General features: G+C 39.8%; 1 protein-coding gene across 1 annotated transcript; it reads left to right on the plus strand.

The window, feature by feature from the left end:
* The first annotated feature begins 20,513 nt into the window (after nt 1-20,513).
* On the plus strand, nt 20,514-100,647 carry LOC127639564 (fibrillin-2-like). The gene is made up of 65 exons (XM_052121640.1): nt 20,514-20,596; nt 22,354-22,643; nt 27,625-27,707; nt 28,375-28,473; nt 35,353-35,448; nt 36,103-36,198; nt 43,987-44,184; nt 46,908-47,033; nt 51,463-51,588; nt 55,616-55,768; nt 57,151-57,390; nt 57,474-57,614; nt 57,995-58,114; nt 58,555-58,680; nt 58,769-58,891; nt 60,324-60,599; nt 61,048-61,101; nt 61,198-61,323; nt 61,845-61,970; nt 62,073-62,192; nt 62,656-62,793; nt 64,418-64,468; nt 64,575-64,700; nt 64,882-65,109; nt 66,811-66,936; nt 67,086-67,214; nt 67,335-67,460; nt 68,696-68,821; nt 68,977-69,099; nt 69,172-69,297; nt 69,404-69,529; nt 70,932-71,054; nt 71,132-71,254; nt 71,367-71,492; nt 71,672-71,794; nt 75,467-75,589; nt 77,615-77,776; nt 79,617-79,685; nt 79,772-79,897; nt 80,855-80,980; nt 81,057-81,206; nt 81,308-81,379; nt 81,483-81,608; nt 81,702-81,827; nt 83,425-83,550; nt 83,622-83,738; nt 83,909-84,037; nt 85,972-86,091; nt 86,338-86,463; nt 86,752-86,904; nt 88,867-88,935; nt 89,016-89,141; nt 90,768-90,887; nt 92,135-92,257; nt 92,530-92,661; nt 93,534-93,659; nt 93,810-94,016; nt 94,967-95,092; nt 95,205-95,327; nt 95,482-95,598; nt 95,699-95,827; nt 96,502-96,621; nt 96,902-97,133; nt 97,247-97,406; nt 98,222-100,647. Exons 2-65 carry the CDS (start codon nt 22,483-22,485, stop codon nt 98,594-98,596), a joined length of 8,646 nt encoding a protein of 2,881 aa, XP_051977600.1. The 5' UTR covers nt 20,514-20,596; nt 22,354-22,482; the 3' UTR covers nt 98,597-100,647.
* Nucleotides 100,648-111,632: the final 10,985 nt, after the last annotated feature.

Below are 111,632 nucleotides of genomic sequence, written 5' to 3' on the forward strand. Positions count from 1 at the left end.
TTAGGGGTGGTCTTTAGGGGTAGAGACCAATGAGATTAGGGTTAGGGGTAGAGACCAATGAGATTAGGGTTAGGGGTGGTCTTTAGGGGTAGAGACCAATGAGATTGGGGTTAGTGTTGGACTTTAGGGGTAGAGATCAATGAGATTAGGGTTAGGGGTGGGATTTAGGGGTAGAGATCAATGAGATTAGGGTTAGGGGTGGTCTTTAGGGGTAGAGACCAATGAGATTAGGGATAGGGGTGGGATTTAGGGGTAGAGATCAATGAGATTAGGGTTAGGGGTAGAGATCAATGCGATTAGTGTTAGGGGTGGTCTTTAGGGGTAGAGACCAATGAGATTGGGATTAGGGGTGGGCTTTCGGGATAGAGACCAATGAGATTAGGGATAGATTTGGGCTTTAGGTTTAGAGACCAATGAGATTAGGGATAGGGGTGGGCTTTAAGGATTAGAGACTAATGGCAATAGGGTTAGGGGTGGTCTTTAGGGGTAGAGATCAATGAGATTAGGGTTAGGGGTGGGCTTTAGGGGTAGAGACCAATGAGATTAGGGTTAGGGGTGGTCTTTAGGGGTAGAGACCAATGAGATTAGGGTTAGGGGTGGACTTTAGGGGTAGAGATCAATGAGATTAGGGTAAGGGGTGGTCTTTAGGGGTAGAGACCAATGAGATTAGGGTTAGGGGTGGTCTTTAGGGGTAGAGACCAATGAGATTAGGGTTAGGGGTGGAATTTAGGGGTAGAGACCAATGAAATTATGGTTAGGGGTGGTCTTTAGGGGTAGAGATCAATGAGATTAGGGTTAGGGGTAGAGATCAATGAGATTGGGATTAGGGGTGGGCTTTCGGGGTAGAGACCAATGAGATTAGGGATAGATTTGGGCTTTAGGGGAAGAGACCAATGAGATTAGGGATAGGGGTGGGCTTTAAGGATTAGTTAATGACATTAGGGTTAGGGGTGGTCTTTAGGGGTAGAGATCAATGGGATTAGGGTTAGGGGTGGGCTTTAGGGGTAGAGACCAATGAGATTAGGGTTAGGGGTGGTCTTTAGGGGTAGAGACCAATGAGATTAGGGTTAGGGGTGGACTTTAGGGGTAGAGACCAATGAAATTAGGGTTAGGGGTGGTCTTTAGGGGTAGAGACCAATGAGATTAGGGTTAGGGGTGGTCTTTAGGGGTAGAGACCAATGAGATTAGGGTTAGGGGTGGACTTTAGGGGTAGAGACCAATGAGATTAGGGTTAGGGGTGGACTTTAGGGATTAGGGCAAATCAGGTAGCGGTTAGGGTTAGGGTTAGGATTTCAGAAGATTCTAAAAATGTCTATAATTTTATACAGAATGTAAATAAAAATGCAGAATAACTGTAACGATTTATTTTCTAGATGAGACATCCCAACATCAAGTTCAGGTCTTGTGAGAGCATGCTACTTTTAAAATATGCATCATGAAATAAGGCAACAGTTTTGCTGTAAAGACAATGGTCACTTTACATTAACAAGTGTCTCTCAATGAATTTCCAAGTTATTTTATTGTCTGGCCAAACTGATGTCTTTGATTGTGTGGTTTATTTTGTCGAATTTACATCTGTATAAGATTAATGGCCAAAAAAATAGTAACATGATTAAAAAACATTATATGTTTTGGCCTTTTCTATATCCGCGTTCAATCTTCGAATTGTGAATTTGGACTAAATATTACCTCATTCTCATGGTTTCACCTAGTCTCTTTGGAACTAAGCATATTCTCTTTTCAGACTGATTCAAACTCATGTTTCCAGTATGTTTTCAGGACTTATCCAATTTGCAGAGGCCGACAAATGTCTTCTGGAGGCAATATAAACATGAGGTAAGACTTGCTAGCATAACATCCTTGTTTGATTCCTCACAGTTTGAGGGGTATTTCTCAAATATCCATTTATGGGATTAATTAACTTGCAAACGTTACCTTAAATCACGCTGATGTCATGTAGAAGCATAATAAAAATTCTGGGTTTCAAACATTTGAAAGTGGTTCACACTCTGCTAATGTTTAGCAGAGCCATTGCTTCTAATTACCAGCAACAGTTGTAAATCTATTAAACAACAGTTGCATTTCTCATTCAAATCACTTTTAGATCCTCACAGACAATAGAAAACTATTTACCACACGACAACAGATAGATCAATGAATTGATCAATGATTGTGAGCTTTATTACCCAATATTATGCTCTGTATTTTATAGTTTTTATAAACTAGCAGTTTAAGAGTTGGGGTTAAAGGAATAGTTCACTGAAAAAAGTATGATTCTCAATCTTTATTTACTCATCCTTATGCCGTCTCAAACTCGTATGACTTTCTTTCTTCTGCGGAACTTAAATGAAGATTTACATTTACATTTACATTTATGCATTTGGCAGATGCTTTTATCCAAAGCGACTTACAGTGCACTTATTACAGGGACAATCCCCCCGGATCAACCTGGAGTTAAGTGTCTTGCTCAAGGACACAATGGTGGTGGCTGATCAAACCAGCGACCTTCTGATTACCAGATTACCAGTTATGTGCTTTAGACCACTACACCACCACCACTCCATGATATTTTGGTATGGTTTGTTTATATCCAAGTCAACGTGGTCCAAACCTTTTAAGTGCAAGGAAGTCAAGGTAGTCAAGCTTCAAATCATGATCGTGCCTAAGATAATGCTGGTGCCCAGATATACACTAAAAAAGGAGTTACATTTTGGTCAATTTCTCACCCAAAATGACATTTATATAGCACTTTTCTGACACTACACTCTAAGTGCTTTACACAGTGAACAGGGGACTCTCCTCAGCATCCATCTTTATGATGCGACGGCAGCCATAGTGCACCAGTACACTCACAACACACCAGCTATTGGTGGAGAGGAGAGAGTAGAGTGATGTAGCCAATTAATGGATGGGTATTATTATGAGGCCATGATTGATGAGGGCCAATTTGGCCAGGACACCAGGGTTAAGCCCCTACTTTTTTCCAAGAAGGGTCCTGGTATTTTTAATGACTTCAGCGTCAGGACCTCAGTTTAACGTCTCATCCATAGGATAGTGCCTTTTTGCAGTACAGTGTCACCGTCACTATACTGGGGTGTTAGGACCCACACAGACTACAGGGTGAGCCCCCCCTACTGGCCTCCCTAATACCTCTTCCAGCAGCAACCTTAGTTTCCCCCAGGAGGTCTCCCATTCAGGTACTGACCAGGCTCAACCCTGCTTAACTTCAGCTACAGTGTGATATGGCATGCTGAAAAGATGTATTTGAATATATTTGTCCATTTGAAAAGTGATCTTTTTACATTTTACATTCACTTTACATAGTTTTTAATGATTAAAAATACAACTCCTTCATTTTTAAGTGTCAGCTCCAATAATGTCTCACTTACCAGCCATAAATGTTAATTCGTAAACACTTGCGACATGCTCTTCAGATATAAACAAAATAGTGCAGACATGAGGTGAGGCTTGCTTTGTGTCGTAAACGTTTAACTGGTTTGTTGGCGTTTAACCATCAAAAAGGCCACTGAAGTCATCTTTAGCTCCAAACACATCATCGAGTGACGTTACGAAGTGCGGTTTCCCAAGTCTTTCATCGACATTACATGATCTCAGGGTTTCTCCATGTGAGATCATTGCATGTTCTCATTTCATGAATGATTATCATTATCCAAGACTATTAATTCTGTTCCAACTGCATCATTCACAAGGACGCAATGTGCTCATAAGGCAGATAAGAACCGGACGATAATAGCGACCATATGTGAAAACACATCTGTGTTATAGGATGTTGCTAAGAATCATAACAGACATGCAGTGGTTTTTGGTAGACAGTCTTTTCTGGGTCAGTATTCAGCGCTTAAGTTCATAAATAGTGTTAAAAATGGAAAATTCTTAGAATTTAGCTGGTAAAAGTTGAAATGTGTCATTTGTTCAAAGATTCGATGAACCAATGGTGTGAGTTTAGGGCGGGACTAACTGTTTGTTTGACCAATGACCAAGGAAACCTGTATAAAAACTACTCACTATCATTTGGTGCCACTCATTTCTCAGAAATGTAAGCACTTGCACTGCATTTATTAGGAATTACCAAAAATAAAATGGTTAAACATTCTGATGCTTTACGTTAATGGAAAATAGCAAATGTTCTTAATTGACATGCACAATCGAGAACGAACCACATTATAGCAACCACGAAACCCCATGTGACTCTACCCTCCCTAGCAACCAGGCCAACATGGTTGCTTAGGAGACCTGGCTGGAGTCACTCAGCACACCCTGGATTTGAACTCACGACTCAATACCCGCTGAGCTACCCAGGCCCCTGAATGATGAACCTTAAAATTTCAGTTTGAACTTCAGACATTGAGCCACCAATGCCCCTAGATGTGGTCGCTTGTTTTGTACCTTGTACTCTGGGTTCGGAATCATTGCAGGTTCCCATTCGCCATCCATGTCTTCATCCCAGTCATCTGGTTTCTTAGCATCAGGGTCGGGAATATAGCAACCACGAAACCCCATGTGACTCTACCCTGCCTAGCAACCGGGCCAATATGGTTGCTTAGGAGACCTGGTTGGAATCACTCAGCACACCCTGGGATTTGAACAAGCGAACTCCAAGAGTGGTAGCCAGCATCTTTACCACTGAGCTACCCAGGCCCCCTAGCATTGTTTTTATGATTGCTTTGCACATTTTGCACCTCCAGCTAAATAGCTAAATTAAAGTGTAACAAAAAAGAAGTGTAAAATACCTCACAGTGACTTGTCTGCAGCAACTAAAAATAATGTTGTTTTTTGTTGTTGTTGTTGTTGTTTTGCTTTCTGTTTGAAGGAACCGATTCACTAAAATGATTCTGAATTCCCAATGCCAAAAAGGGATGACATCCAAGGAAAGCACATCTGATCAGTTTGATCAAAGCACAATCGCATCAGTTCGCTCAGATCAGATGTGCAAAACCAACACTTGGTTGCATTGCACCTCTTCTTGGAAAAAGTAGTGGTAAACCGATACTACTGTCACACTACTCAAAAAAGCATTTCTACCTTTGCTTAGTTACTATCACTGCACAGGACATCAAACGAAATGATCAAGAAGGACAATCGCAATATAATACCCCCATATGGTTTAGTCACGTAAGTTTCTCTCAACTCAATACATTTTTCAAACTCATGTAATAGGATTATCCAGTGCTTTGGAATTTGGTCTTTTGAATGCAGGCCACACTTAAATTCAACAGAGTGAGGTCTGCGCGTAGTCTGTTTAGGCATCTGTTTGAAAAATTACCTCTTTGCAGGCCGAGAGTGGATTTCGCTGAGGAAGAGTGCATTCCACTCCCATCTTAAGTGGTCGTGCTCTACTAAATGTATCCCGTGCTGCATTGGGCATACTGTGGCTTCCAGAGCCAGCAGAGAGCAATCAAAAGCCAAACTACAACAACTACCAGATGGCGGAGGACATGTTTGAATGAGGCTCTGTAAAGCACTTCCCCTCCTGAGACCACACACCTTCCAAAACAATGGTGGTTTTACCAACACCGTAGATTCAAGGAGCATGTGATGCTGCAGAAGAAAATGCTTTTGCTCAAATGTTGCTCTTTCAGGGCTCAGGAGATTTACTTATGGTCTCAGTTGTTTCATTGAAGCATAAACTTAAGGAAGGTTCACCAAACCCATGTGGATACCAAGAACAAGCAAGCTTGTGAAGCCTGAGAGAGTGTGTAAATAATAGTTTCTCAGTCATGCTTCTTTGAAATCTCAGATTAAGATAACGTTCATTTGCAGAAATACAAAAAGACATAAATGCAAATAAGATTCCCAGAGGAAAATCTTTTGCCCTTTCGTACTCAGGAATCTTTATGGAGTTCTCAATTAAAATTCCTTTGGATGACCAAATAGACGTCACTGTCTCAAATAATCTCTAGTCATAGACTCAATTAAGACAATTGTTGACATATAGTAAGATTATAGAGCTATAAAATGAATGTGCATGGCAATAGCATAGCTCAGATCGTTTGGTCTTGGGAGAGTTTGATGGGAAATATTAGAGTTCATAATGAGACATTTGAGTGCCAACTTTGGAATCTTGGCAAATCTGAGCACACTTTGAGACATTGTCGAGATCTCTTCTTAAACTCAAAACAAGATGTGAAATTACAGAGTCTTTTTCTCTGGAGAAAACTCTGAGAAGCAGGAGACATCCGCAGAAGTCTCCATTAGTGTGTCATTTAATAGAGGAGATCAATGATGATAATATTACAATGAATGTTTGACATGCAATCAGTGACCCGGCATGCGATGGAAGGTGATGAACTTCTAATTGCCCCCAGCCTGTGTTACCTAACAGCTGGTTGGCTTCACCCAGCAGTTGATGAACACCCCCACTCTCATGGCTGACGCCAAATGTTGACTTCAAAGCAGCTGTCTGGAGTTCCACAGAGGTGCTGCTCCTCCACAACCTTCCCTGACATGATCTCACTTGCTAATGCTTAGCAAACAGATGTTTGGCTCTGTCTATGAATGAGATACCAGACCATATAAGTGAAATGAGATCTCTTAAATATCTTGACTGTTTCTTCTCAACGGCAATGAGATTAAATGGAAATCAAACTGAGAGGAAGTTGAAGTTGATTCGTTCAGCCTGAGCTCATGAATATGATGTGACTGTGCAATAGTTTTGCAAAATATGACGTTGTTCCTTACATGTATTGCATCAGTTTCGAGGTGAAATGTCCTCTGTGTGGCACTAAAAGCAAGTTAAATGTTCTTTTATTGAGTTTTAAATGAACAAAACCTTCTTCCCCTAAACCTTAAACCTAAAATGTGGACTCGGTGCTCTCCGGTCCTTTGCATCGCAAGTATCAGTTGAGCTAGCGTGCAATGAGGCTTAAATAAGTTTGTAAATGTTGTTATGCCATGCAAAAGTTCAAATGTGTTGCGTCATGCACAGAAAGAAAAAATAGCATTGTGTGAGGAACAAGGTGAAAAGTACGTGTTTACAAACCAGCGCTTGTGAGCTGCGAGGAGCGAGTTCACTCAAGTCAATGCTCAAGTTCAAAAGTCAACGATCTGCTCATGGGCGCTAATAATCGAGAGTGATGTTGGAGCAGAGCGGCTGCACGCCTCAATAAGAAGCAAATGCACTCAGACTTCTACCATGTCATATTTTACACAGTAACAAAAAACATCACTCTAAATTCGCTAGAAATTCCAACTTGGATCTTTACGTTATGTTTATCATTTGAATCACTCAATGATAATAAATAGCCTATTTAGGATATGATTCATTGTGCTTGTGCAAATTGAACCAGCGTCAGCCAGTATGTGAGGTGGGCATGGTAACGAGGAGGCTTCATCTTTCTAGCTTAAATGTTGTCTTGTTTTACTAAGAAAATTAGCCTTGTTCTCTTTCCAATGTTTTTGCTTTAACTGCCTCTATGCTCTCACCTCCTGAGACGTCTGTTGTTGGTTTCGACCTCTTTCACCAGCAGCCTGCGAATCTTTCCGAGCTCGTTACGAACTGCCTCATCTCTGACAAGTCTTGGATCGAATACAACCACCAACACCAGATATTTGTCAGTGTAAAAGTGCACACATATTCATGCACCGAGACAAAGTTTAAGTTGAAACTTCAATAGTACATAATTGAGAATTCAGTAAGGTCTCCTACACTTTGAAAGCGCAAATATGTCCTTTTTAAACAAAGAGTGGAAAGGAGCTAAAACAACAACAAAACCTGACATACATTATACCCCAGGCTGTATACACCAGACTATTTCCTTGCTTTCTCAGGGTTGGTGTTTCCCTGTGAACTTGCTTATGTCAAAATGCATGTGTATGCAGAGGGTGTGAAAGGGTTTGATGCACTGGGTTTCCTCTATAGCTGTCAGACAAAGGCAAACACAGCTGGCCACCTGATCCAAACAGCTGACAATATGGCACGGAACGTGACCACACAAGTCCAAAAGGCGTTTGGTGGGAATGACTTCCATCCATCCATCCATCGTCAACCGCTTATCCTGTGTACAGGGTCGCGGGGGGCTGGAGCCTATCCCAGCTAACATTGGGCGAAAGGCGGGGGACACCCTGGACAGGTCGCCAGTCCATCGCAGGTGGGAATGACTTATTTAACCTTATTTTTTAACTTCCTGATCTGCAAAAATGTAACACAAAATATACTTATTAAGGCGCCTTAGCATTAACATGAAATCAAAATTGACCCTATTTATTTTTAATGGACGTTCCTGGTCTTACTTTCATCACAATAAAATCACTTCCGAAATAACTTACCTTTTCAGATGACGTCACAAATTCCTCCCATTTTTTTAGCCACTCCCCTCCTATGACCTGTCATTTTAAGACCACTTTTCACCATTCAAACAGGTCCCGCCCATCATTTTTCCTCATTGCAATATGTCGTCCAGAAGTAGAGTATTGTGAACAGAATTTCACATCGACTTTTAAACAAGTTCTCACTTTTTACCACATTTCTTAAACAAGAAAACCAATACTAATGTGGAACATGACTTTTTGCCATGCACACACTGAATGCTGATCTTCCGTTAACCCTAAGGCAACTGTGTTATATAAAAGCTCACTTCTCCATAGCATGAAAGCACAAACCAGAGAGGACGTAATGCAATAAAATGGGTGATAACTAGCAGATATTTAAAACTAATTGAGAATGGTAGGACCCTATGTCTTTAAATTAACCTCAGTGTATAAATAGCATCAGAATTCCCAAGCACACAAATACTGACCTTCATTCCAGCGCTATTAGGTATTTTGCACTGAAAACAGCTGCAGGAAGCACTGTAGACTCTGGGTACAGGTAGGATGTTCTGGCACTGAGACATCAAGCATCTGTTGTATCCTAATGATATTCCAGCCAGTCTATCCATTTGTCCATGGTACACCTGCTTTACTTCATTTTCACACCCATAAAAAAGGCTGTTTGGTGCTGTTTTCCACAGCACAGCGGTTTGTTAAAGCAACCAAAGGAGACAAATCAGGCTGTTTAGCATTATATATTAAAGCTCTTATTAGAAAAATGCTTCGGTTCCAGATTCATGCCATTGTCCCATAAACATAGGGTTTGCAATTGGGGGTTCACGAATATAATATAGATATAAAATCACTTCAATCGTACATCTTGCATCACTTTCATTATACCTCATACTTAAGGCAGAAACATACTTCACTCAAGTACTCATTCGCAGATGCGAGCGTTTTACCAAAGCATGGCTGACACGCGGACCGGTTTCAATCTTATAATGTGTGTTCTTATTTACTGTGGCGGTAACAAATCTCAGTACTCAAGGGAGAAATTGGAGATACCTTCAAACATCTTTGCCATCGAACTGAATGTGTTAGTATGTGTTGCTATAAATACACTGACTTTATCTTACTTGCTCAGCAATATTCTCTTTAAACCATTGCTCTGACATGACAGTAGAAGTAGTAGACTTGAAGTAGTAGACTTGAAAGTAGAAGTGGACAGTATACACTTATGTCCCCTATAGCACCCTTTGTGGCAATGTTGAGAATGCATCGCGCACATGCGTTGTGTTACCAATAGAATTTGGACACATTACAGAATGCAACGATGCACGAAATTGAGCAGGCTGATTGGGGACTGGGCGCGCGTCGTTCCACCTGGCCCCGCCCTCCTCCGCGCTACAGTTTACTTTCACATGCAAATGAGCAATTACCTCAGCAATTACATAGCATTGCCCTGGCAACCACTGACAACACCCCTAGCATTGTAGCAGCAAGTTTTCCACAGGCAAGCACTCATTTGGTTCATGAAAACATAAACATGTATTAAGGAATAATGTTATTTTTTAATGTAATAATTAAAAGAAAATTTGGCTTTATTAAAACGGGGCGGGGGGGTCCTTGGATCTGTAAAGGGTTGAATGGTCATTCTTCGAGAGCCCTACTGTGCTACACTTACGGCAGAGTTTTATCTAGTGGCATTATATAACCCACTTAGTTTGCAGTATCTCAAAGCTTTAGCTATACTTTAAGTATTGGAGAAGAAATGTCTCTATGTTTGCTTTAAAAAGGATCTTTGCATGAATTGTGACGCCATTTTCAACATAGCCATTAGGTGGGTGGCTGTCTGCTGGCTGAGCCATCTTTTTTAGGTCACATTCAATGTAAATAATCAGCATTGGCGTGAGTGAGATGAAGAACTGCTGTGCAAATAATCGCAGATCTGGACTGAATCTAGGTTTATAATTGTCGTAATGAATGGCTGTCTTCTCTCTTAAAGGAATAGTTCACCCCTAAATGAAATATCTTCTGTGGAATACAAAACACGCTAGCCTCAGTCACCATTGTTTTTAAATGTAGTTTTAAATCTACCTTTAGTTAAAGGTGCTCTATGTAATATTTTTGGCCTATTGCCCACTCACCAATAGTATTTAGACACCACCGGGTTGCCAGATTTGAACAAGTTAGTAGGCAAACAACACTGTGTGCTGCAGCCATGGAAGCCAGCAAACGGACTGGATCAGAGATAACAGATTCCAGCCGACCTAAAAAGCCTCGCCATCCATCTAAAAACCACCATTACCAGAGGCGTAGTAAATGGTCTGCACTTATATAGCACCTTTTTAAGCCTTAACAGTATTCAAAGCGCTTTACACTGTGACTCATTCACCCATTCACACACACATTCATACACCAATGGCGGCAGAGCTGCTTTGCAAGGTGCAACTTGGGGTTCAGTGTCTTGCCCAAGGACACTTCAGCATGTGGAGTCGTGTGGGACTAAACAAGAATAAATATTGGAGATGCCTTTGGAAGATGGCGACAGCTTAAAGCCTAGAAATCCTTTATAACAGATGCTGAGTTGGCTAATTTGCATGGCATTCTGGCAACCCGCATGAGCTTAGAGTCTGGGGCGGGGCAGACAACTCTCCAGTATTTTGAATTTGGACTGCAGTACCCATTTCAAACGCTTGTTGTCAATCTTACATACAGCACCATTAAAGCAATAGAAGATATATCACAAGGAAGTGTGAGGTAGACATCATTGACGGGTAACTTGTTGACACAAATATCATTAAATACAAGGTGCAAACTCGCAATTGTTCTGATTTGAAATGCTGAAACATTTGACCAAAGCTTCACCACAAAGAGTTAACATCTGCATACCTAAGACAGGAAATTGGTGAGGATTAGGTCCACAGCAGGACATACTGCATCGTAAATGTCACTGTCTGCTGTAAACTACAGTCAAAACATGTCTGTTACCCTATGGAAAACCAAAAATGGACCTCCAACTCCTTATCTGAAACCTGATATCTGCTATTGCACACACCCGTAAAGCTTTTTGCCCCAGCTTTGGTGACTGCACAACAAGGGTATGTCTAAAATCCACAGCAGGACACATGCTGACAAAACCGCTTCACAGTTGCTAAGTTTCCAGACAAAAAGTTAATTTCAAAAAATGATCATTGGAACAAACTTGCAAGACAAGTTTACATACGGGTTAAACCAAAAAGATTCAGGCGTATGAAGACAAGTCACTCTTTTGGTTCCCCGAAGAGCAAATAATTTTTCTAGCATGGCCTATGTCTGCTTGCGCTAGTGCAAGAATTTGTATTATCAAGATGTAGCCACCGAGATTAGCTTTCCCCATTCTTCGTTATTAACTGAAATTCAAAACCTGGTAGTCCACATCTTATCTGTAACAGATTAATGACTGAATAAAGCAAAGGAGTCAAAGTCGTTTTTCATTTTCTCAATGATTGGTGCTCATTTTGTCAAGTTGAATGATTCTGTGGTTTATGAACGGTGTGGAGTGAGAATGGATATGTTCTCGTTGGGGTGGAGGTTAGTTTGAAGACGAGATTGTCTGGGCAAAACTGCTCAGGCCATGAATTTCTAATCAGGACCGGATATTCTGTGACCTCATGGCCTGTAGTAAGTGGGCGTATTTAAAAGAGTGAGTCAGTGGTTTGGCAGACAGTGTTTTCGAGGCCATTTCAACTTCAGTCTTCCAAGGTGTGTTACGTCTGATGATCTGGAACAAATTCAAATTAGCTTTATGAATTTTTCATCATTTACTCACCGTTAAGTTTTTTGTACTTTTTTTTTGAGGCTGTCAAGCTGCACAAAACACAAAAAGCACCATAAATGTAATCCATATGTCTCAACGCTATCTTCCAAGTCTTCACAATAGCTTTGTGTGCGAAGCAGACTGAAATTCAAATAGTTATTTGCTTATTTTGTCATGTTGAAGTCAATGACGACTGGTCACAAGACCGGATGAGAACCAATTTATGTCATAATGTTAATCAACAATAACAAAACATTTTTATGCAGATGATTCAAGCTACACAAGATCAGTTCCATGAATCAATGCATTCCAATATGTGTCTAAGTGTAATTCAAAAAGCAAATACATTTAAACTATATCTCCCCCTTGAGTATTGAGGTCTGTTACTGCCACAGTAATGCAGGAACTCATTCTGCATATGCATCTGCATTTGCACATTCGCATTCAATAAGTTTAAATGTACAGAGTGGAAAAGAGCGCATCACTCAAAATGTAGAACAAAGACCTTGCGCGGAAATGCGTTCATGATTTTAAGTGTCTTAAAATAGTTTCAGATTCATCTTAAGGATTTGTTACGACTGCATGCAGTACATTCCTGCCGTTTCTTAGATTCTCATACGGCAGAATGTTTTATGTGCGTTAGAGAGTGAGAGACATGCTACATCTGAAATCCATTACTACAGGGTGCAGTTCACAAGCAGACATTTCTAGCAGCTCTATTGGAATTCCACCTCATTGCCAGTTCTTCCTAAACCTTACATTTCTGTATTTTTGCAGTCAAAAGTGCCTTGGAGTTCATCAAGTTGTCTTCCACGAACTTTCAACTTGTCCGAGTTATTCTGAAACTCTGAAAACCCTGATAAAAAAATCACAAAATAAAAACAGCCTTGTTCTTTTACCTGGTATCTCAGCCTGGTCAGGCTAAAGGTTTGCTGGTTTTAGAGTGGTTTGTGAATATTTCAGCTGTTCAATCTAGGAGACCAGCTAATCAATAGATTGGCCAGAAAGAGAAGCCAGCTACACCATCTAAAGACCAACTTTACCTGCCTAAGAAGGTTTTTCCTGGTCTCCGAGCCTGGCCAGACTAGTCTGTTTGTTGGTTTTAGAGAGGTTTTGGGCACTTGCCAGCTGTTCAGTCTAGGAGGCCAGCTGAGCACCAGCTTAGCCAGACTGGGAGACCAGCTAAACCATGTGAAGACCAATTTGGTCAGCCTAAGATGGTTTTACCTGGTCTCCCAGCCTGGTCAGGCTAGTCAGTTTGATGGTTAAAGAGGGTGTTTGGGCACTTGTCAGCTGTTCAATTTAGGAGGTCAGTTAGCTGACCAGCTAAACCAGCTGAGCACAAGTTTTGCCAGAATGGGAAATAAGGTACACCAGATGAAGACCAACATGGTTTGCCTAAAATGGTTTTACATGGTCCCCCAACCTGACCAGGCTAATCAGTGTTAGAGGGTTTTGAGCACCTGTCTGCTGTTCAGTCTAGAAAACCACCTGGCCAACTATCTAAACCAGATGAGCACCAGTTTGTCCAGGATGGAAGACCAACTTGACCAGCCTAAGCTGGGTTTGAGTGGTCTCTCAGCCTTGCTAGTCTGTTTGCTGGCTTAAGAGGGGTTTTGAGCACTTGTCATCTGTTCAGTTTGGGAGACCAGCAAAACCAGCAGAAGACCAACTTGACCAGCCTAAGATGGTTTTACCTGGTCTCCCAGCCTGACCAGGCAAGTCAGGGTGCTGGTGTTACAGGGTGTTTGAGCTCCCGTTAGCTGTTTAGTCTAAGATTACCTGACCAACCACCTAAACCAGCCTAGCACCAGTTTGGCCAGGAAGGGAGACCAGCTACACCAGCTGAAGACCAACTTGGCCAGCCTAAGCTGGTTTTACCTGGTTTCCCCGGCTGATGTCTCCTTATTTTAAAGCGGCTTTGGGCACTTTTTTAGCAATTAATTCTGGGGGACCACCTTAAGACCACTTTGGCCAAGCCAGAAGACAAACTAGACCGGCTTCAACCAGCTAAGACCAGCAAAACAGCATGGACTAGTTTAAGATTTTTTTTCAGCAGGGAAAGCTTACCCTCAAGCTTTATATCTGTATCTGTCTGTCACTCACCTCTTCTTGGTGTTCTAGGGGGCAATTAAGCAAACCTCACTTCCTGTCAAAGTAAGAGTCAGATCTCACAGGTCATGTTGTAGGCACGTGAGAGTGTTTGACAATGAAAAATAAAAACAACCCAATTTATTGTAGGTTGAAAGCAGCTTGCATTTGCCTCCTTTGAAGTCATACATTCTTCCACAACTACATCACGGGAGGTCTACAGCTGCCTCAGAGGAAGGTGAGGTTAGCATTACAGACTTCGAATTATAAAAAAAGTACAAGGTGTTTCAGTTTTTACTTAAGGGCTCTTGAGATAAAAGTGCCTGAAATAAGAGTGATGTAAGAGCCACTTCCCCAAACAATGTTGAGTGTTCTGCTCCTCTGATGTTTAGGTAAATGAACAAATGAAAATTCAAGAAAATAAAACAGCCCATTAAAGGGTTTTATAGGAGAGTAAATAGTGGACTCTTCCGAATGATGACCACAAAGTTCCTCTTTCATCACCACAAGTGATGTTAAAGGAAGAGTACACTCCAAAATGAAAATGTTGTCATTGTTTACTCACCCTCATTTCATTACAAATCCGAATTACATTCTCTCTTTTGTGGAACAGACAAGGATGTTGACAATGGTCTGTTTCTTGCACATATCTTTCCATGACCATGAAGGATGTCCTCTGAGTATAAGATGTTTTTCGGCTTTCATTTGTTCTAATATATCCTCAAGTTGTTTATTCCTCAATCCTAGAGGAATTGCCAGACCTCAGAGTTGAAAGCTGGGAGTCACGTTCCTATCTGACCCCTGCGGTCACCACCGCAAACCCAGATCTGAAACTAGTCCAGGCCTCAGTGACTCAATGCTTGCTTAACAACATAACCAACTCCCCCAAACAGGAGAGTATATTCATTCACTAGTTTTTCATCGCTATGAAAGTGAAACATGTTTGGAACAACAGGTTATTTTTTAACCCACATATAAGGAACCTCTTGACTACCTTAGTCATGTGAGCCAAATAAAAACTATTTTTAAACACAAGAACCCAAACATATGTGCACGCTTATAGCATCCACCGAACTAATGTACATAACATTCGCCATGTGTCTTCAATCAAATTCCTCTCTAAAATAAATGACTCTCTTACCTTGGCACTCAGTTGCGATGCTCTGAAACACACTGATAACGGATTTCAGATGATATGTCTATACAGGTTCATCAAGACCTATAGAAGTTTGTAGTTTCAAGCAAGTTCACAAAGCTTTTGTCATTCAAGTAGGTTCAAGAAAGCATCTGATATCCTCCATTTATCTCTGTTTGCTCTTATTTAATCTCATTGCTGTCTCGGAGAAACAAATAAAATATAGATCTCATTTGTGGTTTTTCTTTCCTAGTGGTAGTGATTAGTGAAACATCCATTGGTTTGTATTCCTGAAACAGTAGGTGAGAGACAGAGCTCGCATTAGCATCTGTTAATTACTCGACTCCCCTGCTGAGTTTATAGCTTCAAAAACTGAAAAAGCACATCAGGCTTGCTTAAAAAAATCGTTTTGTCGCCGAGGCGGGCTCCGAGTGACAAATTAGCTTCTTTTACTGAAGAACTGACTTATTTTGGCAAGCTCCACATGACGGGGAACCAGAGAGAGATAGTTGCGTTTAGTCTGTAAGGTTGTCACCTCTCCACCATTTTGTATCGTCAAGTGTCTCATACCTCTGACTGAAGGGAGCCAGATCTCAGCAAAACAGTCCACGTGTCTGACACCCTCAGCCAAAATCGAGTTAATTGGAGCTAGTGTGTTACCAGCTTTACTCGTGTAAATCTTGTTGGAAAATTATAGGGTGTTGTGGGTGGTTGTTACACGGTTACTATGATGTTCTGATAATATGTTTTCTTTTTACAAGTTGCTATGTGATTGCTAGGGTATTCTGCATGGTTTCAATGCAGTTGCTATGTGGTGGCAAAAGGCTAGGGTATACCTCGTTTTTCCAGGTGTAGTTAAGTCTCACGAACAGTCGAGCGCTGTTGCTTTTCAAAGTATACTCTTTGACCAAGTCTCCATATGGATGTGTTGGATGCATGCACACTGTGACTAATTTAAGATACTCTTTAGCACAGTCAATGACAGGTGCAGACATTGTGCAAAGGTTTTTCGATTTCATCAACGATAACAATTGGTCATTTTGCTCATTATCGCCAACTAAAACATGTTATTTTTTTTGTCTAAACATCTATGGCATTTTAGTCTGGGTAAAATTAATTACTGGTAAAAAAAAAGGACTGTCCTCAAAATTGAATAAAAAAGATTTCGTTGCACAAGGAAAACCAAAGTATACTTTAGGCATAAGGTGTACTAAGTGGTTGGAGTGCCATGTGGTTTCTATGGTGTTCTGGGATGTTGCTAGGTGGGTTACTTACTAGCTCTAGTCAAACGAGCCCAAATCTCTGATGTTCTGATCTCTAGGCACGGCTCAGTTCCCTTAAAGGGGTCATATAATGCCATTTTGTACAAGTTAATATGAATCTTTAGGGTCTAAATGAAAACTTTGTAATATACTTTTATTAAAAATTCTCATTAGTATTTTAAGAAAACACTAATTTTACCTGCTCAAAAACAGCTCTGTTTTCTGCACGCCATTTCAGAGCATATGACTTTAAATGATAATGAGCTTTGGTCACCCCGCCCCTCCGTTCTGGAGTTATTCTCCGTATAACTGTTTTTTTGACATTACTTCTTAATCAGTAACATACAAGTAAACCAGGTGTAACTTAGTGTTACCATGTTAACTGTAACACCTGCGTACACAGTTTTTAATAACACAATAACCATAACGCGTTGTTCATTATAAACGTGGGATTATGAATTATATTGAGAACGTCGTAACGTTATGGAAAACATGCCGTAATGTACCCTGAGTGTAAACATTAGCCACATTCATTGTGAAGCGTGCAAGCGATTTGCAAAGATTAATATAAAGGTTAATAAAGCGTTACACTTACTTCTTCTGGAGGTGCAGAGGGAATATAAATAGTTGGTACCGAATCTTTTTTCAGCAGCAGCTTCTTAGCAAAACCAGCTTTATACTGACCCTCGTTTATAAAGCAGTCTGGTGAAAAATGATTCGCACAAACATGAACGCATTGACGTTGCTCGTAGGGAATATTCCCATCGTAAACAAAACTCAGCCACTGCGTCTTCAGCGGTTCAGATTTAGCAACATCAAAATGACTGCTGTGTTCGTTATTACACCGAAGAACAGAACACCACAATCGCTTAGGCGCCATTCTGCTCCAGTGTATCAACAATGATGACGGACTATGATTGACAGCTCGCTCACGAGCAAGGGCGGGTCTGTGTTGAAACACTGCTGTCAATCAACAATCCTGGGAGGGGCGTCCGACCGTGTGACGTCACACGGTCGAACGGCTCGATTTGAGGCAGGGGAAAATATATAAGGAGATTAAAACAAAAACACTGGATGGATTTTTATCATAATAGGATGGTTGTGTACAGGCACAGCCAACACACCTTTCAGTACAATCAACTTGAAAAAGTGCATGTACCATTATATGACCCCTTTAATATAAGTCTTGTTTTATCATCCACTAGGCGAAAATCAAGTCTGATTGCATGTAAATCATAAAGAGCTGCATGATTTGAGGAATCATTTACAGTATGTACGGTGTGGAATTAGTTACATGCTAAGGTTATATACTTAATGTTACGAGTTTGTTCAAATCTCACTAAAAGTATTATATTCATTAAATAAAACTGTGTTTTATGATCAGTTATAGTTTATAATACTCAAAGTAAACAAAACCCCTTGTTCTAATCAGATAAGAGGTTTTGTAGAGGTTCTGATTTTGTACCATTTCCTGAAAAGACTGTTTGCCACATGTTGCATCCTCTCTGGTCACAAACATACAGTACTGTTAAACGAAATCTGTCAGATGTTGAGGGGGAGTCAGGCATTTTTTCCTGGGCTCAGCAGACAATGTGGTACTGTTTAGGGTGAGCAGAGTCAGTCTTGGGCGGACACACTGCCAAAAAAAATTGCTCCCATCCCCTTCTGTTGCATACACTCCAAGGACGAAGGGGATTGTAAAACACACAACAAATCATTTCTATGACCCTGCAACACAAAGAGTCTACAGCCAGTTTAAGATTCCACAGCAGTATTTCATATGACGTGGACGATGTACTCACGAGATGTGCTCGAACAGTTATGTGCTGAATTTGTTTTTCCAACATAGGACACTCCCCTGGGAAAGGAAAATCACAAATGAAATGTTGTTAATTTCACAACTGTCTCTTCTACACAGTAATACGTTTAGATGGAGAGCAACTGGGGATTTCTCCTGAATCTCAGATTAAAGAGACTATTGTAATCTCAAATCTGTTTCCTCAGGAGTTTCAGAAGAGATCGCAACAGTGTCTCAAACAACACTTGAATTTGCCAAAGATACCAACATTTCTGATCCAATTCTTTCATGGCCAAATGAACTGAGCAATGCGTACCACATATGTTATATCTACACTTTTAAAGTATTTACTAATTGTCTTAAGGAATATTAGGAGACACATCTGAGACAAAGTCGATACTTAAATGAATGTATCCAACTCCATTAAGTCTCCTGAGCTATGGACAAGCAATCATATTTCCCTCTGGGTCATATTTTAACTGTCGAACTATAACACTAGAGAGCGAAAGTTTGGCAAAACTCACCAAATCTCCAAAGTTTCCAAAGTGTTGTCACCCAAAGTAGGGCTATGCTCAGTTGTTCGGCCACCCAGGTAGACTGTCAATCCAAACAAACAATTACAATAAAGCATTCTGGGGTAAACCATGGGTTAGAAGTGATGCTTGGTAGCAATAAAGACACAGAGTGAAAACAAACACAATTCCGTGTTCTTTCATCTGTGTTTGATTTAACACCATTGAACCTTTCAAAACAACAAAACACAATAAATCACACAAAAATTCTAAATATGCTAAAAAGCATTTTTTTTTTAATGTATCAAAATCACATGTGTGACTCAAAGGAATAGTTACAAAATGAAAAAAAAAATAAAAATCTGTCATTTAAGCCCAAAGTCTACTTAGGCTTTGACGCGAACGCTAAAAATATGCATATAGTCAGACACATATAGTGCATATACTGTACGGGTGGTTGGTGAATGCACACTACAACTGCTATGAGACACTTGAATATTTCTCCCCAGAAGTTTAGACCCATAAAGATGTCTTTATATTCCTTCAATCTCAAGTTAAATGCAGGTATCTTCTGACGTGTTCTTGACGTGCACATTCGCTGTTGTTGTTGTTGTTGTCTCCTGCTTAGCGCCAGTTACACCTTTTTCTAGCGCTACCATGTGGACTTACTATTACTGCAAATATTCAGACGCATACTGCACCTTAACGCAGACGCCTTGCGTTTGCGACTAACCGAAGCATAATTTGGGCTTTACTCACCCATTGGTTGTCATGTCACATGAATGATTATGATGTGGCAGTTTGGATATGCAGGGTTGAGAATGAGATTTAAGAGCTGCTGTGAAAGATTTAAAGTGAACAAGGACTTAAATTTTGTTCTTTTTTTTTATTTTCACCCCTTTTCTCCTCAATTTGTCAAGACCAATTCCCAATGCGCTCTAAGTCCTCGTGGTGGCGTAGTGACTCGCCTCAATCCGGGTGGTGGAGGACGAACCTCAGTTGCCTCCGCGTCTGAGACCGTCAATCCGCGCATCTTATCACGTGGCTTTTTGAGCACGTTACCACAGAGACATAGCGCGCAACTCACCACACGCCCCAACGAGAGCAAGAACCAAATTATAGTGACGACAAAGAGGTTACCCCATGTGACTCTACCCTCCCTAGCAACCGGGCCAATTTGGTTGCTTAGGAGACCTGGCTGGAGTCACTCATGCCCTGGATTCGAACTTACGACTCCAGGGTTGATAATCATCGTCAACACTCGCTGAGCTATATACTCAAAATTATAAAAACCATGCATTTTTATATACATAACATTATAATTGATTTTAATATTCATTATTATTTCTGTAAAATAAATGCCGGCACATGGTTGTATTGCCTTCTCATGGTCATACTACCTTTCTCAACCATGACCAAATCAATTAATCATGAACAATAAAACTGTTTCCACATTTGGAATAAAAAAAAGGGAAAACGTCTCAATTTTCCTTTTCCTTTCAGTGAGTCTTTAAATTCCAGTAAATGATGGCTTATACTTGCAGGGTTTTGGGGGACGGTGAATGGGTTCAAACGCCCTCCTTTCTTCAACAAACGCACCTCCCCTCGACCTATCAGGATATTTAACTTACTTTTCTCTTTTTCTCATAAGGGCTTCAGTGCAGTTTTCCATTCAGGGGAATATATCCCGTGACAATAACGGACTCCTCCAGCAATTCCGACACATCTGAGGTATGTCTGCTCCAATACCCTTATTATTTCGGCATGATTTACTTGCATTCATTTTTAACGCAGCGCTCGCAATTTGCACGGTCGATATATATATATATATATATATATATATATATATATATATATATATATATTTGTTAAAAGATCGAATTTAAGGGCAGTTATAAAATTAGCTACATTGTAACATTTCATTTGAAAGAGAGAAAAAAGTCACTAGCGAAGTCAACCGGTTTACAATCTGTTGACCGGCAAACGCATATAAAACATAAATACAACTATTAGTCTGGTACAATATTAAGTCTGAAAATAATTTTAAGTTTAAAGACATTTATATCATTTAAATTTAACATTTAATATTTAAAAATGTAAAGTTTAAAGACATGAAAAAATTTAGCGTTTAAAGAGATGTGACTTTTACAGTTGTTAAACGCATTTAAGTACTAAAACGCGTAAATTACCCCCGGAATATTTGATTAAGTGAGCGAAATTAATTGTGAAATCTGTCGTGAGGCGAAACCTGTTGGCGTCTGTACGCGTTTACCTCACCAAACCTTTTCTCCTCACCATATTTAATTTCTTCTCCTCACAAAGAAAAGGCTCACATGATTTTTAAAATCACAATTAAAGAATGTCACAATATGCCTGACGTCATAAATAACGGGCGAAGGAATTCGCGGGAATACAATCGAACGATGATTGTTGTTGCTCGTGAATGTATATTTTTCCTTTTGTTCGCGCAGTGGTTAGACCCGCCCCCTTGAAAACTCCTCAAACTGTCCTTCTCTGACTTAACCAGTTCTGTCATCATATATGGTCTGTAATTTAACCAACTCATTTGAACTATATTCTCATTAAACCAACTAGGCAACCCCCTTTTATGTAATACAATAATGTCATTTATTTAAAAAACGTGACTTACTGTGTATTCAAGCCAATGTACTGTAGACTTTTTTTTATGTGTGTAGTCCCCCTTCCATTGAAACTGAAGTAAACAACTAGTTTTAGACATTTTAAACATTTTCATATATTTCCTCATTTTTTACACCTACATCACATATTGTTATTATTAATATCATTATTATTATTATTGGCTGAATTTGCTCATCTGCAACACATCTATAAGACTTTTCCTCTTGGATTCAGCAGATGTCTTTGAGGTGTTTGTAAAGGTGATCAATTTAAGAAGTTTATCAGATGTTAATTAGAATGTGACGATGTCCAGTTGAAACACTCTTAAACAGACATCTCGGAGATGTATGTGTGCTATCTGGGTTGTAAACATTCATTTGTGTACAATGAAGACATATTCAACAAATATAAGGGTTTTCACTAGTGGTCCCAGACTTTTCGACCATACTGTGTATCAAATAGGTTACACGTTACATGTTTTTTAGTTTAAAATCTTATTTTTAATGAGCCAGTTGAGGACAGAACCAGGAGTCCAGTTCTGGCCAAGAGTGAAAGCACACTAATCCAGTCTAAGTGGGCCTGTAAACGGGTGTGGGCTGGCATTTAAAAAGCCAAACGGTTTGCCTGGAATAATACTACAGTTTATAAAGAACTCCATCATTGACTGCAGGCAATATAATGGCAAAATTTATGTGGTAATGCATTTGTTATTACATTAAAGGAATAGTTGAAAATTCCATAGCTTCACAAATAGATTAAGTTGTAAAATTAATGGAAAGAAGTAACCAAAATCGATGAACACAAAAGGCACATAGTAAGCATTTTGTCTTCTGGTAACTCAATTACAGCCTTCAGTCTGGAGTGCTCTTGAATCACTCACTTGAAGATCGCATCTGAAGAGCTCATTGGAAGGGAACAGTTTTATTACGGGTGAGGTACATTTAACTGGGGCTTCAGGAGTCGCACTGCAGGGCCCAATGGGAGCGTGGAAGCTGGCCAAGGTGGTGCTTTGGTGGGCTGCAGTCTACTCGGTGCAGGCACAAGGCTATGGAGACATCCAGGCCAGCCGATTCACTGGAAAACCTGAGGGGGAGGTCCAACCGAGGGTCCGTCGGCGAGGCCAGGAGTCCCTCAGGGGGTAAGATTTTTTTTTATTTTTAGCTGCATCCTGCCCCTGTTTTCTGTCAGTTCCATCCTTGAAGTGAAAATGCTAACGGTTTAACCATAAGAGGCAACAACATGGGTATAACTTAACTTTTATTGCCCGAAGTACAGTATGTTTTATTCTGAGGATTGGGATATTTTGCCTTCAAAGCTTGAACTGGTGTCTAGACGATACAATTCAAATCCAAAATCAGCATACTGAGTGCATCAATTTGCTGATGTAGAAATCTGCGGTTACTACCGCTTGCTCTGTTTGGGTTGAAGCCAAACTGCTGTCCAGGTTGAATGCATGATTGTTCCCTAAAAAAGGAACATATGTGGTGGAGCCAGCTGAGAAAATGTTTATCAAATGTGTGTGAATCGGCTGTGAAGGAATTTTAAGTGCTGAAATGCCTCAGTGTGTTGGTAATGACAACAAGAGTGTTTCAAGAGCTTTGTCATTGTAAATTTTACTTGTGTTTATATCTCAGAAGAATACATGGTGATTTTTGATCCAAAGTTTTTATTTTTTGGCTTAACTATCCTTTGAAATATATTAAAAGAGTACACATAAGGATTGCATGATGGATAGGCTATTTTTCCAAGCCCTCCAGTGCCTTTCAAACTTGGGGTTGGCATTTGTGTTCACAAAGCCAGAGCTTTGTAATTTTCTCATTTTTCAGAAAACAATGGCTGTTTTGTGCTTTGCTGTCCTCATTCGTTTGAATCAGTTATTCTAATCATCCTCTCATCTGTACTTGCTTATAACTACCCCTGCAAAGTGCAACAGGAAATGAGGTATTCTGATTACTGCAACAATGGATGTTTGTTTGCAATCCGCAGGTGAGAAAGAGCATTTCAATACATGGAACCATATTAAATCAAGATTAGATACATCAACGCAAAAAAGGGTTTTTGTTTTTCAATTAAGGTCTGAATCAAATCAAGACAGGTCAAACAAACACTTTAGAGTCAGTTGGATTAGCACTGTCTTTAGTGGTCCAGTTGATAGTGGACTTCAGATACAATAGGGCCTGTCTGTACATGTTCACCAGTGCCAGAAGTGAAACCAATTTGACTTGACCTGAATCCCACACGGAGGCGAGCTAATTGACATTTTGGCCCATTTTCCAGCTAAAGTGAGAGTATGTGACCCACCATGTGGCTTCAAAACTTTTAAGGGTCCATGCAAAACATGGACTGACCCAATGGCATCCAAGACTTTCAATACTTGCACAGTTTCCAGATTATTTCCATCCAACATTTCACTTTTCAAGACAAGATGCTAATCTTAAAGGTGCGCTGTGGAGGATTACTTGTTTGATATTCCATTATAAATACCAAAATACCATTATTGAGCCAGCACATTAAAAATTTGTCTTCAAAACCGTGTTCTTGCTGTACCCCGAGTCACTATGTTAAACCTATAATTATGATTTTACATTTAGAGCAGTTGGATTCAATTTGGCTGGAAATTTCAGGCTTCTGTCATTCAGCTTTGCATGCTTACGTCATCTCAGTAAACAAAGAAAAGAAGGTCTGGCGCAGAAATGCTACTGACTTGCGTAGGCAACATATTTTTCTGTAACATACATCTTTATAGGAATTTCTTCTTACTATACGTATGTTTACATGTGCAGTTATAATCAAACTACAGTGGGTTTTTGCATAGTAAGGCTCCAATCTCAGTATATGAAAACTATGACTTGGCCAGATGTGGTCAGTTTAATGTGTATATATGCTGGAAGAAACTGAGCGACAATCTCATTATCAAATTCATCAAAATCTTGGACATTTGATCTACCGTTGACCAATCAAGCTGCATTATCCTGGGTCAGCTGATTTAAGAGAGCTGCAGTTGGTGATTTGGAGCTTACTGGCTTTCCTCGCTAAGCATAATTTGTCTGTCACGTTGTAGGAGTCTGATGGCTTTGCAGTTGGGGCCCCTTAAATAAAGGTAAAGTCTGGGAGACTGCTGTAAAAGCAGTGGTCTTAGGGTGAGAATATGATTTTGTGGTCCATGTTTATCGATGCCAAGCGGATTCTGACGAGTTCCACAGAGTATAGTGCCAGCTAAATACTCAGGGTAGATGTTTTAATAAGTTTAGCTTGCTGGCTTGGCCAGGGTTCTCAAAGCAGGGAACCGTTTTCATTTGCTCAACATGCCTCCAAGGCAATGTCAGTTCCACTCGACTCCAAAGATGGACTCCAGCTCGTCCAGAACGCTTGATGTTTTTTCCCCAGAGAGAGTGAGCTCTTTGTCTTGGAACTGTATTCCTTGAACAGCTGAAAGCACATGCCAGTCAAAAAGAAAACAATCTTTATTGGATACCAAAGGGCCTGACTCGATGCCTGAACAAGCTTTTGTTGTGGAGTCAGGGATTGTGGAAACACATTTTTAAGTTCAAAACAAGAAAAAAATATTTAGCAAAATGTATGTGGCATCTAGATATGGGGCCAACTTTAATATCTCATGTCAGAGGGACCCCACTAAAAGAGATAAACATACTGCAATGATTCAATCCATAATTGAAAAGGAAGACACAGATCTGATAAGTGTATCCTTATGTGTGCAAAATAGCATGCCCAGAAATTCTTATCAACATATCAAATGGACTCATTGTCATGTTGTTCTGAACAAGAAAAAACACAATTGCTAATTACTTTCTGTCACTCATCGTCATTCCCATTAGTTGCTATAGAACTAGAATTGTCATGTGAAACAATCTTTACGAGAACACAACATTTCCACAAGGACTCATGCAATAGCGTGAAATCATATGGAGGGTCTTTCTTTGTCATTGCATTGAACATTTGTATGGTCTAGACAGCAGTGTGATATGAGTTCATTAGGGTCATCTACTTTAAACAGGCCAAGCTGGACATGGAAATGCCTTCAGACCAAAGTATACTTAATTCCTGTGTTCTGGCAGTTCTTGGGAACAGTCAGGTGCGCCAGCCTTTAAAAGTGTACTATTTTGTTAACCGTAAGCGATTTTTGTGATACCCTTTAGGGCAGTCAATGCCACATACATGTGCAGCCCCCTAAAATCGACTTGCAAGAACATGCAAGAATGATCCCCGTCTCCTCTTTGTCATTGCATTTAAAGTTGGTATTGTCTAGATGGTAATGTGATTTTGGTTCATTAGTATTAGCTGATTGAAACAGGCCAAGTTGGAAATGGAAAAGCCTTTGAGATCTAGAGAAGTACACATAGGATCTTTATAAACTTAATATTAGCGTGCATTGAGCTTACTGGCTCTCAGCAACAGCAATCCTGGGGGCTGCAAACAAATGAATCTGAACTGACCTTTACCCCTCTTTAGGACTGTTAGCCTTGGTCTAGATAGCTCCCAAGCCTTCATGAGAGCTCCTCTTCAGTTTTTATGACCTCACCACAAACTGGCCACAGACCGTCAAAGCACGTCCTAATTTCCTGACCTTTTGCCTTGGACTGGAATTCAATTAGCAAGGGGTCTTTAGTGGACCTCCCCCATTAAATGTAAAGTTGACTTGGTTTATCCTAAGATCTTTGGCAGAGGATGCTGTCCCTTGCCTGAGGCCTGTTCGCTCTTGTAAATGTAAGCAAATTTGACCTAGTATAGTGACGTGAATTAGTCCATCCATTTAGAAGGTGTCACATGGTCTTCCCAGGTATTTGCCTTGTAGCAGATCTCTCTTTTACAATTGAGGTGCTGGTTTGCATTTATGATACTGAGTTCCTATATTTTTATGGAGTAGTAGTAAACTAAACTTCCTGGTAAAACTAAATAGTTCACCCATAATTAAAACATTTTGGGTGAAAAAAGAGATTTGTTTAAAGAAGGGTCCAATAGGATCCATCGTGGCATCTTCAACTCATTCTCTAGGAGTTCAAGATTTTTAAGCTGTTCAGGCTGCTCAAGTCTCTTCTTAAGAAAGAAGACTCTCTCTGGTTCCATGTTACTTATACTATATCATTTTCTGGCCTTATTTTCACTGCTTTAAACGGCCCACTCCCCCAACCTTTTCACTTCCACTTGTTTTCTTTACCTCCCACCGATTCTTGCCCTTTTTCCAGCATTTTCCCTTTCCATTCTCCAACATCTAGCCCTTTATCTGCCTCCACTCTCTCTTGCCTTCCAGTTATCTTTACTCTTAGCAGTTGTGTTGTCTGGTATTACCGTTTTAAATCCATCTAACAATTTAAACTACAGCTGGTTGTCCCCAGGTGACTGACATTCGTAAACGTCTTGACTTGTAGAGGAAAGGAATGTATGCATGTGTGTAGAAAGACAGATGTACCTTGTGTTTTTTTTTTTTTTAAAGCTCCATTTACAGCAAGCTTAACTTGTTGATGATTTAAATAAAAGTGTTTGTGCGGCGAGAGTTCAGGTTTGACAGATACCATCAGGGCTTGTTAGAAAGATGACATTTTGCCTCTTAACTGTCATTGACCAGTGAGAACCAATCACAGTCTGGAAATCCATCATGGACGCTTGTTTGAATGGTTCAACTGTCGTCCTGGATCAAGACATATACACTAAACAGTGGCCCCCAAAACATGCTACAGGGCTTGCTTGTGAGAAACAGTACTCAAGAGGAGAAAGTTAAACATTGTGCTTAGCCGTATAATTAATCTCACAAATATCAAGAATAAGACAACCTCATTCCTCAGGAGTAACTCTCACAGTTGACGAGAAAGTAGAATCGGAGCCAAAAAAACAGCTCATGGATAAGTACGTTTGGGAACGTAAGAGTGGCTATGGTAAATATTTCTGTTTCAGGAAATTTAGTTATAGTCCTTCTCAAAATAAACACACTCTTTTCTCAGTTGTTCCCTGGAGCAATGTATAAAGTACGTTGGGGCCATTGTATGTATTGCACTGTATGTGCAATACATACTTCTTCTTCTCAAAGGTCACAAGGTCTTTGAGACTGTAGAAATGTAATTCTGCTGTATGTGTCTGAGAAAACCTTTTTTTCTCCATTTCAGGCCCAATGTATGTGGCTCACGCTTCCATTCCTATTGTTGTCCAGGATGGAAAACACTCCCTGGAGGAAACCAGTGTATAGTTCGTGAGTATCTCCAATATCATGTGACGCAAGCAGCTTTTGTTTTTAAAGTAGGGGGCTGAGGATGTTAATTAGCAAATGCTTACTTATCCAAAGTAACTTACTGTGCACTTAATACAGAGTTAGGGTTTACCCTGTGGTTAAAGGGATAGCTCACAAATTGAAATATGAATGGCCCTTCTGGGGTTTGACCCCTATGATCTTTATGTTACCACCACAAACCATTAACCACAACCCCCTCAAGAGTTGACAGCATAGTACAGGAAGATGGAGGAAATGCCCACCAACAGATTTGAGAAACAGGCTATGTTCAGAATGGAATTGTGTACTGCATTGCATATTATGTACTGCATACTGCACATTTAATAAACGTTATATGAGAAACAGTATGCTCCATGCAACAAAAGTACATTGTTGTCACATGACCTACTACATCACATTGCATTAGCGAATGGCATCCAGTTATAATTCAATTTTGCATGAAAGAACAAAGAAAGTCCAATAGCAATTAAAAATGCAATGTTTGCAAGACTTACGCTGCTAAATTAAGGTGGAATTGCATCTTAACAGTCTATGAAAGGGGTCCAGAAAGGTGTAGATAACTTATTAAAAGTTCTGTTTGTGTAATGTCTTTGTCAAAAACTTCTCATGAACATGTTTCTCGCTCCAGCAATCTGTAGGAACTCGTGTGGAGATGGCTTTTGCTCCAGGCCCAACATGTGTACCTGCTCCAGTGGTCATCTTGCCCCCAGCTGTGGTGCGGCCTCAGGTGAGTTAATTCATTTCAATCTCTTTGCATCCCACAATTATTGCAAACTTTCTGCCAATGTACCAATATAAGCAGGGATCCCTTTGGCCTGACTGACAAGTTGTAACCATTGATATTGGATTGACTTTGATGGGCTTTCTTATAGAGGTAGACCGATATATATCGGTTTTACCGATTAATTGGTGCCGATAGTTGCTTTTTGGAACTATTGATTATCGTCAGAAATCTACGCTGATAGATTTTCTTTAATTAATCATTTCTTAATTTCAAATTAAGAGTCCCACCACCTTCTATATCGGCATCTTTCAACCTCTACTTTCATAGTACATGGTTATCTCATTGCGTAGAGTAGAGATAAGGCTAGAAATGAAGGGGAACAGATGGGGTAAATATGCAAAAAAGGAGCGAGCTACATTGTCTTGTTTACCAAAAAGAATATTTAAACTTCCTTAAAACAAGATATGTTTTTTATTCACTCACAAAATTTTGTTTGAAATACATTTTGAAAAAATAATTAAAAAAATCTATTTAATTAGAGATATATTCCCTTAAAACAAGTCTTAATACAAAATACAGTTACTTGAGAAGCTAAATGTAAAAATGAAAATTATGAAATCAGACTCTGAGAACATTTTGGAGCATGTGTGCCAGCCATTAGGCTACAGATCCAACAGTAAATGTGTTTTTATTTTTACTTTTCTCTACTCTGCCTACATTCAAGGACTTAATCATAGATTTGAACGTTCCTTTGACATGTTCAACGATTTATTAGGTTAAAAGTTCTTTCAGTTGAGAGGTGAAACTGTGCAGATATACTGCCGTGAAATTTCTCCAACAACATATAGTGTTTCGTTCATTGAATCATTAGTTGATGTCAAGGTTTGAGCGTTTTCTGTTGAGATGTGCTAAATTTGAAACCATCTGAAACACTGACGAAACCCAGCAAAGTGTTGTTTTCTATGACAGACTTCGAGAAGGTTTTGATTGATTTTGTTTAGATTGCAGAAGAGTAATGGCTGTAGGTAATTCCTGGATGAGGTTGTTTAACATTAGTGTAAGTTTCTATTACTACATGCGCTCTGTGCCAGCCCCGTCTAGCCGCTTCTCACCGAATTCCCGGAATATGCGGTCATGCACAAATAAAACCAATGATAACTAACCATAGGGTTTGGTCTCGTAAGCTGTAAAACCAGTCAATTTACTCACCAATGAGAAATTGACCATCTAATTCTGCTGCCAGTTTTGAGTGTTTGAAAGTGAACGGCACACATACACTTGTTTTGGCGGCCGCATGGGATTTGGGAGATCTGTAATTCTGTCATTTTGCCCACTTGACCATGTACCGCCTACAGTGGTTGGGAGCAGCCGCTTTTATGAGTCAGCCACGAATCTGCAATTACTCCATAAATAACAAGCAGCCACACAGATTTTAACCATTAGCATCCAACATTTTGTAGCTGCACTAGAGATAACGCTAAGCCCTTGTTCCACCCGCTCAATAGTGTCTAACTATAATACATCTTTATTTATATAAATCGAATCCCTGGATTTATATGAATGGTTGTGAAACAGCTTTTATTTGGGATTTTAGTCTTTTTGCTTTAAAGCCATCACTATGCCATTATTCTTCAAAAGTTGACAAAATTAACTTTTGGCCTATACAATATATAATTATAATTATATAAATGTCCCTCCTGCAACCGACGAGCAAGTAAAAAAGCATTTTCTTATGGAGTATTTTTGTCTTGTTTTCCAGTAAAAATATCGAAACATTTTTAAAATAAGTAAATACAGTAAATTTACTTGAGAAACCAAACATAGCAAAAAGATATTGAGTCTTGTTTTTAGAGAAAGCAAACTAAGTTTACGCGACAACATTTTTAACTAAAAATGGAAAACCTTTGAATGCGTTTTGGCTGTCCGTTTACACGACAATGACGTTTTGGGGCCTTTTGAAAACGGGTTTCAAAGTGCAAGTTTTTGAAAACGATGCTGTTATCATCTCCGTGTAAACATAGTTTTACTCACGCATATTACGTTTTCAGTCTATAGGCGTGAACTTTGAGAACTTCGTCCTTACCTCCAGGGCAAACAGACCAACATGAAACCACCAGTTGGAGTCCTTAAATAGGTGGCGTGCTTTATAGTCCAGGGTCACTTGTAGTAATAAAGTAACCTCATCGTCTGTCCAGACACAATTGCTCGATTCTTTTGCCATCTTCATTGTTTGTATTCACCGCCCTGTGGAAGAATGCTAATGTGCGCAGGCGCGTATCGTTTCTTTACAAAGTGACATCGCCAACTACTGGCCTGGCATGCATAATACATTGCTTTTAGTCGTTTTCGCAGATCTGTGTGAACGGGGATCGTTTTGACAACGTTGTCGTCTGTACGCGAAACTTTTCAAAAACGCGAAGGAAAAACGTTTCCGTTTTTATTACATTGTTGTCGTGTAAACGCACCTTAAATGTAATAATGTTTATGCTTTCTAAAAAAAATAATATTTATTTTAAGTTTTTATTTACAAGTTCATGTTTCTTTCCCCATTGGCAAATACTTTTTTCTTCTATTAAGCATGAACCCCACACATTTTTGATCGATTTCTCTGAAAACAAGACTTGATATAATAATACCATTCTGCTTCGTCATTTATTTATTTTAATTTGAAAATAAGATACAAATAGATATTTTTTCCAGTCCTAGCAAATCATAGCTGTGACGTAACGTTTAAAAAAAAAAAAAAAGGGATTACAAAACTATTGACAAAACTAACGTTTTCTTTTCTTTCTTTTTTTCAAAAAACGAGACGACCCCTTCAATATGTCCCACCCAAACATCCTGTTCCAATAGGAAATACATCAACACAGGAAACAAAACCACACCCGTCAGGCAATCCCTGCTGAAACAACCAGCATAAACCAGCCTAAGGTGGTTTGCTAATCTTAGCAGGTTTAAGATGTACTGTAGATCATCTCCCGGTCTGGCAAAACTGGTGTTTAGCTACCCAAAACCCCTCTAAAATGATCAAAACAGACCAGTTTAACCAACCTGGCCAGGCTTAAGTGCTAACATGATAAACGGCTAAAACATTTTGGTGCTCTGCACAGAACGCCAAAAAAACAATATGTGGCGCAATGGTGAAATACGTTCGTCTAGAGCATGTTTACATGGGGGGGGGGCAGTGCACATAAAAACATGTTCAGTGTGAACGGCTCTATTTAATCCCAAAGTACACTTCAGTTTTGACGCGAATGCTTAAACGCTAACTTTTTTAAGTATTCTTTAAAAATTCTCCTCATCATAAGTTTAGACGCATAAAGATGTCTTTATAGTCTTTCAGACTTGAGTTATTCAAATGCAGGTATCTTCTGATCTCTTCCCACATGTTCTTGACATGCGCATCCACTGTTGTTTCCACCATAATCTCCTGTTGTTTAGCAGCGATTGCATCTAGCTCTTCTTCGTGACAACAACGACTCTATTCTCAATGTCGCCACCTTGTGGTCCCACTTATTAGTGCAAAATATTCCAGGCGCACGTGCATACTGTACTTTCAGAGTACACACAGTTAGAATAATTGGGCCGCACGTCTTTAGTGCTCGTGCTCTCTGCTGAGGCCGGAATTTGCATCACATGTCCTGTACACAGACGCCAAGTGTTCGATTGCGCTTCTTTTCTCCATTGCGATCAGTTTGATTGACGCGGATGCACACACTCGCTTGCTCATTAGAGCTTAACAGAGACTCGCTTCTGGTAAGAACAAACAGTTTTGCAGGGAACATAATGCAAATATGCACTTCTTGCTACATACTTTCTCTTAAACTGCACGACGTCTCTGCAATTAACTAGCCAATGACAGCCAATGATTCCCCATGCTAAGACACTAAAGCGCGACAGCCACAAAGAAGCTCTGTTTCTCGACTTCTCTCATGCTTCCTGCCTTCAGTGTAGCTCGTAAAAAACTGACAGATGTGACTGCTGCACACAGAGGTGCATTGTGGGATGGGAGCCTCTGGGAGCCCTGTTTTGTGTGTGCGTTAGTGTGTGTGTTGCAGCACATGCAGCTCTCTTTGCATGGGTCAGCACGCCAGAGCGCACCCCTCCTCCACCTGTAGGGGGCCATCAGCAGGTCTAGCCAGTGAGGTCATTTCCTGTGCTGTAGGAAAACACGAGCTGTACTTGAACGCTTACAGGTTGCACTGTTGAAAGCATGCCATCACCAAAAACAAAACAAAAAAAGTAGTCACGTTTGATCTCTTGTGTGATGTGAAAACCTGATGAAAATCACAATGTTTTTATTCACAACTTTTATCTATGAACTCTATTCAACCTGTAAGGCAATAAAGGAGGAACTGCTATAAATTCACATTTCTTTGTAATCGAGTAAATGAGTAATCGTATGAATTACGTTTTTGGCTGAAATGATGTGGCGCAACGCCTTTGTTTAGACAGATTCAGTCTGGAATGCTTTAATGTGACAGATGGGGAACATTAATCTTATTTAAAAAAACGTGATGCAAGAGTCCGATCAGAGATGATTGAGGTGCGTGTGTCATCGTAGTCTGTCTGCGCTGTTTTTCCAATTGTTATTGGGTGTAAACATGCACTAGATGGATGTCTTTGACTGCTGCGCCACGTCTCGCTGTTCTTTTAGCGTTGACTTTTAAAAGCGTGTTTCAAGACACCTGCATTTTGTTCTACATTGTTGTGAAAATGTATTTGCCCCCATCCTGATTTCTTCTGTTTTGGTGTATATCTCGTACCAAATTGTTTCAAACGAAATCTAACATAAGACAAAGGCAATCCGAGTAAAAACTAAATACAGTTTTTAAAATATAATGGTATTTATTGAAGCCAAAAAGTTATCCATTATCAATTGGGCCTGTGTGAAAAAGTATTTGCCCCTTTAGTTACTAAATCCCCAAATCTATGAAACTGCATTTATAATGGGGTTCAGCTGGACCCATGCCTGATTACTGCCAGACCTGTTCAATCAAATCAACACATGTGAAGTTGGCTAAAAGGTCTCGTGTAGTAGCACACTATGCCAAGGTCGAAAGAAGTTCCAGAAATGATGAGGAAAATGGTGACTGAAATACATCAGTCTGGGGAGGGTTACAAAGCTATTATTACTGTTGTCCTGGGACTCTAAAGAGAGCCATTATCTCCAAATGGAGAACACTCGACACAGTAGTGAACCATCCCAGAAGTGGCCGAACTTCCAATATTCCTTCAAGAGCACAGTGATGACTCATCCAGGAAGTCATAAAAATGCCAAGGACAACATCCAATGAACTGCTGTCGTCTCTCGCATCAATGAAGGTCACTGTTCATGACCCCACTGTCAGAAACACACTGGGCAAAAATGGCATCCATGGAAGAGTGGCGAGGAGACAACCACTGCTAACCCAGAAGAACATTAATGCTCATCTGAAGTTCGCCAAAACACACCTTGATGATCCTCAAAGCTTTGGGAGAATGTTCTGTGGACTGATGAGTCGAAAGTGGGACTGTTTGGAAGACAGGGGTCCCGTTACATTTGGCGTACATCAAACACAGAATACCACATAAAGAACATCATACCTACGGTCAAGCATGGTGGTGGTCGTGTGATGGTGTCGGGATGCTTTGCTGCTTCAGGGCGACTTGCAATAATTGATGGAAACATGAATTCTGCTCTCTACCAGAAAATCCTAAAGGAGAACGTCCCGTCATCAGTCCGTGAGTTGAAGCTCAAGCGCAACTGGATTATGCAGCAAGACAATGATCCAAAGCATAGGACGTCCACCTCTGAAAGGCTCAAAAGAAGCCAAATGAAAGTTTTGGCGTGACCTAGTCAAAGTCCTGACTTAAACCTGACTGAGATGTTGTGGCAGGACCTTAAATGGGCAGTTCATGTTCGAAAACCTCCAATGTGGCTGAACTAAAGCAGTTCTGCTAAGAAGAGTGGGCCAAAATCCCACCACAGTGTTGTGAAAGTATGACCTCCAGTTATCTGTTGATGCTAAAGGTGCCACAACCAGCTATTAAGTTTAAGGTGCAGTTAGTTTATCACATGGGTGATATAGGTGTTGGATAACTTTTTTACTTCAATAATATATATATATATATATATATATATATATATATATATATATATATATATACACACACAGTTTTAGGAACTGGTTAAAAATGTTGCATAGTGAGAATGTCTTTAAAAATAATAACATAAATAGTTTTCATTTATCACTTAATGTCATGCAAAGTGCAGTAAACGTAAAAAGCTAAATCAATATTCAGTGTGACCACCTTAGAAAAGCCCCAATTCTCCTACTTACACCTGGACATAGTTATTCTTGGTTGTTGGCAGACAGGATGTTTCAAGCTTCTTTGAGAATTCATCACAGATCTTCCATCTATTTAGACTGTCTCAATTGTTTCGGTCTCTTTCTGTAATCCCAGACTGACTCGATGTTCAGTGGGGCGCTCTGTGGGGGCCGTGACATCTGTTGCAGCAGGGCTCCCTGTTCTTCTATTCTAATGTTTCTATTTGCAGAAGGAATGTTTGGGAGTCTAGCATTTATATTTCCTATTGCCACACTAAAGCTGAAGATATAAATAACCATCATAAGACAAATATTGTTGTGAAACATCTTATGTGCCTATGACTATTGCACTAATATATATATATATATGAAAACTGCATTTTTCAGGTTGTCTTTGTTTTATATCTCGTTTGAAGATCTAAATCAATTTAGTATGAGAAATACACAAAAATAGAAGAAATCAGGAAAGGGGCAAATACTTTTCAAAGCACTGCTTTTTGCATAAGAATGCTTTCAGACTGAACGCCCCCTTGTACAGTTTGTAATCACCTGTCTCTTCTTTGTTGTACAGTCCAGTCCTGCAGCGTCAGATGTATGAACGGAGGAGTTTGTAATGAAGACGCCTGCGCGTGTCAAAAGGGCTACACAGGAACTCACTGTGGACAGCGTGAGTATATAATTCATTTTCAGAGCTTTCATTCATACAAACACACACTTACACACAGACCACAATGAGAGCCATTATCTCCAAATGGAGAAAACTCGACACAGTAGTGAACCTTCCCAGAAGTGGCCGACCTTCCAAAATTCCTCCAAGAGCACAACGACGACTCATCCAGGAAGTCACTAAAAAGCCAAGGACAACATCCAATGACCTGCAGGCCTCTCTTGAATCATTAAAGGTCACTGTTCATGACCCCGCTGTCAGACACAACAAAACAAGATCTCAAAAACGTTTGGCTTAAGCGACTTCTTGCTAATTTAACTACAAGCCGTTAGAAAGTTAGAAAAGATACATTTTCTGAAGAAAATTTACTCTTAATATCTTGTGCAATTTGGCTTCTCAGGTAAATTTGTCTTATCTTTACTGGAAAACTTGAAATGAGCGTTATTGAACATAGTATTTTCTTCTTATTTTCTAGTAAATATATAAAGATGCCGCAAAAGAAGCAAATTGCCTAATAAATGCAAAATTTCTTGTTTTAAGGTTGAACATTTTTACTAGAAAATAAGCTAGAAAAACACTCATTAATAATGTAAGATTTTGTTTGCAGTAAAAACATAATAAACTCTTACATTTGACCAATTTCACTTTCCGCAGCTGTGTGTGAGACCGGATGTCAAAATGGTGGTCGTTGTATCGGGCCAAACAGATGCGCCTGCGTCTACGGTTTTACTGGGCCTCAGTGCGAGAGAGGTAAGCTACTGTGATTTCTCCAAATTTCCCCTCATTTATCATAGTGTTGTTGGACTCTTGAAGGAATATAAGGCATGTGAATACATAACTGGCTCTGAGAATTGAATCAATATTATTGCATAGCGTATCAAACGTGCTCTAGTTATTCTGAAGTGCTTTAAAATGATTGGCTACAAATGAACGCTAGCAAACATCAAGTTTCAACTTCCATTTTCATATGTATTTTGTGCCAATTTCAAACACATGGGATGAAAGGGTGTTTCATTCGCAAATTGGTTTTGCAGTATTCCAGATTTGTGCATGAATGAACTTCGTAACTTGGATGGAATCGTGATTATTGATGCCATATTTGAACATAAACAAGCGCAAATGAGATTTGAGAGCTATGGAGAAGATGAAAGTTTTCAGCTTTTTAAATATTTTTGTGAAAGATGTGAGGTTTGTTTACCGTGTTTAATACCACACGTTGGGTTCATGCAATGGCGTGACCCAGATACGCTCCGGGAGAGTAATGTACCTCAGCATTGAGGCATGCTTAAAAATGTGCTTTTCCTAGCTTCAAGTTTGAAATGAATGTTACAGTTAACATTGTGGACACAAGAAAATTTTTTGGATTTAATCTTGGTAAAAAAAATTGAGCAGCCTTCCTTGCTGGTGCCAATACACTCTATCAGAGGTGAAATCCTAACAGACAGACTAAGAGGACTGTGAAGACACCGTTCCCATTAGGCCGTCTGAATTGTGGGAGAAGAGCACACTTAGGTACACTGGGCTGCATACCTGACCAATTTTTTTGTTACCCCTCCCTCATCTGTCTGTTCTACCCTGTAAACCCACCCCGTCATGAAGCCCCCTTGTGCAGTCGTGGGCCAGTTCTCTTTGAAAACACAGTGCATAGTTTTGGAGACATCTTACAGCCAACAAAGTAGGGTGGAAATGACAAGGGAGTGTTTCTGCAGACTTTTCTGAGAAGAACGAGGAGGTGGGGGTGAAGTATGGGTGGTGTTCTTTAAGAAATGGAGACCCCAGCTGTGTATACACAACCAGGCCTGAACTAGCACAAACAATCTTTACACTGAGAGTGTCATCCAAGGGACACCAGATGCCCCCCAGCAGCTACCTCCTGGGCCACCTGACCACATTGTTCACCAAACTCATCCTAAAAGCTCTTGCTTGTCTGGAGAAGGGAGTAAAAATATCACTAAACCATACGCTAAAAATAAATGTGAAGACCTGAGCAGAAAATATCACTTTGGGATAGATGGACAAATACCACTTTATGGATGGATTGAAAAGGCATACAGATGGATGGATGGATAGAAAAGAAAGAGTGATAGACAGACAGATGGATGGATGGATGGATGGATGAATGGAAAAGAAAAGAGTGATAGACAGACAGACGGACGGATACATGGATAGATAAAAAGAGAGAAAGAAAGAATGACAGACAGATGGATGGATGGATGGATAGAAAAGAAAGAGTGATAGACAGACAGATGGTTGGATGGAGAGATGGATAAAAAGAGAAAGAAAGAATGACAGACAAATGGATGGATGGATGGATAGAAAAGAAAGAGTGATAGACAGACAGATGGTTGGATGGAGAGATGGATAAAAAGAGAAAGAATGACAGACAGATGGATGGATGGATAGATAGAAAAGAAAGAGTGATAGACAGACAGATGGATGGATGATTGATAGATAGATAGAAAAGAAAGAGTGATAGACAGACAGATGGATGGAGAGATGAATAAAAAGAGAAAGAAAGAATGACAGATTGACAGAGATGGATGGATGTTGGATGGATGGGTGGATGGTTGGATGGATGGATGGATGGTGGATGGATGGATGGATGGATGTTGGATGGATGGATTAATGTTGGATGGATGGATGGATGGATGGATGGATGGATGGATGTTGGATGGATGGATTGATGTTGGATGGATGGATGTTGGATGGATGGATGGATGGATGGATGGATGTTGGATGGATGGATGTTGGATGGATGGATGGATGTTGGATGGATGGATGTTGGATGGATGGATGACTGGATGGATGGATGGATGGATGGGTGGATGGATGACTGGATGGATGGGTGGATGGATGGATGTTGACTGGATGGATGGATGGATGGATGGATGGATGGATGGGTGGATGGATGACTGGATGGATGGATGGATGTTGGATGGGTGGATGGATGGATGACTGGATGGATGGATGGATGTTGGATGGATGGATGACAGGATGGATGGATGGATGGATGCTGGATGGATGGATGGATGGATGCTGGATGAATGGATGGATGCTGGATGGATGGATGCTGAATGGATGGATGTTGGATGGATGGATGGATGGATGGATGGATGACTGGATGGATGGATATATATTCTGTTCAAGGTGATGATTGTAATTTGTCTCCAAACTTGAATCTCAAATTGTCTTCATGTCCAAAACAGCTCACCACATTTCACTGCAAATAAAAAACAATTCAATTTAGCTTAAGTGTAACTAAAATGTTAACTTTAAAAACTTTTAGATTAGGATTTTAGAGCAAAGTAACCTTGAGAAAAGCTCAGTGATTCTGTGGTCGCGTCCGTTAACTTGACTGAACTTCAACAAGAGTCGGCCAAGCATGCAATTGTTCATGGAAACCATTTTACTTGAGACTGTGGCACACCTGTATGCTTAAGTCAATGAAAGGGGACAAGCGTTCTATTTTAGTCCTTTTTTCTGGAACAGGAACCCTGTGAGAGAAGTGCTTTCCCTTTAGCTTTTGTTCCAACAAGTGTGAATTTTTCTGTGGCCAATTAAAAAACAAGAGTGTTTCCAAAAGTTTATGCATTTTTACAAAATATCCAGCGTCTGCAGTAATCAGTCTGTTTGGTTTTTGCAAACCACCTTCTAAGAAAGAAACACACAAGCAAAGAATTAAGATCCTGACAAAAGAATCAATTGTGCGGCTCAATAGTTGGAAAGTGTTTTTAGAAAGTCAGTCATCTGCAAAATAGATTTACGAACAAAATGCAAGCTCAGCTATGCACTAGGCACGGATTATAGAGGAAGTTTAGGAAGTTAACAGTATGAATGGTGTCAGCCTCATTCATCTAATTCGTTTTACGTGCTGCCATGTGTGTTCTGCGTCAAAACTTATTCTGGTCTCCACCGAAGAAAGCTATGCGGTCTATATATTTTGCAGTCTATTCCGATAAATGTGACCTCACTTCTGAAACTAAAGCCATGGTCATTGGTCTCTTTGAAACTCTTAATATGCATTTCTCTTTTTTTGCCACCGATGCCATCAGTAATTGGCTATGGCAATGGATTCAACAGAAAAATGGTTTTCCGAGCAACAAAGCATTACTAGTTATCCCATAACCACAAGAGTGTGAATGAATCGACTGAGGCCCGTGGATTAAAGAATGACTCAAATTTGAGGCATAAAACCTCTGAATCCTTGGGTTCCTGGTTATTTGTGCAAGAGATCATATAGATTTGAAGACGCTGCCTCCTCTGTTTAGCTGTATTGTAAATCTTTGAGCAGTAAAAGTGTTTGTTGGTCAGTCCATTAAACATCAAAGCTTTTCACAGGAACCCCTTAAACAGCTAATATTTCCTTTCGCCTCCTCTACTCAAGACTTGATGTCTTTCCTTTCCTTTCGTCTCCTCTACTTTATTTCTTCCGACCTATGTAAGCGAACCTCTGCTTTTCCCATAAAGTAAAAACATATTTCTTGGCAGTTTCCTTATCTCAATGTGCACTAGAACCAAAATAGGTCACAACAAAATGGAGTAACTTCTCCCAGTCATTGACCGTAGAGCACATTTTTGGCCGTGTCTTAGGCTTCCACCTGCATTAATTGTGCAGCTGGTCCCCAGAGGCTTGGCGTTCCAGACTAAATTAACTTCCCTTCGGCTCATTTTTCATTTTAAGAAGGTCTTTCATGGCAGGGTATCCCTTTTGGTCCATGTGCATTGGGAGATGATAAAAACAGGCCAAGTCTTTGGACTGTGAAGACAACTGGAGTTCCTTCATCAAATTATGCCACACACAACTTACAGCCTATCCCTGCATAAGTGGGAATGCCATGCATTAGTTACGTTCTGAGGTTTTTCCCCTCCGGAGTCATGATTAATTTTAATTTATGATGTTATGTGAAAGAGGTAATAGTTGGCAGAGATCACTGGCAAGCAAATGTGGTGGTGACTAAACGGAAAGGAGATGTGAATGAACGTTTGGTGGGAAGAGGGTGTTGGTGAATGGTTTTGATTTGACAAGGCACTCAAACTGCAATCAAGACAAAATTACTTCAGAATGTTGTCTACATCTCCAGCACATCCCCCTTCTCAGGTCCTGGGGTATATGAGCATACTTGTTTTAGATCTTTAAGACGAAGGAAGGCTGGTTAACCCCAAAGTCTTGTTGGCAACTAGACCTTATTTCCCAGAAACTTGTTGTTGGAAGATTTCAATCTAGTCTATTATTGAAGTTTTTGAGCACTATGGCATGTCTTGAGGAGCAGCACCTCATTTTGACAGTATTTTTGACTTTTAAAAATATGAGAGACCTGTGCTCTGTTACAATTTTTGCACTTTGTCCAAGTGTTTTTTAGTGTTAGGATGTGTTCGGTCTGAATGGCCCGTTAAGCAAGCTCGAAGGGTTCCTTAAAGGGTTCCTCGAAGGGTTCCAGTCTTTCGTTTTTGCCTTACCATGTTGCGTTGTGTGATTCTTTGGCCATGTGTACGTACAGATGGAGCTTTGCTGTCCTTGGCTAGTTTGAACAGAATAACGTGTTTCGACTGATGTTGGCCTGAGTTTTGCAGATCAAAGAGGTTTCAGACAGACCTGAGAAGCTAATAAGATGTTCTCATGGTAGCCTGTTCTCACCTCAGTTCCTTCGACAATTTAGCAGCTATTGCCAAGCATCTTGTGATCTATTTAAGGCTTCCATGACTAAGCATTTTACCAAGGCCAAACAGGCATTTCTTCCTGTAAATATCAATTACTAATAGTGAAAGTCAAAGGAAGATCTAGAGAGGCTGATGCATTGAGTATTGGATACGCATGAACACATCTGGGCCTTCGCTTGTCCCCCTGTAGTTCGAACTAGTTGCAATTAATCAGTCCCAGATGTGCATAGGATGCTCGCAGTGGGTCGCCTCAACTTGGAGAGGGCTCGCATTCCTGGACTCAAATCGTCTAGGAAGAATGGTCAGGTCAGGGGGGCACAGGAGAGAGGAAGGATGAGGGGATAGCGAAGGGATTTAAAGACACGTGAAGGGGAAATTCTCCCTTTTTTGTCTTCTCCTCATGACCTACTTTCTTAGTGTTATATTTCCGCCTCTCTTGGGTAAGGATATATGATTTATCTTTAGTTTCAAATGCAATAATATGAAGTATACTGAAAGATTTGTCTCTCTCTTTGAGCAATGACTGAGAAAATCACGGGGTCAGGAACCGGTTCATTTCCTGCCCATGAAAACCAACACTTGTGAAATACCCCAAACAAACGCTGGGCCTCATTCTATTACTTTCTCAAAATGTCACTTGCAGAGTCACTGAAGTAGAAATACTGCCTTCAATCCCTGTTGAAACCACCAGCATTAGTGGTCACCAGTATTTGTTGTGTTTTGTATGAAATGCTGGTGTGCTGTTTCTGGCTTTTTAACTTGCTTAACCAGCATGACTTCCCTGTTCAACCAGCTTCATCAGAAAGACCATCAATTTTGGTTGATGGTATTTTTTTTGCAGGTAAATAACATGGCTATGTTGTTCCACCAGCTAGACCAGCACCAGACCAGCGTAAGTCAGCTTGGACCAGCATAGATATTTATGGAGGTCTATGGGTGTCTTTCAGCACATGCTGGAATTAAAAACCAGCATAAATCAGCCTAAACTGGTATGCTGGTCTAAACTGGTTTAAGATGATCTAGCTGGTATTTAAGTCCTGCCAAGATGGTCTTCTTGCTAGTTCAGCTCGTCAGTTAACTGTTCTCCCAGATTTACTAGCTGAAGTGTGCCCAGAACCCCAATAAAACCAGACCAGCTTTACCAGTTTTGGAGGTAGATGACCAAGTAACTGGTTTAAGATGTTCTAGGTGGTTTCCCAACCTGGTCTAGCTGGTATTCAGTTGGTATTCCACCTTTGCAAGCTGAAAAGTACCCCAAACCCCTCTAAAAATCAGACCAGCTAGACCAGGTTTGAAGATTGCTGACCAAGTAGCTGATTTAAGATGGTTTAGCTGGTCTCCCAACCCGGCCAAGCTGGTCCTCAGCTGATCTAGCTGGTCTTCAGTTTGTCTCCCAACTAGACCAACTGAAAAGCACCCTAACCCCTCTAAAACCAGCAAACCAGACCAGCATGATGAGGTTGAGAGACTCATTTAATACCCTCAAACCAGCTTAGGCTTGAATAAGCTGTTTTCATTCAGTAGTATAGCATTTGCTTTAGTGTAAACCTTTGAGTTTTACTAAATTGCCTGATATTCAAATGCTCAGACAGTTTATTTCAGCATCAAGATGGTTTGTTTGATACGCAAAACATTGTTAGCGAGATTAAGTCACGATTGGCAACAAGCACAAAGAAGAAACTCTCAGCCAAACCATCAAAACTGTCCCAGTACCATCTGATCTAGTCCATACCTGATGATTTCAACCTCAGCCAAAAACAAGATGGGTTGTCATGGAGATTGCCATTATAATGAATCCCTGCAATTTCTTACTCATGATCTAGTTATCACATTATGAGCGAGTGAAAGAGCACCACTGTCAGAACATTCCCAGACCAATCTCCAGTTTGGGAATGCTCTAGAAACAGCTGTGTGGTGAAAAAGATTAATTTGCTGAAAATGGAGTAACTGTGGCGTAGTGGGCTAAAGCACAGAACTGGTAAGCAGAAGGTTGCCAATTCGATCCCCACGGCCACCACCATTGTGTCCTCGAGTAAGGCACTTAACTCCAGGTTGCTCCGGGGGGATTGTCCCTGTAATAAGGGCACCGTAAGTCGCTTTGGATAAAAGTGTCTGCCAAATGCATAAATGTAAATGTATTTGCCATCATTCTTGTCTTTCTTTTTCAAGCGCTGATGTGATTTCTTGTGGTCGTACTTTCTCAGTTGCACGTCACAATGTTTATTAGTGCTTGTCTTTTCAAATCATTGAAATGTAAAAAAAAAAAGATCCTATCATGATCCTATCATGGTTTAACTTGGACTTACTGGTACCTAAGCCTAGCCAAGGTGGGTTTTCAGCTGACTTAGCTGGTTGGTCAGCAAACCTCATAGCCTGACAATCTGACAAGTTCCCCAATCCCCTCTAAAACCATCAAACCTGACCATGCAGGATGACCAGTGGTAGACCAGGAAGACCAGCAAACCACCTAGGCTGGTTTAAGGTGTTTTTTTAATGTGTTTTTTTTTTGTGTATTTTCCCTGCTGAATAAAAAACGGATTAAGCTAGTCTAAGCCGTGTCAGGCTGGTCTGCTTTGTTATTTTAAGAGGGCTTTTGGGCAAATGTCAGCTTGTCAGGCTAGATGACTAGTTGGCTGGCCAACTAAACCAGCTGACTACCAGAGTGGCCAGTATGGAAGACCAGCTAGACCAACTCAAACCAGCTAAGGTGAGTCAATAACTGTTGGCTAGTTTTTCCAGCAGAGTAACCCAAGGACAGGTCTTTTCATTGTATGAACAAATTTATGTAGGACATTTCGGTGTTATGTGTTATTAATCGCTTACACAGCTTGCAAAGTTATTGCTGTTTTGCTAAATTCTTCCTCTCTCTTTCCCTTTCAGACTATCGGACTGGGCCTTGCTTCACACAGGTCAACAACCAAATGTGCCAGGGTCAACTGAGCGGCATTGTGTGCACCAAGACGCTTTGCTGTGCAACCATCGGCCGAGCATGGGGTCACCCTTGTGAAATGTGCCCTGCCCAGCCGCATCCTTGCCGAAGGGGCTTCATACCCAACATTCGGACTGGTGCATGCCAAGGTGAGAATGACCAATCGCCCATTGCTGGTGCCAAACAGTAGTAGACAGACAGACAGACAGACAGTTATAGAGAGAGAGAAAAGTTTTACTGCATCAACATTCCATTGAGTGTTTGCCTCTCAGCATCTGGCTCACATGTTTGCAAAATTCTTCCCCTAATAACAAGCCTGATGTGCCAGATGATACTGAGAGAGGTCATGACCCTTGTAAGGTAAACTATACCGATGCTCCAGACCATGTCCAAGTATGAAGACACTTCCCATTGTGTTGGACAGTAGTGACAAATGTTTAGATGACTTCCATTAAGACAATTTTAAATGGGATGGCTTGGTGGCTTGTCACATTTATTACAATTATGGGCTTGATGTTTGGACACATTGTTTAATTTTCAAGCACATAGTTGGACATGGAGTCATTTAATAAGTGAAAATAAAACTCCAGTCTCCAGTTCCTGCCCTACCAGAACATTCTTGTGCCAAAATACCAAAGGCCACCCTGACTTCAAATATCTCAAATACTCCCCAGAATTCCCTCCCAATGATTAGGAATGCCTTTCAAGAAAGAGCCATTAAAGTGGCTTCTCTTTAACTTAAATATTCTTCTCCTCCCTTCAATATCCAACACGAGAGAATGCTCCTATGTCTGGCCTGGATTTACCCAAAGACAGAGAGCTTTTGGAAACGTTGATCTGGCTGAAGTACAAAGCACACACGTGCACTTTTGAGCTGGAGGATTTGTGTGCCATACGTTGAACTTTCCAGAGTCTCTTTGTGTTCAGTGGCGTTTAATAGGTGAGACTGTTTTAGAACTATATTAGAAGACAGGACCAGTGGTTTGGTGCTTATTGGGTGCAAGTTGACTCCCCTTGAAGATTGTTTCAAATAAGGAGGAAAACTTGGATTAGTTGGTGGATTGCCTGAATGACTAGTCATCTAAGCAATCTTATAGAAGGCCTGTATTATTTGGCTGGTTTTGGGTTCATCTCAACCTGATTGGATGAGTTTCTTAGAGGCGTTTACATAAGCCATGCTCTTGAGTTTAAAAAACATCTAGATGACATGCAACAGAATGAAACAATGCAGGGGCTCAAGATTACTTTTAACTTTAAATGCTACCTTGAAACTGCAACGCTCCACTGCAAAAATAAATAAATATATAAATCTTAAAGAATGTTTTGTCTTATATTGTGGTAAAATGATCTAAACACCCTTAAAACAAGATAAAATGTACTAAAAAGAAAGGCATAAGATATTGAGTCTTGTTTTTGGAAAAATGGAACAAAATTTGGTGGGGTTGTTGCTTAAAACAAGAAAAATATATTTGCCAATTTGGTTAGAAAAATACATTTGTTTTGGCTTTGAATCAAGTTTTTATTCATACCCCATTGGCAAACGTTTTTTTTCTTGATGAACACTCACCGAGCACTTTATTAATGGGGTTATACCTGTACACCTTCTTATTTATGTGATTATCTAATCAGCCAATCGTGTGGCAGCAGTGCAATGCATATAATCATGCAGATACGGGTCAGGAGCTTCAGATAATGTTCACATCAACCATCAGAATGGGGAAAAAAAGTTGATCTCAGTGATCTCAGATTTTGACCGAGGCATGATTTTAGGAGCCATTTGGGTTGGTTTGGGTATTTCTGTATCTGCTGATCTCCTGGGATTTCACACAACAGTCTGTAGAGTTTACTCAGAATGGTGACAAAAACAAAACAAAAAGCCCCACTTTTGATCGCCAAGTCCCAAGAGTGCCATTTTTGATTTTCCCGGTCAATGGCTGTACCAACACAGGTTTCCAGGTTTAATATGTATTTTGAAAAGACTTCCGATTTATAAACCTCATGATGTGGGTTTATGTTTTCTTTTTTAATCGTTTAATGTAATTTTGAGTGCGACCATGGTTTAAGGAGGGTGTACCTGTATGCTGGGTTGGAAAGCTCAAGGATTAATAGTGGTGTTTTCCTTTTTACATCACGTGTTGTTCTGAAAGTATATAGAAACAAATGAAATTTCCTCATTAGCACATTTCACAGACCTGCGCACATGTAAATAGCATCTGCACATTTTCATTGAGTTGACTGTACATGCGTGAGACATAACGGTTTGTGGAAAAGAAAAGTATACCCAAGCCTTAACAGCTAAAGAACAGTGAGCTACTAAAAGCTCCACCACGAAAAGTACCAAACGGTTGTTGGACTAGTTGACTCATCGCTCATCGTGACCCATCCCTTGTATCAACAAGTATTAGACAAGACTTAGACATCTAACACAGGCATTGGAGAACAGACTTGGCTTCATGTTAGCAGTGCTAGCCAGACATAACTGCCATTCAAAAGTCCTTCCAGAAATCTGTCCAATTCAGACAGTACCACAGACCTTAAGTTGTGTTATGGAGTCCAAGGGCGATGAGTTTGTGATGACTACATGACCAGATTTTTTGTGAGGGCAAAGTCTGAGGGAATAATAAATGTCTTCAACTCTCTTAAAGAAAACACCTATGAGAAATCCTCACAGAAACCAAAGTGAAATCCATACTCGGTCTCAAAGGTTTAGATGCTGCTGCTGTAGTTATTAGTATTTATATAAAGGTTACTAGTATAAAGGTATTTCCTTTCAACAAAATAAAGTGTCTTCTGTGTGTTTAATTGCGTTCATTTCCATGTTATCTCACAGTAGATGTAGAATTGATGGTTGCAATGTTCTTCATGTTGTTAGATGTGGATGAGTGTCAGGCCATTCCTGGACTGTGTGCTGGAGGGAACTGCATTAACACCGTGGGATCTTACGAGTGCAAATGTCCCGCAGGCCATCGGCAGAGTGAAACCAACCAGAAGTGTGAAGGTACGTCACTCGATGCACTTATTTTACCAATGCAACAAAAATAAAACACAAACTGTCGAAGATTTACAGTAGTGAGTGGATTGTATAAACTAGCAATGATTTCACTCCCATTCTAAGCTCATAATTGGAAAAAACCTTGAGTCATGCATTTGGCTTTTTCTGTTGCTAGAAGTTCCAGTAAATGTTGGCTGGAGTCACTATTGTGTGCTTTCTAATTAAAGCAGATGCCCGATTGAGTTTTTAGCCACACCTTTTTTCCTCTTTAGGTCCATCTTGGTCGTCTTTAATGTTAGATAGTCCCGCTTGAGTGGAATTTAAACAATGCAGAGTGAAAACAAGCAGGCGTGTTGTAAAGCGGGGAGTCTGTAGTTGTTGGAACCAAGCCTGCCCTTTGGGGGTATTTAGATAAATCTTAGTGAGATTGACAGATAGTGGATTACAGTTATGTTCACATTCCAGCATCTGTGTCCTTCCTTATATACCACAATCTTGTAAATGTCTCCAAATATGAACATTGACAACAACTTGTAATTGTATTGCTCAGAGGTTTCGCATTCATGTCTAAAAAGATTATAACGTGTTCTTAGTTCTGTTTAATTGAAGTATCAAAGTGTCTTTGGTGATGTTTCTCGCATGGTTAACATTCCCATTTGTGGCTTTGGTTGTAGTTCGGTCTGATTTTGAGCTAAATCCCGAAGTTGAAAGTTAAGAATGTTCACCAGTAGGGACCCAACACACTTCTTGTTAGTCATCCAGAGAGAATCCCAACTTTCGAGGTTATTAGCTTGACTCCTAATCAGATTCTGACACCAGACGGCGTGTCTGCAACTAAATGAAAGTTTGGAGAAGAAACAGAACCTTTGTGTGCGGGCGGGCCTGTTCAAAGCACCTAATTTCTCAAGGTCAGAGACCAAGAAAACCAGAGAGAATTCAGAAATTATGTGCTCAGCTATCGTCCATGGTATCTTCTGTTCACTAAAACAACCAGTACTAGAGTCTGAATGGCTGGAGTTTGACTGGGAAAACTCTGATCATTAAAGCCGTATGAAAGGGTGGAAAAACCCAGGTTGGAGTTCTGTTAGGGTGGGGAGGGGGTGGTTAATTACAAGATTGTGTAGTGGAAAAAGTCTTGCCCCAAGCGAGGTGGTAGGACAAACCTCTTAGTGCTGACTAGGGCAGTCCAACCTTGGTGGAAAGAATTTAAGTTGGTGGTGGTATTGAGCTAAAGCACAGAACTGTTAATCAGAAGGTTGCTGGTTCGATCCCCACAGCCACCACCATTGTGTCCTTGAACAAGGCATTTAACTCCAGGTTTCTCTGGTGTTATTGTCCCTGTATAAGGGCACAGTAAGTTGCTTTGGATAAAAGTGTCTGCCAAATGCATAAATGTAAAGGTATTTGCCATTATTCTTGTCTTTCTTTATCAAGCGCTGATGTGATTTAGTCGCTTTAGATAAAAGCGTCTGCCAAATGCATAAATTTAAATGTAAATTTAAGTTCTCCTATGTCATCAATAGAACTTAATTTAATTTGGAATCATTAGAACTTTAGGTTCTCCTATGGCACTAAGAACTTAAGGTTCTCCAATGGTATCATTAGAACTTTAGGTTCTCTTATGGCACTAAGAACTTAAGGTTCTCCAATGGTATCATTAGAACTTTAGGTTCTCCTATGGCACTAAGAACTTAAGGTTCTCCAATGGTATCATTAGAACTTTAGGTTCTCCAATGGTATCATTAGAACTTTAGGTTCTCCTATGGCACTAAGAACTTAAGGTTCTCCAATGGTATCATTAGAACTTTAGGTTCTCCTATGGCACTAAGAACTTAAGGTTCTCCAATGGTATCATTAGAACTTTAGGTTCTCCTATGGCACTAAGAACTTAAGGTTCTCCAATGGTATCATTAGAACTTTAGGTTCTCCTATGGCACTAAGAACTTAAGGTTCTCCAATGGTATCATTAGAACTTTAGGTTCTCCAATGGTATCATTAGAACTTTAGGTTCTCCTATGGTACTAAGAACTTAAGGTTCTCCAATGGTATCATTAGAACTTTAGGTTCCCCTATGGCACTAAGAACTTAAGGTTCTCCAATGGTATCATTAGAACTTTAGGTTCTCCTATGGTACTAAGAACTTAAGGTTCTCCAATGGTATCATTAGAACTTTAGGTTCTCCTATGGAACTAAGAACTTAAGGTTCTCCAATGGTATCATTAGAACTTTAGGTTCTCCTATGGCACTAAGAACTTAAGGTTCTCCAATGGTATCATTAGAACTTTAGGTTCTCCTATGGCACTAAGAACTTAAGGTTCTCCAATGGTATCATTAGAACTTTAGGTTCTCCTATGGCACTAAGAACTTAAGGTTCTCCAATGGTATCATTCGAACTTTAGGTTCTCCTATGGCACTAAGAACTTAAGGTTCTCCAATGGTATCATTAGAACTTTAGGTTCTCCTATGGCACTAAGAACTTAAGGTACGCCAATGGTATCATTAGAACTTTAGGTTCTCGGATGGCACTAAGAAATTAAGGTTCGCCAATGGTATCATTAGAACTTTAGGTTCTCCTATGGCACTAAGAACATAAGGTTCTCCAATGGTATCATTAGAACTTTAGGTTCTCCTATGGCACTAAGAACTTAAGGTTCTCCAATGGAATCATTAGAACTTTAGGTTCTCCCAAAGGCGGTCGCACACTGGACGAGAAGCGTCACGGCTAGGATACGGCACAGATATTAAACACAGGGTACGTCGATGGGGTTCAGGTGGCAAACAGTATACATAAAAGTTACCAAGATGTTTAACTTCAAGAATGAACAACGCTAGAGTAAATAATGTCCTTTGATAATGATTTGGCTCGACTTTAATGGAAAATATGCAAGTTGCGCTCCGAGGCGAGACTGAAATTTGAGCAGCCTCTGGAGTCGGTGCTTAGCAACACCGGCAGATGGCGAGCGGTGGCGGTTGTGTGCATAACTTCATTGAAAAACGTAGTTTTGAATGTTTGTGATGTTTAGAAACTTACAGTTTTCTCCTTTGGGATCATTAGAACTCAAGGTTTTCATATGGAATTATTGGAACTAAGTTGGAACATAACTGGAACTTAAAATGTTTCTTCTGTAAAGAACTTAAAAAGGTTACTATAGTACATGAAACGCTTTTATAAAAAAATATTTATTTTCACGAGGAACCCAAATGATGGACTTGGAAAAGAAATAATGGGGCTACAGTGCAGTAGACATTATGTTTTCATTCATTTATTTTTTTTAACATTTTTTTCCCTCCTCCTTTTAATTTAAGTGCCGAGCTCTGGCAGTGAACCTGATATCAATATTTGATCAAAGACACAATTACAACTGGAATGGCAAAACCACAGAATGCTCTCTTGTCATGTACAAGGGCCTCTAATGACATGAAGACATGTGAATACACACACAAACTCAGTGTACATGTGATATCGGGCTGTACGGTGATGTTTCTTTGGTTGAGACCCTCACAGAACCCACACTCTGACCAGAGGCCATTTATCCAGGTGGCAAACGTTTCCCTCTGAATACAACTTCATGTCTGCTTTGTGTAAAGTCTGGGCCGTTCTCAGTTCACACTGACAAGCCTGTTTGTTTTGTCGAGGTTTTTATGACTCCAGCAGGATCATTCTCAGTCGGTTTGGGATGTTGTCTTCCAAAGTTGGTCCACATACACATATACTCATCAAACACGCAATAATACGTCATGTTCATACCACATCCTGCCTCAAACTCATGTGACAAACCCTACACACAATGTCTACATATGATTTTACTAAAAAGCACATAACTGGTAATCAGAAGGTCACTGGTTCGATCCCCACAGCTACCACCATTGTGTTCTTGAGTAAGGCACTTAACTCCAGGTTGCTCCGGGGGGATTGTTCCTGTAATAAGTGCACTGTAAGTCGCTTTGGGTAAAAGCGTCTGCCAAATGCATAAATGTAAATGTACAACCAGGGGTGGACTGGGAAGAGAAATCGGTCTGGGATTTTACATAGAAACTGGCCCCTGTCCTTTTCGGCATATCGCTGACCCATTCGGCATATCACGGCGCCATTTTGTGGCCCATTCGGCGTAACGCGGCGGCTCGTTTCAGCTTATCGTGTCCCATTCGGCTCGTTTCACAGCCGGCCCGCTTCTCACGATGGCCAGTCCACCCCAATGTGCGTCGGCCCACCAGGAATATGCCTGATATGCCAGATTACCAATCCAGCCCTGTGTACGACAAGAATTGTCCATTTTAATTTCTCTTTAAGACTTTTTGGTGAATAATCTGATATAAGGTCGATACTGCAGATAAACACAACTACAAACTCCATAAAGTCTCCTGACCTATGAAAAAGTAACCTCTGATAGGATGCATCAATAAAAAAAAGTCTTGTTTTTGTGTTGTGTTTTAGATATTGATGAATGCACGACCATATCCGGCGTGTGTGATGGTGGAGAATGTACCAATACCGCCGGCAGTTACGTGTGCACCTGTCCGCGAGGGTATGTCACCAGCACTGATGGATCCAGATGTGTTGGTAAGACTCTTTCATCCTGATACAGTAACACACACATGCATGCAAGCACACATTTGTACCGCTGACCTTACACTCCTGGGCCAAATCTGAGATGTGCTTCATGTTGCTTGTATGACTCATGACAATGAACTCTGTGTGGTCCACCACTTTAAGCATAGCAAAGTGTGTTTATATCTGTGTTGTAAGATATTGTATTTCAGTACAAAAAAAGGCATGCAGAAGATTCTGAATTCTATTGGCTGTAAAGCTGCCCCTATGCAATACAATGTGACATTAAAACCAGTATTGTGATACTACACCGCAACCCTTGGAAAAAGTAGCTTGTTACTAGAAAATCAATAAAGCTTAACTACCATCATTTCTTGTCATGTGACACTATGAGACGTCTTACAGGTCGTCTGCCTGTTGTGGGAAGATGAGCAAAATTACCCATGGATTAAATACATTTGGACAAGGAACTTTCGTATTTTGCGGGTGGCGGGTGCTGGTTTCACACCCTGGCCGCTGTTTAATATATTTGCCAACTTCCCAGATTAATGGTTTTGCCATTTCCCGATATTGTCGATCATCATTCGCAGTCGGCATCACACATCGTCGATATCCGATTACATCATCTTATCGCCAAGCCCTAGTACCTTCAGGTGTTTGGAAATTACTCCCAAGGATGAATCAGACTTGTGGAGATCCACAATTCTTTTCTGAGATCTTGGCTGATTGCTTTTGATTTTCTCATAATGTCAAGCAAAGAGTCACTGAGTTTGGAGGTAGGCCTTAATATACATCCACAGGTACACCTCCAATTCAGTACACCTCCTATCAGAAGTTAACTGGCTAATTGTCTAAAGGCTTTGCATAATTTTCTGGAATTTTCCAAGTTGATTAAAGGCACAGTTCACTTAGTGTATGTAAACTTCTGACCCACTGGAATTGTGATTATAGTCAATTAAAAGTGAAACAATCGGTCTGTAAACTATTGGTGGAAAGATGACTCATGTCATGCACAAAGTAGATGTCCTAAATGACTTGCCAAAACTAGTTTGCTAATATTAAATCTGTGGAGGCAACATGAAATAATGCAACCTTTTAATTTGAAAAAGTTGCTGGTCTTGGCGTGCACGAATCATCAGTGTACGATATTCACAAGAATAGTTTTTCAAATGTTTTACATGTGAATTCGTTCTGCTCGTGTTTTATAAATGCAACCGTTTTTGTAGGAATGGCTTTTTCAAATGTTTTGGAAATTAGCTCTGCTCGTGTTTCTTGACCGTGACAATTTATGTAAGAATGAATTTACAAATGTTTTAATTGGAAATACGTTCTTCCCGTGTTTCATGAATGTGGACATTTACACGAGTGGTTTTTTTGAATGTGAATTCTCTGTGTTCACAGTTTGTGTAAGAATGGCCTTTATGAATGTTTTACTGGAAAATTTGTACTGCCTGTGTTTCATAAATGTGACAGTTTGCATAAAAATGGATTTGACAAAAGTTTTACTTTTAAATTCGTTCTGCTTGTGTTTAATTAATACAAGAATTGACTTGAGAATGCTTTAAGAACGTTTTACATTGAAATTCGTTCTACTTGTGTTTCATGAATGCAACTATTCATTTCAGAATGATTTTATGCAATATTTACCTGTAAATTATTTCTGTTCATGTTTCACGAATGCAACCATTTACGCAAGAATGGTTAAATTAACAGTTTCGACAATTACGACTTTATTTTTTATCAGATGACTGCAAGAGCAGATTTTTCAGCTGACATATTCAAGTCAGATTTATATCTAAAGCACATTTAAAACATCAAAAGTTGACCCAAAGCAGGCAGATAAAGGAAAACAACAGAATATCATAACAACAATAAAAGTAGAAATATACATAGCGCACACACAAAATATAGAGCAAAAATAAGTAGTAATACTAAAACCATTGACTCAGAAGCTCTATATACTCCCTCAGAAGGCTTAAAAGGATAAGGAATAAAAATGGACCTTTAGGCTAGATGTAAAATAAGCAATAAAGGGTGCGGACCTGATCCGGACTGGAAGACTTCTCCAAAGCTTGGGGGCAGGAACTGAAAAAGCCAGATCTCCCTTCGACCTACTTCTAGAACGGGGAACAAGTGAAACTGATTACTTGACCTTAGAGTAAGGGTGCAAGAGATCACCCATATATTGTGGGGCCAGTCCAAGTTGGGCCATATAATAAAAGTAAAATCTTGTATTCAATTCTATAAGTAACTGGTAACCAATGCAAAGAGGCCAGTATGGGAGAAAGAAGCTCCTGTTAAAAATCTGGCTGCGGTATTCTGAATCAACTTTAATCAGTGGTAATAAATATGAAGTGTTGACATTCAGCTGTCGGTTGATAGTCAGTTGCCAGTGTGTTATTAAGTGTGAGTATAAAATATGATTCCAGAATGAAGCTAATAAAGTGCAGTGCTGATATATATATCGTGAGCGAACAAGAGTTCACAAGTCTGATTGCTTGGGGGAAGAAGCTGTCATGAAGTCAGCTGGTGCGGGTCCTGATGCTGCGATACCACCTGCCTGATGGTAGCAGTGAGAGCAGCCCATGACTCGGGTGGCTGGAGTCTCTGATGATCCTCCGAGCTTTTTTCACACACCGCCTGGTATACACGTATGATTGTGAAAGATGGAACCCAAAGGAAGCATGTAAAGAGTGAACAATGAAGGACCCAAAATAGATCCCTGGGTGACGCCACAAGTTATAGATGTAGATGCTGAGGAAAAAAAACCTAGATTGACAGAAAAGGTCAATCGATGGGGCGGCTGTGGCTCAGTTGGAAGAGCGGGTCGGCCACTAATCGCAGGGTTGGTGGTTTGATTCCCAGCCCACAGGATTCCACATGCTGAAGTGTCCTTGGGAAAGACACTGAACCCCAAGTTGCTCCCAATGGCAGGCTAGCACCTTACATAGCAGCTCTGCCGCCATTGTTGTGTGAATGGGTGAATGAGTCACAGTGTAAACACTTGAATACCGTTAAGGTTTAAAAAGGCGCTATATAAGTGCAGACCATTTACAGAAAAGGTCCTGTCTTTAAGATAAGACGCAAACCAATTCAAGGCTAAACCCTGTTTTTTTAATCTCCAAATTACCATATAGCAACTCAAGACCCCTATTCCACCAAAAATGGTTCTTGACAAGAAGAATGTTCATTGTGAGCCCTGCATTGTTGCTTCAACACCTCCCTGTATTTAAAACAAACCCATTTCCTGTAACTTACAGAACCAGACCGTTGGGAGTTATTTAGGCAGATGCTAATCAGCGCTAATGCCTTGTCGCTGTAACTTCGCTCTCAATTGATATAGCTACAAACACAAGAAAGCTCACATTAGGCCAAGAGGGAAGGTCTGGTTCCAATTCAAACCAATTCAGACCTTCTGATTAACCCCCCAGTTGGGCCGATCCCAGGGGGTTTGGGGTTGGAGAGGTTTGTTGGATGGACCCTGCAACTAGACTCGCCAGACGAACGGCTAAGATTACTCCAAATGGATTTGATTTATTCCAGTCTGCTGGCTCATTAGCCAAGTTTATGGACTTTCACCCCTGTCTTGCTTTGCCCTGTCATTTCACATGGTTTACACACACATGTGTGCTTTCTTGTTGACATCCATGTATGTACCTAGCCCCCCTCGTCGACTTTGACCGGGTGAAACTTCCATTTGCATTCCTATTCCAGGGGGCTTTTGGAGCACCATTGGTTTTCAGTGGCTTCCTCAAATTTTACAGCTCTCACCTCGTAAATGTACTTCCTGCTAGAGGACAGTGTAAAGGACACATGTGAATTCCTGTGACCGCAACTGTACTCATGAGAAAAGTATTTGTTTTATTTGGAGTTTTTACATTTTGATGAATTACGAACACAAACATAGTTTTCTTTGGAGTAACGAGCATTGATCAAACGTACGCAATCGTAATCGTACGCAAGTCCAGGAAGGTGTATTAAATAAGTACCTGTAGTATGCTTTTTTTTTTACCTAACATACCTGACCTCTCTCTTTCAGATCAACGTATTGGTACTTGTTTCTCATCTTTGGCGAACGGTCGCTGTGCGGGTGAATTGACCGGTCAGTACACTAAGACGCAATGCTGCTGTGAAACAGGTCGCTGTTGGGCGCTCGGACATATTCCAGAGATGTGCCCTGTCAGAGGTGCAGGTGAGTGCGCTACTTAAATAGTTTGTAAAATAATTTTTGTCTTGTTTTGCAGTAAAAATATCTAAACATTCTTAAACGAAACAAATTACTCGAGAAGCTAGATGACATAAGATATTACATCTTGTTTTCAGAGAAGTCGAGCTAAATTTAGTAGCATTTATGCTAAAATCAAGCAAATGCTATTTGCCAATGGGCAGGGCTGGACTGGGAATAGAAATCGGCCCGGGATTAAACATAGCAACTGGCCCAAAAGTTGAGCAGTGGGTGTTCGCTGTCCTTTTCTTCATATCACGGCGTCATTTGTGGTCCGTTCTGCATAACTCAACGGCACATTTTAGCTAATCGCGGCCCATTCGGCCCGTTTCGCGGCCGACCCAACGACCCGCTCGGTTCTCCCGATGGCCAGTACAACCCTCATCGCCCCCAAAGTGCGTCGACACCGGGAAAATGCCCGGTGTGCCAGATTACCAGTCCAGCCCTGCCAATGGGTTAAGAAAGAAAAACGTAATTCAAAGGGAAAACAAGTTTATTTTAAGCTCCCCATTTGCTATTGATAGTTGATAGTTTGCAGTGTAGAGACTCTGGACTTGAAACCAGTAAGCAGCCACCTAGCAATCACATAGTAATGCTTAAAACCACTCAGAACACCTTAGCAACCACCTAACGACACACTTCCGAACATCAACCCCTTAAAATACCCTAGCATCATGGCAGTGTTTTGAACGAACAAACCCCTTGAGAATTTAAAAAATCTTGTTGAAATATCCCTCTTGACATAAGAATACATGTGATATTTTAATGTAGTTTTGAGTCAAACAGATGTGACCTTGAAGTACATCATAATCCTGTCAAGATAAGCCAAAAGTACTGTAGTTATAAATGACACTTCTCATACTGTATTACAATCAAAACAACGCTCAGAGAGGGAATTTCTTCAGATGTTCTAGAGTTGGACCTTTATGTAGCGCTCTTTAAAGACGTATTGGAGACATACCTCAAGAAAAATACATCTCAGGTCAGACTTTAGTTCTTCCCACAGGATGAAACACACTTTCATTGCCTCCTGGTCATACCCGTGTGTTTTGTGTTCTTTTCTCTTCTTTGACACGGTCACGTGTGAGCCGCAAAAATGCAAGGTGGTTGCCAAATCCTTTGCTAACTCAATTTTTTGCTGGTTGAGTCCAGTACAAAGGCGTAGATTATTATTTACAAGAGAGTCATTTGTCCCCAAGAATTGTTCAGAATTGTTTTAAAATTCTGAACAACATTGGCTGAAATTGGCAAAAAGTTGAAAAATTTACGTATTTACATAATTGAAGCATTTTAGCGATTGTAATTAAAAAACAAAATTCTCACTTTGACCATTTTTTCCCCTATTGTAGACGAATACAGACGGCTTTGCATTCAAAGGCTTCCTTTTGGAACTGGCAACGGTGGTGGCATCCACGGCGGTACCATCAACGGCGGCGGTTTCAACGGTGGCGATTTCAACGGCGGTAGTTTCAACGGCTACGGCAAAGTTCCCTCGCAAAATGGAAATGGTGGCGGCTACATTTCCGTGGGCATCGGTGGCGACACAACTGGTAACGGGAATGGCAACGGCGGCACGAAGACGCAAATCAGTATGTTGCCAACTTTGTCAACAAATCCTCAACTTTGTTTGCGAAATCCGCTAAACGAATTCTGTCTTGTTGTTCGTTATCAGGCCAGTTGAACGAGACTACCATCGACGTGTGCAAGCATTTCACCAACCTGTGCCTGAACGGACGCTGTATTCCAACGCCAACAAGATACCGATGCGAATGCAACATGGGTTACAGGCAGGATGTGCGCGAAGAATGCATTGGTAAATATGTATATAGGTGCCATTACTAGCATGTGATTTGGAGGGGAGTTTTGACTTTTGACCTTTAGGGTGGGCAATAGGTTCCCTATTCGTCTGACTAGGGGGGTGGGGGGGGTTTAAGGATGGGGGTAATTATCTCCCTTAGACCCGGCCATTCTAAACATATTCTCTAAAACTGTGAGATCTTATGGTGGAATTCAGCAAGTCTCCTTGACTTGTGAAAATGCCCATCTGCTGCCATCTGTTGGTGATTCATGACTGTACCTCAGGCCTGAGCTTTCTGAATATAGCAAAAGTTGCAGATTGTGCCATTTCATTTAGAAACATCGTCTTTGCTAATAGTGTTAACGGCCTCCCAAATGTCTGCTTTCGTACCTCAGATGTGGACGAATGCATAAGCAACCCTTGTGTGAATGGAGACTGTGTCAACACTCAAGGATCGTACCATTGCAAGTGTCACGAGGGATACCAGGGCACCCCTACCAAGCAAGCCTGCATTGGTATGCTCCAAATTGGTGTCTCCTAATGGATTTCGAGTTTCTAGTTTTGTGCCTAGCGCAGTTTTGTGTGTCAGTTTCAAATGATTTGGGGTTGAAAATGTCTTAAAACCACCTTAATAAGCACATATCTTTGTTACAGAAATGAAAACAGTATTTTTAATGGAGGAAATATCACAGCAGTGTGCAGGAGAGCAATTCAGCATTTTCTCAGAAAATTCATTAAGCGTTTTAGAGTAATAAAAACTACATAGACTGTAATAGCATGATATTTTCATTTTAATAAAATCGAAATGTTGGTATTTAATTGTATATTCTATATAACCCATTAAAATGTAACGGTGATGAAAGAAAACTTGCAAATTGGCTGTTAAACAATCAATTGACGGCATAACTTTTCTCTATGTCGGACAGTTAGAGCTAAGACATTTCTGTTGTTTTAGACATTGACGAGTGTATCGTGAATGGGGTTATGTGTCGTAATGGCCGCTGCGTAAACACAGACGGCAGTTTCCAGTGCATCTGTAACGCTGGCTTTGAAATCAGTCCGGGAGGCAAGAACTGCATTGGTAAGCATTGAAAGTGTAACTCTGTAAACAACATGCATACATGCTTTTTGGTGGACTATGAATGACCTAATCTATATCTTTCATTCAGACCATGACGAATGCGCCACCACTAACATGTGCCTCAATGGCATGTGTATAAATGAAGACGGAAGCTTCAAGTGTATCTGCAAACCTGGATTTGCATTGGCACTCAATGGCCGCTATTGCACTGGTGAGTTTACTTTATAGGCATTCAATGCATTTTATTACGTTGAAACATTCAAATAAAAGTATTGTGTAGAAAATGTTCCCATTGTAACTGCAGTTGTTTCGCCATCAATGACAATCATATTGAGTTACATAATTAACGATCACTAGATTTGACTACAAATGACTTCATTTACGTCAATCCTGGTCTAACATGTCTTGAAGCGGCTGGTTTGACGTCAGTGTTATTGACCGTCATTGATTCTCGCCTCTTGTGATTGTTCTCCATTGCCGTCAAAACCCGTCGGGAAGCGTCTTGAGGAAACCGAGCTTCCCTGCAAGATGATTTTTTGGCTAATGCAACCCTTATAATGCATGACCCAGGTTTGGCTGTCGGACAGATGGCCTCACATTTGACTCTAGAGTACTTTGGTGTACAGAGGAGTTCATGGTTGACTCGACGACTGTAAGGTGCCTAGGTCCTGTGGCTGCAAAACAAGCCCAAAACAAGCCCTCCACCACCGTGCTTGACAGCTGGTTTGAGGTGTTTGTGCTGATATGCTGTGTTTGGTTTTCACCAAATGTGGCGCTGTGCATTATGGCCAAACATCTCCACTTTGGTCTCGTCTGTCCAAAGGACATTGTTCCAGAATTCTTGCCAAACCTAAGCCGTGCTGCCATGTTCTTTTTAGAGAGAAGAGGCTTTCTCCTGGCAACCCCTCCAAACAAACCATACTTGTTTAGTCTTTTTCTAAATTTACTGTCATGAACTTTTAACATTGAACATGTGAATTGAGGCCTGTAGAGTCTAAGATGTAACTCTTGTTTTTTTTTTTTGGCAAATTCTCTGAGAATTGCACGGTCTGACCTTGGGATGCATTTGCTGGGACGTCCACTCCTAGGAAGATTGGCAACTGTCTTAAATGTTTTCCACTTGTGAATGATTTTTCACAGTGTAGAAGAGACTTTAAATTGTTTGGAAATGGTCTTATAACCCTTCCCAGATTGATGGGCAGCAACAGTTGCTTCTCTAAGGTCATTGTTGATATCTTTCCTCCTTGGCATTGTGTTAACACACACCTGAATGCTCCAGACCAGCAAACTGCTAAACCGTCGGCTTTTATAGAGGTGGTCACACTTGCTGATGATCAATTAATCAAGGGCATTTGATTAGCAGGACCTGGCTACTACTTAGCCTCTTTATTCCTATGGAAGCAGTAAGGGTGTACTTAGTTTTTCACACATGGCTTCTCCAATTTGGCTTTATTTTTGTTGAATAAACCATGACATGGTGTAATATGTCATGTGTTGTTGTTCATCTGAGGTTGTGTTTACCTACTTTTAAGACCTGCTAAGGACCATACAATGGGGGTACTTTCTTTTCACATGGCTGCATGTATCGATGCTGTATAGCAGTTTATGGTGTTTGTGCAATCTCCTTCATTTCACTTTTACAGACATCGATGAATGCCAGACTTCGGGTATCTGTATGAATGGCCGCTGTGTAAACTCAGAGGGCTCTTTTCGCTGCGAGTGTCCACCAGGTCTGGCCATCGGCATGGACGGGCGGGTGTGCGTGGACACCCACATGCGCACAACCTGCTATGGGGCCATAAAAATGGGCACCTGTTCTCGCCCGTTTCCTGGAGCAGTGACGAAGTCTGAATGCTGCTGTGCCAACCCGGAGCATGGATTCGGAGAGCCTTGCAAACCCTGCCCGTCTTTCAACTCAGGTAAACCACAACAATACTAATATTTTTGGTTATTAACCATTTATATGGATTCCAATAACAGATCAAACAAACATACCAGGATACATGAACCTAAACCCTTCCCTCCGAACATTCCCATAATCTCGTGAGAGAAATTGAAGCTCCGTCCCCCAGGCTCTGAATTATCAGGGAGTAATACACTGATGCCTCATGACCTTTTCTAAAGGCAGTAATCACCCCTCTCAGAGTATCTGCTGCTTTAGGGGGGTGTATGTTACTCCTAAAACTAGTACAGACTGAGTTATTGATTTACAAATATTTTGATGTTTAATGGTTAAGAGCAGAAAGTGTACTCAGTACTTTGTATTTTTGAGGTAAGATGTTTTGTCGTTGTATTTTCTGAGCTTTGATTGATTATTTGGATGCTAGAAGTGTTATCAGATGGCTAACGTAATTTGTATATTCTTAGCGGAGTTCCAGGCGGTGTGCAGCAGCGGGCCTGGAATCACCGCAGACGGGCGAGGTGAGTTTCGGTCTACGGCACTGATGCTACATCTAAAAATAGCACATATGTTCGTATGCAGCTCACGCTGATTGACTGTATCGTGTTTCTATGTAGACATCAATGAATGCGCTCTGGATCCAGACATCTGCCAGAACGGAATCTGCGAAAACCTGCGCGGAAGCTACCGCTGCATCTGCAACATCGGCTACGAGTCCGACGTCAGCGGCAAAAACTGCGTGGGTAAGTCGAGCTAGCTACGTTTTTTAGTTTTCAGTTTATTTTATATGTATAGGATTAACCTTGTAAAAAATCGAGAGTTTACTTACTCGGCAGACTAGCCGCAAACTTGCCAGAAATGTGCCGCAAATTTGCCACTCCTTCTTTACACACGCAAACGAGCTTGTGATTCGCCGCAAACATTTGCCATAAGTTTGCAGCTCTTCAGCGGTAATGGTGAACCTGCCGCAAACCTTTGGCAACAATGGACAATTTGTCGCAAGTGTGCCAAAAAGCTCATTTGCATGTGAAAATGACCAGCGGCAAATTTACGGCAAGTCACATTTTTGAGCACACTGTAATGTGCTAAAATAAGCGCCACATTTGTTATGAATGTTACAAATTTGTTTTACGTTTTTTATATAAATATATATATATATGTGCAAAATAAATGACTATAATATTTGGTGTAACAGCTGTTTAATAGTTTGGGGTAAAAAAAATGTTAATAAATTTTTCGTTAACTTATGTTGTGTATTTTTCAGACATTAACGAGTGTTTGGTGAATCGTTTGTTGTGCGATAATGGAATGTGCCGAAACACACCTGGCAGCTACACCTGCTCTTGCCCTAAAGGATTTTCCTTCAAAGCAGACTCCGAAACGTGCGAAGGTAACTACATTTCCTTTTAAAATGTTATAAACGTTTTGACGTTTTTATCCTTTTTCGCGTAGTTTTGTGTTATTGGTTTTGACTCACGATTCTCTCATTCAGACGTCAACGAATGCGACTCAAACCCCTGCATTAATGGCATTTGCCGCAACGTGGCCGGTTCCTTCAACTGCGAATGTTCTCACGGGAGCAAGTTGGACTCCACAAACACCATTTGCGTGGGTGAGTACGATCTTTAGATTTTGGCGAAACGTCCGTGCAATTTGTTTCGACAGCTATATATTTAAATAACATACACAGTGGCCTTCAAATGAGTTTCTAGCAGCATGTGTTTGCAGATGCTACTCAGTTTGAAATGTTGTTTTCTAACATTATACATTTTGAAAAGTGTGACTTTTGATAGTCTGGTATGTCTAAACCAACCAAAGAGAGACTCCATCACTGTGAACTATAAACTGAACGTTGTTGGATTGAAATTAATGTGGTGTGAAGGCAACAGGTTGAGCGTTTGTGCTTTCAGGATGAATGTCCATTGGGATTCTATCCCACTACGCTATGGGGTGTCCGTCGCAGACATCAGAGTTAGTTTATATCTGCAGAAATACTTTGATTCTCGGTAGGGGAGCCGTTCTAAATGTCAACGTGTCCATTTCTTTTCTTTCTTTTGTTCATTTCGTCCATGCAGACAGCATGAAAGGCACCTGCTGGTTAAATATTCAGGATGGACGCTGTGAGGTGAATATAAACGGGGCAACGCTGAAGTCGGAGTGCTGTTCAATGCTCGGGGCGGCTTGGGGAAGCCCGTGTGAACGCTGTGAAGTTGGTTAGTTGTTGCACATACACACATTTAATTAGCAATCTGAATGAGGACATACAAAAAGAGTTGTTTCATTTTCACGTAGAAGCTAATTATAATGAACATAGACAACACCGAACCCAAACGCTATCCTTAGCCCCGTTAGAAACCTTTTTAATTAAGCATTTTAATTTTAATTAGTATTTTTGTCTTCAGTAAATCTATCTAAACATCCTTACAACAAGAACAATTTAAAATGAGTAGATTTTAATGCCTTAATTAAAAGTTAATAAGGAATATTCCTACCATCAAAACAATTCTAGCTTGAAGTACCACCTGCTTTCAGTGGGGGGCAGTAAGTACAACTCCGTCTGTATGGGAAACGTATAGCTATACAGAGAACAAACCACACTCAGCTTGCTTAAAAACGACATTTATCTTGACAAAGTGACCTGAAAGCATCCGTCTGACGCATATGTACAGGACATTAAGGAAAGACCTTATAATAAATCTATTTCGGACAGATTTATGAATTCAATTGCTTAATGGATTTCTGTGGACTGTGCAATAAAATGGAAATAAACAATATATTGCCATCTACAGACACTTTTTGTATTGTCTAATTGTTTTACACAATAATTTCATGCATTTCAAACAAAGATATCATAATTTAATCGATTTATATTGCATGATTGTTATTCGTGAGTCTTTAGTTATATAAACGATTAATCGCGATTAATTCGATTAATCGGCATATCATGTAATTAAATTGATTTAATGATTTTAATTAATTGACAGCCCTAATATATATTTATTAGGGCTGTCAATCGATTAGATTTTTTAATCGAATTAATTACATGGTGTCCCGATTAATTAATCGTGATTAATCTCATATGCAAATATTTGCTGAGAAAGCCCCTCATATAACAATAACTCAATATATAATGATTATACATATTTATATCAATATATAATTATACATAGTTATCTTTAAATATTAAAAAATGATATATATACATATACACAAGTACATTTGACAATCAGTTGGACATTTATAATGAGGGCTTGTTTAAGGATCCGTCAAGTTACACCTACGTTAGACGTCTCGAGTGTGTTGCGTCATAAACATGAAATGTTTAGGTCACTGTGTCATGTTAAATATAGTTTAATACTCAAACTTTAAACACATCTTGAGATCCATTAGATCACATTTGCACTCCATCAAGTGTTTTGAACGCAAGAATGTGACGCATGTTTGTGTTGTTCTACTGAAGTGTTTTGTTCACTGTATAAACTGTGTGTTGCTCATACAACTGAAGTTTCACTTACTGCCCCCTGGAGTAAACAGGTGGTACTACAAGCTTGTATTTCTCAGGACTCTTCCTTATTACAGTCCGAGGGGCATTGCGATTAATTGCGTAATATATATATATATATATATATACATTATATGCATAACACTATTTTTTTTTTTCCAATGGAAATAATATCTTTATTAATCAGTTTTCTCTTTGAATATGTGACCAGAAAAGGTTTTGTTGGACTCCGCTAAATGTTCTGCAATTTTGCCACCAAAACACTCAGATACACAAATTAAATGGCGCTGTGCACGTTTTCATTCGTTAACCTGACCCATATATTCTCCTCACAGATCCGGCCTGCTCGAAAGGTTTCGGTCGGATGAAAGGACTCGTGTGTGAAGGTACTTTTTATCCACAATCCTTTGCTGCATTTACCTCCCTGAATATCATGTGCAGTTGCATAAGACATCAGACCTATTACACACCACATTTCTGCTCTGTCTTTAGATATTAATGAGTGCGAGGTGTTCCCTGGTGTGTGTACGAACGGCCGCTGTGTGAACACCCAGGGCTCGTTCCGATGCGAGTGTCCGGAGGGACTTACACTGGACGGAGCCGGACGAACTTGTGTCGGTATGAGACCAGTTTTATTATTGTACCCTGTGCATTTAATCTTCCTTTTGAAATAAATCAGGTTTGTATTAATGCGATAACATATGTAAACTATACTGTGAAGAGCGATTTGGTTGATTTGGAAATGTTGGTGTGTGTGTGTGTGTGTGTGTGTTTGTGTGTGTGTGTGTGTGTCTGGCAGATATCCGTAACGAGCAGTGTTACATGAAGTGGGATGAAGATGAATGTGTCGAGCCGTTACCGGGCCGGTACCGTGTTGATATGTGCTGTTGTACGGTGGGTGCGGCATGGGGTGTGGACTGTGAGGCGTGTCCCAAACCTGGCACGCCCGAATTCAAAATCATCTGCCCACGTGGACCTGGAATTGCCAACCGGGGAGATATCCTGACAGGAAGACCCTTCTACAAAGGTCTGTTTCATAGATGTCTTTGTTTTTTGGCGCTGTATTTTTTTGTTTTTTGGCGCTGTATTTTTTAATGAGAAAAGAGTCGAAATGATCATGTATAGAAATTTGGACTGAATTTGATATTTGAATTTTAGATGTTATATCTAGTCTGTTTAGTACTAGATTTTACCATTTCAATTGGGGAAAAAAATCAATTCTGACTTCGGTTTTAAAAAATAAATAGCAGAATCAGACGATTATTTAGAAAATAATAATATTGGCCGATATCAGCAGAAATCTGATGCTGTTTAGTATTTCCGAAAAATCTATAGTGGAACGATTTTACTAGGGCTGTCAATCGATTAAACATTTTTTAATCAAATTAATTACAAGATGTCCCGATTAATTAATCGTGATTAATCGCATATACAAATATTAGCTGAGAAAGCCCCTCATATAACAATAACTCAATATATAATGATGAAATAATGATACATCGTTATCTTTAAATATTTAAAAATTATAATAATTCAGATAATTAAAATGCATTACATTCTTGGAGCAGAAGAGTTCATCGTTGATTTCTCAGGACCATATTACGGTCCGATTGCGATTAACGCCGTTCATTTTTTAACGCGTTATTTTTAATCAAATTAATCACGTTGAATTAACGCGTTAAATCGACAGCCCTAGATTTTACCATTTGAATTGTGGAAATTATAAATGATATATATATATATATATATATATCCATCCATCCATCAACCGCTTATCCGAAGTTGGGTCGCGGGGGCAGCAGCTCCAGCAGGAGGCCCCAAACTTCCCTATCCCGAGCCAAATTAACCAGTTCTGACTGGGGGACCCCGTGGCGTTCCCAGGCCAGTATGGAGATGTAATCTCTCCACCTAATCCTGGGTCTTCCCCGAGACCTCCTCCCAGCTGGACGTGCCTGAAACACCTCCCTAGGGAGGCGGCCAGGGGGCATCCTTACCAGATGCCCAAACCACCTCAACTGACTCCTTTCGACGCAAAGGAGCAGCGGCTCTACTCTGAGCTCCTCACGGATGACTGAGCTCCTCATCTCTAAGGGAGAAGCCCGCCACCCTTCTGAGGAAGCCCATTTCGGCCACTTGTACTCGTGACCTAGTTCTTTCGGTCATGACCCAGCCTTCATGACCATAGGTGAGGGTAGGAACGAAAATTGACCGGTAGATCGAGAGCTTTGCCTTCCGGCTCAGGTAAAAGTTTGAATAAAGCTCTAAAATGTATAGTTCATGTAAAACCGTTTTGTTTAATCATTGACCCACAACACTTACTTGGCTTACTCATTTTAACCACTTATAGTTCTAAACATAAATGACTCATTTCGGCATTATATTCGATAATTTTCCGATACAGCCTAGATTCACGTACAAGAACCTTTTTGATCAAATAACATGTTTCATGGGTCATTTCAGCACTTTACACTGGGTCCCATTCACACACACTCACACACTAATGACCACAGAGCTGCCATGTAAGGTGCTAGCCTGCCATTGGGAGCAACTTGGGGTTTAGTGTCTTGCCCAAGGACACTTCAGCATGTGGAGCCGTGTGGGCCGGGATTCAAACCACTAACCCTACGATTAGCAGCTGACCCGCTCTACCAACTGACCCACAGCCGCCCCTTTAGAAATCTTTCATTGACATAGAATAAACGGTTATATTTCTGTTCCCTTTTTTTAGATGTAAATGAATGTAAGGTCTTCAGAGGTCTGTGCACTTATGGAACGTGCCGGAACACCATTGGAAGCTTCAAGTGCCGCTGTGAAAACGGTTTCGCTCTCACCATGGAGGAGAGAAACTGCACCGGTGAGCCGCTCAACTGGGAATACATTTAATGTTTGACGCCCTCAGATGAGTGTTTTCTTTCCTGTGTTGATGTACTTCCTATTTAAACAGGAAGTTGGGGTGGAACATAAAATGTATCGATCACACAATTTGTTGTGTTGTTCTTGCAGATATTGACGAGTGCACCATCTCTCCTGACCTCTGCGGTCACGGCACATGCGTCAACACGCCGGGCAGCTTCGAGTGTGAATGTTTTGATGGTTATGAGAGTGGCTTTATGATGATGAAGAACTGCATGGGTAACACACACACACACACACACACACACACACACACACACACACATTTGCCCCTCGAGGTTAACCTTTAACATTCTTGAGTCTCTCGAAAGCTCACTTTCTCATTCACGTCTCTCATAGATGTTGATGAATGTGAGCGGGACCCTCTGCTTTGTCGTGGGGGCACGTGTGTGAACACAGAGGGCAGTTATGAGTGCGACTGCCCCCCGGGACACCAGCTTAGTCCAGACGGATCTGCCTGTGAAGGTACCAGAGTCCCACCATACTAGAGTATATAGCACATGCTGTATTTGTCTATTCAGATTTAATCATTTAAAAATAACCCTCGTCCTCCTTGCTAGGGGCACTTCTCTAAACGATTTGAAACTTGCATTACGGCCTTCCGAAGATGATTAGCTTCTGTTGTTCTCCTCATGTGTATGTCGCTTGGATAAAAGCGTCTGCTGAGTGAATAAATGTAAATGATGTAGATCAAACGTTTAGTTTTAAATGTAACATTAATTTATTAAAATTTGTATTATTAAATATGCATTTATAGTTTAATTAATAGGTAAATTTAGTTTTAATAATTAAATTATTAAACTATGATTATACTTATATAATAAATAAAATATAAAAAAAACAACCCATTATTTACTATTAATAATTATTTTAATTGATTTTATATTTAATAATTTATAAATAATTATAAAAATGGAATTTACTTATTAAACTATAGTTGTACATAAAATTAATAATTATTTTAATTGATTTTATATTTAATAATTTATAAATAATTATAAAAACGGAATTTACTTAAATGTATTTTTAATGAATAAACGGTCAATTATTTTACATTTTATTACATTTTTTATCATTAAAATTTATTACAATTTATAAAATAATGTTACATAATAATTTAATTTAGTTAATAATATTTTTTTAATGAATTGTTACTTAAATTATTATAATTAATTAATTAATTAAAAATACATTATATAATTATATTAAATAATATACATATATTATAAATAATATTTTATTTTTACTATTTTATATTTACCATTTTTTTATATATATATATATATATATATATATATATATATATATATATATATATATATATATATATATATATAATTATTTTAATTTATTTTATAATTATTTATAATTAATTATATATATAATTATTTATATATATATATATATATATATATATATATATATATATATATATATATATATACACATACATTTATATATATTTACAAAATTTTTATGACATTTAAAAACTTTTTTAACGCATAATATTACATAAAATTACAATTGATGTATTTACAAATTTGAAAAGGATAGACGAGTTTAGTTTTAACGAAATATTTTCTTACGGTTTGGCTTTTTAAAACTGTTTTTATTTTTTTCAATTATGTGCCAAAAATCTCAAACTCTGCCGCTCTCTTATTCCCTCGTCCTCTCTTTCTGTGTGTTCATTTTTGTTCCAGATGTGAACGAATGTCAGTTGAGTAACAACCTGTGCAGGAACGGTCAATGTGTGAACATGGTGGGCACCTACCAGTGCTCGTGTGACACGGGTTACCAGGTCACGCCCGACAGACAGGGCTGTGTGGGTAAGACACACATCTGAAATATGACTAAAATAGGTTAATAGTGCAAAAGAGTTGTACATATTGTGTAAAAGCACTTTAGATCCACTTACTGGTAATACATTTTAGTAAGAAAGTGTCTAAAATCATGCATTTCAAATGTAAATGTTGTTTTGCAGATATTGACGAGTGCACCATCATGAATGGCGGCTGCGACACACACTGTACGAACTCCGAGGGCAGTTACGAATGTAGTTGTAGCGAAGGTTACGCCCTCATGCCTGACCTCAGGACCTGCGCTGGTGAGACACAAACACACATGCGCACAAACAATGTGCTTTTCCCCACAAGCTGACCCCTTTCGTTCTCTGTAGATATCGACGAATGCGAAGACACGCCTGACATTTGCGACGGCGGCCAGTGTACGAACATCCCCGGAGAATATCGTTGCCTCTGTTATGACGGCTTCATGGCGTCCATGGACATGCGCACCTGTATCGGTAAGAGAGAGAGAGAGAGAGCCCCTATCTGTAGTTCCAGCTTCAATGTTACTGTGTATATGTGTAACCGTGAGAAACTCAACCTGCGTAACATGTTTGTGTCCAGACGTTAACGAATGCGACCTGAATCCGAATATCTGTCTCCATGGAGACTGTGAAAACACCAAGGGCTCCTTCATCTGCCACTGTCAGCTGGGATACTTCGTCAAAAAAGGCTCCACCGGTTGCACGGGTACTGTTAAATGTGTATTTCTGCTTGCAAAGTTCCTACGTACATTTACGTATGAAAGTCGTAATTGTTTTGTTGTAATTGTGTTGGACAGATTTCCGTTTCTTTCTGTCTTTTTCACCACTGATACTTGATTGTGGCTGGTCCAAGGTGGTCTACCAGCCCTAACCAGCTTGCATAAGATGCTTTGCCCAGTTAAAACCAGTCTACCAGTCATTAGTCCAGCTTGGACCAGCCAGAAAGCTTGTCCAACCAGTTTCAATCATACTCAACATGAAACTTTGTTTTTAACCGTTCTAAAAGAAAAGAAAGAAAGAAATCGCTGGTACTTTAGGAGCAGAATGGCTTTTAATATTCAGACTTGTTTACAGAGAAATGGAACAAAATTTGGTGCAATTATTCCTTACAACAAGAAATAATGATGTGCCAATGGGGGAAGAAAATAAATCATGTTTGCCCTTTGAATCGAGTTTTGTTCATAACCCTTTAGCAAATCGTTTTTTCTTGTTATAAGCATAAATGTTAATACATTTTGTTAGATTCCTTTGAAAATGAAATATCTTATGCCCCTTTGCTTGTCAAGTAAATGTAACTTTTTTTAAGAATATTTAGATATTGTGGGGCATTTGGGTATCTTGGCGAGTATTGACGCTGACTATCACCCCTGGATTCGCCAGTTTGAATCTAGGGCATGCTGAGAGACTCCAGTCTTGTCTCTTTAGCAACCAAATTGGCCCGGTTGCTAGGGAGGGTAGAGTCACATGGGGTAACCAAATTGGCCCGGTTGCTAGGGAGGGTAGAGTCACATGGGGTAACCAAATTGGCCCGGTTGCTAGGGAGGGTAGAGTCACATGGGGTAACCAAATTGGCCCGGTTGCTAGGGAGGGTAGAGTCACATGGGGTAACCAAATTGGCCCGGTTGCTAGGGAGGGTAGAGTCACATGGGGTAACCAAATTGGCCCGGTTGCTAGGGAGGGTAGAGTCACATGGGGTAACCAAATTGGCCCTGTTGCTAGGGAGGGTAGAGTCACATGGGGTAACCTCCTCATGGTGGCGATTAGTGGTTCTTGCTCTCAATGGGGCGTGTGGTGAGTTGTGTGTGGGTTGCGGAGAGTAGCATGAGCCTCCACATGCTGTGAGTCTCCGCGGTGTCGTGCACAACGAGTCACATGATAAGATGCGCGGATTGACGGTCTCAGAAGCGGAGGCCACTATAAAAATATCTAATGCCATTTACTGGAAAACAAGACAAAATTACAAATTATGAAAAATATAAAAAAACTAGTAAAAACAAAAAATTTAGATTTTATGTTGATTTTAAATGCCGAGTCACAGTAAAGCTCAAGTACGATTGTAATATTAATAAGCTATAATCCGACAATGTTTTCCCAATGTATTTTTACAGATATCGACGAATGCGAGATCAGCGCTCATAACTGCGACGTGCACGCTGCTTGCGGCAACGTTCCAGGGAGCTTCAAATGTCGTTGTCGTGACGGATGGGAAGGCGACGGAATCAAATGCATCGGTGAGTGTCCAGCGTCACGTTAACGTTTATCACAAAGTACATTGGGACTTATTCTGTGGCACTATTTGTTGTGTCAGATGTTGATGAGTGCGTCACTGAGGAACACAACTGTAACCCGAACGCCGCCTGCATGAACACACCGGGGTCGTATCGCTGCACCTGTAAAGAAGGATACAACGGAGACGGCTTCACCTGCTCTGGTAAGAGAGGACGCTATGCTATTGCTCAAAGGCTGCTCAGTCGTCATTCTAATGTCTAGGAGAAACTAGTGAGATATTACAGAGATCTCATTTGCGATTTATCTTTCTCTAGATATGGATGAATGCGCGGACAATGTGAATCTTTGTGAGAACGGTCAATGTTTGAACGCCCCCGGTGGATACCGCTGTGAGTGTGAGATGGGCTTCACCCCCACTGAAGACAGCAAATCTTGCCAAGGTAAAAACTGTTTTGTTTTACAGTATAAATGCCTAAACATGCTTAAAACAAAAACATTTTACTTGAGAAAACTTGTTTTAAGGATGTTTAGGTATATTTACGAAAACTCAAGACAAAAATACTGCTAAGACACACGCATTAACAATAACACACTCACGTCACTCTGTGTCATCCGTCAGACATCAACGAGTGTAACTTCCAGAACATCTGCGTGTTCGGATCATGTCAGAACTTGCCCGGAATGTTCCGCTGTGTGTGTGACTATGGATATGAGCTGGACCGCAGCGGAGGAAACTGCACAGGTGAGAACACACAGGCATCCCTCAACGCTCATCGTCATGGAGATACTGTCAACACAGTGACCATGTTTTGCACTGAAAACAAGTGTAGCATTGATTTTAAGCTTCAGGTCCACTATAGTGACACACTCAGTAGGGTGCATGAAATGAAAGGTGGAGACCACTAATGTATTCAAACCCCTACCGACAGCAACTTCCAGAGTGAGTAAACCATGAACGCACACTTCTTGCATTCAAAGAATCCAGAGACCATTACACACACACAGAATACACAAACATTCAGCACTGAAGTTATCTGCTCAAAAGTCTCATTTTTGTCTCATGGCTGATTATTCTTTCACTGTGACAGAGCACTACACACTGATGCATTCAGATCATCAGGCATTCCAGCGCTGGAGCTAAATTTAATCTCATTTTCATCTCACATTCATTTCATTGTTGTTTCATTGCTATTTATTCCTTTACAGTCCCTATGCAGTATTTATTAATGTCTCATTTTCAACTCACTTTAGTCTCATGGTAAAACAAACAAAATACAGAAATATCACTGGAGCAGAATTTGAGAAATCTTGTCAAGATTTAAGCATTTATCTCTTTATCTCATTTTTGTCTCAAATTGATCTCATAGTAACATCTCATGGTAAAAATTGAAGTATTTCTCTTTTTATCTCACTTTTGTCTCACATTCGTCTCATCGTAAAACACAAAATGCAGAAATATCACTGGAGCAGAATTTGAAAAATCTGGTCAAACGTTAACTATTTCTCAGTTATGTCTCATTTTCATCTCACTTTAGTCTCACATTCGTCTCATGGTAAATCACAAAATTTAGAAATATCACTGGAGCTGAGTTTGAGAAATCTTGTCAAACGTTAACTATTTCTCAGTTATGTCTCATTTTCATCTCACTTTAGTCTCATAGTAAAACAAACAAAACGTGTAAACATCTCTGAAGCTACATTTGAGAAAACTTATCAAAATTAAATATTGCTCTTTTTTATAAATTTTTTAGTCTCAAATTGATCTCATAGTAACGCCTCATGGTTAAAACACAAAATACTGAAATATCACTGGAGCAGAATTTGAGAAACATTGTCAAAATTGAAGTATTTCTCTTTTTTATCTCATTTTTATCTCAAATTGATCTCATAGTAAGGTGTCATGGTAAAAATTGAAGTATTTCTCTTTTTATCTCACTTTAGTCTCACATTCGTCTCATGGTAAAACACAAAATGTAGAAATATCACTGGAGCAGAATTTGAGAAATCTGGTCAAAATTTAAGTTTTTCTCTTATCTCATTTTTGTCTCAAATTGATCTCATAGTAACGTCTCATGGTTAAAACACAAAATGCAGAAATATCACTGGAGCTGAGTTTGAGAAATCTTGCAAAATATGAGTAATTCTCTTTTTATCTCCTTTTTGTCTCAAATGTATCTCATTGTAACGTCTCATGGTAAAAATTTAAGTATTTCTCTTTTATCTCACTTATGTCTCACATTCTGTCTCATTGTAAAACACAAAATACAGAAATATCACTGGAGCTGAGTTTGAGAAATCTGGTCAAACGTTAACTATTTCTCAGTTATGTCTCATTTTCATCTCACTTTAGTCTCACATTCGTCTCATGGTTAAAACACAAAATACAGAAATATCACTGGAGCAGAATTTGAGAAACATTGTCAAAATTGAAGTATTTCTCTTTTTTATCTCATTTTTATCTCAAATTGATCTCATAGTAAGGTGTCATGGTAAAAATTGAAGTATTTCTCTTTTTATCTCACTTTAGTCTCACATTCGTCTCATGGTAAAACACAAAATGTAGAAATATCACTGGAGCAGAATTTGAGAAATCTGGTCAAAATTTAAGTTTTTCTCTTATCTCATTTTTGTCTCAAATTGATCTCATAGTAACGTCTCATGGTTAAAACACAAAATGCAGAAATATCACTGGAGCTGAGTTTGAGAAATCTTGCAAAATATGAGTAATTCTCTTTTTTATCTCCTTTTTGTCTCAAATGTATCTCATTGTAACGTCTCATGGTAAAAATTTAAGTATTTCTCTTTTTATCTCACTTATGTCTCACATTCGTCTCATTGTAAAACACAAAATACAGAAATATCACTGGAGCTGAGTTTGAGAAATCTGGTCAAACGTTAACTATTTCTCAGTTATGTCTCATTTTCATCTCACTTTAGTCTCACATTCGTCTCATGGTTAAAACACAAAATACAGAAATATCACTGGAGCAGAATTTGAGAAACATTGTCAAAATTGAAGTATTTCTCTTTTATCTCATTTTTGTCTCAAATTGATCTCATAGTAACATCTCATGGTAAAAATTGAAGTATTTATCTCTTTATCTCACTTTTGTCTCACATTCGTCTCATGGTTAAAACACAAAATGCAGAAATATCACGAGCTGAATTTGAGAAATCTTGTCAAAATTGAAGTATTTCTCTTTTATCTCATTTTTGTCTCAAATTGATCTCATAGTAACATCTCATGGTAAAAATTGAAGTATTTCTCTTTTTATCTCACTTTAGTCTCACATTCGTCTCATCGTAAAACACAAAATACAGAAATATCACTGGAGCAGAATTTGAGAAATCTTGTCAAACGTTAACTATTTCTCAGTTATGTCTCATTTTCATCTCACTTTAGTCTCACATTCGTCTCATGGTAAAACAAAAAATGTAGAAATATCACTTGAGCAGAGTTTGAGAAATCTGGTCAAAATTGAAGTTTTTCTCTTATCTCATTTTTGTCTCAAATTGATCTCATAGTAACGCCTCATGGTTAAAACACAAAATGCAGAAATATCACTGGAGCACAATTTGAGAAATCTTGTCAAAATTGAAGTAATTCTCTTTTTTATCTCATTTTTGTCTCAAATTGATCTCATAGTAATGTCTCATGGTCAAAATTAAAGTATTTATCTTTTTATCTCACTTTTTTCTCACTTTAGTCTCATGGTAAAACACAAAATGCAGAAATATCACTGGAGCAGAATTTGAGAAATCTGGTCAAACGTTAACTATTTCTCAGTTATGTCTCATTTTCATCTCAATTTATTCTCACATTCATCTCATGGTTAGACGAATGTGAGATCTCAATTTAGTCTCACATTCGTCTCATGGCATAAAAGAGAAAGAAGTATTTCTCTTTTATCTCATTTTTGTCTCAAATTGATCTCATAGTAACATCTCATGGTAAAAATTGAAGTATTTATCTTTTTATCTCACTTTTGTCTCACATTCGTCTCATCGTAAAACACAAAATACAGAAATATCACTGGAGCAGAATTTGAGAAATCTTGTCAAAATTGAAGTAATTCTCTTTTTTATCTCATTTTTGTCTCAAACTGATCTCATAGTAATGTCTCATGGTCAAAATTAAAGTATTTATCTTTTTATCTCGCTTTTGTCTCACTTTAGTCTCATGGTAAAACACAAAATGCAGAAATATCACTGGAGCAGAATTTGAGAAATCTGGTCAAACGTTAACTATTTCTCAGTTATGTCTCATTTTCATCTCTTTGTGTCTCATGGTAAAACACAAACATTCATTACTGAAGCTCAGTGATGGAAACGTGATCAAAAGCATGGTATTTCTCAGTGAAGTCTCACTTTCCTCTCACATTGATCTCACTGTTGTCTCATGGCTGTTTCTCAGATATCAACGAATGTTTTGACCCTGTGAACTGCATCAACGGTCTGTGTGTGAATCTGCCCGGCAGCTATCTGTGTAACTGCCCTCCAGACTTCGAGCTGAACCCTACAGGAGTCGGTTGTGTTGGTACGTACTGTACAGAGCTCAAACGGTGATGTTTTATTCATGGTTTTGATACTCCCACCCTATAGTCTTGTTTAAATGTTTTTTATTGTATATATATATTGGCGTTACCATCTTGTTTTAGTTGTAATGTGTAAGTACACTGCTGCACAATGGCTAAACACATTAGGGTTGTTCCATGTTAAATCAACCAAATCAGAAACTTCACCTGCTCAACTTTTTGTTCTGATACTTGTTTCATTGATGACAGATAAAGCAAAAACATGAAATACCATGGATCAGTTTACAGACGAATCCGTTACTTTGTAGAGGGGGGTCAAAATGACAATTCTCGCCTGTGATTTTGGAGCGAAACTACAGGTTTAAAAAACATAGAAATGTGGCAACATCATTATGTTATTTTTACACAGATATAGGTAGGTCTATTACCAAAATCTATTGATTTCAGCACTTCTTGACGCATTAAATGCCAATGGTGCGAGTCCAAAAATTGGTAAATGCACATTTTTATGTTGTTTTTACAAAGTTGGAGGGCCTTTAACTCCAGAATTATTAAATATATCTTACTATTCTTTTAAATTCTGGTTCAGAACAAACATTACTTTTTGTATCCTCATTTTTAAGGCCCTATATGATTCAATCTCAGAGATATGGGGCTCAAAATGTGGCAAAAAAGTGCATTTTACCCATTTCTAAAGGTCAAATAGCAAATGTGAGTAACATAGCATGAAGCTAGCTTGTTATTACAGTATTACAAATAACGTTGAAACTAGAAACTACCTTTATAATTGACATACAAACAAAAATGTCAAAATCCCCATTTTTGATAGTCCAAAATATACTGTTATTAAGAGTAAGTGACACATGCCTCTAGATTTTGGATTTCAGAAATATACTTCTATCAGTAAGACTCGCAGACTTGAGTTAAATTCAAGATGACATTCATTTGTCATTAATTTGAAACAGAAATGTAATGTCTCTCTTTGGTGTAAGCCCCGTCTGGCGGTCCAAAGAAGTTGTATTCGGAACCGTCATATCCTTTCGGAGATAGGAGGCAGGGCCAAGGAACCTACCCCCGTGCGGGATGGGACTCAACAGGTGGTGGTGGGGTGGAGGAGGTTGCCGTGTTAGCACACTGAAACAGCAATGTGATAAATTGTGAGCAGACTTATGGTGCATTCAGACCAGAGGCATTGAGAGCGTCAAAGCAACAGGAAGTCATTCATTTTCTATGGCAGCCAGCGGCGAGAAGCGGTATAGCATGTCTTGGGCGGTGTGGGGGCGTCAGAGGAAATTTAAAGTGTGGGCAACAGTATGTTAATGAGCTTTGACGCAGTTCGGTGGCAACTGTTGGAGTATAGAAGTGCTCCGCTCTAGCGAAGTCTAGAGAACACAACAGTGTAAACGTTGGTTCCCACCAAATATTTGTTCCGAAGACAAAATGGAGGAGAAGCTGATAATTGCTGATTGCCTGATTTCATGACGATATATGCTACTTGTGATATGTCGGCAAAAGAGATACCGGTCGACATGTCTGGATGTTTTGCGGCCAATTGAAATAAAGTTCACAAAACCAAGCATTCTCAATGAACGTTGCCGCCTATTTCAACTACGACAGAGCGTCCACGAATCTACGATAGCGTTGTTAGCAAAGCAGCCAGAGCGAATTGTGACGCTCTTGCCACCTCTTGTCTGAACGCACGGTTATAAAGCAACGGCTTACATGTGATTGGCTGGGAGTTACCTAGCTAATGGTGAGATGATGTACAGCTGCTAGTCTTCCCGCTAGAACTACGCTGCGCTTATATATTAGGACTGATCGCGCACGATCGGTGCATTTTAAAATGCTGTTTTAAAGACTGTTCTGTTCTGTTCGCTGACGTTCAGTCTGAACGGTCCCTTACTTCATTTTGCCTTTGCAGGGCAGTACAACATTTAAATTCCATCCCATTGTTCATGTGACTATAAACTTTGGCTAGCTTTGTATTTAAATGATATAATGTATGGTGGCTTTTCTTTCTCCAACAGACACTCGTGTAGGAAACTGCTTCCTGGACACTCTGGACCGCGGAGACGGCGGGATCTCCTGTAGCGCTGAGATCGGAGTGGGCGTGACCCGTGCGTCCTGTTGTTGCTCTCTGGGCGGAGCCTGGGGCAATCCCTGCGAACTCTGCCCTCTCCTTAACTCAAGTATGCAACGTTTTGATCTTTTTCACCAATTTTTATGGAAAGGTACAAAAGAATAGAATCCATATGATTGGAAAATGACGCAAATACAGAATCAAACTGGCATTTTCAGTATGAGCACCACAGCTCAATGTGTTGGAGCACCAACCACTAGGCCAAGGTTCTAACAATCCTAAAATACTTAAAATATATGCTATATGCTTTCAAACCCAGAAAGTCCCTCATACAAGTGCTTTGAGTCAGCGGAGTCTAGAGTATCTTACAATGCTTGATGCAATTATATTAATTATTTTTGTTCATTTGATACAACAAAACCTTCATTCTGTGTTATAATGATGGACCGATTTGGCTGATCCTGATATCTAGATACTAATGAGGCTGAGTGGTGATTTAATGCAGATATACAAAGGCACAGCAACCATTATTACCATAATCATTCATTGACAATGGCCAATATTGGCTATAAACTGACCATGCCGATATATTGTGTTTTATGCATTTGAGTCATAATTTAGGCATCACCAGGTCTTAGACCACATCCACACTAAAGGCTGAAAACATGCCTTACGCAATGACATGAACTCTACGCTTCTAGCTATGCAAGCTCGATTTTGTGTATAGTTCCAAAATGTGTCAGACTGCAATTCAAAACACAACGCAAGTATGCGTTGCATTCTCAACACTGCCACAAGGGGCGCTATTGCGAGATTACTGTGAACTTTCACTGCTATGGTGAGATTTCTCTTTCAATTCAACAGCTGAAAGAGCAACACCAGAATGAAGAGAGTATTGATAAGCAAGTATGTTTGAGTTCAAATATTTATAGCAATTTACCAGAATAATAACACATTCGGTTTTATAGCATAGACATTTGAAAGTAACTCCATCACCCCCTTGAGTACTGAAGTTTGTTCCTGCCATGGTAACGCATGTTAAGCATGTTCAACCACACAGCGCATTGGCAATGGGGTGGCCAAGACGCTCGCATCTCGCATTTGGTCGGCAGCCATATCACCCTGCAGCTCTTGCCTGGTTCCCACTAAAGCTAAGCAGGGTTGAGCCTGGTACCTGGATGGGAGACCTCCTGGGGAAAACCAAGGTTGCTGCTGGAAGTGGTATTAAGGAGGCCAGTAGGGGGCACTCACCCCACGGTCTGTGTGGGTCCTAATGCCCCAGTATAGTGACGAGGACACTATACTGTAAAAAGGCACCGTCCTTCGGATGAGATGTTAAACTGAGGTCCTGACTCTCTGTGGTCATTAAAAATCCCAGGACACTTCTCGTAAAGAGCAGGGGTGTAACCCCGGTGTCCTGGCCAAATCCCCCCCCATTGGCCCCTATCTATCATGGCCTCCTAATAATCTCCATCTCTGAATTGGCTACATCACTCTACTCTCTCCTCCCCACCAATAGCTGGTGTGTGGTGGGCGTCCTGGCGCACTATGGCTGCCGTCGCATCATCCCTATGCTATGTAAAGCGCTTTGAGTGCCTAGCATTTGCGTAACGTATGTTTCTGGCCTAATAGGTTTTGGTTGAAAACACAGTGATTTCGCTATGTTTTTAGAAAACCGAAAACAGAGTTTTCAGACACGTTTGGTGCGTGACCTTAGACGCTTTGGATAAAAGCATCAGCTAAATGTCTAAATGCAAAGGTCTTTGTCGTTTTGTTTTAGTTTCTGTTGCATGTAAAATACCTGACAAAGGCATTTAACTATGAAAAAAAAGTCTCACTTTTGCTGAAATCGAGGGTTTTCTGGGTCACCATTGCTTCAGGGCTTCACCTGATATAATAGGTGGAATTCACACTTCAATGACTCTATGATGAATTTCGTCTCTTTTCAGCTGAATACAAAACTCTGTGTCCTGGGGGAGAGGGCTTCCGGCCGAACCCCATCACAGTCATCCTGGAGGGTAAGGACAAAACCGCATGTGTGTTGGTGTGCGGCGCTCTGGTGCGTTAAATGATTGATTGCACTATTTCTTTGTCCAACACACAGATATAGATGAATGTCAGGAGCTCCCCGGTTTGTGTCAGGGTGGAAACTGCATCAACACGTTTGGCAGTTTCCAGTGCGAGTGTCCGGCCGGGTACTACCTCAACGATGAGACCCGCATCTGTGAAGGTGAAACAAGAGACCCCAACTTATTTGGATATTACTCACTTTATCGAAATAATCCTGTGCAATTGAACTCTTTCACGTGTCGGGATAAATCATGGTTCACATATCTTTCGATAAAAGTATCAATACAGTCCAAAATTAGTCTTGTTTTTAGAGAAATCGAACAAAATTGGGTGTGGTTTATTCTTAAATCAAGAAAAAACTATTTGACATTTGGGGTGTGAAAATATACTTGTTTTCTCTTTGAATCAAGTTTTTACTTCTTACCCGATTGGCAAATAATTAAGCATAAATGTTACAACATTTTCAAGTAAATTGATCTTCTTGGTATTAGTGCAACAAACTAAACTATGCAGTCACATTCCTGAGAATGAGAGCTTTCATTTGATATATGACATGTCTATTTAAGTGCCACCTGAAATACTTTTATATTAAAATTCACATTTCTACCCCATTAGCTCTAGGGGGCGCTAATTTGTGACGCAAATGTTTTCAGGCCTTATTTTGTCATTTTGTGTAACGTAAATGCAAAAGTGATGGTGTTCTCTGAAAAATCCAGATTCGAAGCTTTCAAACGATACCTCATATGCCCGACCTATCTATACGGCGACGTTAACATTTTAAATTGAACGTAAAATTGCAATATAGCGCCCGCCGGCGGGTCTCAAAAGATATGTTTACAGGAAAACCGGACAAAAATACTCTAATTATTTTATTCGATTTATTTTTTTGCAGTGCATCCCACCATTTTCTCAAAGAATATCCCATTTCTCTCCAAAATAAGTCACAATACAAATGTACAATAGTTCGCGAAACTTTAATGCCGCCTTTTTGCGTTTATTAATTTTTTCTTAAATTATGCTTGTGCTCAGAAATGACTGATATTTGCTTTTATTGTGGGACCAATTCCACCAGTTACATATGATTTTGAAATATTGTATTTACCTTTCGCACATCCAGATATCGACGAGTGCACGGCGCACATCGGCATCTGTGGACCGGGAACGTGCTACAACACGCTGGGTAACTACACCTGCGTCTGTCCGCCCGAGTACATGCAGGTGAACGGCGGAAACAACTGCATGGGTAAGACAAGGGTAATAATCTGCTGTATTGACATTGGATCACAGGCCTGTTTGAGTTAATTGGTGTTCTTGTGCAGATATGAGAAAGAGCGTGTGCTATCGGAACTTTAACGACACCTGTGAGAACGAGTTGTCCTTTAATATGACGAAGAAAATGTGCTGTTGTGCGTATAATGTCGGCAAAGCCTGGAACAGACCCTGTGAGGCCTGTCCGACCCCTGCTACCTGTGAGGAACTCTTTCAATTACTATGTTCACACAATAGGCCTCATTCAGAAAACTCAAAAATGTATTTTTGTGTAAATCGTCGCTATTTCTCTCTCTTGTAGCGGAGTACCAGCTCTTGTGCGGAAATCAGGCTCCTGGTTTTATTATCGACATTCATACCGGAAAACCAATCGGTAAGTCAAATTAAAGTAACGTAATGTATCGCAATGCATTGTAAAAGGCGACATAAGTGGATCACTGCAAACAGATCACAAATGTTTGTGTGCGACGCCTCAGATATCGACGAGTGTCGCGAGATTCCTGGTATCTGCGCTAACGGCGTGTGCATCAACCAGATCGGAAGTTTCCGATGCGAATGTCCCATGGGTTTCAGCTATAACAACATCCTGCTCATTTGTGAAGGTATTAACGCTTCAACTGTATTTGTATTAATTATGAAAGATGTTTACGAATCGTTTATGCATCGCTTGTTTGCGCACTCATTTTTCCCATCAGATATCGACGAGTGCACCAGTGGCGACAACCTGTGCCAGCGTAACGCCAATTGTATCAACATCCCCGGCAGTTACCGCTGCGAATGTTCGGATGGATTTAAGCTATCTCCTAGCGGCGCTTGTGTTGGTGAGTTCGTCTCCTGGTATCCAGAGCCAAGGAATGTTTTCTGTGTTGTCCACTAAAAACTTAACAAGAGGTGAATTCACAAAACAGCTGAAACTATTTAAACAATTTTTAGCGCAAAACTCTGCATTTATTTACACTCGCCGAGCACTTTATTAGGTACACCTGGACACCTACTTATTCATGTGATTATCTAATCAGCCAATCGTGTGGCAGCAGTGCAATGCATATAATCATGCAGATACGGGTCAGGAGCTTCAGTTAATATTCATATCAACCATCAGAATTGGGAAAAAAAGTGTATGTCAGTGATTTGGACCGTGGCATGATTGCTGGTGCTAGACGGGCTGGTTTGAGTATTTCTAGAATTTACTCAAAACAAAAAACATCCAGTGAGCGGCCGTTTTGCGGATGGAAACACCTTATTAATGGGAGAGGTCAATGGAAAATGGCCAGAATGCTTCCAGGTGACAGAAAGGCTATGCAACTCGGATAACCCCCTCTATACGATTGTAGTGAACATGTCGAACCTTTAGGTGGATGAGCTTCAACAGCAGAGACTTGGGCACTTTATTAGGACAATAGTGTTTTTAATAAAGTGTTCGGTGAGCGTATACCACCCATAATCAAACTTAACCATGGGTTATCTGCGCTGGTATATAAAACAAACGTTTTTAGCACAAGCATGCTTCATTTCTATACAAATGAGGCTCATTATAGAATCCAGAATCCATTTTCCTGACACAATTAACTTTTGCACACTGAAAGCTGCCTGATCATTTAAACAGGTCGCTTGTCTAAATTTTCTAGTTACTGTCGCAAAGATGGTATTTTATTTATTTATCTTTTTCTCTCCAAATCTGTAACGCCCAAGTACCAATGCGCACTAAGTCCTCGTGATGGCGTAGTGGCTCGCCTCAATCCGGGTGGTGGAGGACAAATCTCAGTTGCCTCCGCGTCTGAGACCGTCAATCCACGCATCTTATCACGTGACTTGTTGAGCGCGTTACCGCGGAGACCTAGTGCGTGTGGAGGCTTCACGCTATTCTCCGCGGCATCCATGCACAACTCACCACGTGCCCCAACGAGAACGAGAACCACATTATAATGACCACGAGGAGGTTACCCCATGTGACTCTACTCTCCCTAGCAACCGGGCCAATTTGGTTGCTTAGGAGACCTGGCTGGAGTCACTCAGCACGCCCTGGATTCAAACCCGCGACTCCAGGTGTGGTAGTCATCGTCAATACTCGCTGACTCGCTTAACTTGACACAGCATCCTAAAAATAAAGCGTTTATTCAGCGAGACATTCCAAAAGTGTCCGTTTCACGCACATGCGCGGACTTGCAAGATCAAATGGACTGACGGTATCTAAAGGCCAGTGGTGGCTCAGCGTTTAAGGCTCTGGGTTACTGACCGAAAGGTCGGGGGTTCAAGCCCCAGCACCGCCAAGATACCACTGTTGGGCCCTTGAGCAAGGCCCTTGACCCTATCTGCTCCAGGGGCACCGTTTCATGGCTGACCCTGTGCTCTGACCCCAGCTTATTTCATTGGCTCTGTACCTGTATGCTTGTCTGAACTTTGGTCTATGTTTCTCAGATCGTAACGAGTGTAAGGAGATCCCGAACGTTTGCAGTCATGGAGAGTGCATCGACACGCTGGGCAGTTATCGCTGTCTGTGCCACAACGGCTTCAAGACCACGCCAGACATGACCATGTGTATGGGTGAGTATCGGTCTGACTTTATATCTAATGCATTTGCAGAGCAGTTTATGTGATATATTTATCTCTGGCAGATATTGACGAGTGTGACCGGCAGCCGTGTGGAAACGGTACCTGCAAGAACACAGTGGGTTCTTACAACTGTCTGTGCTTCCCCGGGTTCGAGCTCACCCATAATAATGACTGCATGGGTAAGAATAAATAGAAGAAATATCATTTAAGAAGGTAAATCTACACTTAGGGGTCTGTAGCTACAGTACAATGAAGCTTGAGGTTTAACCATTCATCCCAATGTATGTCTTTACACTGTTTGGATATCTATTTAATCAACTGTAAAGCTGTATCTGATCTCTTCACACAGATATTGACGAGTGCAGCGTGAACGCCGGTCAGGTGTGTAGAAACGGACAGTGTTTCAACAACATGGGTTCCTTCAAGTGTTTGTGTACCGATGGATATAATCTCACACCAGATGGCAAGAACTGCGTCGGTGAGAGCTGAGACACCTGTCTGTTACTGTAGATCTATAATCCCGCTCTGATCCCTGTTGAAGGTTTATAATCCTCAACATAGACTCCCAAATCCATTGTATTGATCCGCAAGCTTCTTCAATATTTCCAGAAAGTGTTTCATAGATTCGGCATTACTTTGAGATGAATTATACACGTAAACATCCACGTGATCAGCGCAGTCGGAGCAGAGATACATATAGTGACTGTAACCTGTAGACTGATTTCTACTGCTGTTTAGAGCCACAAAATAACTATTTAAATTTACTAATAAATATATTAAAATATTTTTCTTTTTTATTTATTTAATTTTTTTATTTATAACTTATTCGATTTCTTTTCATGTACATATTCAAATATTTATACATTTTTATATATAAAATAAATATTGAATTATTTTAAGTTTTATAACTTTTTAGATTAAATTTCTATTCATTAACTATTTTGCATAAATATTGCTGTTTATCAAAAATGCATGATTAAGTTACATATACTGTATATTAGTAGTTTTTGGTTTTAATTATTGTATTTACTGTAAATTATGTAAAAAGAAATGTATATATATATATTTATATTTCGGTTTATTACATACAAATATTTAATTTATAAGTTCTTTTCATTTGCTATATATTAAAATATTTATACATTTTATGTACAGTAAATATTTCTGTTTATCAAAATGTTTTAAATTAGATAAAATTATTTATTTTTAACTCTTTAGCTTAAATTTATTTATATTTTATATAAATCCAATATAAATTTTTTCATAAATATTGATGTTTATCAAAAGAAATTGCGATTTATATATATATATATATATATATATATATAGTATATATATATATATAATGATGTAGTTATTAGCTTTTATTTGTTGTATTTAATGTAAATTATATATAAATATTTCTGTTTATTACATAGAAAATTATATTGATAACTTTATATATTTCTTTTCATTTGATATATATTTAAATATTTATACATTTTAAATACATTAAATATTTCTATTTATCAAAACATTTGTTTATTTTTTAACTCTTTAGCTTAAATTTCTTACAATTTATAAATATTATAATATTTATAAACATTTTGCATAACGCAGTTTTATATATATATATATTTATATATATTTCAGTAGTTTTTAGTTTTATTGATTATATTTAGAGTAAATTATATAAAAAACAATGTAAATATATATATATATTGCTGTTTATTACATACAAATATTTATTTATTTTCATTTTATTAATATTTAAATATTTATACAGTTGATATTTCTGTTAATGAATTAGATAAATGAGTTTATATTTTAAAGTTTAGCTTAAATTTCTTTACATTTTATACAAATCCAATATTTATAATTTCATAAATATTGATGTTTATCAAAAGAAATTGCGATTTATCTATATATATATATATATATATATATATATATATATATATTAGAGTAGTTTTTAATTATTATATTTAGAGTAAATTATATAAGAAAACATTGCAAATATAAATATTGCTGTTTATTAAAAAACATTATTTATGAAAATATATATAAATAATATTATTACATAAAATATTGTATTGATAATTTTTTTTATTTAATTTTATATACATTTAAATATTTATACATTTTGTATAGCGTAAATATATCTGTTTATCCAAATATTTTGAATTAGTTAAAATTTCTTTACATATTATATAAATATTTATATATTCATAAATATTGTTGTTTATAACTATTTTTTGATTTATAAAAATATGTATAAATATTGCCATTTTTCGTGATTTTAATTATAATTTGATTATATGATTTAGACTATACGGTGTATTTTATGATTCATAAAGGGCATCTTGACTTTATATATGCTACAGTTTCATTAAATGATATAATTGTAAAATGTGAGTGTTTGTACTCCGTTAGATATCAATGAATGTGTGATGCTGCCGGGCACCTGCCAACCCGGAACCTGCCAGAATCTGGACGGCTCGTTCCGATGCATCTGTCCACCTGGATACGAAGTACAAAACGACAAATGTGTCGGTGAGATTTTGTGCCGTTTATCCAAAACCAGATGGTAGTGGTTTAAAGTCACAGAGAATATTTGTATAATTTGATCAACAGGAATGACTTTATTTCCCACAACCACATATTCACAAAAACCCCCCATAGTGACCCAGTCCATCTGTCACTGGGGTCCCATGCCGCTTAATTTGCCCCCGGCCACATGCAGGACATGACCTCCCTTCATTTGACATTTCTACTCATTTTTCTGTTTCTCCTCCACAGATATCAACGAGTGCAACGTGGAGCCGAACATCTGCCAGTATGGCACATGTCAAAACACGCCGGGCAGCTTCCAGTGCATCTGCGATCTTGGTTACGTGCTATCGGACAACGGTCGCCGATGTTTCGGTACGACACGCTCTCTAATCGATCAGCGCTCGGACCTCGAGAGTTTAGATGCTGGTGGCACAATACAGCATATTACATTCGAAGTCCCGCCCCCTACATTTCTGACTCATTGAATATCCTGTTTCCCCTGTAAAAGTCACATTAAGAAAAGCTTTATTTAGCATTTATACATCATTAATTACGTGAACCATACCTCATGTGCTAGTTCTTCTCTATGCAATCAAAATGAGGATTTTGTAAAACAAGTAGTTGTTATTTATCAAGTGTTTTGAATTCGTTTGCCATCAGATACACGCAAGAGTTTCTGTTTCACACGTTTTGAAGCTGGTAAATGCTCCGTACCCAAACCACTGAACACCACCAAAGCCAAATGCTGCTGCAGTCTGCTGCCGGGCGAGGGCTGGGGCGACCCCTGTGACCTGTGCCCGCGAGAGAGTGAGGGTGAGTCACACACTCACACTAAATGGGCTCATACTATGGACTTCTGTTGTAGTTAAATCAACCCCTAAAAGGAAACGTTTTGCGTTTGCCTTTTTTAATTAAGACACATTATTTGCTTTATTTTTCTAATTGAGGACAGCCCCATTCAAATAATATATTTTAGCTTATTTTTAATTTTATTGATGTATTTTCATCGTCTTTTCTGCCAATTTGGAACGCCTGATTCCCACTGCTTAGTAGGTCCTCGTGGTGGCGCGGTTACTCGCTTCAATCCGGGTGGCGGAGGACGAGTCTCAGTTGCCTCCACTTCTGAGACCGTCAATTCGCGCATCTGATCACGTGACTTGTTGTGCATGACACCGCGGAGACTCACAGCATGTGGAGGCTCATGCTACTCTCCACAATCCACACACAACTCACCACACGCTCCATTGAGAGAACCACTAATCACCACCACGAGGAGGTTACCCCATGTGACTGTACCCTCCCTAGCAACCGGGACAATTTGGTTGCCTAGGAGACCAGGCCGGAGTAACTCAGTACACCCTGGATTCACACTCGAGACTCCAGGGGTGATAGTCAGCGTCAATACTCGCTGAGATACCCAGACCCCAATTTTAGCTTATTTTTAAGATTTATGCATTTTAATTTAAAATTAATTAAAAGTGTAATTATTATTTTTTTTTTTTATAGATTTAACATATATTTCTATATTCTGTGTGTGTATATGTATATATATTTATTTATTTATTTATTTTTTAAAGATTACTTTAATTTTATTATGAAATTGAAATGTGTAAATTCTAAAAATATATTTATTTCGCAAACCATAAATCGCATATTTAATTTGTATTTTTTTTAAATAAAGACAATGATCATTATTACACAATAACCTCAACACAAACTCTTTTAAATTTGAGCTATTTTTATACTTAATTTTTATCTAAATTATACAAAATAAATTATAAGGAGTGGTGGTGGCGTAGTGGTCTAAAGCACATAACTGGTAATCAGAAGGTCACTGGTTTGAGCCCCACAGCCAACACCATTGTGACCTTGAGTAAGGCACTTAACTCCAGGTTGCTCCGGGGGGATTGTCCCTGTAATAAGTGCACTGTAAGTCACTTTGGATAAAAGCATCTGCCAAATGCATAAATGTAAATACAAAATTTGAAATTCTCTTTATTATCATTAAAAATATCCATTTAATTTAATCTGAACATACATGCACATATAAGATGCTTGATGTTGTGTGTATTTATGTAATAAAAATGTATCTAAATTATAAAAAAGTTATAAATTGCCTTCATTAATAATCATAATAATATTTTACTTTATAAATACTTTATAAAACGGTTGTATTCGTTAACATGATTTAATGCATACGGTATCATGAACCAACAATAAATAATGAATAAATATCAAAATATTATTATTTCATGATGCATTTATTAATGTTAACATGCACTAACTCATTTATAACATTAAAAGTATGAAATGTTGAATTAAACATGAACAAATATGAATGCAAGTATTGTTGTTAGATAATGTATCTGTTCGATAATAAAATCTGTTGCCAGAAATTTACCATAAAAAATACGATGACCATGTTTCAGGCTTTACGGGACGTCAATTTTGATACACATGATACACGAACCTTCTGGAACTATAAACATCTCCGTATTAATTTAATATATATTATTAATACACATGTAGAAAAACACAAAACACCATCATGTGACACGTGTAAAATAATGCAATAAACATGAACTAAACTACGTCAAATGTAACACAGAACAATAATAATAAATAACCAATAATATTACATTTCATTTACAATATAAACATTTGCACACTTAATCAGGAAATGCATCTGCGATGTCTCCATTCAGTCTGTGTTTCAAATGTCAGAGTATCTTTTGTGGGTTTGACATCTTTTCTCCATTCTCTCTTCAACGGCAGCTGCGTATATCACTTTGTGTCCCTACGGCCATGAAGCCGTCCCGGGACCTGGAGACATGGGACGTGAAGGTGAGAAAACCATCTGCAGTCCTGTCATCTAAAGTTCATCACTACTGACCCGGATAATAATGTCCTCTCTGTCTGCACAGACATGAACGAGTGTGTTGAAAACCCGGGAATCTGCAGTAACGGCTTGTGCATCAATACTGACGGCTCGTTCCGCTGCGAGTGTCCGTTTGGATATAACCTGGACTTCACGGGCATCAACTGCGTGGGTGAGTTGTCGTTAAAACACGAAGTACATTTTAGTAAAATGTTGAAATGAGAGTGAAAATGATGTACGGAGTGACAAAATTGCAGCCAATCAGCACATTTTGGTGTTTAATATACAGTTATGTGGAGCAGAACTTTTGACCAATCAGATTTCATTGTGGGCAGAGCTACCATTGAAACCAATAACCAACTACATATCTTGTGGCACTTAACTGGTTTGTTTTAAGAACGGATAATCAACGTGAAATCAAAACAGACTATGTGCCTCTTCCATACACGTTTTTGGTCTTATTGTGAACAATTCTTCAATGTTTGCTATTCTAAAGAAAAAAATATAATAACTTTCTCCACCTCTGAAGCAACTTCTTATCTTTAATAAATAAAATCAATAAATTATCCACAATGCAGACAACAACAACCGGCATTCGCCACTAAGTGGCGGTGATGTCACCACGGCGCTTGTGCCAGGCTGTGTGCACCTTGAGGCCACGTGAAGAGTCGAAAGCCCGCTGGCAGGAGGTCACGGGGTAGACCCAGATGCCACGGGTCGACTGACTGAGATGACTGGCTGATGAACCACCTGTGCCCACTACTGTGCCAACTTGCTGTGCTTTAGCCGTCCGGCGCGCCGCTCATTGTTGTGAGCGTCGCTCCTCTGGCCTCCGTTGTTGTTGGAGGGCGACTGCCCCCAACTGCCCAGTAGCGTCCTTTAAAAGCCTCCTCCAAAGAGGCCGATCTTGACACCGTTGGTACCAGTCAGCGGCAAGTCCACTCAGCTCCACATCCTCCTGTACTACATCACTCCATCTCTCCAGCCCGTGCTGTGCCCGTTTAGCCCCCTCAATCCAGCCGAATAAAAGCTGTTTAGGCATGCGGTGGCCGGGCATGTGGGCTACATGGCCTAGCCAACGCAACCTTGCCTGACGGAGGAGCTCACCGATGGGACTTTGTCCAGATCTTTCAAGGCTTTGCGAGTTCCTCACACAATCCAGCCTGGTTAAACCCAGGATGGATCGTAGCCAGGCCAGCCTAAATGTTTCTAACCGGCGAAGATGTTCCATTAACGGGGTCCATGTTTCACAAGCATAGAGAAGGGAGGCTCTGGCGGTCCGAGGGAGTTGTACTCAGAACCGTCATATCCTGCCGTAGATAGGAGGCAGGGGCGAGGAGCCTCCATGCAGGACGGGACACAACAGGTGGTGGTGGGGTGGAGGAGGTTGCCGTGTTAGCACACTGAATCAGCAATGTGATTGATGAGCAGACTTATAAAGCAACAGCTTACATGTGATTGGCTGGGAGTTACCCTGCTAATGGTGCGATGATGTGCAGCTGCTAGTCTTCCCGCTAGAACTACACTGTGCGTACATTTATGAAACTAAAATGAGTTGCGAAAGCGGTATCGTGTCGATTGTTTCGTGTGGTTGAGACGTGGCGTAACAGTTAAACCTTGATTATGACACTATATTTAGTTTGCAATAGGTGTAGGTTTAAAATACATTAGGTTGTTATAGCGTTATATAAAAGCATTATACAAATGAATAAATAAAAATATACGTTTGTTATGAAGATTACCACCAGCACATTTAAATCGCAAATCTTGGTCTAATAGTCCATTTTCCTTTTCACAGATACGGATGAATGCTCCATCGGGAATCCTTGTGGAAATGGCACTTGTACGAATGTTCAGGGTGGATTTGAGTGCTCATGTCAGGAGGGTTTTGAACCCGGACCCATGATGACCTGTGAAGGTGAGTTCAAGACAGATGAAATTAGGGTTGTGGCTTATAAGCAAAATCTTATATCACTATATATATATTGCTATTGACCGAAACTGTGACAATATCACAATATACACATTTTAATGGAAAGGTTATTCATAATTAACTGAAGAAATTATGAAAGGACCTTTTGACTAAAAGTAATGTCTGAAGTAGGCCGATGTACAGTGTCGACAATGTAAGAGCTGTTGAATTTAAAGCTAATTATAAATACTACTGATTAACTTTAAACCACACCTTAAATTTAACCCTAAAGGAAAACATGTAGCATTTGCATTTTTGAATTAAAAGCACATAATTTGCTTTATTTATGTTTTTTTTTGGTGAGGTAGCTTGGTGGTAAACGCGCTGGCTACCACCCCTGGGGTTCGCTAATTCGCTAGTTCAAATCCAGGGTGTGCTGAGTGACTCCAGCCAGGTCTCCTAAGCAACCAAATTGGCCCGGTTGCTAGGGAGGGTAGAGTCACATGGGGTAACCTTCTCGTGGTCACTATTATGTGGTACTTGCTCTCGGTGGGGCGCGTGGCGGGTTGTGTGTGGATGTCGCGGAGAATAGCGTGAAGCCTTCACGCATGCTAGGTCTCCATGGCGACATGCTCAACAAGCCACATGATAAGATGCGCGGATTGACGTTCTCAGACGCGGAGGCAACTGGGATTCGTCCTCCGCCACCCGGATTGAGGCGAGTCACTACACGTCCACGAGGACTTAGAGCGCATTGGGAATTGGGCGTTCCACATTGGGAGAAAAAGGGACAAAATCCACCAAAAAGTCCCCACAGTCCAAAAAAAAATATTTGAGCCTATTTTTAAGATCTACACATTTCAATTTCCATCCATCCATCTTCAACCGCTTATCCGAAGTCGGGTCGCGGGGGCAGCTGCTCCAGCAGGGGGCCCCAAACTTCCCTATCCCGAGCCACATTAACCAGCTCTGACTGGGGGACCCTGACGTGTTCCCAGGCCAGTGTGGAGATGTAATCTCTCCACCTAATCCTGGGTCTTCCCCGAGGCCTTCTCCCAGCTATACGTGCCTGAAACACCTCCCTAGGGAGGCACCCAGATGCCCAAAACATTTCAATTTCATAACATTAAATTGTGTAATTTTTTACTTAATTAAATGAATAAAACCTAAAATATTATTTGTATTTTATTATTATATTTTGTTTATCATTTATACATTTTTCATAATCTTTTGGATGCATTTTCTGTCTTCAGACATCAACGAGTGCGCGGTGAACCCCCTCCTCTGTGCTTTCCGCTGCGTTAACACCTTTGGCTCGTACGAGTGCATGTGCCCTACGGGATACGTGCTGCGCGATGACAACCGCATGTGTCGAGGTGAGAATCTGTCGCCCATCTTTCTCTTCTGGGCATCTTTGACATTACTGTCCTCAATATTAGATGAATAGTTCACCCAATAATGAGATTGTTCATGCTGCTCTTTTCCAAAGGAATAGTTTGGATGAACTATTCTTTAGTGTTCCTCATTCAATGTTGTACTATCTTATGAGGTGCTGAAAGTGCATTCACTAAATGATGTTTTTATATACAGTATATTGAGTGCGCACAACACTATAAGGAATCCGGTATGTGAATATTTCTCTCTCCAGATCAGGACGAGTGTGCTGAAGGGATTGATGACTGTGAGTCCAGAGGCATGGCCTGCAAGAACCAGATCGGCACCTTCATGTGTATCTGTCCGCCAGGCATGACCCGACGCCCCGATGGAGAGGGCTGCATGGGTGAGAATCCTGTCTGTGTGCAGGTGTGAGTGTATCTGGCAAATGAGATGTACTAAAGAAAGAGTCATCAACAGAATATACAGTAATTCATAGAGAACAACAAACCAGACAACAAAGTGTATAGTATTATTTCAAAGAGTGCTGTTGATTTAACGCGTTCATTCAAGCTTGATGTACCACCTTGATGCAGTAGGGAGCAGTCAGCACTACAGGCAACACGCCTCGTCAAACCAACGTCATCACAGCCTTTCACAAACAACCTTTTGCGCTCCGAGACAACCAAACCGAGCACAGAATGGAGGGATCTCGAGACGTGATTTTAAACTTTTCAAACGGCATATACTGTATCTTGACAGCGCTCATGACTAGAGACACTGAAAACAAGTGAAACGCGATGCAACCGAAGACCTTCCAAAAGTGTCCGTTTGACGTATGGTCTTTCAAAGTGCACTCTTTTAAGCGAAAGACACGTTTGACACGTGCACTACGGCTACTTTGTGATACTTTATTAGCATGCATGTGTGCGGATGTCGTTCAAAGACACGAACTGTCCGTATGTCTTGAAAAAGTACTCTTCATGCGGACAATCCGCGCATACTGTGCTGGTGACGAAATTTGCATAGCGGCACACAAAAAACAGAAGTATACTTTGGCCTTAAGTAACTTGGTATAAAAGTGTCTGCCTGATGCATAAATGTATTGTACTATGGTGGAAACTATAGTTAGCATGCTAGTTTACAAGGGCACTCTTCCTATAACCTCATATGCTAAAGCATGTGATGTAACCTCAACATTCACTGTACAGTATATTGTGTGCTTTAATATTTACATTAGCATAAGCTCTCTTTCTCCTCTGCATGACACCTCGGCAGACCTCAATGAGTGCCGCGCTAAGCCTGGAATCTGTAAGAATGGCCGCTGTGTCAACACGGTGGGCAGTTACCGCTGTGAATGTAACGAGGGTTTCGAGCCAAGCACAACGGGCACAGAATGCATGGGTAAGATCGACTGGCCGATGCACATTAATGGACACATGTACCCACTGTTACAAACACTGATATATGCACACTAGACAACACAGTACACACTCAGACATGTCCTGAATGTACGTTAGCATCTTACCTCATCGCAAACGTTGTCGTTCGCAGATAACAGGAAGGGCTTCTGTTTCACTGAGGTTTTGCAGACGATGTGCCAGCAGTCTTCCACCAACCGCAACACCGTTACCAAGTCAGAGTGCTGCTGTAATGTCGGGCGCGGCTGGGGTTCACAGTGTGAGCTGTGCCCGCTGCCTGGCACAGTACAGTACAAGAAGATGTGCCCACTCGGACCAGGATACACCACTGATGGCAGAGGTTTGACGTTTCAGACTGAATATTACTTTTGAATGTCTTTAGAGAAAATTACTGGTGATGTTTGTCATATTTAGACACATTTCATGATGTGCAAGCAGGAAGTTCTGATATTTTAACATTTAGATTGTGTACTTTTTATTAAAAACATTATTTAAAAAGTATTTATTATGTTATGTTTATTATCAGCTTTTTAAAATATTAATATTAATGCATTTTATTTAAAAAAATACAGTTGATTTTAATATTTATATATAAAGCAAATGTTTTTAATGTGTAAACGTATTAAAAAACAATTTATAAAATGTCAGTTTTTATATCATGTTTAATTTAAGCTTTTTAATATATATTCATGCACTTTATTAAAGAAATTACAATTAGTAGTTTAGATCATTTAATTAAATTCAGGCATATATTTAGTAGAAACAGATATTTAAAATACAGTTTAATTTATTACTCTTAATGTTATATATAATTAAAATAAATAAAATCACAAATATATAAAAATGTTCATATTTATATATTTGCTTTGTTTAAAAGTTTTCTAGATGATTCGTTTTATTTTATTAAATTGAGGTCTTTGAATATGGATGTTTAAAATACAATTTAATATATTAATAATAATGTTTTATTAAAAAAAACATACTGTTTATTAAATAACTACTTTATTAAAAGTGGATATTTGAATATTTAAAAAAACATCAAATATTTACTTTTTTATGCTTTTTATATATTAATTATTATTATTATTATTATTATCAAAATATTTTTTTAATAAAGTTGAATAAATATATTTTATTATATTAAGGGAGGTGGCTGTGGCTCAGTTGGTAGAGCGGGTCGGCCACTAATCGCAGGGTTGGTGGTTCAAATCCCGGCCCACACGCCTCCACATGCCGAAGTGAAGTAAATATGGGCATTTCTTTGCTAACCATAATATATCTCTTTTTCAGATATCAATGAATGTGAGGTGATGCCCAACTTGTGTAAGAACGGTCAGTGTATGAACACTATCGGCTCTTTCCGCTGTCACTGTAACGTGGGTTACACCAATGACTTCACTAGCACCTCCTGTGTTGGTACGTTCTCCTCAATATAACCTTATTGGAAACAACTGACCAAACTTGCAATACCATTGTGTTCGATACATTATCACATGACATGCCTTTCTCATTGATGCTTTCCGGTTAGATGCGGACGAATGCGCTCAATCGCCCAAACCGTGTAACTTCCTGTGCAAGAACACAGAAGGCAGTTACCTGTGCTCGTGTCCCAGAGGATACATCCTACAGCCCGATGGGAAGACATGCAAAGGTTAGTACACTCTTAATGGGACGTGCATCGAAGCTTTGTGCTTGTTGTATTGGGATAAGATCGGCTTGCAAAGTTGCTCTCAGTAATAAAAACAGATCCTAATTGCCTCGCCTACATCTTCTAATTTGAAAAAAAATGCTCTTTTTCATTCCAGACTTGGACGAATGCTCAACCAAGCAACACAACTGTCAGTTCCTGTGCGTCAACACCATCGGTGGCTTTACCTGTAAATGCCCTGCGGGCTTCACGCAGCACCAGACCGCTTGCATAGGTGAATGATATGAACTCAAAACGCCCCGCTAACATGCCAAGCACAGAGTCGAAATATTTCAGCAGGTCATTTGGTGTTAAAACTGTCCTTCATCTCTCAGACAACAACGAATGCAGCGGTCAGCAAAGCGTGTGCGGTTCCAGCGCCTCCTGCCTCAACACGCCCGGCAGCTTCAACTGCGAGTGTCAGAAGGGCTATTCTCTGGATCAAACCGGGATGAACTGTGATGGTTTGTTTCTGTTTACCAATGTTTGGGAAGCTATTTTGAAACTGTAGCTTGTCAAGCTACTCATAATTTAAGGCAGTTTGACTGCAGTCAAGCTACTAGTCAGAAAACTCACAGGAAGCTGCTGAATACATTTATGCTAAATATGCATGCTGAGTGACTTCAGCCTGGTCTCCTAAGCAACCAAAATTGGCCCGGTTGCTAGGGAGGGTAGAGTCACATGGGGTAACCTCGTCATGGTCGCTAGAATGGGGTTCTCACTCTTGGTGGGGTGCGTGGTGAGTTGTGCGTGGATACCGCGGTGGATGGCGGGAAGCCTCCACACTCACTACGTCTCCGTGGCAACGTGCTCAACAAGTTGGTGGTCTCAGACATGGAGGCAGCTGGGATTCATCCTCCACCACCTGGATTGAGGCGAGTCACTACGCCACCACGAGGACTTAGAGCTCATATGGGGTGGCTGCTGTTCAGGTGGTAGAGCGGGTCGGCCGCTAATCGGCAGTGTTGGCGGTTCGAATCCCGGCCCACATGACTCTACAGGCCGAAGTGTCCTTGGGCAAGACACTGAACCCCAAGTTGCTCCCAATGGCAGGCTAGCGCCTTACATAGCAGCTCTGCCACCATTGGTGTATGTACAATGACATTTATTGACGTTTTGTTTTCTTGGTTTCGTACAGACGTCGACGAATGTGGAGGAAACCACCGTTGCCAGCACGGTTGCCAGAACATGTTGGGAGGATTTCGCTGTGGCTGCCCGCAGGGTTACGTTCAACACTACCAGTGGAACCAGTGTGTGGGTGCGTACACTGTTTACTAGTCAGCCTGGAAAGGAGTCCAATAGTTGGCGTGTCAATGTGAACATGGTGTAAAGGATGCACAATATGCTGTTCAACATCAGCGGTTTTTCTTTGTGAACGCAAAGCTTGTGCTATAAGTCCAAATAAGTCTAACTTCTTTAAGCTAGTCAGCTCAATTTCAACGTGTACACTAGTGGCTACGTGACTAGCAAGTAAGAAAAGGTGCAGCAGTTGTTAATCATGCATTTCGCATTTTTATGTCTCATTTCTTTCTACCCAGACGAGAATGAATGTTCCGGGAACCAGCTCTGCGGGATGGCGTCTTGCTACAACACATTGGGCAGCTATAAATGCGTGTGCCCGTCAGGTTTTGACTTTGAGGCCACGGCTGGCGGCTGCCAGGATGTTAATGAGTGCGCCCAGGGCAACAACCCCTGCAGCTACGGCTGCTCCAACACAGATGGAGGATACTTGTGCGGATGCCCCGGAGGCTTCTACCGAGCAGGACAAGGGTGAAAATTCAGTCGTCTAGTGTACAGATGGCCGCTTATCATACAAGACTGTTCTTATTTGTCCATCGCAACATAATAGGAAATGGTATAACTTTTTATGGTTCCTTTCCCAGGCACTGCATCACTGGTGTTGGTTTCCAGGGTCAGTTTGCTGCGGAGGGAGAAGTCGACGAAGACGCCCTCTCACCGGAGGCCTGCTATGAATGCAAGATTAATGGTGACCATGGAAAGAAAGGCCGTCATAGGCGTAATGCTGGTGATAATGAGCTCAAGGTACTTTTGCGCATTGTCAATCTTGCTTTGGTCGCGTTTGCGATCACTATGGCACGTTCTAAATAAGGTTGACGCTCCTTGTCTGAAAGCTTAATCTCGTTCAGTACAGAGTTTGGTTATTTACTGGAGTGACAACCTCATTTATGGCCCAATTCCCAATTTGTTGTCACTACGAAACTTTACGATGTTACGATGGCCGGCAGCCATATCAACCTGCAGCTCTTGCCTGGTTGCCCACTATAGCTAAGCAGGGTTGAGCCTGGCCAGTACCTGGATGGGAGACCTCCTGGGGAAAACCAAGTTTGCTGCTGGAAGTGGTATTAGGGAGGCCAGCAGGGGGTGCTCACACTGTGGGGATCCTAATGCCCCAGTATAGTGACGGGGACACTATACTGTTAAACCGTCTTTTGGATGAGACGTTAAACCGAGGTCCTGACGCTCTGTGGTCATTAAAAATACCAGGGCACTTCTCGTAAAGAGTAGGGGTATAACCCCGGTGTCCTAGCCAAATTCCCCCCATTGGCCCCTATCTATCATGGCCTCCTAATAATCTCCATCCCTGAATTGGCTACATCACTCTACCATCTCCTCTCCGCCAATAGCTTGTGTGTGGTGGGCGTTCTGGATCACTATGGCTGCCGTCGCATCATCCAGGTGGATGCTGCACACTGGTGGTGGTTGAGGAGATTCCCCCTATACTATGTAAAGTGCTTTGAGTGCCTAGAAAGCGCTATATAAATGTAAGGAATTATTATTATTATTACTTGGCCTATAAAAGCCTTCAAAAGTTTGATTCTTCCAACTGTACCTCTTAGGAGACGGTGAGCATGGCCAGCGTGGATGTTCAGACCTCCATCCCCATGAACCTGAGCCTGGCACAGCTGCAGAACAAGGAACCCCTGCTGGAGCTGCTTCCTGCACTGGAACCCCTCGAGCACCATGTGCGCTACATCATAACGCACGGCAACCAGGGTGAACACTTCCGCCTTCTGGAGCGCCGCGACGGGAAGAGCGTTCTGCGGTTGGGTCGGAAGCCACCAGGCCCTGGCTTGTACCACCTGGAAATCGCCAGCTTTCCATTGTTCGGTCCACGCAAACTTCAGCAACTGGAGGACCAACATGACAGCGATTACCTTGTGGGCGAGATCGGCGACGCACTGCGCATCAAGCTGCACATCCACCTGCACTGAGACTGCCTGAAACCTAACCCCTTGACCCCAGGCCCTTTACCGGAGGGCATTAGCTCTGAGAAACTGTGTCCATTTAAAACTAGTTTTTGTTTTGCTTTGTATTTGACGCCCTTTTCCACCAACCACCACTGAATTCATTGTTTTCATTGACTGTAGTCAGGTTTGGTGGAATACGTACAAACACCACCTTAAGTTGACAGGCATGCTTTAGCACTATCGTTAGCCGTTAGCATTAGCACCCACTTTTAACAGACAACAATGACGTATTTGTTGTAAGGGCTATTATGTTTTAATATGGTTGTTGCAGTTGTAAACTGTCAAAACTATTATGAAATGACATTTCACAGTCTTTAGTGCACATAGAAACATTGCAGTATATAGACATACCAATTATGAATTTTCAATCACCTCGTCGTAACTCGTGCTGGGGTCAAAAGGTATTCCATTCAGTATTTAGCGTCATTCGTCAAGTATTGTACTGTTTTTGAAGAAACACAAAGGACTGCAGCAACTACCACATTTGTTCAGGTTTTAACAAGAGTTCGAAAACTCTTGAGACAGCGTAGCATATGATTCTTGAAGCTCAAACGTGATTTTGGGGGCTTTCTGGAGTGTTGTCACGAGCTGCCACATTGTGTTACCTCATTTCACACATACACAAGGACACATACATACAGCATGTTGGACAGGAGTGGTGCTAAAGGCTTAACATTTGCACTGAACCTGCTACGAATGCTGAATACAGTGTATTTAATCAGGGAAATGGCGATTAATGTCCAAAGGGTTTTCAAATATGCATGCAATCTAGCACCCCCCCAAAAAAAGTTGCATTTGCATTTATGCTTTTGCTACGTTTGAGTTTCTTCTCCATACGTGTGTGCCTAGAGAGCTTCGTATTTGACCAAGGCACACTTTACAAACCGAGCACATGCAAATGGGGGTATGCCTGATGGGTACACCAACCAGCAGCCATTTTTGATTGCAGCTGGAGTCAAGCCATCCTCCAAATACACTCCAGATGTGGACATACGAACACAATTTTCCAACCTGTGTGGAAGCTACAGCCAACCCTCATTAATTTTCGCAGTATTCAAGGAAACATGGTGCTAAAATTCCAACTTACGCTGTACTACGAAAATGCTCGATTCGTTGATTGCAAACGTGTTATTTTTTTTAACGGTCTCGTTTTTTTTTTATTTTGTGATTGTCTTCTGTACTGTCTCAATGCTGAAAGAAAAAATCAATATTATCGGAATGCTTGTTAAAAAATTAAATTGTATATTTTAAAGTGAAATGTAGATTTTGTTTGTTCGTTTTGCGTTCTTGACCGTCAAGACGGACGAACCAAATATTTACTTGTAAACGTGCGATAAATAGCCTTTAAATGCCATTGACTGTTTTTCTCTGAAGAAAACGAAAGGACAATTCATCCTTAAGTAACTGTCACCGAGGGCACTACGTGACAGACGCCACTGTTTACATGAGGTTGTCCTTCAAGCAACGTTAGAATAATACAGTTTGTTGCGACGACCATCAACAACGTCCTGCGTTCAATCTTCAGGACATTTGATTTACGCGAGTAACTTGGTGCTAAAATTACGAAATTGCTTTTCGAACATCAAGGTAACTGCACTGTACAACAGACAGAGCTATATTTATGCATAACCATTTGTCTAACATGGGAACTTTGTACACTTTCATATCTTTTTTTTATTTTATTTTTTGATGCCACTAGATATTAGCGAACAAATGTGCATGACTGTACTATATTTCAAATATCAGAAGCAAACTTGAAATTATTGACCAAAGAAAGAGGACTTGAGAAATATAGAGAAATCTGAACAAGTTTTTATTTTATTTTTACAAGCCATAAAAAGGTCCATATTGGGGAAAACCACCCTTTACACTCTTCCGGATAATTCCCAATGCATTGTTTTTATACTGCCAAAAAAAATCCCATTTTCCATTGGATCCATCCATCTGTCATTCACACAAGATTTGTAAACATCTGAAATATCTGGCAATAAAACAACGTGGGTTATATTTTTAAACCTTTGTCTTGCCATTCTTTGTCTGCGGTGTATTTTTAGCAACGTTAAGGAGATTTAACGAGTGTATTGAAGTAGAAATGGCGTATTGATCTTGGGAAGGTAGAAGGCATCTGCTCCAGTACATTTTGTCCACTGAGGATTTTGGGGATTTCGTTTTTACTTCAAGGAATTGCACCAGCTTAACAATAATGAATTAGGAACATATCCAATCTACTTACAAAACTCACAAAGCAATGCCGGTTCCTCCATGCAATAATCTTGGTGCATTACCTATAACACTCTTGGTACATCCGTCTTATTAGAAGACAACACGTTGGCGAAAGGGAACTCCAAATCTGAGTCTGGATACAAAAATAAAGTATTTCTGTTGCGTCTAATTCTCATTACTTCACAAGAGTTTCAGAAAGCTTGGCAGATTGGCAAACAACCAATAACATGAACATTCAAGAGATAAGAAATATGGCTTGTGTACGTTTAGTAAAAGGAGACACAGGACAGGAAAGAACCAACGAACAACATTACAAGGAATGACATTCAGTTCAGAAGTCTTAAAGGGTTTTTTGCTCCGTAAACACAACCTAGGGAGCACAAATCCAGAACGTCCTCCGAAATATAAAGCACAAAGTTCAGAATGGGTCTGTCCAAGGCACAATGCCGGACCGCTGACAAACTTCCAACAATGCTGAAGGTTTCCTTAAAGATGTATTTAGTGTAAAATAATTTCTGTTCAAAATCATGCTTAATAGTCAAGAATTATACCTAAATGACCTTAATCAGGGTAGATGGCATATTTCATTTGACACATAAAAAAATACATTTCATTCATTGGGCATCATTAATGAAACACAAGCAAAATTACATTTTACGCAACTCATTTGTAAAACCATTCTTATTATCACATTAAATTCAACGCAACAATTTAAGTGATGCGACAGCACTAACCGAACGAATTTGCGTAATTCGTTCATAAAACCATTCTTGCATAAACTGTCACATTCAGTACAATGTGGCAATTTATGCAACGCGACAACACAAACAGTTGTTTAAAAATTCTTTAAAGTCATTCTTACATAAATTGTTACATTTAATTTAATGAAACTATTTAAATAATGTGATGACACGAACAGAAGGAATGAGTAAATTGTTTGTAAACCAATTCTTAAATAAATTGTCATTCAATTCACTACGACTGCAATAACCGAACGAATTAGCGCAAATCTTTCTAAAATCATATTAACATAAACTCACATTAAAATTAACGCAACAATATAAGTAATGCGACAGCAATAACCAAACAAATTTGCGTAAATCGTTCTAAATCCATATTAACATAAACTGTCACATTAAAATTAACACAACAATTGAAGTAATGCGACAGCACTAACCGAACGAATTTGCGTAAATCTTTCTAAAACTATATTAACATAAACTGTCACATTAAAATTAAAGCAACAATTTAAGTAATGCGACAGCACTAACCGAACAAATTTGCGTAAATCGTTCTAAAACCATATTAACATAAACTGTCATATTAAAATTAACGCAACAATTGAAGTAATGCGACAGCAATAACCGAACAAATTTGCGTAAATCGTTCAAAAACGATATTAACATAAACTGTCACATTAAAATTAACGCAACAATTTAAGTAATGCGACAGCAATAACCGAACAAATTTGCGTAAATCGTTCAAAAACCATATTAACATAAACTGTCACATTAAATTCAATGCAACAATTTAAGTAATGCGACAGCACTAACCGAACAAATTTGCGTAAATCGTTCAAAAACCATATTAACATAAACTGTCACATTAAAATTAACGCAACAATATAAGTAATGCGACAGCACTAAACGAACAAATTTGCGTAAATCATTCTAAAACCATATTAACATAAACTGTCACATTAAAATTAACGCAACAATATAAGTAATGCGACAGCACTAACCGAACAAATTTGCGTAAATCGTTCAAAAACCATATTAACATAAACTGTCACATTAAAATTAACGCAACAATATAAGTAATGCGACAGCACTAAACGAACAAATTTGCGTAAATCATTCTAAAACCATATTAACATAAACTGTCACATTAAAATTAACGCAACAATATAAGTAATGCGACAGCACTAACCGAACAAATTTGCGTAAATCGTTCAAAAACCATATTAACATAAACTGTCACATTAAATTTAACGCAACAATTAAAGTAATGCGACAGCACTAACCGAACAAATTTGCGTAAATCGTTCAAAAACCATAGTAACATAAACTGTCACATTAAATTCAATGCAACAATTTAAGTAATGCTAGACAGCAACTAACGTCACTTGAACAAATATATGCACGTAGACAATCGTATCATTCTAAAACCATATTAACATAAACTGTCACATTAAAATTAACGCAACAATATAAGTAATGCGACAGCACTAACCGAACAAATTTGCGTAAATCGTTCAAAAACCATATTAACATAAACTGTCACATTAAAATTAACGCAACAATATAAGTAATGCGACAGCACTAACCGAACAAATTTACGTAAATCGTTCTAAAACCATATTAACATAAACTGTCACATTAAAATTAACGCAACAATATAAGTAATGCGACAGCACTAACCGAACAAATTTGCGTAAATCGTTCAAAAACCATATTAACATAAACTGTCACATTAAATTTAACGCAACAATTAAAGTAATGCGACAGCACTAACCGAACAAATTTACGTAAATCGTTCAAAAACCATAGTAACATAAACTGTCACATTAAATTTAACGCAACAATTTAAGTAATGCGACAGCACTAACCGAACAAATTTGCGTAAATCGTTCAAAAACCATATTAACATAAACTGTCACATTAAAATTAACGCAACAATATAAGTAATGCGACAGCACTAACCGAACAAATTTGCGTAAATTGTTCAAAAACCATATTAACATAAACTGTCACATTAAAATTAACGCAACAACTGAAGTAATGCGACAGCACTAACCGAACAAATTTGCGTAAATTGTTCAAAAACCATATTAACATAAACTGTCACATTAAAATTAACACAAAAATGTAAGTAATGCGACAGCACTAAACGAACAAATTTGCATAAATTGTTTGTAAAACAATTCTCATGTAAATTGTCACATTCAATTCACCGCATAAGTTAATGCGACAATAAAAACAGAACGATATACAAATAAACCATTCGGACGTAAATTGTCCAATACAACGCAATTCGGCCATTAATATAAAGCGACAATACAAACAGAACAAAATTGTGTAAATCATTTATAAAACCACCAATTGTCACATTCAATTAAAAACTTTTAATTACTGGCTAACCGAAGAACAACACAGCCCGTTGAACAATGTACTCCATTTGTGCCACGTTAAAGACGCCGTTGACCTCGGATTAAAGTTCGGAGGGGAGTTAAAATCTTGTAACATCAAACTCAATTATCTACAGTAATTATGAGATATCAACAGTGGATCACCTAGAAACTGAGAAGTGTAGTCGCAGTTCACAGCGAGTATTGTGCAGGTCTGCTTGAATTTTACAGTACGTGATGCTCCACATAATTTCATTCTAGATGTTGGTCTAGAACAGCCAGAGTTTGTGACTGATTTAATCTTTTTATTTAATTCTAGACGAAGGTTTTGTGCCCCTGAGGAAACAGATAAAGCATCGGAAATCGATGACCCTGTTAATTCAGACATGGTGGGAAATTACATTTACGAATTCACCAGACAACAAAGCGAATTAAAAGAGAATTCAAGGTATACATGTTGTCAGTCTGTGTTTCCGGGGAATCTAATCCATGACCTTTGCGTTGTTAGTGCAATGCAGTACCAGTTAAAGTTGGCCCACAGATTGGGCTAAGGCAGAGGATTGGGGTTGTCTTTAGGCCCCTTGATTTTGCGACTACACCAGGGCGTAATCGAACTGGCCCCTCTCCAACCCATCCTTGTGATCGGTCCAAGAGGAGGCGGGCATTCGGCTGTAAGGGTCAAGCAAGATACGGAAGCATCGCACCAACAAAAAAATCAAAAACAGCATCAGGAGACCCACAAAAGCGAAGGCCGTCCTTTGCTCAGTATCTCCGCCAAGTGGTGGGCTGCTTGAGGCCCCTGAAAAAGAAGGTCCCTGCGAGAGCAGCTCATAGTCCAGCGTGGACACATCGCTCATCCTCCAGGGAGGGCGACGGCAGAATTTGCAAATTGTCTGAAGGGTAGGGTGAACGGAAAGGTTGGCCAGATTGGGACAGCGACCTCAAAGTGGACAGAAGTGGCCCTGGGAGCACACCCGTCCCTTGACTGCCAAACGGACACGTACACAATGACACAAGTGGAGAAATTCTGATGCGTCCAGGACCTTGCTGCTCCCAGAGGGGTTGAAACGACAAGCCTTTTTATTTTAGACCTGTCAAATCCAGTCTGATCTGCAACGTGTGCAGTGGGCTTAAGCCGCACGCTCGTTTTGTCCTGCTTGCTCTTCGTTGCAGGGATCGGGCTAATTGGTTCCGGCTAGGATATGGTTTGCAGGTGTTGTCCGTTCTCGATAGCGCTTCACGCCAAAGGAAACTACAACAAACTGTCCCAACAGCACATTTCCTATTTCAAGCTTGTGCTGAAAGTGTCAGAATGTAAGTGCACAAATTAAGATTGAACCTCTAATCAGATCAGCAGGGCACTAGATCAATATGCGAACCCGAGAGGCCACTGAGAGCCTTAAATAAGCCATTTGTCGAGGACCATAGTTTGATTAGCAGGCTGCTGTCACTCCAGGAGGTGTGCATTAGTTTGATGAGACCTGTTCTTTCTTGGTGCCCACGTATGTGTTTCCACAGAAAGAATGAAGAGAAAACGTCTTGTACGTTTGAAATGTGTAGATTTCAATGCCAGGATCAAATGTAGACAGCGTCAAAGAAATCACGCCTTCAGGACTTGTTGAAGCCACCTGCAGATGTTTTTGGCTTCTGTTCATCAGTTGTATCTTGTCGATGTCTGACTGTAAACACAAAACACACCCATATTAGACATTTAAGTTGGGTTAGTGGCATGACCATGAACTGTTGGAAGTAACACATCTTTGGATTTCACTGAAATTGTCCTTTTATCATGTTGTTGCATCAAAAGCAAAACCTCTTGGCTAACATGCTAACAAACTTGAATTTGAGATTAATCTAAATCTTCATTTGAACGATACTGATACTGATTTTGATTCTTTAAATCACAAGATTGGTGCTGCTCAGGGGTTCTCATAACATAGCTTGTGATTGACCAATCATAAGACAACTGGTCGAGCCGTTAACTCATCAGAAAAGAGAATAGATCGAAAATACACGAACAACGAGAATCTTAAAGATCACCCTTTATTCCGTCATTTTGGTACCTGCATGCACTTTGACAGATATGGATATGAGTCTGAACTAGTGTAGTCAAAATTACTGGTACTTCGGTACCAAGTTGATACTCAAATAAAGAAAGACGCGACTCTACTTTAAATGACCGACCGCTCAAACATTGGAAACTCCGCAGACATTAAGAAGCATTAACCTTGTATAAGATGACAGAACAGAGCACTAATCCACAGTCAAGCGCGTATTAAATGTAGACTGTATATTTATATAACTAAATCACAGCCTTTGCGCTTTAATCTCTTTATTTATATAGCATTTAAAACAACAGAGTTGACCAAAGTGCTTCACAGTAATAACATTATATAACAATATTTTAAATATTTGACCACATACACCAACACCAGTAATCTAAAATACAAACGCTCCTACATTTCATTTGGCAGACTCAAAGGACGGTATAAAGAGACGAGATTTCACACATGACTTATAAGTCTTCAATGATCACACTGGGACGTGTCGCGAGCGGTTTCTACGGTAAAGTAAAGCTACCAGCAAAAAACATACGTCATCATAAAAGCACAATAAGAAGAAATTGTGACAGAAATATATAGTGTTGTCACGGTTCCACAATTTCAATAGTCAATTCTCGATACCAATTTCGATACCACAGTTAAAATATGCTTATATGATAATGTGCTATTGAACACACACATTTAGCCTATTTAAAGTGTTTCTAAGCAGGGTCCTACTGAAATCTGTTTTATTTTCCCACCAAATATTCTTTCAAATTTCAAACTTCCTCAGAATTCCATGTTTTAAAGTTTAATTTCATTCCATTATCAAAATGGTGTAAAGTAACAAAGTAAAAAATAGATACATTTCTTATCAACACACCATTGCATTTTTAAACTAATTATTTTTTTCAGTCCAAAATTTGCTTTTATAAATTGCTTAATTTTTATTATTATTACAATCATTATTCATTAATCATTATTTATTATTATTGCTACAGTGTTACATTTTAATTATATAAAAATAACACTTCAGTGTGGATTAGTGCTCTGCTCTGTCATCTCATACAACACGAATTATTCTCATTGTCTCTGTCGAGTTTCTTCTTCTGCTTCACACATTTAAAGCTCATGCAGCTCATACAATTGCAGCATTTTGCAGTTTAATAATCACACTAGGACATATCACGATTTTAATTTGATTAGTTGTGCATTTTAGTGTAAAAGGAGCAACAGAACACACACTCAAATCAGTCGTGTATCAGTAAGATGGTGTGCGGGTACCGACGGTCCGTCCTCTGTATTACCGGTACTGTAGAAACACTGGTATCGTTATTTTAGTACCGGCTTGGTACCGAAGTACCGGTACTTTTGACAACACTAGAAATATATTACAACTGTATAGTAAAATTTTATTTTCGCTGTAATATTAATAATAATATATCACAAACAAGACTGTTGTTGAATAAAAGTTTAATAATAATTATTAAACTATACATAATAAATTATAGCACATTATCATATAAGCATATTTTAACTGTGGTATCGAAAATATCAGACTTAGAGTAAATGCAGCCTAATAGACAGGCCGCTGTCTAGTATGTTGTTAATATTAATAAAATGATCAAACAAAGTTGAACTACTATTGTTACATGTAATGACTTTGAAGGCTGACTTGAAAACGTTGTTTTTATTGGCTTTAATAAGTTTCTACGTTCATACTTTATTACTGACATTTTACTTGTCTTGCATAATTACATTGTTAGTATTTTGTTTGCGGTATCAAAAGTGGTGTTGATAATCGTCAAATTGCTTTCATATGTGAGCAAAATGGACATTAAAACTGAAATATAGGCTACACAAATTAATTGTAAAAGAATCGGAATTGAAACTGGGAATCTATTTTGAGACCCAGCCCTAATAAAATTATAATAAAATGTAAAAAATATAAATCCGTGTTCGGCCTTCGACTATAGGGGTGACTATATCATATCAAGGATTCAACGGTAAAAAAATCAGTGTGTTTATGTAAATCTGTTAATTATGCATTTGTCAGTGTTTATCACTTTAGAGAAGATAACCATGGGGCTGGGCTCTTTCACTTGGACCATTAAAGAACCAGCTAGCAACCACCCATAACACCCTAGCAACGGGCTAAAAAAACACTCTGAACACCTTGGCAACCTCAAAGCAACGCCCTGATAACCCTCTACTCTAGCATCAGCAGTTTTACAAAAGCAACAGAAAATGTAGGAGGAGGAGTGGTGGTGTAGTGGGCTACAGCACATAACTGGTAATCAGAAGGTTGCTGGTTTGATCCCCACAGCCGCCCCCATTGTGTCCTTGAGCAAGGCACTTAACTCCAGGTTGCTCCGGGGATTGTCCTTGTAATAAGTGCACTTTAAGTCGCTTTGGATAAAAGTGTTTGCCAAATGCATAAATGTAAATCTAAAAATGTAAATCTCATTTCGACGTGCTCGGCTGAACTTTTGGTGCATCCCTAATGTTTTCTTTAAACAGCCAAAATTTGAACTATTTTATAAACCGACAGCTTTCACATCATTATTTAGAAATGCACCATTTCAGTCAATCCCTTTAAATGGTGCTTTGACAAATTCAAACTCCCATAATTACTTTGACATTCTGCTTAATGAAGTTCAGCCGATGATTACAACGTTGTGATACCAGCAACACAGGATGTTGTAAATGTCGTCTATATCTATCAGCAGCGCTTTAACGAATCATTAGCCCACCGCTGGAGGGAAATTCATAACTTTTCGTGAATAATAGGAGTCACTTTTTTGCATCTCGCTCGTCTGGGATCACAGCATATGAAATGTCAGCAGGCGATTATCTTTAACTTATGGTCAGCGCAGCATAATTAACGTGATCGGAGGAAGACGAGTGGAAAGATGGATGCTGGTGCTGAATGGATGGAGCTTAACGTTATGATGGATGACAATAAGATGTGAAGGTGTGTGTGGTACGCTTGAGAAAGAGCCAGACGACTATCTCATGCACAGCGTGAGAGCGATCTCTCACTGTTCTGTTTGATGCTAGCACTAGTCTTAGCCACTTCATCAAGGGGACTTAATCAATCAAGTCGTCCTAAAGATTGTTTTCCAAAAGCCAAATATTAGAAACAGAGTTTCTAGCCAACGTACTGTTCACCGGGTTTGTTTTAACACTGAAATGATCCATGTTTGTTGCAGGTCTTAATTCTAAGAAAGCATTTGTGTTACATCTGCTGGCAGAAGAGCACCAGACTCAGTCCATGTCACAGAGCAGATGGCATCACCGCAGGACTTCCAAATATCACAGGTCACAATCACAGGATGAGCCAGTGTGAGGGAATCAAGATACCAGCACAAAACCGGTCTACAACACTCGCTTGTTCAGTTCACACTACTATCAAAACATCCTTAAAACAAGATAAATGTACCGGAGAAGAAAAATGTAAGATATCAAAGAACATATCCTGAAATACATTATTTTGACCACGTTCACTTGTAAACATTGGGGGAATCAAGCAATAGAGAGATTGTGATGTTTGGCGGGTCATTTCCTTTATGATCACATGAAGACAAGTGAAAACAAGAAATGTGACTTTTTAAGTAAAATTCTTTTAAAGGATGTTTAGGGGGGGCTTGGGCGCTGACTACCACACCTGGAGTCGCGAGTTCGAATCAAGGACGTGCTGAGTGACTCCAGTCAGGTCTCCTTAGCAACCAAATTGGCCCGGTTGCTAGGGAGGGTAGAGTCACATGGGGTAACCTCCTCGTGGTCGCTATAATGTGGTTCGCTCTCTCAGTGGGGCACGTGGTGAGTTGTGCGTGGATGCCGCGGAGAATAGCGTGAAGTCTCCACACGCACTAGGTCACCATGGCAACATGCTCAACAAGTCACGTGATCAGTCTCAGATGTGGAGGCAACTGAGTCACTAGGCCACCACAAGGACTTAGAGCACATTGGGAATTGGGTGTTACACATTGGGGAGAAAATCCCCCCAAAAATGTTAAATGGGATTTTTCATTATTATTTTAGCGTCTGTTCTATCCAATATGCACAACGTCCTAAGCCTAGGCAATAAAATAATAAAAATGTAATAAATAAAAAACGGAGTTAGTGCATTGTTATTATCTTGCAATATTTGTTTTCCAGCATATTTTTGTCCACAGAGTTTTTAAATAGAAACCGTTTGATTATCGTCACGTTTGCCTCTTTTTCATCTCGTCTTCGGTATCGTTGCCAAAATCAAACACAAATATTTTCGTCAGTAATTTCGTTGACGAGATCAATGTTTTATTCAACTCTAATCTACTCCAAAGAGTTCTAAAGTGTTCCATTCTATTGTTTTATCAGCGTTGCGACATTTTCACGAAATAACTGACCCCTGACCAACATCCCATAATACGTCTTCCATCTTCCATTACATCTACGAATGAAAATGACGACGTAAATCCCATTATTCACTAACCACGCTGAAAATCACAATGGGCGAAACGCCTGAATTTGCAATTATTTGTTCAGGAACGGCCTCCAAAACTAATTACAAGCCACAAACCAATGATAAATGAAGGTGTTTAACATCAAACCTTACTCTTGCCGAAATAAATGCTCCTGCTGTGAATTTAGGGAAACAGGGTGTAAAATGAGTCTGGTAACACAGACATGTACAATACTAATATTTTCAATCCTTTAAAAGAACGTAATTTCATTTTAACCAGAGAAGTCATGAATCTCTCATCACATTGGCACGTTTTATTTTCTTGTTTTGAGCAGAAACTTCACAAAATGTAGTTGTGATGAGGACTCTTGGCCCGAGAGATGATGCCATCCATCACTGCGGTTATTGACGACCATCTTTGATTTTTTACGTGGTATTATACTTTTGTGCGTGTCCATTCATCAATATTAGATCACTGTCGACACAGTGGCAGTTTTGAGCCTATTGTCCAATCCGTCTGGGTCACCTTGAGTTAAGGACGAACCTAAAATGTCATGTAAATGAAGGAAGATGCTATTGCTACGAGGTTTTAACTTTGTCTCAGATCAGATGCTTCTCTGACAATTGCTTATGAGAAAAAGAAATACAAAAAGGAAGTCAATTGTTGACCTACAGTAAGAGTATAGAGATATAAAGTTGAAGTAGACAGCACAGCTCAGATCGCTTTTTAGACGAATTTGACGAGAAATGTTTGAGTTCATATTGAGATTTCGGACTTTTGTTTGCAAAATTTGGTTCTTGGCAAATCTGAGCACACTTTGAGACACTGTTGAGGAGCGGAGGGGGGGGCGGGGCCGGTTCGTAATATCGCGCGCCCGGTCCCCAATCGGCCTGATGAGGCGCGAGGATAAAGGTGGCCGGTGGCGATGGTTCGAGAGAGAGAGAATTACGGGAATGTCCGTCATATGTGTGTTTGTTTATGCTTTTGGTTTGAGTTTAATTAAATATTATTTATATTGACAAGCCGGTTCTCGCCGCCTCCTTGCCCATCCTTTAACTGTTTTACATTGGTGCTGAAACCCGGGAAGGAGGAGGGATGCCCGTTGCAGAGTCCTCGACACTGCCGTCCACCCAGGGGAGCGCCGCTGCCATCTGCCGGGT

The sequence above is a fragment of the Xyrauchen texanus genome, chromosome 48 (genome assembly GCF_025860055.1).
Source record: "Xyrauchen texanus isolate HMW12.3.18 chromosome 48, RBS_HiC_50CHRs, whole genome shotgun sequence".
In the NCBI taxonomy this organism is placed as follows: Eukaryota; Metazoa; Chordata; class Actinopteri; order Cypriniformes; family Catostomidae; genus Xyrauchen; species Xyrauchen texanus.

Coding starts and splice junctions, on each gene's coding strand:
- LOC127639564 (XM_052121640.1), top strand. CDS start 22,483: ATGGGAGCGTGGAAGCTGGCCAAGGTGGTGCTTTGGTGGGCTGCAGTC. Junction 57,615..57,994: donor TGTGCGCGAAGAATGCATTG/GTAAATATGTAT, acceptor TTCGTACCTCAG/ATGTGGACGAATGCATAAGC. Junction 84,038..85,971: donor AGATGGCAAGAACTGCGTCG/GTGAGAGCTGAG, acceptor GTACTCCGTTAG/ATATCAATGAATGTGTGATG.